This window comes from Carcharodon carcharias, chromosome 12, assembly GCF_017639515.1.
Source record: "Carcharodon carcharias isolate sCarCar2 chromosome 12, sCarCar2.pri, whole genome shotgun sequence".
NCBI classification, from domain to species: Eukaryota; Metazoa; Chordata; class Chondrichthyes; order Lamniformes; family Lamnidae; genus Carcharodon; species Carcharodon carcharias.
The window spans coordinates 148,336,798-148,480,976 of NC_054478.1; positions in this window are offsets into that span (position 1 = coordinate 148,336,798).

Below are 144,179 nucleotides of genomic sequence, written 5' to 3' on the forward strand. Positions count from 1 at the left end.
ACCCTAACCCTAACCCTAACCCTAACCCTAACCCTAACCCTAACCCTAACCCTAACCCTAACCCTAACCCTAACCCTAACCCTAACCCTAACCCTAACCCTAACCCTAACCCTAACCCTAACCCTAACCATAATATTAACCCTAAATCTAACACTAACCCTAACCCTAACGCTAACCCTAAACCTAACCCAAACCCTAAACCTAAACCTCACCCTAACCCTAACCCTAACCCTAACTCTAACTGTAACTCTAACCATAAGTCTAAACCTAAGCCTAACACTAAACCTAAACGTAAACCTAACCCAAACCATACTCCGAAACATAACCCTAACCCGAAATATTACACTAAACCTAACCCACCTTAACCCTAACGTCAAATGAAATCCTAATACAAGTCCTAAACCTAAATCTAACCCAAACCCTAACTCTAACCATAACCCTAACACTAACACTAACCCTAACCCTAACCCTAACCCTAACTCTAACCCTAGCCCTAACTCTAAACCTAAACATAACCCTAACCCTAAACCTAACCCTGACCCTCACCCTAACCCTAAATCTAACCTTAACCCTAACCCAGCACTAAATCTAAAACTCAACCTAACCCTAACGCCAACCCTAACCCTAACCCTAACCCTAAATCTAACCCTAATCCTAATCCTAACCCTAATCCTAACCCTAACCCTAACCCTAACCCTAACCGGAACTCTAACCATAAGACTAACCCTAACCCTAACAGTAAACCTAAACCTAACCTAAACCATAATCGGAAACATAACCCTAACCCTAAAAATTACACTAAAACTAACCGACCCTAAACCTTACCCTAACCCTAACCCTAACACTAACACTAACCCTAACCCTAACGCTAACCCTGCCTAACCCTAACCTGAACCCTAACCGTAACCTTAACCCTAACCCTAAACTTAACCCTAACTATAAGCGTATCGCGAACCTTCACCCTGAACCTAAAGCGAACCCTGCCTAACCGTAACCCTAACGGTAATCCTAAGCCTAACAATAACTCTAACACTAAGACTTACCCTAATACTAACCCCACCTCTAAACATAACACTAACCATTACTCAAACCTTAAGCCTAACCCTAACCCTAAGCCTATCCCTCACCCTAACCCTAACCCTAACCCTAACCCTAACCCTAACCCTAACCCTAACCCTAACCCTAACCCTAACCCTAACCCTAACCCTAACCCTAACCCTAACCCTAACCCTAACCCTAACCCTAACCCTAACCCTAACCCTAACCCTAACCCTAACCCTAACCCTAACCCTAACCCTAACCCTAACCCTAACCCTAACCCTAACCCTAACCCTAACCCTAACCCTAACCCTAACCCTAACCCTAACCCTAACCCTAACCCTAACCCTAACCCTAACCCTAACCCTAACCCTAACCCTAACCCTAACCCTAACCCTAACCCTAACCCTAACCCTAACCCTAACCCTAACCCTAACCCTAACCCTAACCCTAACCCTAACCCTAACCCTAACCCTAACCCTAACCCTAACCCTAACCCTAACCCTAACCCTAACCCTAACCCTAACCCTAACCCTAACCCTAACCCTAACCCTAACCCTAACCCTAACCCTAACCCTAACCCTAAACCTAAACCTAACCCTAACTCTAAACTTAATCCTTAAACTAACACTAACCCTAACCCTAAACATAACTCTAACCATAACTCAATCCCTAAGGCTATCACTAATCCTAACCCTAACCCGAAACCTAAACCTAACAGTGCCAAACACTAACCCTCACCCTAATCATGCCTAAACCTAACCCTAACCATGCCTAACCCTAACCTTGCCTAACCCTAAAAAAAACCCTAGCCCTAACCATAATCCTAACCATAACTCTGACCTTGAATAACCCTAACCCTAACACTATCCCTAATCTTAACCCTAACCCTGACCCTAACCCTAACCATATTCCTAACCCAAACCCCAAACGTAACCCAAATCATAAAACTAATCCTAAAACTAACCCTATCTCTAACACTAAAACTAGACCTGAACCTTAACTTAACCCTTAACCTAAACATAAAAGAAATCTGAAACATAAACCTAACCCTAAATCTAATCCTAACAATAACCCTAACCCTGTAACTAACCCTAACCCTAACCCTAACCCTAGCCCTAACTCTAAACCTAAACCTAACCCTAACCCTAAACCTAACCCTGACCCTCACCCTAACCCTAAATCAAACCTTAACCCTAACCCAGCACTAAATCTAAAACTCAACCTAACCCTAACGCCAACCCTAACCCTAACCCTAACACTAACCCTAACCTTAACTCTAACCCTAACCCTAATCCTAACCCTAACCCTAACCCTAACCCTAACCCTGACCGGAACTCTAACCATAAGACTAACCCTAACCCTAACAGTAAACCTAAACCTAACCTAAACCATAATCGGAAACATAACCCTAACCCGAAAAATTACACTAAACCTAACCGACCCAAAACCTAACCCTAACCCTAACCCTAACACTAACACTAACCCTAAACCTAACGCTAACCCTGCCTAACCCTAACCTGACCCATAACCGTAACCTTAACGCTAACCCTAAACTAAACCCTAACTATAAGCGTATCGCGAACCTTCACCCTGAACCTAAAGCGAACCCTGCCTAACCGTAACCCTAACCCTAATCCTAAGCCTAACAATAACTCTAACCCTAAGACTTACCCTAATACTAACCCCACCTCTAAACCTAACACTAACCATTACTCAAACCCTAAGCCTAACCCTAACCCTAAGCCTAACCCTCACCCTAACCCTAAATCTATCCTTAACCCTTACCCAGCACTAAACCTAAAACTCAACCTAACCCTTACGCCAACCCAAAACCTAACCGTAACCATAACTCCAACCCTAACCCTAACCCTATCCCTAACCCTAACTCTAACCGTAACTCTAACCATAAGCCTAACCCTAAGCCTAACACTAAACCTAAACATAAACCTAACCCAAACCATACTCCGAAAGATAACCCTAACCCGAAATATTACACTAAACCTAACCCACCCTAATCCTAACAACAACTGAAATCCTAATACTAGCCCTAAACCTAAATCTAACCCAAACCCTAAATCTAACCCTAACCCTAACCCTAACCCTAACCCTAACCCTAACCCTAACCCTAACCCTAACCCTAACCCTAACCCTAACCCTAACCCTAACCCTAACCCTAACCCTAACCCTAACCCTAACCTAACCCTAACCCTAACCCTAACCCTAACCCTAACCTAACCTAACCCTAACCCTAACCCTAACCCTAACCCTAACCCTAACCCTAACCCTAACCCTAACCCTAACCCTAACCCTAACCCTAACCCTAACCCTAACCCTAACCCGAACCCTAACCCTAACCCTACCCTAACCCTAACCCTAACCCTAACCCTAACCCTAACCCTAACCCTAACCCTAACCCTACCCTAACCCTAACCTAACCCTAACCCTAACCCTAACCCTAACCCTAACCCTAACCCTAACCCTAACCCTAACCCTAACCCTAACCCTAACCCTAACCCTAACCCTAACCCTAACCCTAACCCTAACCCTAACCCTAACCCTAACCGTAACCGAAATCATAAAACTAATCCTAAAACTAACCCTATCTCTAACACTAAAACTAGTCCTGAACCTATACTTAACCCTTAACCTAAACATAAAAGAAATCTGAAACATAAACCTAACCCTAAATCTAATCCTAACACTAACCCTAACCCTATAACTAACCCTAACCCTAACCCTAACCCTATCCCTAACCCTAAAACAAATCCTGAACCTAAACCTAACCCTAAACCTAAACCTAAAACAAAGCCTATACCTAACCCTAACCCTACATCTAAACCTAACCCTAACCCTAGTCCTAAACATAAAGATAAGCCTAACCCTAAAGTTAACCCTAACCCTAACCCTATCACTAATCCTAACACTAACCCTAACTCTAACCCTAAACCTAACCCTAACCCTAACCCTAACCCTAACCCTAACCCTAACCCTAACTCTAACCCTGACCATAATCCTAACACTAAACCTAACCCTAACACAAACCCTAAACATGACCCTGACTCTAACCCTAACCCTAACCCTAACCCTAACCCTAACCCTAACCCTAACCCTAACCCTAACCCTAACCCTAACCCTAACCCTAACCCTAACCCTAACCCTAACCCTAACCCTAACCCTAACCCTAACCCTAACCCTAACCCTAACCCTAACCCTAACCCTAACCCTAACCCTAACCCTAACCCTAACCCTAACCCTAACCCTAACCCTAACCCTAACCCTAACCCTAACCCTAACCCTAACCCTAACCCTAACCCTAACCCTAACCCTAACCCTAACCCTAACCCTAACCCTAACCCTAACCCTAACCCTAACCCTAACCCTAACCCTAACCCTAACCCTAACCCTAACCCTAACCCTAACCCTAACCCTAACCCTAACCCTAACCCTAACCCTAACCCTAACCCTAACCCTAACCCTAACCCTAACCCTAACCCTAACCCTAAACCTGAACCTGAACCTAACCCTAACCCTAACCCTAACCCTAACCCTAACCCTAACCCTAAAACTCAACCTAACCCTAACGCCAACCCTAACCCTAACCCTAACCCTAACCCTAACCCTAACCCTAACCCTAACCCTAACCCTAACCTATAACTAACCCTAACCCTAACCCTAGCCCTAACTCTAAACCTTAACCTAACCCTAACCCTAAACCTAACCCTGACCCTCACCCTAACCCTAAATCTAACCTTAACCCTAACCCAGCACTAAATCTAAAACTCAACCTAACCCTAACGCCAACCCTAACCCTGACCCTAACCCTAAGCCTAACCCTAACTCTAACCCTAACCCTAATCCTAACCCTAACCCTAACCCTAACCCTAACCCTAACCGGAACTCTGACCATAAGACATACCCTAACCCTAACAGTAAACCTAAACCTAACCTAAACCATAATCGGAAACATAACCCTAACCCGAAAAATTACACTAAACCTAACCGACCCTAAACCTAACCCTAACCCTAAACCTAACACTAACACTAACCCTAACCCTAACGCTAACCCTGCCTAACCCTAACCTGAACCCTAACCGTAACCTTAACCCTAACCCTAAACTTAACCCTAACTATAAGCGTATCGCGAACCTTCACCCTGAACCTAAAGCGAACCCTGCCTAACCGTAACCCTAACCCTAATCCTAAGCCTAACAATAACTCTAACCCTAAGACTTACCCTAATACTAACCCCACCTCTAAACCTAACGCTAACCATTACTCAAACCCTAAGCCTAACCCTAACCCTAACCCTAATCCTTACCCTAACCCTAAATCTATCCTTAACCCTTACCCAGCACTAAACCTAAAACTCAACCTAACCCTAACGCCAACACAAAACCTAACCGTAACCATAACTCTAACCCTAACCCTAACTCTATCCCTAACCCTAACTCTAACCGTAACTCTAACCATAAGCCTAACACTAAACCTAAACCTAAACCTAACCCAAACCATACTCCAAAACATAACCCTAACCCGAAATATTACACAAAACCTAACCCACCCTAACCCTAATACCAACTGAAATCCCAATACTAGCCGTAAACCTAAATCTAACCCAAACCCTAAATCTAACCATAACCCTAACCCTAACCCTAACCCTAACTCTAACCCTAACCCTAAACCTAACCCAAACCATAAAGCGAAAAATAATGCTAACCCTAAAACTAACACTATACCAAAGCCACCCTAAACCTAACCCTAACCCTAACCCTAACCCTAATTCTATGTGTAACCCTAATCCGCACCCTAAACCTAAACCTAACCCTAACTCTAAACTTAATCCTTACACTAACACTAACCCTAACCCTAAACATAACTCTAACCATAACTCAAACCCTAAGGCTATCACTAATCCTAACCCTAACCCTAAACCTAAACCTAACCCTGCCAAACCCTAAGCCTAACCCTAACCATGCCTAACCCTAACCCTAACCATGCCTAACCCTATCCATGCCTAACCCTAAAACAAAGCCTAGCCCTAACCCTAAACCTAACCCTAACTCTGATCTTGAATAACCCTAACCCTAACACTATCCCTAATCTTAACCCTAACCCTGACCCTAACCCTAACCATATTCCTAACCCAAACACTTAACGTAACCCAAACCATAAAACTAATCCTAAAACTAACCGTATCTCTAACACTAAAACTAATCCTGACTCGAAACTTAACCCTTAACCTAAACATAAAAGAAATCTGAAACATAAACTTAACCCTAAATCTAATCCAACACTAACCCTAACCCTATAACTAACCCTAACCCTAACCCTAACCCTAAGCCTATCCCTAACCCTAAAACAAATCCTGAATCTAAACCTAACCCTAAACCTAAACCTAAAACAAAGCCTATACCTAACCCTAACCCTAAATCTAAACCTAACCCTAAACCTAGCCCTAAACATGAACTTAAGACTAACCCTAAAGCTAACCCTAACCCTAACCCTATCACTAATCCTAATACTAACCCTAACTATAACCCTAAACCTAACCCTAACCCTAACCCTAACCCTACCCTAACCCTAACCCTAACACTAACCCTAACCATAATCCTAACACTAAACCTAACCCTAACACAAACCCTAAACCTGACCCTAACACTAACCTTAACCCTAACCCTAACCCTAACCCGAATCCGAACCCTAAACCTAACTCTAACCCTAACCATAATCCTAACACTAAACCTAACCCTAACACAAAACCTAAACCTCACCCTAACATTAACCCTAACCCTAACCCTAACCCTAACCCTAGCCCGAACCCTAAACCTAAACCTAACTCTAACCCTAAACCTAACACTGACCCTCACCCTAACCCTAAATCTAACCTAAACCCTAACCCAGCACTAAATCTAAAACTCAACCTAACCATAACGCCAACCCTAAACCTAAACCTAACCCTAACCCTAACCCTAACTCTAACCCTAATCCTAACCCTAACCCTAACCCCAAGCCTAACCGGAACTCTAACCATAAGACTAACCCTAACCCTAACAGTAAACCTAAACCTAACCTAAACCATAATCGGAAACATAACCCTAACCCGAAAAATTACACTAAACCTAACCGACCCTAAACCTTACCCTAACCCTAACCCTAACACTAACACTAACCCTAACCCTAACGCTAACCCTGCCTAACCCTAACCTGAACCCTAACCGTAACCTTAACCCTGACCCTAAACTTAACCCTAACTATAAGCGTATCGCGAACCTTCACCCTGAACCTAAAGTGAACCATGCCTAACCGTAACCCTAACCGTAATCCTAAGCCTAACAATAACTCTAACCCTAAGACTTACCCTAATACTAACCCCACCTCTAAACCTAACACTAACCATTAGTCAAACCCTAAGCCTAACCCTAACCCTAACGCTAACCCTCACCCTAACCCTAAATCTATCCTTAACCCTTACCCAGAACTAAACCTAAAACTCAACCTAACCCTAACCCCAACCCAAAACCTAACCCTAACCATAACTCTAACCCTAACCCTAACCCTATCCCTAACCCTAACTCTAACCGTAACTCTAACCATAAGCCTAACCCTGAGCCTAACACTAAACCTAAACCTAAACCTAACCCAAACCATACTCCAAAACATAACCCTAACCCGAAATATTACACTAAACCTAACCCACCCTAATCCTAATACCAACTGAAATCTTAATACTAGCCCTAAACCTAAATCTAACCCAAACCCTAAATCTAACCATAACCCTAACCCTAACCCTAACCCTAACCCTAACCCTAACCCTAACCCTAAACCTAACCCAAACCATAAAGTGAAAACTAATCCTAACCCAAAAACTAACACTATACCAAAGCCACCCTAAACCTAACCCTAGCTGTAACCCTAAACCTAACCCTAACTCCATGTGTAACCCTAACCCGCACCCTAAACCTAAACCTAACCCTAACTCTAAACTTAATCCTTAAACTAACACTAACCATAACCCTAAACATAACTCTAACCATAACTCAAACCCTAAGGCTATCACTAATCCTAACCCTAACCCGAAACCTAAACCTAACAGTGCCAAACCCTAAACCTCACCCTAACCATGCCTAAACCAACCCTAACCATGCCTAAACCTAACCATGCCTAACCCTAAAACAAACCCTAGGCCCATCCTTAATCCTTACCATAATTCTGACCTTGAATAACCCTAACCCTAAAACTATCCCTATTCTTAACCCTAACCCTGACCCTAACCCTAACCATATTCCTAACCCAAACCCTAAACGTAACCCAAATCATAAAACTAATCCTAAAACTAATCCTATCTCTAATACTAAAACTAGTCCTGAACCTATACTTAACCCTTAACCTAAACATAAAAGAAATCTGAAACATAAACCTAACCCTAAATCTAATCATAACACTAAACCTAACCCTATAACTAACCCTAACCCTAACCCTAACCCTAGCCCTAACCCTAAACCTAAACCTAACCCTAAACCTAAATCTGACTCTCAACCTAACCCTAAATCTAACCTTAACCCTAACCCAGCACTAAATCTAAAACTCAACCTAACCCTAACGCCAACCCTAACCCTAACCCTAACCCTAACCCTAACCCTAACCCTAACTCTAACCCTAACCCTAATCCTAACCCTAACCCTAACCCTAACCCTAACCCTAACCGGAACTCTAACCATTAGACTAACCCTAAGACTAACAGTAAACCTAAACCTAACCTAAACCATAATCGGAAACATAACCCTAACCCGAAAAATTACACTAAACCTAACCGACCCTAAACCTTACCCTAACCCTAACCCTAACACTAACACTAACCCTAACCCTAACGCTAACCCTGCCTAACCCTAACCTGAACCCTAACCGTAACCTTAACCCTAACCCTAAACTTAACCCTAACTATAAGCGTATCGCGAAACTTCACCCTGAACCTAAAGCGAACCCTGCCTAACCGTAACCCTAACCGTAATCCTAAGCCTAACAATAACTCTAACCCTAAGACTTACCCTAATACTAACCCCACCTCTAAACCTAACACTAACCATTACTCAAACCCTAAGCCTAACCCTAACCATAACCCTAACCCTCACCCTAACCCTAAATCTATCCTTAACCCTTACCCAGCACTAAACCTAAAACTCAACCTAACCCTAACGCCAACCCAAAACCTAACCGTAACCATAACTCTAACCCTAACCCTAACCCTATCCCTAACCCTAACTCTAACCGTAACTCTAACCATAAGCCTAACCCTAAGCCTAACACTAAACCTAAACATAAACCTAACCCAAACCATACTCCGAAACATAACCCTAACCCGAAATATTACACTAAACCAAACCCACCCTAATCCTAATACCAACTGAATTCCTATTAATAGCCCTAAACCTAAATCTAACCCAAACCCTAAATCTAACCATAACCCTAACCCTAACCCTAACCTTAACCCTAACCCTAAACCTAACCCAAACCATAAAGTGAAAACTAATCCTAACCCTAAAACTAACACTATACCAAAGCCACCCTAAACCTAACCCTAGCTGTAACCCTAACCCTAACCCTAATTCCATGTGTAACCCTAACCCGCACCCTAAACCTAAACCTAACCCTAATTCTAAACTTAATCCTTAAACTAACACTAACCCTAACCCTAAACATAACTCTAACCATAACTCAAACCCTAAGGCTATCACTAATCCTAACCCTAACCCGAAACCTAAACCTAACAGTGCCAAACGCTAACCCTCACCCTAACCATGCCTAACCCTAACCCTAACCATGCCTAACCCTAACCATGCCTAACCCTAAAACAAACCCTAGCCCTAACCATAATCCTAACCATAACTCTGAGCTTGAATAACCCTAACCCTAACACTATCCCTAATCTTAACCCTAACCCTGACCCTAACCCTAACCATATTCCTAACCCAAACCCTAAACGTAACCCAAATCATAAAACTAATCCTAAAACTAACCCTATCTCTAACACTAAAACTAGTCCTGAACCTTTACTTAACCCTTAACCTAAACAGAAAAGAAATCTGAAACATAAACCTAACCCTAAATCTAATCCTAAAACTAACCCTAACCCTATAACTAACCCTAACCCTAACCCTAACCCTATCCCTAACCCTAAAACAAATCCTGAACCTAAACCTAACCCTAAACCTAAACCTAAAACAAAGCCTATACCTAACCCTAACCCTACATCTAAACCTAAACCTAACCCTAGTCCTAAACATAAACCTAAGCCTAACCCTAAAGTTAACCCTAACCCTAACCCTATCACTAATCCTAACACTAACCATAACCCTAACCCTAACCCTAACCACAAGTCTAACCCTGACCATAATCCTAACACTAAACCTAACCCTAACACAAATCCTAAACATGACCCTAACCCTGACCCTAACCCTAATCCTAATCCTATCTATAAAACTAACCCTAAACCAAACACTAACCCTAACCCTAACGCTAACCCTAAACCTAACCCAAACCCTAAACCTAAACCTCACCGTATCTCTAACCCTAACCCTAACTCTAACTGTAACTCTAACCATAAGCCTAAACCTAAGCCTAACACTAAACCTAAACCTAAACCTTGCCCAAACCTTACTCCGAAACATTTCCCTAACCCGAAATATTACACTAAACCTAACCCACCTTAACCCTAACGCCAACTGAAATCCTAATACTAGTCCTAAACATAAATCTAACCCAAACCCTAACTCTAACCATAACCCTAACACTAAAACTAACCCTAACCCTAACACTAACCCTAACTCTAACCCTAACCCTAAACCTAACCCTAACCATAACCCTAACCCTAATTCCATGAATAACCCTAATCCGCACCCTAAACCTAAACCTAACTCTAACTCTAAACTTAATCCTTACACTAACACTAACCCTAACCCTAAACATAACTCTAACCATAACTCAAACCCTAAGGCTATCACTAATCCTGACCCTAACCCTAAACCTAAACCTAACCCTGCCAAACCCTAACCCTAACCCTAACCATGCCTAACCCTAACCCTAACCATGCCTAACCCTAACCATGCCTAACCCTAAAACAAACCCTAGCCCTAACACTAATCCTAACCCTAAATCTGACCTTGAATAACCCTAACCCTAACACTATCCCTAATCTTAACCCTAACCCTGACCCTAACCCTAACGATATTCCTAACCCAAACCCTTAAAGTAACCCAAACCTTAAAACTAATCCTAAAACTAAAGGTATCTCTAACACTAAAACTAATCCTGATTCTAAACTTAACCCTTAAACTAAACATAAAAGAAATCTGAAACATAAACTTAACCCTAAATCTAATCCAACACTAACTCTAACACTATAACTAAACCTAAACCTAACCCTAACCCTAACCCTAAGCCTATCAGTAACCCTAAAACAAATCCTGAACCTAAACCTAACCCTAAACCTAAACCTAAAACAAAAACTATACCTAACCCTAAACCTAAATTTAAACCTAACCCTAAACCTAGCCCTAAACATAAACTTAAGGCTAACCCTAAAGCTAACCCTAACCCTAACCCTATCACTAATCCTAACACTAACCATAATTATAACCCTAAAGCTAACCCTAACCCTAACCCTAACCCTAACCCTAACCCTAACCCTAACTCTAACCCTACCCTAACCCTAACTCTAACCCTAACCATAATCCTAACAGTAAACCTAACCCTAACACAAACCCTAAACCTGACCCTAACCCTAACCCTAACCCTAACCCTAACCCGAATCCGAACCCTAACCCTAACTCTAACCTTAACCATAATCCTAACACTAAACCTAACCCTAACACAAACCCTAAACCTGACCCTAACCCTAACACTAAGCCTAACACTAACCCTAGCCCTAACCCTAAACCTAAACCTAAGCCTAACCCTAAACCTAACCCTGACCCTCACCCTAACCCTAAATCTAACCTTAACCCTAACCCAGCACTAAATCTAAAACGCAACCTAACCCTAACGCCAACCCTAACCCTAACCCTAACCCTAACCCTAACCCTTAATCTAACCCTAACCCTAATCCAAACCCTAACCCTAACGCTAAACCTAACCCTAACCGGAACTCTAACCATAAGATTAACCCTAACCCTCACAGTAAACCTAAACCTAAACCTAACCCAAACCATAATCGGAAACATAACCCTAACCCGAAAAATTACACTAAACCTAACCGACCCTAAACCTAACCCTAACCCTAACCCTAACACTAACACTAACCCTAACCCTAACGCTAACCCTGCCTAACCCTAACCTGAACCCTAACCGTAACCCTAACCCTAACCCTAAACTTAACCCTAACTATAAGCGTATCGCGAACCTTCACCCTGAGCTTAAAGCGAACCCTGCCTAACCGTAACCCTAACTGGAATCCTAAGCCTAACAATAACTCTAACCCTAAGAATTAGCCTAACACTAACCCCACGTCTAAACCTAACACTAACCATTACTCAAACCCTAAGCCTAACCCTAACCCTAACCCTGAACCTAAACCTAACCATGCCTAATCCTAACCCTAACCCTAACCTTAAACCTTCCTAACACTAACCCTAAACCTAATCCTAAACCTAAACTAAACCCTAACCCTACCCCTAGCGCTAATGCCTAACCCTAACCCTAACTCTAAAACTAAACCTAAACCTTACCCTGCTTAACCGTAACCATAACCCTAACTCTAAATATAACCTAATCCCTAAACCTAACCCTGGAATTAATGCCTAACCCAAACACTAACACTAAGCCTAACCCTAACCCTAAACCTAACCGTGCCTAACCCTAACACTAACCCAAACCCCAACCCTATCCATAATCTTAACCCTAAACCTAACCCTAACCTTAACACTAACACTTACACTAACCCTAACCCTAACACTAACACTAACAGTAACCCTAAACCTAACCCTAACCCTAACCCTAACCCTAAATATAACCTTAACCCTAACCCAGCAATAACCCACAAACTCACCCTAACCCTAACACCAACCCAAAACCTAACCATAACCCTAATCCTAACCCTAACCGTAACTCTAACCCTAACCCTAAACCTAACCGTAACCATAATCCTAACCCTAACCGTAACTCTAACCATAAGCCTAACCCTAACCCTAACTCTAACATTAAACCTAACCCAAACCATAAACCGAGACATAACACTAACCATAAAAATTACATTAAACCTAACCCACCCTAACCCTAACCCTAACCCTAACCCTAAGCCTAACACTAAAACTAAACATAAACCTAACCCAAACCATACACCGAAACATAACCCTAACCCGAAATATTACACTAAATCTAACCTACCCTAACCATAACGCCAACTGAAATCCTAATACTAGCCCCAAACCTAAATCTAACCCAAACCCTAACTCTAACCATAACCCTAAGACTAACACTAACCCTAACCTAAACTTAACCCTAAGCCTAACCCTAATCCTAAACCTAACCCAAACCATAAACTGAAAAATAATCCTAACACTAAAATTAACACTATACCAAAGCCACCCTAAACCTAACCCTAACCCTAACCCTAACCCTAATTCCATGTGTAAACCTAATCCGCACCCTAAACCTAAACCTAACCCTAACTCTAAACTTAATCCTTACACTAACACTAACCCTAACCCTAAACATAACTCTAACCATAACTCAAACCCTAAGGCTATCACTAATCCTAACCCTAACCCTAAACCTAAACCTAACCCTGCCAAACCCTAACCCTAACCATGCCTAACCCTAACCCTAACCATGCCTAACCCTAACCATGCCTAACCTTAAAACAAACCCTAGACCTAACCCTAATCCTAACCCTAAATCTGACCTTGAATAACCCTAACCCTAACACTATCCCTAATCTTAACCCTAACCCTGACCCTAACCCTAACAATATTCCTAAACCAAAGCCTTAACGTAACCCAAACCATAAATCTAATCCTAAAACTAACCGTATCTCTAACACTAAAACTAATCCTGATTCTAAACTTAACCCTTAACCTAAACATAAAAGAAATCTGAAACATAAACTTAAACCTAAACCTAATCCAACACTAACCCTAACCCTATAGCTAACCCTTACCCGAACCCTAACCCTAACCCTAACCCTAACCCTATCCCTAACCCTAAAACAAATCCTGAACCTAAACCTAACCCTAAACCTAAACCTAAAACAAAGCCTATACCTAACCCTAACCCTAAATGTAAACCTAACCCTAAACCTAGCCCTAAACATAAACTTAAGGCTAACCCTAAAGCTAACCCTAACACTAACCCTATCACTAATCCAAACATTAACCCTAACTACAACCCTAAACCTAACCCTAACCCTAACCCTAACCCTAACCCTACCCTAACCCTAACCCTAACTCTAACCCTAACCATAATCCTAACACTAAACCTAACCCTAACACAAACCCTAAACCTGACCCTAACCCTAACCCTAACCCTAAACCTAACCCTAGCCCTAACCCTAAACCTAAACCTAACCCTAACCCTAAACCTAACCCTGACCCTCACCCTAACCCTAAATATAACCTTAACCCTAACCCAGCACTAAATCTAAAACTCAACCTAACCCTAACGCCAACCCTAACCCTAACCCTAACCCTAACCCTAACCCTAACTCTAACCCTAACCCTAATCCAAAACCTAACCCTAACCCTAAACCTAACCCTAACCGGAACTCTAACCATAAGACTAACCCTAACCCTAACAGTAAACCTAAATCTAAACCTAACCCAAACCATAATCGGAAACATAACCCCAACCCGAAAAATTACACTAAACCTAACCGACCCTAAACCTAACACTAACCCTAACCTTAACGCTAACCCTGCCTAACCCTAACCTGAACCCTAACCGTAACACTAATCCTAACCCTAAACCTAACCCTAACTATAAGCGTATCGCGAACCTTCACCCTGAACTTAAAGCGAACCCTGCCTAACCGTAACCCTAACTGGAATCCTAAGCCTAACAATAACTCTAACCCTAAGACTTACCCTAACACTAACCCCACCTCTAAACCTAACACTAACCATTACTCAAACCCTAAGCCTAACCCTAACCCTAACCCTGAACCTAAACCTAACCATGCCTAATCCTAACCCTAACCCTAACCTTAAACATTCCGAACACTAACCCTAAACCTAATCCTAAACCTAACATAAACCCTAACCCTAACCCCAGCGCTAATGCCTAACCCTAACCCTAACTCTAAAACTAAACCTAAACCTTACCCTGCTTAACCCTAACCATAACCCTAACTCTAACCATAACCTAATCCCTAAACCTAACCCTGGAATTAATGCCTAACCCAAACACAAACACTAAGCCTAACCCTAACCCTAAACCTAAGGCTGCCTAACATTAACCCTAACCATTACCCTAGCCATAAGCCTAAGCCTAAACATAATCATGCCTAACATATCACTAACCCTAACCCCAACACTAAACCTAACCGTGCCTAACCCTAACCCTAACCCAAACCCCAACCCTATCCCTAATCTTAACCCTAAACCTAACCCTAAACTTAACACTAACACTAACACTAACCCTAATCCTAACACTAACACTAACACTAACACTAACCCTAACCCTAACCCTAACCCTAACCCTAAATCTAACCTTAACCCTAACCCAGCAATAACCCACAAACTCACCCTAACCCTAACACCAACCCAAAACCTAGCCCTAACCCTAATCCTAACCCTAACCGTAACTCTAACCCTAACCCTAAACCTAACCCTAACCCTAATCCTAACCCTAACCGTAACTCTAACCATAAGCCTAACCCTAACCCTAACTCTAACACTAAACCTAACCCAAACCATAAACCGATACATAACCCTAACCATAAAAATTACACTAAACCTAACCCACCCTAACCCTAACCCTAACCCTAAACCTAGCCCACCCCAACCCTAACCCTAACCCTAAAACTAGCACACCCCAACCCTAAACCTAATCTTTACCCTAACCTTAACACTTACGTGGTCCCTAAACCTAACACTAAACCTAAACCTAAAAACAACGCTAACACTATCCCTAACCCTTACGCTGCCTAACCCTAACCCTAACCCGAACCCTAACCGTAACCCTAAATCTAACCCTAAAGTTAACCCTAAGTATAAGCGTATCCCTAACCTTCACCCTGAACCTAAACCTAACCCTGCCTAACCCTAACACTAACCATAATCCAAAGCTTAACAATAACTCTAACCCTAAGCCTTACCCTAACACTAACCCTAACCCTAAAACTAACTCTAACCATAACTCAAACTCTAAGCCTAACCCTAACCCTAAACCTAAATTTAGCCCTGCCTAATCCGAAGTCTAAACCTAATCCTAAACCTGCTGAACCCTAAACCTAACCCTAACCCTAAAGCTAACCTAACCCCTAACTCTCACCCTAACCCTAAACCTAACGCCTAACCTTAACCCTAACCCTAACCCTAAACCTAACCCTAACCCTAAACCTAAACATAACCTAACCCCGAACCCTAAACCTGACACTGCCTAACACTAACCCTGCGTAACCCCAACCATAACCCTAATCTTAAGCCTAACCCCTAATCCAAACCATAAACCTAACACTAATATTAACCCTAACCCTAACCCTAATGCCGTATCTCGCTGACACCTGCCTAAACCTAACGCTAACCATAACCCTATTCCTAACCTAACCCTAACCCTCCCAAACCTTAATACTAATCCTAAACCTAAACCTAATCCTAACCCTAACCCTAACCCTAAACATAACCCTATTCCTAACCATAACGCTAACCGTCCCGAACCTTAATACTAATCCTAAACCTAAACCTAACCCTAACCATAACCCTAACCTAAACCTAACACTTAAACTTAACGTTAACCCTAACCCACTACAACCCTAACCCTAACTCTAACCATAACACTAACCATAATCCGAAGCATGAGCCTAACCCTAAAAATTAAACTAAACCTAACCCATCTTAACCCTAACCCTAACCCTAACCCTAAACCTAACCCTAACCCGTACACTAACCCTAACCCTAACCACAACACCAACCCTAACCCTAACCCTAACCCTAACCCTAACCCGAACCCTAACACTAACGCTAAACCTAGCACACCCCAACCCTAAACCTAATCTTAACACTAACCCTAACACTTACGTGGTCACTAAACCTAACACTAAACCTAAACCTAAAAATAACGCTAACACAAACCCTAACCTAATCCTGTCTAACCCTAACCCTAACCCTGCCTAACCCTAACCTGAACCCTAACAGTAACACTAACCCTAACCCTAAACTTAACCGGAAGTATAAGCGTATCGCGAATTTTCACCCTGAACCTAAAGCGAACCCTGCCTAACTGTAACCCTAACCGTAATCCTAAGCCTAACAATAACTCTAACCCTAAGACTTACCCTAACACTAACCCCAACTCTAAACATAACACTAACCATAACTCAAAACCTAAGACTAACCCTAACCCTAACCCTGAACATAAACCTAACCATGCCTAACCTAAACCCTAACCCTAACCCTAGCGCTATTGCCCAACCCTAACCCTAACTCTAAAACTAAACCAAAACCATACCCTGCTTAACCCCAACCATAACCCTAACTCTAAACATAACCTAATCCCTAAACCTAACGCTGAAATTAATGGCTGACCCAAAAAATAACACTAAGCCTAACCCTAACCCTAAACCTAACGTTGCCTAACATTAACCCTAACCATAACCCTAGCCCTAAGCCTAAGCCTAACCCTAATCATGCCTAACATATCACTAACCAAAACCGTAACCCTAAACCTAACCGTGCCTAACCCTAACCCTAACCCTAATCCTAACACTAACTCTAACCCTGCGTAACTCGAAACCTAACCCTAACCCTAATCATAAACCTAACCCAAACCCCAAAACTATCCCTAATCTTAACCCTAACCCTAACCCTAACCCTAATACTAACACTAACACTAACCCTAACCCTAACACTAACTCTAACACTAACCCTAACCCTGACCCTAACCCTAACCATATTCATAAACCAAACCCTTAACGTAACCCAAACCATAAAACTAATCCTAAAACTAACCGTATCTCCAACAGTAAAATTAATCCTGATTCTAAACTTAACCCTTAACCTAAACATAAAAGAAATCTGAAACATTAACTTAACCCTAAATCTAATCCAACACTAACCCTAACCATATAACTAACCCTAACCCTAACCCTAACCCTAACCCTAAACCTAAATCTAAAACAAAGCCTATACCTAACCCTAACCCTAAATCTAAACCTAACCTAAACCTAGCCCAAAACATAAACTTAAGGCTAACCCTAAAGCTAAACCTAACCCTAACCCTATCACTAATCCTAACACTAACCCTAGCTATAACCCTAAACTTAACACTAACCCTAACCCTAACCCTAACCCTAACCCTAACCCTACCCTAACCCTAACCCTAACTCTAACCCTAACCATAATCCTAACACTAAAACAAACCCTAACACAAACCCTAAACCTGACCCTAACCCTAACCCCAATCCTAACCCTAACCCTAACCCTAACCCTAACCCTAACCCGAATCCGAACCCTAACCCTAACTCTAACACTAACCATAATCCTAACACTAAACCTAACCCTAACACAAACCCTAAACCTGACCCTAACCCTAACCCTAACCCGAACCCTAACCCTAGCCCTAACCCTAAACCTAAACCTAACCCTAAGCCTGAACCTAACCCTGACCCTCACCCTAACCCTAAATCTAACCTTAACCCTAACCCAGCACTAAATCTAAAACTCAACCTAACCCTAACGCCAATCCTAACCCTAACACTAACCCTAGCCCTAACCCTAACTCTAACCCCAACCCTAACCCTAACCCTAACCCTAACCCGAATCCGAACCCTAACCCTAACTCTAACCCTAACCATAATCCTAACACTAAACCTAACCCTAACTCAAACCCTAAACCTGACCCTAACCCTAACCCTAACCCTAACCCTAACTCTAACCCTAACCCTAATCCTAACCCTAACCCTAACCCTAACCCTAACCCTAACCGGAACTCTAACCATAAGACTAACCCTAACCCTAACAGTAAACCTAAACCTAAACCTAACCCAAAACATAATCGGAAACATAACCCTAACCCGAAAAATTACACTAAACCTAACCGACCCTAAACCTAACCCTAACCCTAACCCTAACACTAACACTAACACTAACCCTAACGCTAACCCTGCCTAACCCTAACCTGAACCCTAACCATAACCCTAACCCTAACCCAAAACTTAAACCTAACTATAAGCGCATCGCGAACCTTCACCCTGAACTTAAAGCGAACACTGCCTAACCGTAACCCTAACTGGAATCCTAAGCCTAACAATAACTCTAACCCTAAGACTTACCCTAACACTAACCCCACCTCTAAACCTAACACTAACCATTACTCAAACCCTAAGCCTAACCCTAACCCTAACCCTGAACCTAAACCTAACCATGCCTAATCCTAACCCTAAACCTAACCTTAAACCTTCTGAAAACTAACCCTAAACCTAATCCTAAACCTAACCTAAACCGTAACCCTAACCCTAGCGCTAATGCCTAACCCTAACCCTAACTCTAAAACTAAACCTAAACCTTACCCTGCTTAACCCTAACCATAACCCTAACTCTAACCATAACCTAATCCCTAAACCTAACCCTGGAAATAATGCCTAAGCCAAACACTAACACTAAGCCTAACCCTAACCCTAAACCTAAGGCTGCCTAACATTAACCCTAACCATAACCCTAGCCCTAAGCCTAAGCCTAAACCAAATCATGCCTAACATATCACTAACCCTAACCCCAACCCTAAACCTAACCGTGCCTAACCCTAACCCTAACCCAAAACCCAACCCTATCCTTAATCTTAACCCTAACCCTAACTCTAACCTTAACACTAACACTAACACTAACACTAACCCTAACCCTAACACTAACACTAACACTAACCCTAACCCTAACACTAAATCTAACCTTAACCCTGACCCAGCAATAACCCACAAACTCACCCTAACCCTAATACCAACCCAAAACCTAACCCTAACCCTAATCCTAACCCTAACCGTAACTCTAACCCTAACCCTAAACCTAACCCTAACCCTAATCCTAACCCTAACCGTAACTCTAACCATAAGCCTAACCCTAACCCTGACTCTAACACTAAACCTAACCCAAACCATAAACCGAGACATAACCCTAACAATAAAAATTACACTAAACCTAACCCACCCTAACCCTAACCCTAACCCTAAACCTAGCCCACCCCAACCCTAACCCTAACCCTAAAACTAGCACACCCCAACCCTAAACCTAATCTTAATCCTAACCTTAACACTTACGTGGTCCCTAAACCTAACACTAAACCTAAACCTAAAAACAACGCTAACACTAACCCTAACCCTTACCCTGCCTAACCCTAACCCTACCTAACCCTGACCCGAACACTAACCATAACCCTAAACCTAACCCTAAACTTAACCCTAACTATAAGTGTATCCCTAACCTTCACCCTGAACCTAAACCTAACCCTGCCTAACCCTAACCCTAACCATAATCCAAAGCTTAACAATAACTCTAACCCTAAGCCTTACCCTAACACTAACCCTAACCCTAAAACTAACTCTAACCATAACTCAAACTCTAAGCCTAACCCTAACCCTAAACCTAAATTTCGCCCTGCCTAATCCGAAGTCTAAACCTAATCCTAAACCTGCCGAACCCAAACCCTAACCCTAACCCTAAAGCTAACCTAACCCCTAACTGTCACCCTAACCCTAAACCTAATGCCTAACCTTAACCCTAACCCTAACCCTAAACCTACCCCTAACCCTAAACCTAAACATAACCTAACTCAGAACCCTAAACCTGACACTGCCTAACACTAACCCTGCCTAACCCCAACCATAACCCTAATATTAAGACTAACCCCTAATCCAAACCATAAACCTAACACTAACATTAACCCTAACCCTAACCCTAATGCATGATATCTCTGTCACCTGCCTAAACCTAACCCTAACCATTACCCTATTCCTAACCCTAACCCTAACCCTCCCAAACCTTAATACTAATCCTAAACCTAAAGCTAATCCTAACCCTAACCCTAACCCTAAACATAACCCTATTCCTAACCATAACGCTAACCCTCCCTAACCTTAATACTAATCCTAAACCTAAACCTAACCCTAACCCTAACCCTAACCCTAAACCTAACACTTAAACTTAACGCTAACCCTAACCCACTCCAACCCTAACCCTAACTCTAACCATCACACTAACCATAATCCGAAGCATAAGCCTAACCCTAAAAATTAAACTAAACCTAACCCATCTTAACCCTAACCCTAACCCTAACCCTAAACCTAACCGTAACCCGAACACTAACCCTAACCCTAACCACAACACCAACCCTAACCCTAACCCTAACCCGAACCCTAACACTACCGCTAAACCTAGCACACCCCAACCCTAAACCTAATCTTAACACTAACCCTAACACTTATATGGTCCCTAAACCTAACACTAAACCTAAACCTAAAAATATCGCTAACACAAACCATAACCTAATCCTGTCTAACGCTAACCCTAACCCTGCCTAACCCAAACCTGAACCCTAACCGTAACACTAACCCTAACCCTAAACTTAACCCGAAGTATAAGCGTATCGCGAACTTTCACCCTGAACCTAAAGCGAACCCTGCCTAACCGTAACCCTAACCGTAATCCTAAGCCTAACAATAACTCTAACCCCAAGACTTACCGTAACACTAACCCCACCTCTAAACCTAACACTAACCATAACTCAAAACCTAAGCCTAACCCTAACCCTAACACTGAATCTAAACCTAACCATGCCTAATCCAAACCCTAAACCTAACCTTAAAACTTTCGAACACTAACCCTAACCCTAATCCCAAGCCTAACCTAAACCCTAACACTAACCCTAGCGCTATTGCCTAACCCTAAACCTAACTCTAAAACTAAACCAAAACCATACTCTGCTTAACCCTAACCATAACCCTAACTCTAAACATAACCTAATCCCTAAACCTAACCCTGGAATTAATGGCTGACCCAAAAAATAACACTAAGCCTAACCCTAACCCTAAACCTAATGCTGCCTAACATTAACACTAACCATAACCCTAGTCCTAAGCCTAAGCCTAACCCTAATCATGCCTAACATATCACTAACCCTAACCCTAACCCTAAACCTAACCGTGCCTAACCCTAACCCTAACCCTAATCCTAACACTAACTCTAACCCTGCGTAACTCGAAACCTAACCCATCCCTGATCATAAACTTAACCCAAACCCCAAACCTATCCCTAATCTTAACCCTAACCCTAACCCTAACCCTAACACTAACACTAACACTACCACTAACCCTAACACTAACTCTAACACTAAGCCTAACCCAATCCCAAACCCAAACCCTAAATCTAACCTTAACCCTAACCTAGCAAAAACCCACAAACTCACCCTAACCCTAACACCAACCCAAAACCTAACCCTAACCCTAATCCTAACCCTAACTGTGACTCTAACCCTAACCCTAAACCTAACCCTAACCCTAATCCTAACCCTAACCGTAACTCTAACCATAAGCCTAACCCTAACCCTAACTCTAACACTAAACCTAACCCAAACCATAAACCGAGACATAACCCTAACCATAAAAATTACACTAAACCTAACCCACCCTAACCCTAACCCTAACCCTAAACCTAACCCACCCCAACACTAACCCTAACCCTAAAACTAGCACACCCCAACCCTGAAGCTAATCTTAACCCTAACCTTAACACTTACGTGGTCCCTAAACCTAACACTAAACCTAAACCTAAAAACAACGCTAACACTAACCCTAACCCTAACCCTGCCTAACACTAACCCTACCTAACTCTAACCCGAACCCTAACCGTAACCCTAAACCTAACCGTAAAGTTAACCCTAACTATAAGTGTATCCCTAACCTTCACCCTGAACGTAAAACTAACCCTGCCTAACCCTAACCCTAACCATAATCCAAAGCTTAACAATAACTCTAACCCTAAGCCTTACCCTAACACTAACCCTAACCCTAAAACTAACTCTAACCATAACTCAAACCCTAAGCCTAACCCTAACCCTAAACCTAAATTTAGCCCTGCCGAAACCGAAGTCTAAACCTAAAGCTAAACCTGCCGACCCCAAACCCTAACCCTAACCCTAAAGCTAACCAAACCCCTAACTCGCACCCTAACCCTAAACCTAATGCCTAACCCTAACCCTAACCCTAAACCTAAACCTAACCTAACCCCGAAACCTAAACCTGACACTGCCTAACACTAATCCTGCCTAACCCCAACCATAACCCTAATCTTAAGACTAACCCCTAACCCAAATCCTAAACCTAACACTAACATTAACCCTAAACCTAACCCTAATGCCGTATCTCGCTGTCACCTGCCTAAACCTAAGCCTAACCATAACCCTATTCCTAACCCTAACCCTAACCCTCCCTAACCTTAATACTAATCCTAAACCTAAACCTAACCCTAACCCTAACCCTAACACTAACCCTAACCATAACCCTATTCCTAACCCTAACCCTAAACCTTCCTAACCTTAATACTAATCCTAAACCTAAACCTAACCCTAACACTAACCCTAACACTAACACTAACCCTAACCATAACCCTATTCCTAACCCTAACCCTAACCCTCCCTAACCTTAATACTAATCCTAAACCTAAACCTAACCCTAACCCTAACCCTAACCCTAACCATAACCCTATTCCTAACCCTAACCCTAACCCTCCCTAACCTTAATAATAATCCTAAACCTAAACCTAACCCTAACCCTAACCCTAACCCTAACCCTAACACTTAAACTTAACGCTAACCCTAACCCACTTCAACCCTAACCCTAACTCTGACCATCACACTAACCATAAGCCTAACCCTAACACTAAAACTAAACCTAAACCATCCCAAACCATAATCCGAAGCATAACCCGAACCCTAAAAATTACACTAAACCTAAGCCATCTTAACCCTAACCCCAACCCTAACCCTAACCCTAAACCTAACCCTAACCCGAACACTAACCCTAACCCTAACCACAACCCCAACCCTAACCCTAACCCTAAACCTAACCCGAACCCTAACCCTAACCCGAACCCTAACCCTAACGCTAAACCTAGCACACCCCAACCGTAAACCTAATCTTAACAATAACCCTAACACTTATGTGGTCCCTAATCCTAACACTAAACCTAAACCTAAAAATAACGCTAACACAAACACTAACCCTAATCCTGTCTAACACTAACCCTAACCCTGCCTAACCCTAACCTGAACACTTACCGTAACCCTAAACCTAACCCTAAACTTAACCGGAAGTATAAGCGTATCGCGAACTTTCACCCTGAACCTATAGCGAACCCTGCCTAACCGTAACCCTAACCGTAATCCTAAGCCTAACAATAACTCTAACCCTAAGACTTACCCTAACACTAACCCCACCTCTAAACCTAACACTAACCATAACTCAAAACCTAAGTCTAACCCTAACCCTAACCCTGAAACTAAACCTAACCATGACTAATCCAAACCCTAAAACTAACCTTAAACCTTCCGAACACTAACCCTAACCCTAATCCTAAACCTAACCTAAACACTTACCCTAACCCTAGCGCTATTGCCTAACCCTAACCCTAACACTAAAATTAAACCAAAACCATATCCTGCTTAACCCTAACCATAACCCTAACTCTAAACATAACCTAATCCCTAAACCTAACCCTGGAATTAATGGCTGACACAAAAAATAACACTAAGCCTAACCCTAACCCTAAACCTAACGCTGCCTAACATTAACCCTAACTGTAACCCTAGCCCTAAGCCTAAGCCTAACCCTAATCATGCCTAACATATCACTAACCATAACCCTAACCCTAAACCTAACCGAGCCTAACCCTAACCCTAACCCTAATCCTAACACTAACTCTAACCCTGCGTAACTCGAAACCTAACCCTGACCCTAATCATAACCCTAAACCTAACACCAACCCGATCCCTAATCTTAACCCTAACCCTAACCTTAACCCTAACACTAACACTAACACTAACACTAACACTAACACTAACCCTAACCCTAACACTAACACTAAACCTAACCCTAACCCAAACCCAAACCTTAACCCTAACCCTTAATCTAACCTTAACCCTAACCCAGCAATAACCCACAAACTCACCCTAACCCTAACACCAAACCAAAACCTAACCCTAACCCTAATCCTAACCCTAACCTTAACTCTAACGCTAGCCCCAAACCTAACCCTAACCCTAATCCTAACCCTAACCGTAACTCTAACCATAAGCCTAACACTAACCCTAACTCTAACACTAAACCTAACCCAAACCATAAACCGAAACATAACCCTAACCCTAAACATTGCACTAAACCTAACCCACCACAACCCTAACCCTAACCCTAAACCTAGCCCACCCCAACCCTAACCCTAACCCTAAAACTAGCACACCCCAACCCTAAACCTAATCTTAACCCTAACCTTAACACTTACGTGGTCCCTAAACCTAACACTAAACCTAAACCTAAAAACAACGCTAACACTAACCCTAACCCTAACCCTGCCTAACCCTAACCCTACCTAACTCTAACCCGAACCCTATCCATAAACCTAAACCTAACCCTAAAGCTAACCCTAACTATAAGTGTATCCCTAACCTTCACCCTGAACCTAAAACTAACCCTGCCTAACCCTAAACCTAACCATAATCCAAAGCTTAACAATAACTCTAACCCTAAGCCTTAACCTAACACTAACCCTAACCCTAAAACTAACTCTAACCATAACACAAACCCTAAGCCTAACCCTAACCCTAAACCTAAACTTAGCCCTGCCTAATCCGAAGTCTAAACCTAATCCTAAACCTGCCGAACCCTAAACCTAACCCTAACCCTAAACCTAACCTAACCCCTAACTCTCACCCTAAACCTAAACCTAATGCCTAACCCTAACCCTAACCCTAACCCTAAACCTAAACATAACCTAACCCCGAACCCTAAACATGAGCCTGCCTAACACTAACCCTCCCTAACCTTAACCCTAACCCCTAACCCAAACCCTAAACCTAGCACTAACATTAACCCTAACACTAACCCTAATGCCGTATCTCGCTGTCACCTGCCTAAACCTAACCCTAACCATAACCCTATTCCTAACCCTAACCCTAACTCTCCCTAACCTTAATCCTAATCCTAATCCGAAACCTAAACCTAACCCTAACCCTTACCCTAACCCTAACCATAACCCTATTCCTGAGCCTAACCCTAACCCTCCCTAAGCTTAATACTAATCCTAAACATAAACCAAACCCTAACCCTAACCCTAACCCTAACCATAACCCTATTCCTAACCCTAACCCTAACCCTCCCTAACCTTAATACTAATCCTAAACCAAACCTAACCCTAGCACTAACCCTAATCCTAACACTTAAACTTAACGCTAACACTAACCCACTCCAACCCTAACCCAAACTCTAACCATAACTCTAACCATAAGCCTAAACCTAACCCTAACCCTAAACCTAATCTTTAACCAAACCCAAACCATAATCCGAAACATAACCCTAAGCCTAATAATTACACTAAACCTAACCCATCTTAATCCTAACCCTAACCGTAACCCTAAACCTAACCCTAACCATAACCCGAACCTAACCCTAACTCTAACCACAACCCCAACCCTAACCCTAACCCTAACCCTAACCCTAAAACTAACCCTCACCCGAACCCTAACCCTAATGCTAAACCTAGCACAACCCAACCCTAAACCTAATCTTAACCCTAACCCTAACACTCATGTGGTCCCTAAACCTAACACTAAACCTAAAGCTAAAAATAACGCTAACACAAACCCTAACCCTAATCCTGTCTAACCCTAACTCTAACCCTGCCTAACCCTAACCTGAACACTAACCGTAACACTAACCCTAACCCTAAACTTAACCCTAAGTAAAAGCGTATCGCGAACCTTCACCCTGAACCTAAAGTGAACCCTGCCTAACCGTGACCCTAACCGTAATCCTAAACCTAACAATAACTCTAACCCTAAGACTTACCCTAACACTAACCCCACCTCTAAACCTAACACTAACCATAACTCAAAACCTAAGCCTAACCCTAACCCTAACCCTGAACCTAAACCTAACCATGCCTAATCCTAACCCTAAACCTAACCCTAAACCTTCCGAACACTAACCCTAACCCTAATCATAAACCTAACCTAAACCCTAACCCAAACCCTAGGGCAAATGCCTAACCCTAACCCTAACTCTAAAATTAAACCTAAACCTGCTTAACCCAAACCATAACCCTAACTCTAAACATAACCTAATCCCTAAACCTAACCCTGGAATTAATGCCTAACCCAAACACTAACACTAAGCCTAACCCTAACACTAAACCTAACGCTGCCTAACATTAACCCTAACAATAACTCTAGCCCAAAGCCTAAGCCTAACCCTAATCATGCCTAACATATCACTAACCATAACCCGAACCCTAAACCTAACCGTGCCTAACCCTAACCCTAAACCTAATCCTAAAACTAACTCTAACCCTGCGTAACTCGAAACCTAACACTAACCCTAATAATAACCCTAACCCAAACCCCAACCCTATCACTAATCTTAACCCTAACCCTAACCCTAACCCTAACACTAACACTAACACTAACACTAACCCTAACCATAACCCTAACACTAACCCTAACCCTAACCCTAACCCTAAACCTAAATCTAACCTTAACCCTAACCCAGCAATAACCCACAAACTCACCCTAACCATAACACCAAACCAAAACCCAGCCCTAACCCTAATCCTAACCCTAACAATAACTCTAACCCTAACCCTAAACCTAACCCTAACCCTAATCCTAACCCTAACCGTAACTCTAACCATAAGCCTAACCCTAACCCTAACTCTAACACTAAACCTAACACAAACCACAAACCAAAACATAACCCTAACCCTAAAAATTACAATAAACCTAGCCCACCACAACCCTAACCCTAACCCTAAACCTAGCCCACCCCAACCCTAAACCTAACCCTAAAACTAGCACACCCTAACCCTAAATCTAATCTTAACCCTAACCTTAACACTTACGTGGTCCCTAAACCTAACACTAAACCTAAACCTAAAAACAACGCTAACACTAACCCTAACCCTTACCCTGCCTAACCCTAACCCTACCTAACCCTAACCCGAACCCTAACCGTAACCCTAAACCTAACCCTAAACTTAACCCTAACTATAAGCGTATCCCTAACCTTCACCCTGAACCTAAACCTAACCCTGCCTAACCATAACCCAAACCATAATCAAAAACTTAACAATAACTCTAACCCTAAGCCTTACCCTAACACTAACCCTAACCCTAAAACTAAATCTAACCATAACTCAAACCCTAAGCCTAACCCTAACCTTAAACCTAAATTTAGCCCTGCCTAATCCAAAGTCTAAACCTAATCCTAAACCTGCCGACCCCAAACCCTAACCCTAACCCTAAAGCTAACCTAACCCCTAACTGTCACCCTAACCCTAAACCTATTGCCTAACCTTAACCCTAACCCTAACACTAAACCTAACCCTAACCCTAAACCTAAACATAACCTAACCCCGAACCCTAAACCTGACACTGCCTAACACTAACCCTGCGTAACCCCAACCATAACCCTAATCTTAAGCCTAACCCCTAATCCAAACCATAAACCTAACACTAACATTAACCCTAACCCTAACCCTAATGCCGTATCTCGCTGTCACCTGCCTAAACCTTACCCTAACCATAACTCTATTCCTAACCCTAACCCTAACGCTCCAAAACCTTAATACTAATCCTAAACCTAAACCTAATCCTAACCCTAACCCTAACCCTAAACATAACCCTATTCCTAACCATAACGCTAACCCTCCCGAACCTTAATACTAATCCTAAACCTAAACCTAACCCTAACCCTAACCCTAACCCTAACCCTAACCCTAACCCTAACCCTAACCCTAACACTTAAACTTAACGCTAGCCCTAACCCACTCCAACCCTAACCCTAACTCTAACCATCACACTAACCATAATCCGAAGCATAACCCTAACCCTAAAAATTAAACTAAACCTAACACATCTTAACCCTAACCCTAAAAATTAAACTAAACCTAACCCACCTTAACCCTAAACCTAACCCTAACCCTAAACCTAACCCTAACCCGAACACTAACCCTAAACATAACCACAACCCCAACCCTAGACCTAACCCTAACCCTAACCCTAACCCGAAACGTAACACTAACGCTAAACCTAGCACACCCCAACCCTAAAGCTAATGTAACACTAACCCTAACACTTATGTGGTCACTAAACCTAACACAAAACCATACCTAAAAATAACGCTAACACAAACCCTAACCTAATCCTGTCTAACCCTAACCCTAACCCTGCCTAACCCTAACCTGAACCCTAACCGTAACACTAACCCAAACCCTAAACTTAAACCTAAGTATAAGCGTATCGCGAACTTTCTCCCTGAACCTAAAGCGAACCCTGCCTAACCGTAACCCTAACCGTAATCCTAAGCCTAACAATAACTCTAACCCTAAGACTTACCCTAACATTAACCTCACCTCTAAAGCTAACACTAACCATAACTCAAAACCTAAGCCTAACCCTAACCCTAACCCTGAATCTAAACCTAACCATGCCTAATCCAAACCCTAAACCTAACCTTAAACCTTCCGAACACTAACCCTAACCCTAATCCTAAACCTAACCTAAACCCTAACCCTAACCCTAGCGCTATTGCCTAACCCTAACCCTAACTCTAAAACTAAACCAAAACCATACCCTGCTTAACCCTAACCATAACCCTAACTCTAAACATAACCTAATCCCTAAACCTAACCCTGGAATTTAATGGCTGACACAAAAAATAACACTAAGACTAACCCTAACCCTAAACCTAACGTTGCCTAACATTAACCCTAACCATAACCCTAGCCCTAAGCCTAAGCCTAACCCTAATCATGCCTAACATATCACTAACCCTAACCCTAACCCTAAACCTAACCGTGCCTAACACTAACCCTAACCCTAATCCTAACACTAACTCTAACCCTGCGTAACTCGAAACCTAACCCTAACCCTAATCATAAACCCTAACCCAAACCCCAAACCTATCCCTAATCTTAACCCTAACCCTAACCCTAACACTAACACTAACACTAACCCTAACCCTAACACTAACTCTAACACTAACCCTAACCCTAACCCAAACCCTAACCCTAAATCTAACCTTAACCCTAACCCAGCAAAAACCCACAAACTCACCCTAACCCTAACACCAACCCAAAACCTAACCCTAACCCTAATCCTAACCCTAACCGTAACTCTAACCCTAACCCTAAACCTAACCCTAACCCTAATCCTAACCCTAACCGTAACTCTAACCATAAGCCTAACCCTAACCCTAACTCTAACACTAAACCTAACCCAAACCATAAACCGAGACATAACCCTAACCATAAAAATTACACTAAACCTAACCCACCCTAACCCTAACCCTAACCCTAAACCTAGCCCACCCCAACCCTAACCCTAACCCTAAAACTAGCACACCCCAACCCTAAACCTAATCTTAACCCTAACCTTATCACTTACGTGGTCCCTAAACCTAACACTAAACCTAAACCTAAAAACAACGCTAACACTAACCCTAACCCTAACCCTGCCTAACCCTAACCCTAACCATAATCCAAAGCTTAACAATAACTCTAACCCTAAGCCTTACCCTAACACTAACCCTAACCCTAAAACAAACTCTAACCATAACTCAAACCCTAAGCCTAACCCTAACCCTAAACCCAAATTTAGCCCTGCCTAATCCGAAGTCTAAACCTAATCCTAAACCTGCCGACACCAAACCCTATCCCTAACCCTAAAGCTAACCTAACCCATAACTCTCACCCTAACCCTAAACCTAATGCCTAACCCTAACCCTAACCCTAAACCTAACCCTAACACTAAACCTAAACATAACCTAACCCCGAACCCTAAACCTGACACTGCCTAACACTAACCCTACCTAACCCCAACCATAACCCTAATCTTAAGCCTAAACCCAAACCCAAACCCTAAACCTAACACTAACATTAACCCTAAACCTAACCCTAATGCCTTATCTCGCTGTCACCTGCCTAAACCTAACCCTAACCATAACCCTATTCCTAACCCTAACCCTAACCCTCCCTAACCTTAATACTAATCCTAAACCTAAACCTAACCCTAAACCTAACCCTAACACTAACCCTAACCATAACCCTATTCCTAACACTAACCCAAACCCTCCCTAACCTTAATACTAATCCTAAACCTAAACCTAACCCTAACCCTAACCCTAACCATAACCCTATTCCTAACCCTAACCCTAACCCTCCCTAACCTTAATACTAATCCTAAACCTAAACCTAACCCTAACCCTAACCCTAACCCTAACCCTAAACCTAACACTTAAACTTAACGCTAACCCTAACCCACTTCAACCCTAACCCTAACTCTAACCATCACACTAACCATAAGCCTAACCCTAACTCTAAAACTAAACCTAAACCTAACCCAAACCATAATCCGAAGCATAACCCTAACCCTAACAATTACACTAAAATTAAGCCATCTTAACCCTAACCCTAACCACAACCCCAACCCTAACGCTAACCCTAACCCTAACGCGAACCCTAACCCTAACCCGAACCCTAACCCTAACACTAAACCTAGCACACCCCAACCCTAAACCTAATCTTAACACTAACCCTAACACTTATGTGGTCCCTAATTCTAACACTAAACCTAAACCTAAAAATAACGCTAACACAAACCCTAACCCTAATCCTGTCTAACCCTAACCCTAACCCTAACCTGAACCCTAACCGTAACCTTAACCCTAATCCTAAACTTAACCCTAAGTATAAGCGTATCGCGAACTTTCACCCTGAACCTAAAGCGAACCCTGCCTAACCGTAACCCTAACCGTAATCCTAAACCTAACAATAACTCTAACCCTAAGACTTACCCTAACACTAACCCCACCTCTAAACCTAACACTAACCATAACTCAAAAGCTAAGTCTAACCCTAACCCTAACCCTGAAACTAAACCTAACCATGCCTAATCCAAACCCTAAACCTAACCTTAAACCTTCCGAACACTAACCCTACCCCTAAACCTTAAGCTGCCTAACATTAACCCTAACCAAAACCCTAGCCCTAAGCCTAAGCCTAACCCTAATCATGCCTAACATATCACTAACCATAACCCTAACCCTAAACCTAACCGTGCCTAACCCTAACCCTAAAACTTATCCTAACACTAACTCTAACCCTGCGTAACTCGAAACCTAAACCTGAACCTAATAATAACCCTAACCCAAACCCCAAACCTATCCCTAAACTTAACCCTAACACTAACCCTAACACTAACACTAACACTAACACTAACCCTAATCCTAACACTAACACTAAACCTAACCCTAACCCAAACCCGAACCCTAACCCTAAACCTAAATCTAACCTTAACCCTAACCCAGCAATAACCCACAAACTCGCCCTAACCCTAACGCCAACCCAAAACCTAACCCTAACCCTAATCCTAACCCTAACCTTAACTCTAACCCTAACCCTAAACCTAACCCTAACCCTAATCCTAACCCTAACCGTAACTCTAACCATAAGCCTAAGCCTAACCCTAACTCTAACACTAAACCTAACCCAAACCATAAACCGAAACATAACCCTAACCCTAAACATTACACTAAACCTAACCCACGACAACCCTAACCCTAACCCTAAACCTAGCCCACCCCAACCCTAACCCTAACCCTAAAACTAGCACACCCCAACCCTAAACCTAATCTTAACCCTAACCTTAACACTTATGTGGTCCCTAAACCTAACACTAAACCTAAACCTAAAAACAACGCTAACACTAACCCTAACCCTAACCCTGCCTAACCCTAACCCTAACTAACCCTAACCCGAACCCTAACCGTAACCCTAAACCTAACCCTAAACTTAACCCTAACTATAAGCGTATCCCTAACCTTCACCCTGAACCTAAAACTAACCCTGCCTAACCCTAAACCTAACCATAATCCAAAGCTTAACAATAACTCTAACCCTAAGCCTTACCCTAACACTAACCCTAACCCTAAAACTAACTCTAACCATAACACAAACCCTAAGCCTAACCCTAACCCTAAACCTAAACTTAGCCCTGCCTAATCCGAAGTCTAAACCTAATCCTAAACCTGCCGAACCCTAAACCTAACCCTAACCCTAAACCTAACCTAACCCCTAACTCTCACCCTAAACCTAAACCTAATGCCTAACCCTAACCCTAACCCTAAACCTAAACATAACCTAACCCCGAACCCTAAACATGAGCCTGCCTAACACTAACCCTCTCTAACCCTAACCCTAACCCTGACCTTAACCCTAACCCCTAACCCAAACCCTAAAACTAACACTAACATTAACCCTAACACTAACCCTAATCCCGTATCTCGCTGTCACCTGCCTAACCTAACCCTAACCATAACCCTATTCCTAACCTTAACCCTAACTCTCCCTAACCTTAATACTAATCCTAATCCTAAACCTAAACCTAACCCTAACCCTAACCCTACCCTAACCATAACCCTATTCATAACCCTAACCCTAACCCTCCCTAAGCTTAATACTAATCCTAATCCTAAACCTAAACCTAACCATAACCCTAACCCTAACCCTAAACCTAACCATAACCCTATTCCTAACCCTAACCCTAAACCTCCCTAACCTTAATACTAATCCTAAACCTAAACCTAACCCTAGCACTAAACCTGAACCTAACACTTAAACTTAACGCTAACACTAACCCACTCCAACCCTAACCCAAACTCTAACCATAACTCTAACCATAAGCCTAAACCTAACCCTAACCCTAAACCTAAACTTTAACCAAACCCAAACCATAATCCGAAATATAACCCTAACCCTAATAATTACACTTAACCTAACCATTCTTAACCCTAACCCTAACCCTAACCCTAACCCTAACCATAACCCGAACCTAACCCTAACCCTAACCACAACCCCAACCCTAACCCTAACCCTAAAACTAACCCTCACCCGAACCCTAACCCTAATGCTAAACCTAGCACAACCCAACCCTAAACCTAATCTTAACCCTAACCCTAACACTCATGTGGTCCCTAAACCTAACACTAAACCTAAAGCTAAAAATAACGCTAACACAAACCCTAACCCTAATCCTGTCTAACCCTAACTCTAACCCTGCCTAACCCTAACCTGAACACTAACCGTAACCCTAACCCTAACCCTAAACTTAACCCTAAGTATAAGCGTATCGCGAACCTTCACCCTGAAACTAAAGCGAACCCTGCCTAACCGTAATCCTAAACCTAACAATAACTCTAACCCTAAGACTTACCCTAACACTAACCCCACCTCTAAACCTAACACTAACCATAACTCAAAACCTAAGCCTAACCCTAACCCTAACCCTGAACCTAAACCTAACCATGCCTAATCCTAACCCTAAACCAAACCATAAACCTTCCGAACACTAACCCTAACCCTAATCCTAAACCTAACCTAAACCCTAACCCTAACACTAGGGCTAATGCCTAACCCTAATCCTAACTCTAAAACTAAACCTAAACCTTACCCTGAATAACCCTAACCATAACCCTAACTCTAAACATAACCTAATCCCTAAACCTAAACCTGGAATTAATGCCTTACCCAAACACTAACACTAAGCCTAACGCTGCCTAACATTAACCCTAACCATAACCCTAGCCCTAAGCCTAAGCCTAACCCTAATCATGCCTAACATATCACTAACCCTAACCCGAACGCTAAACCTAACCGTGCCTAACCCTAAGCCTAACCCTAATCCTAAAACTAACTCTCACCCTGCGTAACTCGAAACCTGACCCTAAAAACTATTGATAACCCTAACCCAAACCCCAACCCTATCACTAATCTTAACCCTAACGCTAACCCTAACACTAACACTAACACTAACCCTAACCATAACCCTAACACGAACCCTAACCCTAACCCTAACCCAAACCCTAAATCTAACCTTACCCCTAACCCAGCAATAACCCACAAACTCACCCTAACCCTAACACCAACCCAAAACCTAACCCTAACCCTAATCCTAACCCTAACCGTAACTCTAACCCTAACCCTTAACGTAACCCTAACCCTAATCCTAACCCTAACCGTAACTCTAACCATAAGCCTAACCCTAACCCTAACTCTAACACTAAACCTAACCCAAACCATAAACCGAAACATAACCCAAAGCCTAAAAATTACAATAAACCTAGCCCACCACAACCCTAACCCTAACCCTAAACCTAGCCCACCACAACCCTAACCCTAACCCTAAAACTAGCACACCCCAACCCTAAACCTAATCTTAACCCTAACCTTAACACTTTTGTGGTCCCTAAACCTAACACTAAACCTAAACCTAAAAACAACGCTAACACTAACCCTAACCCTAACCCTGCCTAACCCTAACCCTACCTAACCCTAACCCGAACCCTAACCGTAACCTTAAACCTAACCCTAAACTTAACCCTAACTATAAGCGTATCCCTAACCTTCACCCTGAACCTAAAACTAACCCTGCCTAACCCTAAACCTAACCATAATCCAAAGCTTAACAATAACTCTAACCCTAAGCCTTACCCTAACACTAACCCTAACCCTAAAACTAACTCTAAACATAACACAAACCCTAAGCCTAACCCTAACCCTAAACCTAAACTTAGCCCTGCCTAATCCGAAGTCTAAACCTAATCCTAAACCTGCCGAACCCTAAACCTAACCCTAACCCTAAACCTAACCTAACCCCTAACTCTCACCCTAAACCTAAACCTAATGCCTAACCCTAACCCTAACCGTAAACCTAAACCTAAACATAACCTAACCCCGAACCCTAAACAAGAGCCTGCCTAACACTAACCCTCTCTAACCCTAACCCTAACCCTTACCTTAACCCTAACCCCTAACCCAAACCCTAAACCTAACACTAACATTAACCCTAACACTAACCCTAATGCCGTATCTCGCTGTCACCTGCCTAAACCTAACCCTAACCATAACCCTATTCCTAACCCTAACCCTAACTCTCCCTAACCTTAATACTAATCCTAATCCTAAACCTAAACCTAACCCTAACCCTAACCATAACCCTATTCCTAACCCTAACCCTAACCCTCCCTAAGCTTAATACTAATCCTAAACCTAAACCTAACGCTAACCCTAACCCTAACCCTAACCCTCCCTAACCTTAATACTAATCCTAAACCTAAACCTAACCCTAGCACTAACCCTAATCCTAACACTTAAACTTAACGCTAACACTGACCCACTCCAACCCTAACCCAAACTCTAACCATAACTCTAACCATAAGCCTAAACCTAACCCTAACCCTAAACCTAAACGTTAACCAAACCCAAACCATAATCCGAAACATAACCCTAACCCTAATAATTACAATAAACCTAACCCATCTTAACCCTAACCCTAATCCTAACCCTAACCCTAACCCTAACCATAACCCGAACCTAACCCTAACCCTAACCACAACCCGAACCCTAACCCTAACACTAACCCTAAAACTAACCCTCACCCGAACCCTAACCCTAATGCTAAACCTAGCACAACCCAACCCTAAACCTAATCTTAACCCTAACCCTAACACTCATGTGGTCCCTAAACCTAACACTAAACCTAAAGCTAAAAATAACGCTAACACAAACCCTAACCCTAATCCTGTCTAACCCTAACTCTAACCCTGCCTAACCCTAACCTGAACACTAACCGTAACCCTAATCCTAACCCTAAACTTAACCCTAAGTAAAAGCGTATCGCGAACCTTCACCCTGAACCTAAAGCGAACCCTGCCTAATCCTAACCCTAACCCTAATCCTAAACCTAACAATAACTCTAACACTAAGACTTACCCTAACACTAACCCCACCTCTAAACCTAACACTAACCATAACTCAAAACCTAAGCCTAACCCTAACCCTAACCCTGAACCTAAACCTAACCATGCCTAATCCTAACCCTAAACCTAACCCTAAACCTTCCGAACACTAACCCTAACCCTAATCCTAAACTAACCTAAACCCTAACCCTAACGCTAGGGCTAATGCCTAACCCTAACCCTAATCCTAAACCTAAACCTTACCCTGCTTAACCCTAACCATAACCCATACTCTAAACATAACCTAATCCCTAAACCTAACCCTGGAACTAATGCCTTACCCAAACACTAACACTAAGCCTAACCCTAACCCTAAACCTAACGCTGCCTAACATTAACCCTAACCATAACCCTAGCCCTAAGCCTAAGCCTAACCCTAATCATGCCTAACATATCACTAACCCTAACCCGAACGCTAAACGTAACCGTGCCTAACCCAAACCCTAACCCTAATCCTAAAACTAACTCTAACCCTGGGTAACTCAAAACCTAACCCTAACCCTATTGATAACCCTAACCCAAACCCCAACCCTATCACGAATCTTAACCCTAACCCTAACCCTAACACTAACACTAACACTAACCCTAACCATAACCCTAACACTAACCCTAACCCTAAACCTAACCCTAACCCAAACCCTAAATCTAACCTTAACCCTAACCCAGCAATAACCCACAAACTCAACCTAACGCTAACACCAACCCAAAACCTAACCCTAACCCGAATCCTAACCCTAACCGTAACTCTAACCCTAACCCTAAACCTAACCCTAACCCTAATCCTAACCCTAACCGTAACTCTAACAATAAGCCTAACCCTAACCCTAACTCTAACACTAAACCTAACACAAACCATAAACCGAAACATAACCCTAACCCTAAAAATTACACTAAACCTAGCCCACCACTACCCTAACCGTAACCCTAACCCTAACCCTAACCCTAACCCTAACCCTAACCCTAACCCTAACCCTAACCCTAGCCCACCCCAACCCTAACCCTAACCCTAAAACTAGCACACCCCAACCCTAAACCTAATCTTAACCCTAACCTTAACACTTTTGTGGTCCCTAAACCTAACACTAAACCTAAACCTAAAAACAACGCTAACACTAACCCTAACCCTAACCCTGCCTAACCCTAACCCTACCTAACCCTAACCCGAACCCTAACCGTAACCCTAAACCTAACCCTAAACTTAACCCTAACTATAAGCGTATCCCTAGCCTTCACCCTGAACCTAAAACTAACCCTGCCTAACCCTAAACCTAACCATAATCCAAAGCTTAACAATAACTCTAACCCTAAGCCTTACCCTAACACTAACCCTAACCATAAAACTAACTCTAAACATAACACAAACCCTAAGCCTAACCCTAACCCTAAACCTAAACTTAGCCCTGCCTAATCCGAAGTCTAAACCTAATCCTAAACCTGCCGAACCCTAAACCTAACCCTAACCCTAAACCTAACCTAACCCCTAACTCTCACCCTAAACCTAAACCTAATGCCTAACCCTAACCCTAACCCTAACCCTAAACCTAAACATAACCTAACCCCGAACCCTAAACAAGAGCCTGCCTAACACTAACCCTCTCTAACCCTAACCCTAACCCTTACCTTAACCCTAACCCCTAACCCAAACCCTAAACCTAACACTAACATTAACCCTAACACTAACCCTAATGCCGTATCTCGCTGTCACCTGCCTAAACCTAACCGTAACCATAACCCTATTCCTAACCCTAACCCTAACTCTCCCTAACCTTAATACTAATCCTAATCCTAAACCTAAACCTAACCCTAACCCTAACCCTAACCCTAACCATAACGCTATTCCTAACCCTAACCCTAACCCTCCCTAAGCTTAATACTAATCCTAAATCTAAACCTAACCCTAACCCTAACCCTAACCCTAACCCTAACCATAACCCTATTCCTAACCATAGCCCTAACCCTAAACCTAAACTTTAACCAAACCCAAACCATAATCTGAAACATAACCCTAACCCTAATAATTACACTAAACCTAACCCATCCTAACCCTAACCCTAATCCTAACCCTAACCCTAACCCTAACCATAGCCCGAACCTAACCCTAACCCTAACAACAACCCCAACCCTAACACTAACCCTAACCCTAAAACTAACCCTAACCCGAACCCTAACCCTAACACTCATGTGGTCCCTAAACCTAAAGCTAAAAATAACGCTAACACAAACCCTAACCCTAATCCTGTCTAACCCTAACTCTAACCCTGCCTAACCCTAACCTGAACACTAACCGTAACCCTAACCCTAACCCTAAACTTAACCCTAAGTATAAGCGTATCGCGAACCTTCACCCTGAACCTAGAGCGAACCCTGCCTAACCGTAACCCTAACCATAATCCTAAACCTAACAATAACTCTAACCCTAAGACTTACCCTAACACTAACCCCACCTCTAAACCTAACACTAACCATAACTCAAAACCTAAGCCTAACCCTAAGCCTAACCCTGAACCTAAACCTAACCATGCCTAATCCTAACCCTAAAACTAACCCTAAACCTTCCGAACACTAACCCTAACCCTAATCCTAAACCTAACCTAAACCCTAACCCTAACCCTAGGGCTAATGTCTAACCCTAACCCTAACTCTAAAACTAAACCTAAACCTTACCCTGCTTAACCCTAACCATAACCCTAACTCTAAACATAACCTAATCCCTAAACCTAACCCTGGAATTAATGCCTAACCCAACACTAACACTAAGCCTAACCCTAACCCTAAACCTAACGCTGCCTAACATTAAACCTAACAATAACCCTAGCCTTAAGCCTAAGCCTAACCCTAATCATGCCTAACATATCACTAACCCTAACCCGAACGCTAAACCTAACCGTGCCTAACGCTAACCCTAACCCTAATCCTAAAACTAACTCTAACCCTCGGTAACTCGAAACCTAACCCTAACCCTATTGATAACCCTAACCCAAACCCCAACCCTATCACTAATCTTAACCCTAACCCTAACCCTAAACCTAACACTAACACTAACACTAACCCTAACCCTAACCCTAACCGTAACCCTAACCCTAAATCTAACATTAACCCTAACCCAGCAATAACCCACAAACTCACCCTAAAACTAACACCAAACCAAAACCTAACCCTAACCCTAATCCTAACCCTAACCGTAACTCTAACCCTAACCCTAAACCTAACCGTAACACTAATCCTAACCCTAACCGTAACTCTAACCATAAGCCTAACCCTAACCCTAACTCTAACACTAAACCTAACACAAATCATAAACCGAAACATAACCCTAACACTAAAAATTACACTAAACCTAGCCCACCACAACCCTAACCCTAACCCTAAACCTAGCCCACCCCAACCCTAACACTAACCCTAAAACTAGCACACCCCAACCCTAAACCTAATTTAACCCTAACCTTAACACTTTTGTGGTCCCTAAACCTAACACTAAACCTAAACCTAAAAACAACGCTAACACTAACCCTAACCCTAACCCTGCCTAACCCTAACCCTAACTAACCCTAACCCGAACCCTAACCGTAACCCTAAACCTAACCCTAAACTTAACCCTAACTATAAGCGTATCCCTAACCTTCACCCTGAACCTAAAACTAACCCTGCCTAACCCTAAACCTAACCATAATCCAAAGCTTAACAATAAATCTAACCCTAAGCCTTACCCTAACACTAACCCTAACCCTAAAACTAACTCTAACCATAACACAAACCCTAAGCCTAACCCTAACCCTAAACCTAAACTTAGCCCTGCCTAATCCGAAGTCTAAACCTAATCCTAAACCTGCCGAACCCTAAACCTAACCCTAACCCTAAACCTAACCTAACCCCTAACTCTCACCCTAAACCTAAACCTAATGCCTAACCCTAACCCTAACCCTAACCCTAAACCTAAACATAACCTAACCCCGAACCCTAAACATGAGCCTGCCTAACACTAACCCTGTCTAACCCTAACCCTAACCCTTACCTTAACCCTAACCCCTAACCCAAACCCTAAACCTAACAATAACATTAACCCTAACACTAACCCTAATGCCGTATCTCGCTGTCAACTGCCTAAACCTAACACTAACCATAACCCTATTCCTAACCGTAACCCTCACTCTCCCTAACCTTAATACTAATCCTAATCCTAAACCTAAACCTAACCCTAACCCTAACCCTAACCCTAACCCTAACCCTATTCCTAACCCTAACCCTAAACCTCCCTAAGCTTAATACTAATCCTAAAACGAATCCTAACCCGAACCCTAACCCTAACCCTAACCATAACTCTATTCCTAACCCTAACCCTAACCCTCCCTAACCTTATTACTAATCCTAAACCTAAACCTAACCCTAGCACTAACCCTAATCCTAACACTTAAACTTAACGCTAACACTAACCCACTCCAACCCTAACCCAAACTCTAACCATAACTCTAACCATAAGCCTAAAACAAACCCTAACCCTAAACCTAAACTTTAACCAAAGCCAAACCATAATCCAAAACATAACCCTAACCCTAATAATTACACTAAACCTAACCCATCTTAACCCTAACCCTAACCCTAACCCTAACCCTAACCCTAACCATAACCCGAACCTAACCCTAACCCTAACCACAACCCCAACCCTAACCCTAACCCTAACCCTAAAACTAACCCTAACCCGAACCCTAACCCTAATGCTAAACCTAGCACAACCCAACCCTAAACCTAATCTTAACCCTGACCCTAACACTCATGCGGTCCCTAAACCTAACACTAAACCTAAAGCTAAAAATAACGCTAACACAAACCCTAACCCTAATCCTGTCTAACCTAAACTCTAACCATGCCTAACCCTAACCTGAACACTAACCGTAACCCTAACCCTAACCCTAAACTTAACCCTAAGTATAAGCGTATCGCGAACCTTCACCCTGAACCTAAAGCGAACCCTGCCTAATCCTAACCCTAACCCTAATCCTAAACCTAACAATAACTCTAACCCTAAGACTTACCCTAACACTAACCCCACCTCTAAACCTAACACTAACCATAACTCAAAACCTAAGCCTAACCCTAACCCTAACCCTGAGCCTAAACCTAAACATGCCTAATCCTAACCCTAAACCTAACCCTAAACCTAACCCTAAAACTTCCGAACACTAACCCTAACCCTAATCCTAAACCTAACCTAAACCCTAACCCTAAACCGAAGGGCTAATGCCTAACCCTAACCCTAACTCTAAAACTAAACCTTAACCTTACCCTGCTTAACCCTAACCATAACCCTAACTCTAAACATAACCTAATCCCTAAACCTAACCCTGGAATTAATGCCTAACCCAAACACTAAAACTAAGCCTAACCCTAACCCTAAACCTAACGCTGAAAACATTAACCCTAACCATAAACCTAGCCCTAAGCCTAAGCCTAACCCTAATCATGCCTAACATATCACTAACCCTAACCCGAACCCTAAACCTAACCGTGCCTAACCCTAACCCTAACCCTAATCCTAAAACTGACTCTAACCCTGCGTAACTCGAAACGTAACCCTAACCCTAATGATAACCCTAACCCAAACCCCAACCCTATCACTAATCTTAACCCTAACCCTAACCCTAACACTAACACTAACACTAACCCTAACCATAACCCTAACACTAACCCTAACCCTAACCCTAACCCTAACCCTAACCCTAAATCTAACCTTAACCCTAACCCAGCAATAACCCACAAACTCACCCTAACCCTAACACCAACCCAAAACCTAACCCTAACCCTAATCCTAACCCTAACCGTAACTCTAAACCTAACCCTAAACCTAACCCTAACCCTAATCCTAACCCTAACCGTAACTCTAACCATAAGCCTAACCCTAACCCTAACTCTAACGCTAAACCTAACCCAAACCATAAACCGAAACATAACCCTAACCCTAAAAATTACACTAAACCTAGCCCACCACAACCCTAACCCTAATCCTAAACCTAGCCCACCCCAACCCTAACCCTAACCCTAAAACTAGCACACCCTAACCCTAAATCTAATCTTAACCCTAACCTTAACACTTACGTGGTCCCTAAACCTAACACTAAACCTAAACCTAAAAACAACGCTAACACTAACCCTAACCCAAACCCTGCCTAACCCTAACCCTAAAACTAAACTTAACCCTGCCTAATCCTATATCGAAACCTAATCCTAAACCTGCCGAACCCTAACCCTAACCCTAATCCTAAACCTAACCTAACCCCTAACTCTCACCCTAACCCTAAACCTAATGCGTAACCCTAACCCTAACCCTAACCCTAACCCTAACCCTAAACCTAAACATAACCTAACCCTGAACCCTAAACCTGACCCTGCCGAACACTAACCCTGTCTAACCCTAACCCTAACCCTCACCTTAACCATAACCCCTAACCCAAACCCTTAACCTAACTCTAACATTAACCCTAATCCTAACCCTAATGCCGTATCTCACTGTCACCTGCCTAAACCTTACCCTAACCATACCCCTATTCCTAACCCTAACCCTAACCCTCCCTAACCTTAATATTAATCCTAAACCTAAACCTAACCCTAACCCTAACAGTTAAACTTAATGCTAACCCTAACCCACTCCAACCCTAACCCTAACTCTAACCCAAACCATAAAACTAACCCTAAAACTAACCCTAAAACTTACCCTAATCGTAACCCTAAAGCTAGCCCTAACATTAACCATAACAGTAACCCTAACTATAACCCTAAACCTAACCCTAACCCTAACTCTAAAGCTAAGCCTAACTCTAACCCTATGCCTAAACGTAACCATAACTCTAACACTTACCCTAATCCTAACCCTAACCCTGCCGAACGCTAACACTAATTCTAATCCTAAACTTAAACCTAACCCTGCCTGAAGCTAACCATAACCCTAACCCTAAACCTAAACTAAACGCTAAACCTAACCCTGGACCTGATGCCTAACCCTAAGCCTAGCCCTAATCCAAAACCTAATGCTTCCTAACCCTAACCCTAACCCTAACCCTAAACCAAACCCTAACCCTACCTAACTCTAACCCTAACCCTAACCCTAAACCCATCCTAAACCTAACCCTAACCATGCCTAACACTATCCCTAACCCTAACCCTAACCCTAACCCTAACCGTGCCTAACCCGATCCCTAACCCAAACCCTGTCCCTAACCGTGCCTAACCTGATCCTTAACCCTAACCCTAACCCTAACCATGCCTAAACGGAACCCTAACCCTAACCATAACCCTAATCCGAACACTAACTCTAACCCTGCCTAACCCTAACCCTGCCTAACCCTAACCCGAACCCTAACCGTAACCCTAAACCTAACCCTAAACTTAACCCTGACTATAAGCGAATCCCTAAGCTTCACCCTGAACCTAAACCTAACCCTGCCTAACCCTAACCCTAACCATAATCCTAAGCCTAACAATAAATCAAACCCTAAGCCTAACCCTAATCCTAAACCTAAACCTAACCCTGCCTAATCCTAAATCTAAACCTAACCCTAAACCTGCCGAACCCTAACCCTAACCCTAACCCTAACCCTAACACTATCCCTAAGCCTAACAATAACTCAAACCCTAAGCCTAACCCTAATCCTAAACCTAACCCTAACCCTGCCTAATCCTAAGTCTAAACCTAACCGTAAACCTGCCAAACCCTAACCCTAACCCTAAACCTAACCTAACCCCTAACTCTCACACTAACCCTAAACCTAATGCCTAACACTAACTATAACCCTAGACCTAAGCCTAACCATGCCTAATACTAACCATAACCCTAAACCTAAACATAACCTAACTCCGAACCCTAACCCTGATCCTGCCTAACACTAACCCTGTCTAACCATAACCCTAACCCTAACCTTAACCCTAACCCCTAACCCAAACCCTAAATCTAACACTAATATTAACCCTAACCCTAACCCTAATGACGTATCTCGGTGCCACCTGCCTAAACCTAACCCTAACCCTATTCCTAATCCTAACCCTAACCCTAACCCTCACCCTAAACCTAACCTTAATACTAATCCTAAACCTGAACCTAACCCTAATACTAACCCTAACCCTAACCCTAACTCTAACCTTATTACTAATCCTAAACCTAAACCTAAGCCTGACTCTAACCCTAACCCTAACCCTAAACCTATTCCTAATCCTAAACCTAACCCTCCCTAATCTTAATACTAATCCTAACCCTAACCCTAACCCTAAACCTAACCCTAACACTTAAACTTAACGCTAACCCTAACCCACTCCAACCCTAACCATAACTCTAACCCAAAACATAAAACTAACCCTAAAACTAACCCTAACACTAACCCTAAGCGTAACACTAACTCTAGCCCTAACTTCAACGATAACCGTAACGCTAACTATAACCCTAAACCTAACCCTAACTCTAAACCTAAAACTAACCCTGGACCTAATGCCTAACTCCAACACTAACCCTAAGCCTAGCACTAACCCAAAACCTAATGCTGCCTAACCCTAACCCTAACCCTAACCATGCCTAACACTATCGCTAAAGCTAACCCTAACCCTAAGCCTTTACGTGCATAAACCTATCCCTAACCCTTACCCTAACGGTGCCTAACCGGAACCCTAACCCTAACCCTAACCATAACCCTAATCCGAACACTAACCCTAACCCTGCCTAACCCAAACCCTAACCCTAACCATAACCCTAAGCCAAACCCCAACCCTATCCTTAATCTTAAACCTAACCCTAAACCTAACCCTGAAACTAACCCTAACCCTAACCCTAACCTAACCCTAACCTTAACCCAAACCCTAAACCTAACCATAAACCTAACCCTAACTCTAACCCAAACCATTACCCTAACCCCACCACTAACCTAAACCTAAACATATCCCAAACCCTAACACAAACCTAAACCTAACCCAAACCCTAAAGCTAATCTTAACCCTAACACTAACCTTAACCCTAACCCTAACTCTAACTCTAACACTAACCCTAACCTTAAACTAAAATAAATTCTAAACCTTACCCAAATATAACCCAAACTCTAAACCTAACCCAAACACTAAAACTAATTCTAAACCTAATCCTAACCCAAACCCTAAATGTAACCCAAACCCTAAAACTAATCCTAAACCTAACCCTAAACTTAAATCTAACCATAACCCTAAAACTAACCCTAAACCTAAACTAAACCCTAACACTAACCCTAACCCTAGTGCTAAAGCTAAACTCTAACCCTAACTCTAAACCTAAACCTAAACCTAACGCTGCCTAACCCTAACACTAACCCTAAACCTAAGCCTAACCCTAAAGCTAACCAGGCCTAACCCTATCCCTCACCCGAACCCTAACTCTAATCCTAACCATGCTTAACCCGAACCATAACCCTAACGCTAACCATAACCCTAACCTGAACACTAACTCCAACCCTGCCTAACCCAAACCCTAACCCTAATCATAACCCTAACATAAACCCCAGCCCTATCCCTAACCCTAACCCGAACACTAACCCAAACTCTAACCCTAACCCTAACCCTAAATCTAACCTTAAGCCTAACCATAGCCCTAACCGTAAACCTAAACCTAAAACTAAACCTAACCCTAACCCTAAACATCACACTAATCCTAACCCTAACCCTAACCCTAACCCTAGCCATAACCCTAACTCTAACACTAACCCTAACCCTAACTCTAACCCTAACCCTAACCATAACTCTAAACCTTACCATAACCCTAACCCTAACCCTAAACATAACCCTAAAACTAACACTAACCCTAACCCGAACCCTAACTCTAACCCTAACCCAAACCCTAACCCTAACCCTAACTGTAACCCTAACCCTAACCCTAACCCAAACGTTCACCATAAACCTTCCACTAACCTAAACCTAACCATATCTCAAACCCTAACACAAACCTAAACCTAACCCAAACAATAAAACTAATCCTAAAGCTAACGCTAACCTTAACCCTAACCCTAACCCTGGCCCTAACCCTAACCCTAAACCCAAACCAAAAACAAATCCTAAACCTTACCCGAAAATAACCCAAACTCTAAGCCTAACCCAAACCCTAAAACTAATTCTAAACCTAATCCTAACCCAAACCCTAAACGTATCCCAAACTCTAAAACTAATCCTAAACCTAACCCTAACATTAAATCTAATCCTAACCCTATCCCTATCCCTAACAATAAACCTAAGCCTAACCCTAAAACTAACCCTAACACAACCCTAACACTAATCCTAACACTAACCCTAACAATAACCCTAAACCTAACCCTAACCCTAAACCTAAACCTAACACTCACCCTAACCCTAACCCTAACCTTTACCCTAACCCTCACCCAGCACTAAAACTAAAACTCAACCTAAACCTAATTCTAACCCTAAACCTAACACTAACTCTAACCGTAACTCTAACCATAAGCCTAACCCTAACCCTAACACTAAACCTAAACCTAAACCTAACCGAAACCATAATCCGAAACATAACCCTAACCCTAAAAATTACACTAAACCTCACCTACCCTAACCCTAACATGAACCCTAACCCTAACCCTAACCCTAAACCTAGCACACCCCAGCCCTAAACCTAATCTTAACCCTAACCCTAACAATTATGCGGCCCCTAAACTTACCCGAAAATAACCCAAACTCTAAACCTAACCCAAACCCTAAAACTAATTCTAAACCTAATCCTAACCCAAACCCTAAACGCATCCCAAACCCTAAAACAAATTTTAAACCTAACCCTAACACTAAATCTAATCCTAAGTCTACCCCTATCCCTAACCATAAACCTAAGCCTAACCCTAAACCTAACCCAAACCCAACCCTAACACTAATCCTAACCCTAACCCTAACACTAGCCCTAACAATAACCCTAAACCTAACCCAAACCCTAAACCTAAACCTAATCTTAACCCTAACCCTAACACTTATGTGGTCCCTAAACCTAACACTAAACCTAAACCTAATCCTGTCTAACCCTAACCCGAACCCTAACCGTAACCCTAACCCGAACCCCAAATTTAACCCTAACTATAAGCGTATCGCTAACCTTCACCCTGAACCTAAAGCTAACCCTGCCTAACCGTAACCCTAACCATAATCCTAAGCCTAACAATAACTCTAAGCCTAAGACTTACCCTAACACTAACCCCAACCCTAAACCTAACACTAACCATAACTTAAACCCGAAACCTAACCCTAACCCTAACCCTGAACCTAAACCTAACCATGCCTAATCCTAACCCTAAACCTAACCTTAAACCTGCCGAACACTAACCCTAACCCTAACCCTAGCGCTAATGCCTAAACCTAACCCTAACTCTAACCCTAAAGCTAAACCTTACCCTGCTTAACCCTAACCATAACCCTAACTCTAAACATAACCTAATCCCTAAACCTAACCCTGGAATTAATGCCTAACCCAACCACTAAAGCTAAGTCTAACCCTAACCCTAAACCTAAAGCTGCCTAACCCTAACCATAAGCCTAACCCTAAACTTAACCTAACCGCTAAACCTAACCGTGGACCTAATGCCCAACCCCAACACTAACCCTAAGCCTAGCCCTAACCCAAAACCTAATGCTGCCTAACCCCAACCCTAACCCTAACCCTAAACCTAAGCCTAACCCTAACCCTAACCATGCCTAACACTATCGCTAACCCTAACCCTAACCTTAACCCTAACCGTGCCTAATCCGATCCCTAACCCTAAACCAAACACTAACCCTAACTCTAACCCGAACCCTAACCCTAACCATAACCCTAACCCAAACTCCAACACTATCCCTAATCTTAACCCAAAGCTTAACACTAACCCTGAAACTAACACTAACCATAACCCTAAGCCTAACCCTAACCTTAATCCAAACCCTAACCCTAACCCTAACCCCACCACTAACCTAAACCTAACCATATCCCAAACCCTAACACAAACCTAAACCTAACCCAAACCCTAAAACTAATCCTAAAACTAACACTAACATTAACCCTAACCCCTAACCCTAACCCTAACCCTAACCCTAACCCTAACCCTAATCCTAAACCTAACCCTAACCTTAAATCTAACCCTAACCCTAACCCTAACCCTAAACCTAACCCTAACCCTAGCGCTAATGCCTAACTCTAACCCTAAACCTAAACATAACCATGCCTAACCCTAACCATAACCCTAAACCTAACATTACCGCTAAACCTAACCCTGGAACAAATGCCGAACCACAACATTAACACTAAGCCTAACCCTAACCCTAACCACACTTAAAACTATCCCTCACCCTAACACTAACTCTAACCCTAACCATGCCTATCCCCAACCCAAACCCTAACCCTAAACATAACCCTAATCCGAACACTAACTCCAACCCTGCCTAACCCTAACCCTAACCCTAACCATAACCCTAACCCAAACCCCAACCCAACCCTAATCTTAACCCTAACCCTAACCCTAAAACTAACACTCACCCTAACCCGAACCCTAACCCTAACCCTAACCCTAACCCAAAGGTTCACCCTAACCCTACCACTAACCTAAACCTAACCATATCCCAAACCCTAACACAAACCTAAACCTAACCCAAACAGTAAAACTAAACCTAAACCTAACACTAACCTTAACCCTACCCCTAGCACTAACACTAACCCTAACCCTAACCCTAAACAAAAACCTAAAACAAATCCTGAACCTTACCCAAGAATAACCCAAACTCTAAACCTAACCCAATCCCTAAAACTAATTCTAAACATAATCCTAACCTAAACCCTAAACGTATCCCAAACCCTAAAACTAATCCTAAACCTAACCCTAACACTAAATCTAACCCTAAACCTAACCACAGCCCTAACCATAAACCTAAACGTAACCCTAAACCTAATACTAATCCTAACCCTAACATTAATCTTAACCCTAACCCTAAACCTAACACTAGCCATAACCCTAACCCTAACCCTAACCCTAACCCTAACCATAACCATAACCATAACCCTAACGCTAACCCTAACCCTAACCCTAACCCTAACCCTAACCATAACCATAACCATAACCCTAATGCTAAACCCTAACCCTAACCCTAACCCTAAAACTAACACTAACCCTAAACTGAACCCTAACCCTAAACCTAACCCAAACCATAACTCTAACCCTAACCATAACTCAACCCTAACCCTAACCCAAACGTTCACCGTAACCCTACCACTAACCTACACCTAACCATATCCCAAACCCTAACACAAACCTAAACCTAACACAAACACTAAAACTAACCCTAAACCTAACACTAATCTTAACCCTAACCCTAATCCTAACCCTACTCCTAAACCCAAATCTAAAACAAATCCTAAACCTTACCCGAAAGTAACCCAAACTCTAAACCTAACCCAAACCCTACAACTAATTCTAAACATAATCCGAAAACAAATCCTAAACGTATCCCAAACCCTAAAACTAATCCTAAACCTAACCCTAACACTAAATCTAATCCTCAACCTAACCCTAGCCCTAACCATAAACCTAAGCCTAACCCTAAACCTAACCCTAACCCTAACACTAATCCTAACCCTAACCCTAACCCTAACCCTAACCCTAACCCTAACACTAATCCTAACCCTAACCCTAACCCTAACCCTAGCCCTAACCATAAGCCTAACCCTAACACTAACCCTAACTCTAACCCTAACCCTAAACCTAACACTAATCCTAACCCTAATCCTAACCGTAACCCTAACAACAACTGTAACCCTAAAAACTAACCTTAAACATAACCCTAACTCTAACCCTAAACTTAAACCTAACCCTTTCCCGAATGATAACTCTAACACTAACCCTCACCCTAACCCTAAACCTCACCCTAAGCCTAATCCTAAACCTAAACCTAAACCAAATCCTAACCATAACCCTAAACTTAATCCTTATCCTAGCCCTAGACCTAACCCTCCACTACCGACCTCCCTCTGTCACATCTCCCCCTGTCGCACTCAACCTGGTCACACACCCTTTCTAACATGCACCTCCCTTTGTCTCAGTCTCCCCATCACAAATTCCCTGTCACACTCTCCCCTGTCCTACTTCTCCCCTCGTCACAATGTCCCTCTGTTACACACTCAACACCATCACACTCCTCCCTCTGTCACACTCCTCCCTCTGTCACATTCTCCCCATCACACTCCTCCCTCTGTCACACTCCTCCCTCTGTGACATTCTCCCCATCACACTCCTCCCTCTGTCATACTCCTCCCTCTGTCACGTTCTCCCCATCACACTCCTCCCTCTGTCACACTCTCCCTCTGTCACACTCCTCCCTCTGTCACAATCTCCCTCTGTCACACTCCTACCTCTGTCACACTCCTCCCTCTGTCACAATCTCCCTCTGTCACACTCTCCCTATCACACTTCTCCCTCTGTCACACTCCTCCCTCTGTCACATTCTCCCCATCACACTCCTCCCTCTGTCACACTCTTCCTCTGTCACACTCCTCCCTCTGTCACACTCCTCCCTCTGTCAGACTCCACCCTCTGTCACACTCTCCCTCTGTCACACTGCTCCCGCTGTCACACTCCTCCCTCTGTCAGACTCCACCCTCTGTCACACTCTCCCTGTCACATTCTCCCTCTATCACACTCTCCCTCTGTCACACTCTCCCCACCACACTCTCCCTGTCACATTCTCCCTCAGTCACACTCTCTCTCTGTCACACTCTCCCCATCACACTCTCCCTGTCGCACTCGCCCCATCACACACTCCCTGTCACACTCGCCCCATCACACACTCCCTGTCACACTTGCCCCATTACACACTCCCTGTCACACCCTCCCTCTGTCACAGTCCCTCCATCACACTCTCCCCATCACACTCTCACCATCACACTCTCCCTCTGACACACTCTCCCTCTGTCACACTCTACCCATCACACTCTCCCTCTGTCACATTCTCGATCAGTCACACTCTCTCTCTGTCACACTCTCCCCATCACAATCCTCACTCTCTCAGACTCATCCCTCTGTCACACTCTCCCCATCACACGCTCACCATCAGACGCTCCCCATTACACTCTCCCCATCACAAACCTCCCTCTGTCACACTCTCCCTCTGTCACAATCTCCCCATCACACTCTCATCATCACACTCTCCCTCTGTCACACTCTCCCTCTGTCACACTCTCCCTCTGTCACACTCTCCACATCACAATCTCCCCATCACTCTCTCCCTCTGTCACACTCTCCCTCTGTCACACTCTCCCTCTGTCACACTCTCCCACTGTCACAATCTCCACATCACAATCTCCCCATCACACTCTCCCTCTGTCACACTCTCCCTCTGTCACACTCCTCCCTCTGTCACACTCTCCCTCTGTCACACTCCTCTCTCTGTCACACTCCTCCCTCTGTCACACTCTCCCTCTGTCACACTCTCCCTCTGTCACACTCTCCACATCACACTCTCCCTCTGTCACACTCCTCCCTCTGTCACACTCTCTCCATCACAATCTCCCTGTCACACTATCCCTCTGTCACACTCACCCTCAGTCACACTAACCCTTTTTAACACTCTCCCTCTGTCACACTCTTCCTCTGTCACACTCTCCCCAAAAAACTATCGACGTCAGAGTGTACACGTCACACTCTCCCTCTGTCACACTCTCCCTCTGTGACACTCTCCATCTGTCACACTCTCCCTCTGTCACACACTCCCTCTGTCACACTCTCCCATTGTCACACTCTCCCTCTGTCACACTCTCCCACTGTCACACACTCCCGCTGTCACACTCTCCCTCTGTCACACTCTCCCTCTGTCACACTCTCCCCATCACTCTCTCCCTCTGTCACACTCTCCCTCTGTCACACTCTTCCCTCTGTCACACTCCTCTCTCTGTCACACTCTCCCCATCACAATCCTCCCTCTGTCACACTCTCCCCAAAAAATTATCGACGTCAGAGTGTAGACGTCACACTCTCCCTCTGTCACACTCTCCCTCTGTGAAACTCTCCATCTGTCACACTCTCCCTCTGTCACACACTCCCTCTGTCACACTCTCCCTCTGTCACACTCTCCCTCTGTCACAATCTCCCTCTGTCACACACTCCCAATCACACTCTCCCCATTACACTCTCCCTGAAACAATCCTCCCTCTGTCACACTCCTCCCTCAGTCACATTCTTGCCATAACACTCCTCCCTCTGTCACACTATCCCTTTTTCACACTCTCCCTCTGTCACACTCCTCCCTCTGTCACACTCCTCCCTCTGTCTCATTCCTCCCTCTGTCACATTGTCCCTCTGTCACACTCTCCCTCTGTCACACTCCTCCCTCTGTCACACTCTCCTTCTGTCAATTTCTCCCTCTGTCACACTCTCCCCATCACACTCTACCTCTGTTACACTCTCCCTCTGTCACACTCTCCCTCTGTCACACTCCTCCTTCTGTCACACTCCTCCCTCTGTCACTCTCTCCCCGTCACAACCTCCCTCTGTCACAATCTCCCTCTGACACACACTCACCGTCAAACTCCATCTGTCACACTCTCCCTCTCTCACACTCTCCCTCCGTCACACTCTAGCCATCACAATCCTCCTCTGTCACAACATTCCTCCTTCTGTCACACTATTCACTCTGTCACACACCTACCTCTGTCACACTCTCCCCATCACACTCTCCCTCTGTCACACTCCTCCCTCTGTCACATTCCTCCTTCTGTCACACTCCTCCCTCTGGCACACTCTCCCCATCACACTCTCCCTCTGTCACACTCTCCCTCTGTCACACTCTCCCCATCACACTCTCCCTCTGACACACTCCTCCCTCTGTCACACTTTCCCCATCACACTCTCCCTCTGTCACACTCCTCCCTCTGTCACACTCTCCCCATCACACTCTCCCTCTGTCACACTCTCCCTCTGTCACACTCCTCCCTCTGTCACACTCTACCCATCACACTCTCCCTCTGACACACTCCTCCCTCTGTCACACTCTCCCCATCACTTTCTCCCTCTGTCACACTCCTCCCTCTGTCACACTCTCCCTCTGTCACACACTCCCCATCATTCTCTCAGTCTGTCAAACTCCTACCTCTGTCACTCTCTCCCTCTGTCACACTCATCCCTCTGTCACACTCTACCCATCACACTCTCCCCATCACACTCTCCCCATCACACTCTCCCTCTGTCACACTCTCCCTCTTTCACACTCTCCCTTTGTCACAATCTCCCTCTGTCACACTCTCCCTCTAACAGCCATTCACCAACAAACTCCCTCTGTCACACTCCATCTGTCACACTCTCCCCATCACACTCTCCCTGACACATTCTCCCTCTGTCACACTCCTCCCTCTGTCACACTCTCCCTCTGTCACACTCTCCCCATCATTCTCTCAGTCTGTCAAACTCCTACCTCTGTCACTCTCTCCCTCTGTCACACTCATCCCTCTGTCACACTCTCCCCATCACACTCTCCCCATCACACTCTCCCCATCACACTCTCCCTCTGTCACACTCTCCCTCTTTCACACTCTCCCTTTGTCACAATCTCCCTCTGTCACACTCTCCCTCTAACAGCCATTCACCAACAAACTCCCTCTGTCACACTCCATCTGTCACACTCTCCCCATCACACTCTCCCTGACACATTCTCCCTCTGTCACACTCCTCCCTCTGTCACGCTCTCCCCATCACTTTCTCCCTCTGTCACACTCCTCCCTCTGTCACACTCTCCCTCTGTCACACTCTCCCCATCATTCAGTCTGTAAAACGCCTCCATCTGTCATACTCTCCCTCTGTCACACTCTCCCTCTGTCACAATCTCCCTCTGTCACACTCTCCCCATCACACTCTCACCATCACACTCTCCCTCTGTCACACTCTCCCTCTGTCACACCCTCCCTCTGTCACACTCTCCCTCTGTCACACACATCCCTCTGTCACATTCTCCCTCTGTGAAACTCTCCCCATCACACTCTCCCAATCACAGACTCCACATTAAACACTCCCCGTCACAATCCTCCCTCAGTCACACTCCTCCCTCTGTCACACTCCTCTCTCTGTCACACTCTCCCCATCACAATCCTCCCTCTGTCACACTCTCCCTCTGTCACACTCCACCCTCTGTCACACTTATCTCTCTGTCAAACTCTCCCCATCACACGCAACCATCATACTCTCCCTGTCACACTCTCCCCATCACAATCCTCACTCTGTCACACTCTCCCTCTGTCACACTCTCCCAATCACACTCTCCCCATTACACTCTCCCTGAAACAATCCTCCCTCTGTCACACTCCTCCGTCAGTCACATTCTTGCCATAACACTCCTCCCTCTGTCACACTATCCCTCTGTCACACTCTCCCTCTGTCACACTCCTCCCTCTGTCACACTCTCTCCATCACAATCTCCCTGTCACACTATCCCTCTGTCACGCTCACCCTCAGTCACACTAACCCTTTTTCACACTCTCCCTCTGTCACACTCTTCCTCTGTCACACTCTCCCCAAAAAAACTATCGACGTCAGAGTGTACACGTCACACTCTCCCTCTGTCACACTCGCCCTCTGTGACACTCTCCATCTGTCACACTCTCCCTCTGTCACTCACTCACTCTGTCACACTCTCCCTCTGTCACACTCTCCCTCTGTCACACTCTCCCACTGTCACACACTCCCGCTGTCACACTCTCCCTCTGTCACACTCTCCCTCTGTCACACTCTCCCCATCACTCTCTCCCTCTGTCACACTCTCCCTCTGTCACACTCTTCCCTCTGTCACACTCCTCTCTCTGTCACACTCTCCCCATCACAATCCTCACTCTGTCACGCTCATCCCTCTGTCACATTCTCCCTCTGTGAAACTCTCCCCATCACACTCTCCCAATCACAGACTCCATATTAAACACTCCCCGTCACAATCCTCCCTCAGTCACACTCCTCCCTCTGTCACACTCCTCTCTCTGTCACACTCTCCCCATCACAATCCTCCCTCTGTCACACTCTCCCTCCGTCACACTCCACCCTCTGTCACACTTATCTCTCTGTCACACTCTCCCCATCACAAGCAACCATCATACTCTCCCTGTCACACTTTCCCCATCACAATCCTCACTCTGTCACACTCTCCCTCTGTCACACTCTCCCAATCACACTCTCCCCATTATACTCTCCCTGAAACAATCCTCCCTCTGTCACACTCCTCCCTCAGTCACATTCTTGCCATAACACTCCTCCCTCTGTCACACTATCCCTTTTTCACACTCTCCCTCTGTCACAATCTCCCTCTGTCACACTCTCCCTCTGTCACACTCCTCCCTCTGTCACACTCCTCCCTCTGTCTCATTCCTCCCTCTGTCACATTGTCCCTCTGTCACACTCTCCCTCTGTCATGCTCCTCCCTCTGTCACACTCTCCCTGTGTCACACTGTCCCTCTGTCACACTCTCCCACTGTCACACACTCCCGCTGTCACACTCTCCCTCTGTCACACTCTCCCTCTGTCACACTCTCCCCATCACTCTCTCCCTCTGTCACACTCTCCCTCTGTCACACTCTTCCCTCTGTCACACTCCTCTCTCTGTCACACTCTCCCCATCACAATCCTCACTCTGTCACACTCATCCCTCTGTCACATTCTACCTCTGTGAAACTCTCCCCATCACACTCTCCCAATCACAGGCTCCACATTAAACACTCCCCGTCACAATCCTCCCTCAGTCACACTCCTCCCTCTGTCACACTCCTCTCTCTGCCACACTCTCCCCATCACAATCCTCCCTCTGTCACACTCTCCCTCCGTCACACTCCACCCTCTGTCACACTTATCTCTCTGTCACACTCTCCCCATCACACGCAACCATCATACTCTCCCTGTCACACTCTCCCCATCACAATCCTCACTCTGTCACACTCTCCCTCTGTCACACTCTCCCAATCACACTCTCCCCATTACACTCTCCCTGAAACAATCCTCCCTCTGTCACACTCCTCCCTCAGTCACATTCTTGCCATAACACTACTCCCTCTGTCACACTATCCCTTTTTCACACTCTCCCTCTGTCACAATCTCCCTCTGTCACACTCTCCCTCTGTCACACTCCTCCCTCTGTCACACTCCTCCCTCTGTCTCATTCCTCCCTCTGTCACATTGTCCCTCTGTCACACTCTCCCTCTGTCACACTCATCCCTCTGTCAAACTCTCCCTCTGTGAAACTCTCCCCATCACACTCTCCCAATCACAGACTCCACATTAAACACTCCCCGTCACAATCCTCCCTCAGTCACACTCCTCCCTCTGTCACACTCCTCTCTCTGTCACACTCTCCCCATCACAATCCTCCCTCTGTCACACTCTCCCTCCGTCACACTCCACCCTCTGTCACACTTATCTCTCTGTCACACTCTCCCCATCACACGCAACCATCATACTCTCCCTGTCACACTCTCCCCATCACAATCCTCACTCTGTCACACTCTCCCTCTGTCACATTCTCCCAATCACACTCTCCCCATTACACTCTCCCTGAAACAATCCTCCCTCTGTCACACTCCTCCCTCAGTCACATTCTTGCCATAACACTCCTCCCTCTGTCACACTATCCCTTTTTCACACTCTCCCTCTGTCACAATCTCCCTCTGTCACACTCTCCCTCTGTCACACTCCTCCCTCTGTCACACTCCTCCCTCTGTCTCATTCCTCCCTCTGTCACATTGTCCCTCTGTCACACTCTCCCTCTGTCACACTCCTCCCTCTGTCACACTCTCCTTCTGTCAATTTCTCCCTCTGTCACTCTCTCCCCGTCACAATCTCCCTCTGTCACAATCTCCCTCTGACACACACTCACCGTCAAACTCCATCTGTCACACTCTCCCTCTCTCACACTCTCCCTCCGTCACACTCTAGCCATCACAATCCTCCCTCTGTCACAACATTCCTCCTTCTGTCACACTATTCACTCTGTCACACACCTCCCTCTGTCACACTCTTCCCATCACACTCTCCCTCTGTCACACTCTCCCTCTGTCACACTCTCCCCATCACACTCTCCCTCTGACACACTCCTCCCTCTGTCACACTCTCCCCATCACACTCTCCCTCTGTCACACTCCTCCCTCTGTCACACTCTCCCCATCACAAACTCCCTCTGTCACACTCTCCCTCTGTCACACTCCTCCCTCTGTCACACTCTACCCATCACACTCTCCCTCTGACACACTCCTCCCTCTGTCACACTCTCCCCATCACTTTCTCCCTCTGTCACACTCCTCCCTCTGTCACACTCTCCCTCTGTCACACTCTCCCCATCACACTCTCCCTCTGACACACTCCTCCCTCTGTCACACTCTCCCCATCACACTCTCCCTCTGTCACACTCCTCCCTCTGTCACACTCTCCCCATCACACTCTCCCTCTGTCACACTCACCCTCTGTCACACTCTACTCATCACACTCTCCCTCTGACACACTCCTCCTTCTGTCACAATCTCCCCATCACTTTCTCCCTCTGTCACACTCCTCCCTCTGTCACACTCTCCCTCTGTCAAACTCTCCCCATCATTCTCTCAGTCTGTCAAACTCCTACCTCTGTCACTCTCTCCCTCTGTCACACTCATCCCGCTGTCACACTCTCCCCATCACACTCTCCCCATCACACTCTCCCCATCACACTCTCCCTCTGTCACACTCTCCCTCTTTCACACTCTCCCTTTGTCACAATCTCCCTCTGTCACACTCACCCTCTAACAGCCATTCACCATCAAACTCCCTCTGTCACACTCCATCTGTCACACTCTCCCCATCACACTCTCCCTGACACATTCTCCCTCTGTCACACTCCTCCCTCTGTCAAGCTCTCCCCATCACTTTCTCCCTGTGTCACACTCCTCCCTCTGTCACACTCTCCCTCTGTCACACTCTCCCCATCATTCTCTCAGTCTGTCAAACTCCTCCCTCTGTCACTCTCTCCCTCTGTCACACTCTCCCCATCATTCAGTCTGTAAAACTCCTCCATCTGTCATACTCTCCCTCTGTCACACTCTCCCTCTGTCACAATCTCCCTCTGTCACACTCTCCCCATCACACTCTCACCATCACACTCTCCCTCTGTCACACTCTCCCTCTGTCACACCTTCCCTCTGTCACACTCTCCCTCTGTCACACTCATCCCTCTGTCACATTCTCCCTCTGTGAAACTCTCCCCATCACACTCTCCCAATCACAGACTCCACATTAAACACTCCCCGTCACAATCCTCCCTCAGTCACACTCCTCCCTCTGTCACACTCCTCTCTCTGTCACACTCTCCCCATCACAATCCTCCCTCTGTCACACTCTCCCTCCGTCACACTCCACCCTCTGTCACACTTATCTCTCTGTCACACTCTCCCCATCACACGCAACCATCATACTCTCCCTGTCACACTCTCCCCATCACAATCCTCACTCTGTCACACTCTCCCTCTGTCGCATTCTCCCAATCACACTCTCCCCATTACACTCTCCCTGAAACAATCCTCCCTCTGTCACACTCCTCCCTCAGTCACATTCTTGCCAAGACACTCCTCCCTCTTTCACACTATCCCTTTTTCACACTCTCCCTCTGTCACAATCTCCCTCTGTCACACTCTCCCTCTGTCACACTCCTCCCTCTGCCACACTCCTCTCTCTGTCACAATTTCCCTCTGTCACATTCTCCCTCTGTCACACTCTTCCCTCTGTCACACTCTCCCCATCACACTCTGCCTCTGTCACACTCTCCACATCACACTCCTCCATCTGTCAAACTCCTCCCTGTGTCACACTCTCCACATCACACTCTCCATCTGTCACACTCATCCCTCTGTCACACTCTCCCCATCACACTCTCCCTCTGTCACACTCTCCCTCTGTCACACTCCTCCCTCTGTCACACTATCCCTCTGTCACACTCTCCCTCTGTCACACTCACCCTCAGTCACACTATCCCTCTGTCACACTCTCCCTCTGTCACACTCCTCCCTCTGTCACCATCTCTCCATCACAATCTCCCTGTCACACTATCCCTCTGTCACACTCTCCCTCTGTCACAATCACCCTCAGTCACACTAACCCTTTTTCACACTCTCCCTCTGTCACACTCTCCCCAAAAAACTATCGACGTCAGAGTGTACACGTCACACTCTCCCTCTGTCACACTCTCCCTCTGTGACACTCTCCATCTGTCACACTCTCCCTCTGTCACACACTCCCTCTGTCACACTCTCCCTCTGTCACACTCTCCCTCTGTCACACTCTCCCTCTGTCACACTCTCCCCATCATTCTCTCCCTCTGTCACACTCTCCCTCTGTCACACTCCTCCCTCTGTCACACTCCTCTCTCTGTCACACTCTCCCCATCACAATCCTCACTCTGTCACACTCATCCCTCTGTCACATTCTCCCTCTGTGAAACTCTCTCCATCACACTCTCCCAATCACAGACTCCACATTAAACACTCCCCGTCACAATCCTCCCTCAGACACACTCCTCACTCTGTCACACTCCTCTCTCTGTCACACTCTCCCCATCACAATCCTCTCTCTCTCACACTCTCCCTCCGTCACACTCCACCCTCTGTCACACTTATCTCTCTGTCACACTCTCCCCATCACACGCAACCATCATACTCTCCCTGTCACACTCTCCCCATCACAATCCTCACTCTGTCACACTCTCCCTCTGTCACACTCTCCCAATCACACTCTCCCCATTACACTCTCCCTGAAACAATCCTCCCTCTGTCACACTCCTCCCTCAGTCACATTCTTGCCATAACACTCCTCCCTCTGTCACACTATCCCTTTTTCACACTCTCCCTCTGTCACAATCTCCCTCTGTCACACTCTCCCTCTGTCACACTCCTCCCTCTGTCACACTCCTCTCTCTGTCTCATTCCTCCCTCTGTCACATTCTCCCTCTGTCACACTCTCCCTCTGTCACACTCCTCCCTCTGTCACACTCTCCTTCTGTCACACTCTCCCTCTGTCACACTCTCCCCATCACACTCTACCTCTGTCACACTCTCCCTCTGTCACACTCTCCCTCTGTCACACTCCTCCTTCTGTCACACTCCTCCCTCTGTCACTCTCTCCCGGTCACAATCTCCCTCTGTCACAATCTCCCTCTGACACACACTCACCGTCAAACTCCATCTGTCACACTCTCCCTCTCTCACACACTCCCTCCGTCACACTCTAGCCATCACAATCCTCCCTCTGTCACAACATTCCTCCTTCTGTCACACTATTCACTCTGTCACACACCTCCCTCTGTCACACTCTCCCCATCACACTCTCCCTCTGTCACACTCCTCCCTCTGTCACATTCCTCCTTCTGTCACACTCCTCCCTCTGTCACACTCTCCCCATCATACTCTCCCTCTGTCACACTCTCCCTCTGTCACACTCTCCCCATCACACTCTCCCTCTGTCACACTCCTCCCTCTGTCACACTCTCCCCATCACACTCTCCCTCTGTCACAATCTCCCTCTGTCACACTCCTCCCTCTGTCACACTCTACCCATCACACTCTCCCTCTGACACACTCCTCCCTCTGTCACACTCTCCCCATCACTTTCTCCCTCTGTCACACTCCTCCCTCTGTCAAACTCTCCCTCTGTCACACTCTCTCCATCATTCTCTCAGTCTGTCAAACTCCTACCTCTGTCACTCTCTCCCTCTGTCACACTCATCCCTCTGTCACACTCTCCCCATCACACTCTCCCCATCACACTCTCCCTCTGTCACACTCTCCCTCTTTCACACTCTCCCTTTGTCACCATCTCCCTCTGTCACACTCTCCCTCTAACAGCCATTCACCATCAAACTCCCTCTGTCACACTCCATCTGTCACACTCTCCCCATCACACTCTCCCTGACACATTCTCCCTCTGTCACACTCCTCCCTCTGTCACGCTCTCCCCATCACTTTCTCCCTCTGTCACACTCCTCCCTCTGTCACACTCTCTATCTGCCACACTCTCCCCATCATTCTCTCAGTCTGTCAAACTCCTCCCTCTGTCACTCTCTCCCTCTGTCACACTCTCCCCATCATTCAGTCTGTAAAACCCCTCCATTTGTCATACTCTCCCTCTGTCACACTCTCCCTCTGTCACAATCTCCCTCTGTCACACTCTCCCCATCACACTCTCACCATCACACTCTCCCTCTGTCACACTCTCCCTCTGTCACACCCTCCCTCTGTCACACTCTCCCTCTGTCACACTCATCCCTCTGTCACATTCTCCCTCTGTGAAACTCTCCCCATCACACTCTCCCAATCACAGACTCCACATTAAACACTCCCCGTCACAATCCTCCCTCAGTCACACTCCTCCCTCTGTCACACTCCTCTCTCTGTCACACTCTCCCCATCACAATCCTCCCTCTGTCACACTCTCCCTCCCTCACACTCCACCCTCTGTCACACTTATCTCTCTGTCACACTCTCCCCATCACACGCAACCATCATACTCTCCCTGTCACACTCTCCCCATCACAATCCTCACTCTGTCACACTCTCCCTCTGTCACACTCTCCCAATCACACTCTCCCCATTACACTCTCCCTGAAACAATCCTCCCTCTGTCACACTCCTCCCTCAGTCACATTCTTGCCATAACACTCCTCCCTCTGTCACACTATCCCTTTTTCACACTCTCCCTCTGTCACAATCTCCCTCTGTCACACTCTCCCTCTGTCACACTCCTCCCTCTGTCACACTCCTCCCTCTGTCTCATTCCTCCCTCTATCAGTTTGTCCCTCTGTCACACTCTCCCTCTGTCACACTCCTCCCTCTGTCACACTCTCCTTCTGTCACACTCTCCCTCTGTCACACTCTCCCCATCACACTCTCCCTCTGTCACACTCTCCCTCTGTCACACTCTCCCTCTGTCACTCTCTCCCGGTCACAATCTCCCTCTGTCACAATCTCCCTCTGACACACACTCACCGTCAAACTCCATCTGTCACACTCTCCCTCTGTCACACTCTCCCTCCGTCACACTCTAGCCATCATAATCCTCCCTCTGTCACAACATTCCTCCTTCTGTCACACTATTCACTCTGTCACACACCTCCCTCTGTCACATTCTCCCCATCACACTCTCCCTCTGTCACACTCCTCCCTCTGTCACATTCCTCCTTCTGTCACACTCCTCCCTCTGTCACACTCTCCCCATCACACTCTCCCTCTGTCACACTCCTCCCTCTGTCACACTCTCCCCATCACACTCTCCCTGTGTCACACTCTCCCTCTGTCACACTCCTCCCTCTGTCACAATCTACCCATCACACTCTCCCTCTGACACACTCCTCCCTCTGTCACACTCTCCCCATCACTTTCTCCCTCTGTCACACTCCTCCCTCTGTCACACTCTCCCTCTGTCACACTCTCCCCATCACACTCTCCCTCTGTCACACTCCTCCCTCTGTCACACTCTCCCCATCACACTCTCCCTCTGTCACACTCTCCCTCTGTCACACGCCTCCCTCTGTCACACTCTACCCATCACACTCTCCCTCTGACACACTCCTCCCTCTGTCACACTCTCCCCATCACTTTCTCCCTCTGTCACACTCCTCCCTCTGTCACACTCTCCCTCTGTCACACTCTCCCCATCATTCTCTCAGTTTGTCAAACTCCTACCTCTGTCACTCTCTCCCTCTGTCACACTCATCCCTCTTTCACACTCTCCCCATCACACTCTCCCCATCACACTCTCCCTCTGTCACACTCTCCTTCTAACAGCCATTCACCATCAAACTCCCTCTGTCACACTCCATCTGTCACACTCTCCCCATCACACTCTCCCTGACACATTCTCCCTCTGTCACACTCCTCCCTCTGTCACGCTCTCCCCATCACTTTCTCCCTGTGTCACACTCCTCCCTCTGTCACACTCTCCCTCTGTCACACTCTCCCCATCATTCTCTCAGGCTGTCAAACTCCTCCCTCTGTCACTCTCTCCCTCTGTCACACTCTCCCCATCATTCAGTCTGTAAAACTCCTCCATCTGTCATACTCTCCCTCTGTCACACTCTCCCTCTGTCACAATTTCCCTCTGTCACACTCTCCCCATCACACTCTCACCATCACACTCTCCCTCTGTCACAATCTCCCTCTGTCACACTCTCCCTCTGTCACACTCCTCCCTCTGTCACACTCCTCCCTCTGTCTCATTCCTCCCTCTGTCAGTTTGTCCCTCTGTCACACTCTCCCTCTGTCACACTCCTCCCTCTGTCACACTCTCCTTCTGTCACACTCTCCCTCTGTCACACTCTCCCCATCACACTCTACCTCTGTCACACTCTCCCTCTGTCACACTCTCCCTCTGTCACACTCCTCCTTCTGTCACACTCCTCCCTCTGTCACTCTCTCCCGGTCACAATCTCCCTCTGTCACAATCTCCCAATGACACACACTCACCGTCAAACTCCATCTGTCACACTCTCCCTCTGTCACACTCTCCCTCCGTCACACTCTAGCCATCACAATCCTCCCTCTGTCACAACATTCCTCCTTCTGTCACACTATTCACTCTGTCACACACCTCCCTCTGTCACATTCTCCCCATCACACTCTCCCTCTGTCACACTCCTCCCTCTGTCACATTCCTCCTTCTGTCACACTCCTCCCTCTGTCACACTCTCCCCATCACACTCTCCCTCTGTCACACTCTCCCTCTGTCACACTCTCCCCATCACACTCTCCCTCTGTCACACTCTCCCTCTGTCACACTCTCCCCATCACACTCTCCCTCTGTCACACTCTCCCTCTGTCACACTCTCCCCATCACACTCTCCCTCTGACACACTCCTCCCTCTGTCACACTCTCCCCATCACACTCTCCCTCTGTCACACTCCTCCCTCTGTCACACTCTCCCCACCACACTCTCCCTGTGTCACACTCTCCCTCTGTCACACTCCTCCCTCTGTCACACTCTACCCATCACACTCTCCCTCTGACACACTCCTCCCTCTGTCACACTCTCCCCATCACTTTCTCCCTCTGTCACACTCCTCCCTCTGTCACACTCTCCCTCTGTCACACTCTCCCCATCACACTCTCCCTCTGTCACACTCCTCCCTCTGTCACACTCTCCCCATCACACTCTCCCTCTGTCACACTCTCCCTCTGTCACACTCCTCCCTCTGTCACACTCTACCCATCACACTCTCCCTCTGACACACTCCTCCCTCTGTCACACTCTCCCCATCACTTTCTCCCTCTGTCACACTCCTCCCTCTGTCACACTCTCCCTCTGTCACACTCTCCCCATCATTCTCTCAGTTTGTCAAACACCTACCTCTGTCACTCTCTCCCTCTGTCACACTCATCCCTCTTTCACACTCTCCCCATCACACTCTCCCCATCACACTCTCCCTCTGTCACACTCTCCCTCTTTCACACTCTCCCTTTTTCACAATCTCCCTCTGTCACACTCTCCTTCTAACAGCCATTCACCATCAAACTCCCTCTGTCACACTCCATCTGTCACACTCTCCCCATCACACTCTCCCTGACACATTCTCCCTCTGTCACACTCCTCCCTCTGTAACGCTCTCCCCATCACTTTCTCCCTGTGTCACACTCCTCCCTCTGTCACACTCTCCCTCTGTCACACTCTCCCCATCATTCTCTCAGTCTGTCAAACTCCTCCCTCTGTCACTCTCTCCCTCTGTCACACTCTCCCCATCATTCTCTCAGTCTGTCAAACTCCTCCCTCTGTCACTCTCTCCCTCTGTCACACTCTCCCCATCATTCAGTCTGTAAAACTCCTCCATCTGTCATACTCTCCCTCTGTCACACTCTCCCTCTGTCACAATCTCCCTCTGTCACACTCTCCCCATCACACTCTCACCATCACAATCTCCCTCTGTCACACTCTCCCTCTGTCACACTCCTCCCTCTGTCACACTCCTCCCTCTGTCTCATTCCTCCCTCTGTCAGTTTGTCCCTCTGTCACACTCTCCCTCTGTCACACTCCTCCCTCTTTCACACTCTCCTTCTGTCACACTCTCCCTCTGTCACACTCTCCCTCTGTCACACTCTACCTCTGTCAGACTCTCCCTCTGTCACACTCTCCCTCTGTCACACTCCTCCTTCTGTCACACTCCTCCCTCTGTCACTCTCTCCCGGTCACAATCTCCCTCTGTCACAATCTCCCAATGACACACACTCACCGTCAAACTCCATCTGTCACACTCTCCCTCTGTCACACTCTCCCTCCGTCACACTCTAGCCATCACAATCCTCCCTCTGTCACAACATTCCTCCTTCTGTCACACTATTCACTCTGTCACACACCTCCCTCTGTCACATTCTCCCCATCACACTCTCCCTCTGTCACACTCCTCCCTCTGTCACATTCCTCCTTCTGTCACACTCCTCCCTCTGTCACACTCTCCCCATCACACTCTCCCTCTGTCACACTCTCCCTCTGTCACACTCTCCCCATCACACTCTCCCTCTGACACACTCCTCCCTCTGTCACACTCTCCCCATCACACTCTCCCTCTGTCACACTCCTCCCTCTGTCACACTCTCCCTCTGTCACACTCTCCCCATCACACTCTCCCTCTGTCACACTCCTCCCTCTGTCACACTCTCCCTCTGTCACACTCCTCCCTCTGTCACACTCTCCCCATCACACTCTCCCTGTGTCACACTCTCCCTTGTCACACTCCTCCCTCTGTCACACTCTACCCATCACACTCTCCCTCTGACACACTCCTCCCTCTGTCACACTCTCCCCATCACTTTCTCCCTCTGTCACACTCCTCCCTCTGTCACACTCTCCCTCTGTCACACTCTCCCCATCATTCTCTCAGTTTGTCAAACTCCTACCTCTGTCACTCTCTCCCTCTGTCACACTCATCCCTCTTTCACACTCTCCCCATCACACTCTCCCCATCACACTCTCCCTCTGTCACACTCTCCCTCTTTCACACTCTCCCTTTGTCACAATCTCCCTCTGTCACACTCTCCTTCTAACAGCCATTCACCATCAAACTCCCTCTGTCACAATCCATCTGTCACACTCTCCCCATCACACTCTCCCTGACACATTCTCCGTCTGTCACACTCCTCCCTCTGTCACGCTCTCCCCATCACTTTCTCCCTGTGTCACACTCCTCCCTCTGTCACACTCTCCCTCGGTCACACTCTCCCCATCATTCTCTCAGTCTGTCAAACTCCTCCCTCTGTCACTCTCTCCCTCTGTCACACTCTCCCCATCATTCAGTCTGTAAAACTCCTCCATCTGTCATACTCTCCCTCTGTCACACTCTCCCTCTGTCACAATCTCCCTCTGTCACACTCTCCCCATCACAATCTCACCATCACACTCTGGCTCTGTCACAATCTCCCACTGTCACACTCTCCCTCTGTCACACTCCTCCCTCTCTCACACTCCTCCCTCTGTCTCATTCCTCCCTCTGTCAGTTTGTCCCTCTGTCACACTCTCCCTCTGTCACACTCCTCCCTCTGTCACACTCTCCTTCTGTCACACTCTCCATCTGTCACACTCTCCCCATCACACTCTACCTCTGTCACACTCTCCCTCTGTCACACTCTCCCTCTGTCACACTCCTCCTTCTGTCACACTCCTCCCTCTGTCACTCTCTCCCCGTCACAATCTCCCTCTGTCACAATCTCCCTCTGACACACACTCACCGTCAAACTCCATCTGTCACACTCTCCCTCTCTCACACTCTCCCTCCGTCACACTCTAGCCATCACAATCCTCCCTCTGTCACAACATTCCTCCTTCTGTCACACTATTCACTCTGTCACACACCTACCTCTGTCACACTCTCCCCATCACACTCTCCCTCTGTCACACTCCTCCCTCTGTCACATTCTCCCCATCACACTCTCCCTCTGTCACACTCCTCCCTCTGTCACATTCCTCCTTCTGTCACACTCCTCCCTCTGTCACACTCTCCCCATCACACTCTCCCTCTGTCACACTCTCCCTCTGTCACACTCTCCCCATCACACTCTCCCTCTGACACACTCCTCCCTCTGTCACACTCTCCCCATCACACTCTCCCTCTGTCACACTCCTCCCTCTGTCACACTCTCCCCATCACACTCTCCCTCTGTCACACTCTCCCTCTGTCACACTCCTCCCTCTGTCACACTCTACCCATCACACTCTCCCTCTGACACACTCCTCCCTCTGTCACACTCTCCCCATCACTTTCTCCTTCTGTCACACTCCTCCCTCTGTCACACTCTCCCTCTGTCACACTCTCCCCATCATTCTCTCAGTTTGTCAAACTCCTACCTCTGTCACTCTCTCCCTCTGTCACACTCATCCCTCTTTCACACTCTCCCCATCACACTCTCCCCATCACACTCTCCCTCTGTCACACTCTCCCTCTTTCACACTCTCCTTTTGTCACAATCTCCCTCTGTCACACTCTCCTTCTAACAGCCATTCACCATCAAACTCCCTCTGTCACACTCCATCTGTCACACTCTCCCCATCACACTCTCCCTGACACATTCTCCCTCTGTCACACTCCTCCCTCTGTCACGCTCTCCCCATCACTTTCTCCCTGTGTCACACTCCTCCCTCTGTCACACTCTCCCTCGGTCACACTCTCCCCATCATTCTCTCAGTCTGTCAAACTCCTCCCTCTGTCACTCTCTCCCTCTGTCACACTCTCCCCATCATTCAGTCTGTCAAACTCCTCCATCTGTCATACTCTCCCTCTGTCACACTCTCCCTCTGTCACAATCTCCCTCTGTCACACTCTCCCCATCACACTCTCACCATCACACTCTCCCTCTGTCACACTCTCCCTCTGTCACACCCTCCCTCTGTCACACTCTCCCTCTGTCACACTCATCCCTCTGTCACATTCTCCCTCTGTGAAACTCTCCCCATCACACTCTCCCAATCACAGACTCCACATTAAACACTCCCCGTCACAATCCTCCCTCAGTCACACTCCTCCCTCTGTCACACTCCTCTCTCTGTCACACTCTCCCCATCACAATCCTCCCTCTGTCACACTCTCCCTCTGTCACACTCCACCCTCTGTCACACTTATCTCTCTGTCACACTCTCCCCATCACACGCAACCATCATACTCTCCCTGTCACACTCTCCCCATCACAATCCTCACTCTGTCACACTCTCCCTCTGTCACACTCTCCCAATCACACTCTCCCCATTACACTCTCCCTGAAACAATCCTCCTTCTGTCACACTCCTCCGTCAGTCACATTCTTGCCATAACACTCCTCCCTCTGCCACACTCTCCCTCTGTCACACTCCTCACTCTGTCACAATTTCCCTCTGTCACATTCTCCCTCTGTCACACTCTTCCCTCTGTCACACTCACCCCATCACACTCTGCCTCTGTCACACTCTCCACATCACACTCCACCATCTGTCAAACTCCTCCCTGTGTCACACTCTCCACATCACACTCTCCCTCTGTCACACTCATCCCTCTGTCACACTCTCCCCATCACACTCTCCCTCTGTCACACTCTCCCTCTGTCACACTCATCCCTCTGTCACACTATCCCTCTGTCACACTCTCCCTCTGTCACACTCACCCTCAGTCACACTATCCCTCTGTCACACTCCCCCTCTGTCACACTCCTCCCTCTGTCACACTCTCTCCATCACAATCTCCCTGTCACACTATCCCTCTGTCACACTCTCCCTCTGTTACACTCACCCTCAGTCACACTAACCCTTTTTCACACTCTCCCTCTGTCACACTCTCCCCAAAAAACTATCGACGTCAGAGTGTACACGTCACACTCTCCCTCTGTCACACTCTCCCTCTGTGACACTCTCCATCTGTCACACTCTCCCTCTGTCACACACTCCCTCTGTCACACTCTCCCTCTGTCACACTCCTCCCTCAGTCACATTCTTGCCATAACACTCCTCCCTCTGTCACACTATCCCTTTTTCACACTCTCCCTCTGTCACAATCTCCCTCTGTCACACTCTCCCTCTGTCACACTCCTCCCTCTGTCACACTCCTCCCTCTGTCTCATTCCTCCCTCTGTCACATTGTCCCTCTGTCACACTCTCCCTCTGTCACACTCCTCCCTCTGTCACACTCTCCCTCTGTCACACTCTCCCTCTGTCACACTCTCCCACTGTCACACACTCCCGCTGTCACACTCTCCCTCTGTCACACTCTCCCTCTGTCACACTCTCCCCATCACTCTCTCCCTCTGTCACACTCTCCCTCTGTCACACTCTTCCCTCTGTCACACTCCTCTCTCTGTCACACTCTCCCCATCACAATCCTCACTCTGTCACACTCATCCCTCTGTCACATTCTCCCTCTGTTAAACTCTCCCCATCACACTCTCCCAATCACAGACTCCACATTAAACACTCCCCGTCACAATCCTCCCTCAGTCACACTCCTCCCTCTGTCACACTCCTCTCTGTCACACTCCTCTCTCTGTCACACTCTCCCCATCACAATCCTCCCTCTGTCACACTCTCCCTCCGTCACACTCCAAACTCTGTCACACTTATCTCTCTGCCACACTCTCCCCATCACACGCAACCATCATACTCTCCCTGTCACACTCTCCCCATCACAATCCTCACTCTGTCACACTCTCCCTCTGTCACACTCTCCCCATCACAATCCTCACTCTGTCACACTCTCCCTCTGTCACACCCTCCCAATCACTCTCTCCCCATTACACTCTCCCTGAAACAATCCTCCCTCTGTCACACTCCTCCCTCAGTCACATTCTTGCCATAACACTCCTCCCTCTGTCACACTATCCCTTTTTCACACTCTCCCTCTGTCACAATCTCCCTCTGTCACACTCTCCCTCTGTCACACTCCTCCCTCTGTCACACTCCTCCCTCTGTCTCATTCCTCCCTCTGTCACATTGTCCCTCTGTCACACTCTCCCTCTGTCACACTCCTCCCTCTGTCACACTCTCCTTCTGTCAATTTCTCCCTCTGTCACACTCTCCCCATCACACTCTACCTCTGTCACACTCTCCCTCTGTCACACTCTCCCTCTGTCACACTCCTCCTTCTGTCACACTCCTCCCTCTGTCACTCTCTCCCCGTCACAATCTCCCTCTGTCACAATCTCCCTCTGACACACACTCACCGTCAAACTCCATCTGTCACACTCTCCCTCTCTCACACTCTCCCTCCGTCACACTCTAGCCATCACAATCCTCACTCTGTCACAACATTCCTCATTCTGTCACACTATTCACTCTGTCACACACCTACCTCTGTCACAGTCTCCCCATCACACTTTCCCTCTGTCACACTCCTCCCTCTGTCACATTCCTCCTTCTGTCACACTCCTCTCTCTGTCACACTCTCCCCATCACAATCCTCCCTCTGTCACACTCTCTCTCCGTCACACTCCACCCTCTGTCACACTTATCTCTCTGTCACACTCTCCCCATCACACGCAACCATCATACTCTCCCTGTCACACTCTCCCCATCACAATCCTCACTCTGTCACAATCTCCCTCTGTCACACTCTCCCAATCACACTCTCCCCATTACACTCTCCCTGAAACAATCCTCCCTCTGTCACACTCCTCCGTCAGTCACATTCTTGCCATAACACTCCTCCCTCTGTCACACTATCCCTCTGTCACACTCTCCCTCTGTCACACTCACCCTCAGTCACACTATCCCTCTGTCACACTATCCCTCTGTCACACTCCTCCCTCTGTCACACTCTCTCCATCACAATCTCCCTGTCACACTATCCCTCTGTCACACTCACCCTCAGTCACACTAACCCTTTTTCACACTCTCCCTCTGTCACACTCTTCCTCTGTCACACTCTCCCCAAAAAACTATCGACGTCAGAGTGTACACTTCACACTTTCCCTCTGTCACACTCGCCCTCTGTGACACTCTCCATCTGTCACACTCTCCCTCTGTAACACACTCCCTCTGTCACACTCTCCCTCTGTCACACTCTCCCTCTGTCACACACTCCCACTGTCACACACTCCCGCTGTCACACTCTCCCTCTGTCACACTCTCCCTCGGTCATACTCTCCCCATCACTCTCTCCCTCTGTCACACTCTCCCTCTGTCACACTCTTCCCTCTGTCACACTCCTCTCTCTGTCACACTCTCCCCATCACAATCCTCACTCTGTCACACTCATCCCTCTGTCACATTCTCCCTCTGTGAAACTCTCCCCATCACACTCTCCCAATCACAGACTCCACATTAAACACTCCCCGTCACAATCCTCCCTCAGTCACACTCCTCCCTCTGTCACACTCCTCTCTCTGTCACACTCTCCCCATCACAATCCTCCCTCTGTCACACTCTCCCTCCGTCACACTCCACCCTCTGTCACACTTATCTCTCTGTCACACTCTCCCCATCACACGCAACCATCATACTCTCCCTGTCACACTCTCCCCATCACAATCCTCACTCTGTCACACTCTCCCTCTGTCACACTCTCCCAATCACACTCTCCCCATTACACTCTCCCTGAAACAATCCTCCCTCTGTCACACTCCTCCGTCAGTCACATTCTTGCCATAACACTCCTCCCTCTGTCACACTATCCCTTTTTCACACTCTCCCTCTGTCACAATCTCCCTCTGTCACACTCTCCCTCTGTCACACTCCTCCCTCTGTCACACTCCTCCCTCTGTCTCATTCCTCCCTCTGTCACATTGTCCCTCTGTCACACTCTCCCTCTGTCACACTCCTCCCTCTGTCACACTCTCCTTCTGTCAATTTCTCCCTCTGTCACACTCTCCCCATCACACTCTACCTCTGTCACACTCTCCCTCTGTCACACTCTCCCTCTGTCACACTCCTCCTTCTGTCACACTCCTCCCTCTGTCACTCTCTCCCCGTCACAATCTCCCTCTGTCACAATCTCCCTCTGACACACACTCACCGTCAAACTCCATCTGTCACACTCTCCCTCTCTCACACACTCCCTCCGTCACACTCTAGCCATCACAATCCTCCCTCTGTCACAACATTCCTCCTTCTGTCACACTATTCACTCTGTCACACACCTCCCTCTGTCACACTCTCCCCATCACACTCTCCCTCTGTCACACTCCTCCCTCTGTCACATTCCTCCTTCTGTCACACTCCTCCCTCTGTCACACTCTCCCCATCACACTCTCCCTCTGTCACACTCATCCCTCTGTCACATTCTCCCTCTGTGAAACTCTCCCCATCACACTCTCCCAATCACAGACTCCACATTAAACACTCCCCGTCACAATCCTCCCTCAGTCACACTCCTCCCTCTGTCACACTCCTCTCTCTGTCACACTCTCCCCATCACAATCCTCCCTCTGTCACACTCTCCCTCTGTCACACTCCACCCTCTGTCACACTTATCTCTCTGTCACACTCTCCCCATCACACGCAACCATCATACTCTCCCTGTCACACTCTCCCCATCACAATCCTCACTCTGTCACACTCTCCCTCTGTCACACTCTCCCAATCACACTCTCCCCATTACACTCTCCCTGAAACAATCCTCCCTCTGTCACACTCTCCCTCTGTCACACTCTCCCTCTGTCACACTCTCCCAATCACACTCTCCCCATTACACTCTCCCTGAAACAATCCTCCCTCTGTCACACTCCTCCGTCAGTCACATTCTTGCCATAACACTCCTCCCTCTGTCACACTATCCCTCTGTCACACTCTCCCTCTGTCACACTCACCCTCAGTCACTCTATCCCTCTGTCACACTATCCCTCTGTCACACTCCTCCCTCTGTCACACTCTCTCCATCACAATCTCCCTGTCACACTATCCCTCTGTCACACTCACCCTCAGTCACACTAACCCTTTTTCACACTCTCCCTCTGTCACACTCTTCCTCTGTCACACTCTCCCCAAAAAACTATCGACGTCAGAGTGTACACGTCACACTCCCCCTCTTTCACACTCGCCCTCTGTGACACTCTCCATCTGTCACACTCTCCCTCTGTCACACACTCCCTCTGTCACACTCTCCCTCTGTCACACTCTCCCTCTGTCACACTCTCCCACTGTCACACACTCCCGCTGTCACACTCTCCCTCTGTCACACTCTCCCTCTGTCACACTCTCCCCATCACTCTCTCCCTCTGTCACACTCTCCCTCTGTCACACTCTTCCCTCTGTCACACTCCTCTCTCTGTCACACTCTCCCCATCACAATCCTCACTCTGTCACACTCATCCCTCTGTCACATTCTCCCTCTGTGAAACTCTCCCCATCACACTCTCCCAATCACAGACTCCACATTAAACACTCCCCGTCACAATCCTCCCTCAGTCACACTCCTCCCTCTGTCACACTCCTCCCTCTGTCACACTCTCCCTCCGTCACACTCCACCCTCTGTCACACTTATCTCTCTGTCACTCTCTCCCCATCACACGCAACCATCATACTCTCCCTGTCACACTCTCCCCATCACAATCCTCACTCTGTCACACTCTCCCTCTGTCACACTCTCCCAATCACACTCTCCCCATTACACTCTCCCTGAAACAATTCTCCCTATGTCACACTCCTCCGTCAGTCACATTCTTGCCATAACACTCCTCCCTCTGTCACACTATCCCTTTTTCAAACTCTCCCTCTGTCACAATCTCCCTCTGTCACACTCTCCCTCTGTCACACTCCTCCCTCTGTCACACTCCTCCCTCTGTCTCATTCCTCCCTCTGTCACATTGTCCCTCTGTCACACTCTCCCTCTGTCATGCTCCTCCCTCTGTCACACTCTCCCTCTGTCACACTCTCCCTCTGTCACACTCTCCCACTGTCACACACTCCCGCTGTCACACTCTCCCTCTGGCACACTCTCCCTCTGTCACACTCTCCCCATCACTCTCTCCCTCTGTCACACTCACCCTCTGTCACACTCTTCCCTCTGTCACACTCCTCTCTCTGTCACACTCTCCCCATCACAATCCTTACTCTGTCACACTCATCCCTCTGTCACATTCTCCCTCTGTGAAACTCTCCCCATCACACTCTCCAAATCACAGACTCCACATTAAACACTCCCCGTCACAATCCTCCCTCAGTCACACTCCTCCCTCTGTCACACTCCTCTCTCTGTCACACTCTCCCCATCACAATCCTCCCTCTGTCACACTCTCCCTCCGTCACACTCCACCCTCTGTCACACTTATCTCTCTGTCACACTCTCCCCATCACACGCAACCATCATACACTCCCTGTCACACTCTCCCCATCACAATCCTCACTCTGTCACACTCTCCCTCTGTCACACTCTCCCAATCACACTCTCCCCATTACACTCTCCCTGAAACAATCCTCCCTCTGTCACACTCCTCCCTCAGTCACATTCTTGCCATAACACTACTCCCTCTGTCACACTCTCCCTCTGTCACACTCTCCCTCTGTCACACTCCTCCCTCTGTCACACTCTCCCTCTGTCACACTCCTCCCTCTGTCACACTCCTCCCTCTGTCTCATTCCTCCCTCTGTCACATTGTCCCTCTGTCACACTCTCCCTCTGTCACACTCCTCCCTCTGTCTCATTCCTCCCTCTGTCACATTGTCCCTCTGTCACACTCTCCCTCTGTCACACTCCTCCCTCTGTCACACTCCTCCCTCTGTCTCATTCCTCCCTCTGTCACATTGTCCCTCTGTCACACTCTCCCTCTGTCACATTCTCCCTCTGTCACACTCTCCCTCTGTGAAACTCTCCCCATCACACTCTCCCAATCACAGACTCCACATTAAACACTCCCCGTCACAATCCTCCCTCAGTCACACTCCTCTCTCTGTCACACTCCTCTCTCTGTCACACTCTCCCCATCACAATCCTCCCTCTGTCACACTCTCCCTCCGTCACACTCCACCCTCTGTCACACTTATCTCTCTGTCACACTCTCCCCATCACACGCAACCATCATACTCTCCCTGTCACACTCTCCCCATCACAATCCTCACTCTGTCACACTCTCCCTCTGTCACACTCTCCCAATCACACTCTCCCCATTACACTCTCCCTGAAACAATCCTCCCTCTGTCACACTCTCCCTCTGTCACAATCTCCCTCTGTCACACTCTCCCTCTGTCACACTCCTCCCTCTGTCACACTCCTCCCTCTGTCTCATTCCTCCCTCTGTCACATTGTCCCTCTGTCACCCTCTCCCTCTGTCACACTCCTCCCTCTGTCACACTCTCCTTCTGTCAATTTCTCCCTCTCTCACACTCTCCCCATCACACTCTACCTCTGTCACACTCTCCCTCTGTCACACTCTCCCTCCGTCACACTCTAGCCATCACAATCCTCCCTCTGTCACAACATTCCTCCTTCTGTCACACTATTCACTCTGTCACACACCTCCCTCTGTCACACTCTCCCCATCACACTCTCCCTCTGTCACACTCCTCCCTCTGTCACATTCCTCCTTCTGTCACACTCCTCCCTCTGTCACACTCTCCCCATCACACTCTCCCTCTGTCACACTCTCCCTCTGTCACACTCTCCCCATCACACTCTCCCTCTGACACACTCCTCCCTCTGTCACACTCTCCCCATCACACTCTCCCTCTGTCACACTCCTCCCTCTGACACACTCCTCCCTCTGTCACACTCTCCCCATCACACTCTCCCTCTGTCACACTCCTCCCTCTGTCACACTCTCCCCATCACACTCTCCCTCTGTCACACTCTCCCTCTGTCACACTCCTCCCTCTGTCACACTCTACCCATCACTCTCTCCCTCTGACACACTCCTCCCTCTGTCACACTCTCCCCATCACTTTCTCCCTCTGTCACACTCCTCCCTCTGTCACACTCTCCCTCTGTCACACTCTCCCCATCACACTCTCCCTCTGACACACTCCTCCCTCTGTCACACTCTCCCCATCACATTCTCCCTCTGTCACACTCCTCCCTCTGTCACACTCTCCCCATCACACTCTCCCTCTGTCACACTCTCCCTCTGTCACACTCCTCCCTCTGTCACACTCTCCCTCTGTCACACTCTCCCCATCATTCTCTCAGTCTGTCAAACTCCTAGCTCTGTCACTCTCTCCCTCTGTCACACTCATCCCTCTGTCACACTCTCCCCATCACACTATCCCCATCACACTCTCCCCATCACACTCTCCCTCTGTCACACTCTCCCTCTTTCACACTCTCCCTTTGTCACAATCTCCCTCTGTCACACTCTCCCTCTAACAGCCATTCACCATCAAACTCCCTCTGTCACACTCCATCTGTCACACTCTCCCCATCACACTCTCCCTGACACATTCTCCCTCTGTCACACTCCTCCCTCTGTCAAGCTCTCCCCATCACTTTCTCCCTGTGTCACACTCCTCCCTCTGTCACACTCTCCCTCTGTCACACTCTCCCCATCATTCAGTCTGTAAAACTCCTCCATCTGTCATACTCTCCCTCTGTCACACTCTCCCTCTGTCACAATCTCCCTCTGTCACACTCTCCCCATCACACTCTCACCATCACACTCTCCCTCTGTCACACTCTCCCTCTGTCACACCCTCCCTCTGTCACACTCTCCCTCTGTCACACTCATCCCTCTGTCACATTCTCCCTCTGTGAAACTCTCCCCATCACACTCTCCCAATCACAGACTCCACATTAAACACTCCCCGTCACAATCCTCCCTCAGTCACACTCCTCCCTCCGTCACACTCCACCCTCTGTCACACTTATCTCTCTGTCACACTCTCCCCATCACACGCAACCATCATACTCTCCCTGTCACACTCTCCCCATCACAATCCTCACTCTGTCACACTCTCCCTCCGTCACACTCCACCCTCTGTCACACTTATCTCTCTGTCACACTCTCCCCATCACACGCAACCATCATACTCTCCCTGTCACACTCTCCCCATCACAATCCTCACTCTGTCACACTCTCCCTCCGTCACACTCCACCCTCTGTCACACTTATCTCTCTGTCACACTCTCCCCATCACAAGCAACCATCATACTCTCCCTGTCACACTCTCCCCATCACAATCCTCACTCTGTCACACTCTCCCAATCACACTCTCCCCATTACACACTCCCTGAAACAATCCTCCCTCTGTCACACTCCTCCCTCAGTCACATTCTTGCCACAACACTCCTCCCTCTGTCACACTATCCCTCTGTCACACTCTCCCTCTGTCACACTTCACCCTCAGTCACACTATCCCTCTGTCACACTATCCCTCTGTCACACTCCTCCCTCTGTCACACTCTCTCCATCACAATCTCCCTGTCACACTATCCCTCTGTCACACTCACCCTCAGTCACACTAACCCTTTTTCACACTCTCCCTCTGTCACACTCTTCCTCTGTCACACTCTCCCCAAAAAACTATCGACGTCAGAGTGTACACGTCACACTCTCCCTCTGTCACACTCTCCCTCTGTGACACTCTCCATCTGTCACACTCTCCCTCTGTCACACACTCCCTCTGTCACACTCTCCCTCTGTCACACTCTCCCTCTGTCACACTCTCCCACTGTCACACACTCCCGCTGTCACACTCTCCCTCTGTCACACTCTCCCTCTGTCACACTCTCCCCATCACTCTCTCCCTCTGTCACACTCCTCTCTCTGTCACACTCTCCCCATCATAATCCTCACTCTGTCACACTCATCCCTCTGTCACATTCTCCCTCTGTGAAACTCTCCCCATCACACTCTCCCAATCACAGACTCCACATTAAACACTCCCCGTCACAATCCTCCCTCAGTCACACTCCTCCCTCTGTCACACTCCTCTCTCTGTCACACTTTCCCCATCACAATCCTCCCTCTGTAACACTCTCCCAATCACACTCTCCCCATTACACTCTCCCTGACACATTCTCCCTCTGTCACACTCCTCCCTCAGTCACATTCTTGCCATAACACTCCTCCCTCTGTCACACTATCCCTTTTTCACACTCTCCCTCTGTCACAATCTCCCTCTGTCACACTCTCCCTCTGTCACACTCCTCCCTCTGTCACACTCCTCCCTCTGTCTCATTCCTCCCTCTGTCACATTGTCCCTCTGTCACACTCTCCCTCTGTCACACTCCTCCCTCTGTCACACTCTCCCTCTGTCACACTCTCCCTCTGTCACACTCTCCCACTGTCACACACTCCTGCTGTCACACTCTCCCTCTGTCACAATCTCCCTCTGTAACACTCTCCCCATCACTCTCTCCCTCTGTCACACTCTCCTTCTGTCACACTCCTCCCTCTGTCACTCTCTCCCTCTGTCACACTCCTCCCTCTGTCACACTCTCCCTCTGTCACACTCTCCCTCTGTCACACTCTCCCACTGTCACACACTCCCGCTGTCACACTCTCCCTCTGTCACTCTCTCCCTCTGTCACACTCTCCTTCTGTCACACTCCTCCCTCTGTCACTCTCTCCCCGTCACAATCTCCCTCTGTCACAATCTCCCTCTGACACACACTCACCGTCAAACTCCATCTGTCACACTCTCCCTCTCTCACACTCTCCCTCCGTCACACTTTAGCCATCACAATCCTCCCTCTGTCACAACATTGCTCCTTCTGTCACACTATTCACTCTGTCACACACCTCCCTCTGTCACATTCTCCCCATCACACTCTCCCTCTGTCACACTCCTCCCTCTGTCACATTCCTCCTTCTGTCACACTCCTCCCTCTGTCACACTCTCCCCATCACACTCTCCCTCTGTCACACTCTCCCTCTGTCACACTCTCCCCATCACACTCTCCCTCTGACACACTCCTCCCTCTGTCACACTCTCCCCATCACACTCTCCCTCTGTCACACTCCTCCCTCTGTCACACTCTCCCCATCACACTCTCCCTCTGTCACACTCTCCCTCTGTCACACTCCTCCCTCTGTCACACTCTACCCATCACACTCGCCCTCTGACACACTCCTCCCTCTGTCACACTCTCCCCATCACTTTCTCCCTCTGTCACACTCCTCCCTCTGTCACACTCTCCCTCTGTCACACTCTCCCCATCACACTCTCCCTCTGACACACTCCTCCCTCTGTCACACTCTCCCCATCACACTCTCCCTCTGTCACACTCCTCCCTCTGTCACACTATCCCTCTGTCACACTCTCCCCATCATTCTCTCAGTCTGTCAAACTCCTCCCTCTGTCACTCTCTCCCTCTGTCACACTCATCCCTCTGTCACACTCTCCCCATCACACTCTCCCCATCACACTCTCCCTCTGTCACACTCTCCCTCTTTCACACTTATCTTTTGTCACAATCTCCCTCTGTCACACTCTCCTTCTAACAGCCATTCACCATCAAACTCCCTCTGTCACACTCCATTTGTCACACTCTCCCCATCACACTCTCCCTGACACATTCTCCCTCTGTCACACTCCTCCCTCTGTCACGCTCTCCCCATCACTTTCTCCCTGTGTCACACTCCTCCCTCTGTCACACTCTCCCTCGGTCACACTCTCCCCATCATTCTCTCAGTCTGTCAAACTCCTCCCTCTGTCACTCTCTCCCTCTGTCACACTCTCCCCATCATTCAGTCTGTAAAACCCCTCCATCTGTCATACTCTCCCTCTGTCACACTCTCCCTCTTTCAAAATCTCCCTCTGTCACACTCTCCCCATCACACTCTCACCATCACACTCTCCCTTTGGCACACTCTCCCTCTGTCACTCCCTCCCTCTGTCACACTCTCCCTCTGTCACACTCATCCCTCTGTCACATTCTCCGTCTGTGAAACTCTCCCCATCACACTCTCCCAATCACAGACTCCACATTAAACACTCCCCGTCACAATCCTCCCTCAGTCACACTCCTCCCTCTGTCACACTCCTCTCTCTGTCGCACTCTCCCCATCACAATCCTCCCTCTGTCACACTCTCCCTCCGTCACACTCCACCCTCTGTCACTCTTATCTCTCTGTCACACTCTCCCCATCACACGCAACCATCATACTCTCCCTGTCACACTCTCCCCATCACAATCCTCACTCTGTCACACTCTCCCTCTGTCACACTCTCCCAATCACACTCTCCCCATTACACTCTCCCTGAAACAATCCTCCCTCTGTCACACTCCTCCGTCAGTCACATTCTTGCCATGACACTCCTCCCTCTGCCACACTCTCCCTCTGTCACACTCCTCTCTCTGTCACAATTTCCCTCTGTCACATTCTCTCTCTGTCACACTCTTCCCTCTGTCACACTCTCCCCATCACACTCTGCCTCTGTCACACTCTCCACATCACACTCCTCCATCTGTCAAACTCCTCCCTGTGTCACACTCTCCACATCACACTCTCCATCTGTCACACTCATCCTTCTGTCACACTCTCCCCATCACACTCTCCCTCTGTCACACTCTCCCTCTGTCACACTCATCCCTCTGTCACACTATCCCTCTGTCACACTCTCCCTCTGTCACACTCACCCTCAGTCACACTATCCCTCTGTCACACTCTCCCTCTGTCACACTCCTCCCTCTGTCACACTCTCTCCATCACAATCTCCCTGTCACACTATCCCTCTGTCACACTCTCCCTCTGTCACAATCACCCTCAGTCACTCTAACCCTTTTTCACACTCTCCCTCTGTCACACTCTCCCTCTGTGACACTCTAAATCTGTCACACTCTCCCTCTGTCACACACTCCCGCTGTCACACTCTCCCTCTGTCACACTCTCCCTCTGTGACACTCTCCATCTGTCACACTCTCCATCTGTCACACTCTCCCTCTGTGACACTCTCCATCTGTCACACTCTCCCTCTGTCACACACTCCCTCTGTCACAATCTCCCTCTGTCACACTCTCCCAATCACACTCTCCCCATTACACTCTCCCTGAAACAATCCTCCCTCTGTCACACTCCTCCCTCAGTCACATTCTTGCCATAACACTACTCCCTCTGTCACACTATCCCTTTTTCACACTCTCCCTCTGTCACAATCTCCCTCTGTCACACTCTCCCTCTGTCACACTCCTCCCTCTGTCACACTCCTCCCTCTGTCTCATTCCTCCCTCTGTCACATTGTCCCTCTGTCACACTCGCCCTCTGTCACACTCCTCCCTCTGTCACACTCTCCCTCTGTCACACTCTCCCTCTGTCACACTCTCCCCATCACTCTCTCCCTCTGTCACACTCTCCCTCTGTCACACTCTTCCCTCTGTCACACTCCTCTCTCTGTCACTCTCTCCCCATCACAATCCTCACTCTGTCACACTCATCCCTCTTCACATTCTCCCTCTGTGAAACTCTCCTCATCACACTCTCCCAATCACAGACTCCACATTAAACACTCCCTGTCACAATCCTCCCTCAGTCACACTCCTCCCTCTGTCACACTCCTCTCTCTGTCACACTCTCCCCATCACAATCCTCCCTCTGTCACACTCTCCCTCCGTCACACTCCACCCTCTGTCACACTTATCTCTCTGTCACACTCTCCCCATCACACGCAACCATCATACTCTCCCTGTCACACTCTCCCCATCACAATCCTCACTCTGTCACACTCTCCCTCTGTCACACTCTCCCAATCACACTCTCCCCATTACACTCTCCCTGAAACAATCCTCCCTCTGTCACACTCCTCCGTCAGTCACATTCTTGCCATGACACTCCATCCTCTGCCACACTCTCCCTCTGTCACACTCCTCTCTCTGTCACAATTTCCCTCTGTCACATTCTCCCTCTGTCACACTCTTCCCTCTGTCACACTCTCCCCATCACACTCTGCCTCTGTCACACTCTCCACATCACATTCCTCCATCTGTCAAACTCCTCCCTGTGTCACACTCTCCACATCACACTCTCCCTCTGTCACACTCATCCCTCTGTCACACTCTCCCCATCACACTCTCCCTCTGTCACACTCTCCCTCTGTCACACTCATCCCTCTGTCACACTATCCCTCTGTCACACTCTCCCTCTGTCACACTCACCCTCAGTCACACTATCCCTCTGTCACACTCTCCCTCTGTCACACTCCTCCCTCTGTCACACTCTCTCCATCACAATCTCCCTGTCACACTATCCCTCTGTCACACTCTCCCTCTGTCACAATCACCCTCAGTCACACTAACCCTTTTTCACACTCTCCCTCTGTCACACTCTCCCCAAAAAACTATCGACGTCAGAGTGTACACGTCACACTCTCCCTCTGTCACACTCTCCCTCTGTGACACTCTCCATCTGTCACACTCTCCCTCTGTCACACACTCCCTCTGTCACACTCTCCCTCTGTCACACTCTCCCTCTGTCACAATCTCCATCTGTCACACTCTCCCTCTGTCACACTCTCCCTCTGTCACAATCTCCCTCTGTCACACTCTCCCAATCACACTCTCCCCATTACACTCTCCCTGAAACAATCCTCCCTCTGTCACACTCCTCCCTCAGTCACATTCTTGCCATAACACTCCTCCCTCTGTCACACTATCCCTTTTTCACACTCTCCCTCTGACACAATCTCCCTCTGTCACACTCTCCCTCTGTCACACTCCTCCCTCTGTCATACTCCTCCCTCTGTCTCATTCCTCCCTCTGTCACATTGTCCCTCTGTCACACTCTCCCTCTGTCACACTCCTCCCTCTGTCACACTCTCCCTCTGTCACACTCTCCCTCTGTCACACTCTCCCCATCACTCTCTCCCTCTGTCACACTCTCCCTCTGTCACACTCTTCCCTCTGACACACTCCTCTCTCTGTCACACTCTCCCCATCACAATCCTCACTCTGTCACACTCATCCCTCTTCACATTCTCCCTCTGTGAAACTCTCCCCATCACACTCTCCCAATCACAGACTCCACATTAAACACTCCCCGTCACAATCCTCCCTCAGTCACACTCCTCCCTCTGTCACACTCCTCTCTCTGTCACACTCTCCCCATCACAATCCTCCCTCTGTCACACTCTCCCTCCGTCACACTCCACCCTCTGTCACACTTATCTCTCTGTCACACTCTCCCCATCACACGCAACCATCATACTCTCCCTGTCACACTCTCCCCATCACAATCCTCACTCTGTCACACTCTCCCTCTGTCACACTCTCCCAATCACACTCTCCCCATTACACTCTCCCTGAAACAATCCTCCCTCTGTCACACTCCTCCCTCAGTCACATTCTTGCCATAACACTCCTCCCTCTGTCACACTATCCCTTTTTCACACTCTCCCTCTGTCACAATCTCCCTCTGTCACACTCTCCCTCTGTCACACTCCTCCCTCTGTCACACTCCTCCCTCTGTCTCATTCCTCCCTCTGTCACATTGTCCCTCTGTCACACTCTCCCTCTGTCACACTCCTCCCTCTGTCACACTCTCCTTCTGTCAATTTCTCCCTCTGTCACACTCTCCCCATCACACTCTACCTCTGTCACACTCTCCCTCTGTCACACTCTCCCTCTGTCACACTCCTCCTTCTGTCACACTCCTCCCTCTGTCACTCTCTCCCCGTCACAATCTCCCTCTGTCACAATCTCCCTCTGACACACACTCACCGTCAAACTCCATCTGTCACACTCTCCCTCTGTCACACTCTCCCTCCGTCACACTCTAGCCATCACAATCCTCCCTCTGTCACAACATTCCTCCTTCTGTCACACTATTCACTCTGTCACACACCTCCCTCTGTCACATTCTCCCCATCACACTCTCCCTCTGTCACACTCCTCCCTCTGTCACATTCCTCCTTCTGTCACACTCCTCCCTCTGTCACACTCTCCCCATCACACTCTCCCTCTGTCACACTCTCCCTCTGTCACACTCCTCCCTCTGTCACACTCTCTCCATCACAATCTCCCTGTCACACTATCCCTCTGTCACACTCTCCCTCTGTCACACTCACCCTCAGTCACACTAACCCTTTTTCACACTCTCCCTCTGTCACACTCTCCCCAAAAAACTATCGACGTCAGAGTGTACACGTCACACTCTCCCTCTGTCACACTCTCCCTCTGTGACACTCTCCATCTGTCACACTCTACCTCTGTCACACACTCCCTCTGTCACACTCTCCCTCTGTCACACTCTCCCTCTGTCACAATCTCCCTCTGTCACACTCTCCCAATCACACTCTCCCCATTACACTCTCCCTGAAACAATCCTCCCTCTGTCACACTCCTCCCTCAGTCACATTCTTGCCATAACACTCCTCCCTCTGTCACACTATCCCTTTTTCACACTCTCCCTCTGTCACAATCTCCCTCTGTCACACTCTCCCCCATCACACTCTACCTCTGTCACACTCTCCCTCTGTCACACTCTCCCTCTGTCACACTCCTCCTTCTGTCACACTCCTCCCTCTGTCACTCTCTCCCCGTCACAATCTCCCTCTGTCACAATCTCCCTCTGACACACACTCACCGTCAAACTCCATCTGTCACACTCTCCCTCTGTCACACTCTCCCTCCGTCACACTCTAGCCATCACAATCCTCCCTCTGTCACAACATTCCTCCTTCTGTCACACTATTCACTCTGTCACACACCTCCCTCTGTCACATTCTCCCCATCACACTCTCCCTCTGTCACACTCCTCCCTCTGTCACATTCCTCCTTCTGTCACACTCCTCCCTCTGTCACACTCTCCCCATCACACTCTCCCTCTGTCACACTCTCCCTCTGTCACACTCCTCCCTCTGTCACACTCTCTCCATCACAATCTCCCTGTCACACTATCCCTCTGTCACACTCTCCCTCTGTCACACTCACCCTCAGTCACACTAACCCTTTTTCACACTCTCCCTCTGTCACACTCTCCCCAAAAAACTATCGACGTCAGAGTGTACACGTCACACTCTCCCTCTGTCACACTCTCCCTCTGTGACACTCTCCATCTGTCACACTCTACCTCTGTCACACACTCCCTCTGTCACACTCTCCCTCTGTCACACTCTCCCTCTGTCACAATCTCCCTCTGTCACACTCTCCCAATCACACTCTCCCCATTACACTCTCCCTGAAACAATCCTCCCTCTGTCACACTCCTCCCTCAGTCACATTCTTGCCATAACACTCCTCCCTCTGTCACACTATCCCTTTTTCACACTCTCCCTCTGACACAATCTCCCTCTGTCACACTCTCCCTCTGTCACACTCCTCCCTCTGTCATACTCCTCCCTCTGTCTCATTCCTCCCTCTGTCACACTGTCCCTCTGTCACACTCTCCCTCTGTCACACTCCTCCCTCTGTCACACTCTCCCTCTGTCACACTCTCCCTCTGTCACACTCTTCCCTCTGACACACTCCTCTCTCTGTCACACTCTCCCCATCACAATCCTCACTCTGTCACACTCATCCCTCTTCACATTCTCCCTCTGTGAAACTCTCCCCATCACACTCTCCCAATCACAGACTCCACATTAAACACTCCCCGTCACAATCCTCCCTCAGTCACACTCCTCCCTCTGTCACACTCCTCTCTCTGTCACACTCTCCCCATCACAATCCTCCCTCTGTCACACTCTCCCTCCGTCACACTCCACCCTCTGTCACACTTATCTCTCTGTCACACTCTCCCCATCACACGCAACCATCATACTCTCCCTGTCACACTCTCCCCATCACAATCCTCACTCTGTCACACTCTCCCTCTGTCACACTCTCCCAATCACACTCTCCCCATTACACTCTCCCTGAAACAATCCTCCCTCTGTCACACTCCTCCCTCAGTCACATTCTTGCCATAACACTCCTCCCTCTGTCACACTATCCCTTTTTCACACTCTCCCTCTGTCACAATCTCCCTCTGTCACACTCTCCCTCTGTCACGCTCCTCCCTCTGTCACACTCCTCCCTCTGTCTCATTCCTCCCTCTGTCACATTGTCCCTCTGTCACACTCTCCCTCTGTCACACTCCTCCCTCTGTCACACTCTCCTTCTGTCAATTTCTCCCTCTGTCACACTCTCCCCATCACACTCTACCTCTGTCACACTCTCCCTCTGTCACACTCTCCCTCTGTCACACTCCTCCTTCTGTCACACTCCTCCCTCTGTCACTCTCTCCCCGTCACAATCTCCCTCTGTCACAATCTCCCTCTGACACACACTCACCGACAAACTCCATCTGTCACACTCTCCCTCTGTCACACTCTCCCTCCGTCACACTCTAGCCATCACAATCCTCCCTCTGTCACAACATTCCTCCTTCTGTCACACTATTCACTCTGTCACACACCTCCCTCTGTCACATTCTCCCCATCACACTCTCCCTCTGTCACACTCCTCCCTCTGTCACATTCCTCCTTCTGTCACACTCCTCCCTCTGTCACACTCTCCCCATCACACTCTCCCTCTGTCACACTCTCCCTCTGTCACACTCACCCTCAGTCACACTATCCCTCTGTCACACTCTCTCTCTGTCACACTCCTCCCTCTGTCACACTCTCTCCATCACAATCTCCCTGTCACACTATTCCTCTGTCACACTCTCCCTCTGTCACACTCACCCTCAGTCACACTAACCCTGTTTCACACTCTCCCTCTGTCACACTCTCCCCAAAAAACTATCGACGTCAGAGTGTACACGTCACACTCTCCCTCTGTCACACTCTCCCTCTGTGACACTCTCCATCTGTCACACTCTCCCTCTGTCACACACTCCCTCTGTCACACTCTCCCTCTGTCACACTCTCCCTCTGTCACAATCTCCCTCTGTCACAATCTCCCAATCACACTCTCCCCATTACACTCTCCCTGAAACAATCCTCCCTCTGTCACACTCCTCCCTCAGTCACATTCTTGCCATAACACTCCTCCCTCTGTCACACTATCCCTTTTTCACACTCTCCCTCTGTCACAATCTCCCTCTGTCACACTCTCCCTCTGTCACACTCCTCCCTCTGTCACACTCTCCCTCTGTCACACTCTCCCTCTGTCACACTCCTCCTTCTGTCACACTCCTCCCTCTGTCACTCTCTCCCCGTCACAATCTCCCTCTATCACAATCTCCCTCTGACACACACTCACCGTCAAACTCCATCTGTCACACTCTCCCTCTGTCACACTCTCCCTCCGTCACACTCTAGCCATCACAATCCTCCCTCTGTCACAACATTCCTCCTTCTGTCACACTATTCACTCTGTCACACACCTCCCTCAGTCACACTCTCCCCATCACACTCTCCCTCTGTCACACTCATCCCTCTGTCACATTCCTCCTTCTGTCACACTCCTCCCTCTGTCACACTCTCCCCATCACACTCTCCCTCTGTCACAATCTCCCTCTGTCACACTCTCCCCATCACACTCTCCCTCTGACACACTCCTCCCTCTGTCACACTCTCCCCATCACACTCTCCCTCTGTCACACTCCTCCCTCTGTCACACTCTCCCCATCACACTCTCCCTCTGTCACACTCTCCCTCTGTCACACTCCTCCCTCTGTCACACTCTACCCATCACACTCTCCCTCTGACACACTCCTCCCTCTGTCACACTCTCCCCATCACTTTCTCCCTCTGTCACACTCCTCCCTCTGTCACACTCTCCCTCTGTCACACTCTCCCCATCACACTCTCCCTCTGACACACTCCTCCCTCTGTCACACTCTCCCCATCACACTCTCCCTCTGTCACACTCCTCCCTCTGTCACACTCTCCCCATCACACTCTCCCTCTGTCACACTCTCCCTCTGTCACACTCCTCCCTCTGTCACACTCTACCCATCACACTCTCCCTCTGACACACTCCTCCCTCTGTCACACTCTCCCCATCACTTTCTCCCTCTGTCACACTCCTCCCTCTGTCACACTCTCCCTCTGTCACACTCTCCCCATCATTCTCTCAGTCTGTCAAACCCCTACCTCTGTCACTCTCTCCCTCTGTCACACTCATCCCTCTGTCACACTCTCCCCATCACACTCTCCCCATCACACTCTCCCTCTGTCACACTCTCCCTCTTTCACACTCTCCCTTTGTCACAATCTCCCTCTGTCACACTCTCCTTCTAACAGCCATTCACCATCAAACTCCCTCTGTCACACTCCATCTGTCACACTCTCCCCATCACACTCTCCCTGACACATTCTCCCTCTGTCACACTCCTCCCTCTGTCACGCTCTCCCCATCACTTTCTCCCTGTGTCACACTCCTCCCTCTGTCACACTCTCCCTCTGTCACACTCTCCCCATCATTCTCTCAGTCTGTCAAACTCCTCCCTCTGTCACTCTCTCCCTCTGTCACACTCTCCCCATCATTCAGTCTGTCAAACTCCTCCATCTGTCATACTCTCCCTCTGTGACACTCTCCCTCTGTCACAATCTCCCTCTGTCACACTCTCCCCATCACACTCTCACCATCACACTCTCCCTCTGTCACACTCTCCCTCTGTCACACCCTCCCTCTGTCACACTCTCCCGCTGTCACACTCATCCCTCTGTCACATTCTCCCTCTGTGAAACTCTCCCCATCACACTCTCCCAATCACAGACTCCACATTAAACATTCCCCGTCACAATCCTCCCTCAGTCACACTCCTCCCTCTGTCACACTCCTCTCTCTGTCACACTCTCCCCATCACAATCCTCCCTCTGTCACACTCTCCCTCCGTCACACTCCACCCTCTGTCACACTTATCTCTCTGTCACACTCTCCCCATCACACGCAACCATCATACTCTCCCTGTCACACTCTCCCATCACAATCCTCACTCTGTCACACTCTCCCTCTGTCACACTCTCCCAATCACACTCTCCCTATTACACTCTCCCTGAAACATTCCTCCCTCTGTCACACTCCTCCGTCAGTCACATTCTTGCCATAACACTCCTCCCTCTGCCACACTCTCCCTCTGTCACACTCCTCTCTCTGTCACAATTTCCCTCTGTCACATTCTCCCTCTGTCACACTCTTCCCTCTGTCACACTCTCCCCATCACACTCTGCCTCTGTCACACTCTCCACATCACACTCCTCCATCTGTCAAACTCCTCCCTGTGTCACACTCTCCACATCACACTCTCCCTCTGTCACACTCATCCCTCTGTCACACTCTCCCCATCACACTCTCCCTCTGTCACACTCTCCCTCTGTCACACTCATCCCTCTGTCACACTATCCCTCTGTCACACTCTCCCTCTTTCACACTCACCCTCAGTCACACTATCCCTCTGTCACACTCTCCCTCTGTCACACTCCTCCCTCTGTCACACTCTCTCCATCACAATCTCCCTGTCACACTATCCCTCTGTCACACTCTCCCTCTGTCACACTCACCCTCAGTCACACTAACCCTTTTTCACACTCTCCCTCTGTCACACTCTCCCCAAAAAACTATCGACGTCAGAGTGTACACGTCGCACTCTCCCTCTGTCACACTCTCCCTCTGTGACACTCTCCATCTGTCACACTCTCCCTCTGTCACACACTCCCTCTGTCACACTCTCCCTCTGTCACACTCTCCCTCTGTCACACTCCTCCCTCTGTCACACTCCTCTCTCTGTCACACTCTCCCCATCACAATCCTCACTCTGTCACACTCATCCCTCTGTCACATTCTCCCTCTGTGAAACTCTCCCCATCACACTCTCCCAATCACAGACTCCACATTAAACACTCCCCGTCACAATCCTCCCTCAGACACACCCCTCCCTCTGTCACACTCCTCTCTCTGTCACACTCTCCCCATCACAATCCTCACTCTGTCACACTCTCCCTCTGTCACACTCTCCCAATCACACTCTCCCCATTACACTCTCCCTGAAACAATCCTCCCTCTGTCACACTCCTCCCTCAGTCACATTCTTGCCTTAACACTCCTCCCTCTGTCACACTATCCCTTTTTCACACTCTCCCTCTGTCACAATCTCCCTCTGTCAAACTCTCCCTCTGTCACACTCCTCGCTCTGTCACACTCCTCTCTCTGTCTCATTCCTCCCTCTGTCACAGTGTCCCTCTGTCACACTCCTCCCTCTGTCACACTCTCATTCTGTCACACTCTCCCTCTGTCACACTCTCCCCATCACACTCTACCTCTGTCACACTCTCCCTCTGTCACACTCCTCCCTCTGTCACACTCTCCCTCTGTCACACTCTCCCTCTGTCACACTCTCCCCATCACACTCTACCTCTGTCACACTCTCCCTCTGTCACACTCTCCCTCTGTCACACTCCTCCTTCTGTCACACTCCTCCCTCTGTCACTCTCTCCCCGTCACAATCTCCCTCTGTCACAATCTCCCTCTGACACACACTCACCGTCAAACTCCATCTGTCACACTCTCCCTCTGTCACACTCTCCCTCCGTCACACTCTAGCCATCATAATCCTCCCTCTGTCACAACATTCCTCCTTCTGTCACACTATTCACTCTGTCACACACCTCCCTCTGTCACACTCTCCCCATCACACTCTCGCTCTGTCACACTCCTCCCTCTGTCACATTCCTCCTTCTGTCACACTCCTCCCTCTGTCACACTCTCCCCATCACACTCTCCCTCTGTCACACTCTCCCTCTGTCACACTCTCCCCATCACACTCTCCCTCTGACACACTCCTCCCTCTGTCACACTCCTCCCTCTGTCACACTCCTCCCTCTGTCACACTCTCCCCATCACACTCTCCCTCTGACACACTCTTCCCTCTATCACATTCCTCCTTCTGTCACACTCCTCCCTCTGTCACAATCTCCCCATCACACTCTCCCTCTGTCACACTCTCCCTCTGTCACACTCTCCCCATCACACTCTCCCTCTGTCACACTCCTCCCTCTGTCACACTCTCCCCATCACACTCTCCCTCTGACACACTCCTCCCTCTGTCACACTCCTCCCTCTGTCACACTCCTCCCTCTGTCACACTCTCCCCATCACACTCTCCCTCTGTCACACTCCTCCCTCTGTCACACTCTCCCTCTGTCACACTCTCCCCATCATTCTCTCAGTCTGTCAATCTCCTACCTCTGTCACTCTCTCCCTCTGTCACACTCATCCCTCTGTCACACTCTCCCCATCATTCTCTCAGTCTGTCAAACTCCTCCCTCTGTCACTCTCTCCCTCTGTCACATTCTCCCCATTATTCAGTCTGTCAAACTCCTCCCTCTGTCACACTGTCCCTCTGTCACGCTCTCCCTCTGTTACAATCTCCCTCTGTCACACTCTCCCCATCACACTCTCACCATCACACTCTCCCTCTGTCACACTCTCCCTCTGTCACACCCTCCCTCTTTCACACTCTCCCTCTGTCACACTCTCCCCATCACATTCTCCCCATCACACTCTCTCTCTGTCACACTCCTCCCTCTGTCACACTCTCCCTCTGTCACACTCTAACCATCACACTCTCCCCATCACACTCTCCCTCTGTCACAATCTCCCTCTTTCACACTCTCCCTTTGTCACAATCTCCCTCTGTCACACTCTCCCTCTAACACCCATTCACCATCAAACTCCCTCTGTCACACTCCATCTGTCACACTCTCCCCATCACACTCTCCCTGACACATTCTCCCTCTGTCACACTCCTCCCTCTGTCACAGACACCCCATCACAATCTCCCTGTCACACTCGCCCCATCACACACTCCCTGTCACACTCGCCGCATCACACACTCCCTGTCACACTCTCCTCTGTCACACTCTCCCTCTGTCACACCCTACCTCTGTAACACTCTCCCTCTGTCACACTCTCCCTCTGTCACACTCTCCCCACCAAACTCTCACCATCACACTCTCCCTCTGTCACACTCTCCCTCTGTCACACCCTCCCTCTGTCACACTCTCCCCATCACACTCTCCCCGTCACAATCTCCCTCTGTCACAATCTCCCTCTGACACACACTCACCGTCAAAATCCCTCTGTCACACCCCCTCTGTCACAATCTCCCTCTGTCACACTCTCCCTCTGTCACACTCTCCCTCTGTCACACTCTCCCCATCACACTCTCCCTGTCACATTCTCCCTCAGTCACACTCTCTCTGTCAAACTCTCCCCATCACACTCTCCCTGTCACACTCTCCCCATCACACACTCCCTGTCACACTTTCCGTCTGTCACAATCTTCCCATCACACTCTCACCATCACACTCTCCCCATTACACACTCCCCGTCACAATCCTCCCTCTGTCACACTCCTTCCTCTGTCACACCCTCCCTCTGTCACACTCTCCCCATCACACACCTTCCGTCAAAATCTCCCCATCACACTCTCCCCACCACAATCTCCCCATTACACACTCCACGTCACAATCCTGTCTCTGTCACACTCCTCCCTCTGTTACACTCTCCCTCTGTCACACTCTCCCCATCACATTCTCCCCAAAAATCTATCCCCGTCAGACTGTACACAACAGACTGTCCCTCTGTCACATTCTCCCTCTGTCACACTCTCCCTCTGTCACACTCCTCCCTCTGTCACACTCCTCCCTCTGTCACACTCCTCTCTCTGTCACACTTTCCCCATCACACTTTCCCTCTGAAACACTCCTCGCTCTGTCACACTCTCCCCATCACACTCTACCTCTGTCACACTCTCCCTCTGTCACACTCCTCCCTCTGTCACACTCTACCCATCACACTCTCCCTCTGACACACTCCTCCCTCTGTCACACTCTCCCCATCACTTTCTCCCTCTGACACACTCCTCCCTCTGTCACACTCTCCCTCTGTCACTCACTCCCCATCATTCTCTCAGTCTGTCAAACTCCTACCTCTGTCACTCTCTCCCTCTGTCACACACATCCCTTTGTCACACTCTCCCCATCACACTCTCCCCATCACACTCTCCCTCTGTCACACTCTCCCTCTTTCACACTCTCCCTTTGTCACAATCTCCCTCTGTCACACTCTCCCTCTAACACCCATTCACCATCAAACTCCCTCTGTCATACTCCATCTGTCACACTCTCCCCATCACAATCTCCCTGACACATTCTCCCTCTGTCACACTCCTCCCTCTGTCACACTCTCCCCATCACACTCTACCTCTGTCACACTCTCCCTCTGTCACACTCCTCACTCTGTCACACTCTCCCCATCACACTCTCCCTCTGACACACTCCTCCCTCTGTCACGCTCTCCCCATCACTTTCTCCCTCTGTCACACTCTCCCTCTGTCACACTCTCCCCATCATTCTCTAAGTCTGTCAAACTCCTCCCTCTGTCACTCTCTCCCTCTGTCACACTCTCCCCATCATTCAGTCTGTCAAACTCCTCCATCTGTCACACTCTCCCTCAGTCACATTCTCCCTCTGTCACAATCTCCGTCTGTCACACTCTCCCCATCACACTCTCACCATCACACTCTCCCTCTGTCACACTCTCCCTCTGTCACACCCTACCTCTGTCACACTCTCCCTCTGTCACACTCTCCCCATCACACTCTCCCCATCACACTCTCCCTCTGGCACACTCCTCCCTCTGTCACACTCTCCCCATCACACTCTCCCTCTGTCACACTCCTCCCTCTGTCACACTCTCCCCATCACTTTCTCCCTCTGACACACTCCTCCCTCTGTCACACTCTCCCTCTGTCACTCACTCCCCATCATTCTCTCAGTCTGTCAAACTCATACCTCTGTCACTCTCTCCCTCTGTCACACACATCCCTTGGTCACACTCTCCCCATCACACTCTCCCCATCACACTCTCCCTCTGTCACACTCTCCCTCTTTCACACTCTCCCTTTGTCACAATCTCCCTCTGTCACACTCTCCCTCTAACACCCATTCACCATCAAACTCCCTCTGTCATACTCCATCTGTCACACTCTCCCCATCACAATCTCCCTGACACATTCTCCCTCTGTCACACTCCTCCCTCTGTCACACTCTCCCCATCACACTCTCCCTCTGTCACACTCTCCCTCTGTCACACTCCTCACTCTGTCACACTCTCCCCATCACACTCTCCCTCTGACACACTCCTCCCTCTGTCACGCTCTCCCCATCACTTTCTCCCTCTGTCACACTCCTCCCTCTGTCACACTCTCCCTCTGTCACACTCTCCCCATCATTCTCTAAGTCTGTCAAACTCCTCCCTCTGTCACTCTCTCCCTCTGTCACACTCTCCCCATCATTCAGTCTGTCAAACTCCTCCCTCTGTCACACTCTCCCTCAGTCACATTCTCCCTCTGTCACAATCTCCGTCTGTCACACTCTCCCCATCACACTCTCACCATCACACTCTCCCTCTGTCACACTCTCCCTCTGTCACACCCTCCCTCTGTCACACTCTCCCTCTGTCACACTCTCCCCATCACACTCTCCCCATCACACTCTCCCTCTGGCACACTCCTCCCTCTGTCACACTCTCCCCATCACACTCTCCCTCTGTCACACTCTCCCCATCACACTCTCCCTCTGTCACACTCCTCCCTCTGTCACACTCTACCCATCACACTCTCCCCATCACACTTTCCCTCTGTCACACTCTCCCTCTTTCACACTCTCCCTTTGTCACAATCTCCCTCTGTCACACTCTCTCTCTAACACCCATTCACTATCAAACTCCCTCTGTCACACTCCATCTGTCACACTCTCCCCATCACACTCTCCCTGACACATTCTCCCTCTGTCACACTCCTCCCTCTGTCACAGACTCCCCATCACAATTTCCCTGTCACACTCGCCCCATCACACACTCCCTGTCACACTCGCCGCATCACACACTCCCTGTCACACTCTCCTCTGTCACACTCTCCCTCTGTCACACCCTCCCTCTGTCACATTCTCCCTCTGTCACACTCTCCCCACCACACTCTCACCATCACACTCTCCTTCTGTCACACTCTCCCTCTGTCACGCCCTCCCTCTGTCACACTCTCCCCATCACACTCTCCCCGTCACAATCTCCCTCTGTCACAATCTCCCTCTGACACACACTCACCGTCAAAATCCCTCTGTCACACTCCCTCTGTCACACTCTCCCTCTGTCACACTCTCCCTCTGTCACACTCTCCCTCTGTCACACTCTCCCCATCACACTCTCCCTGTCACATTCTCCCTCAGTCACACTCTCTCTGTCAAACTCTCCCCATCACACTCTCCCTGTCACACTCGCCCCATCACACACTCCCTGTCACACTATCCCTCTGTCACAATCTCCCCATGACACTCCCTCTGTCACACTCTCCCCATCACACTCTCCCTGTCACACTCTCCCCATCACACACTCCCTGTCACACTTTCCGTCTGTCACAATCTCCCCATCACACTCTCACCATCACACTCTCCCCATTACACACTCCCCGTCACAATCCTCCCTCTGTCACACTCCTTCCTCTGTCACACCCTCCCTCTGTCACACTCTCCCCATCACACACCTTCCGTCAAACTCTCCCCATCACACTCTCCCCACCACAATCTCCCCATTACACACTCCACGTCACAATCCTGTCTCTGTCACACTCCTCCCTCTGTCACACTCTCCCTCTGTCACACTCTCCCCATCACATTCTCCCCAAAAAACTATCCCCGTCAGACTGTACACAACACACTGTCCCTCTGTCACACTCTCCCTCTGTCACACTCTCCCTCTGTCACACTCCTCCCTCTGTCACACTCCTCCCTCTGTCACATTCTTGCCATAACACTCCTCCCTCTGTCACACTATCCCTTTTTCACACTCTCCCTCTGTCACAATCTCCCTCTGTCACACTCTCCCTCTGTCACACTCGTCCCTCTGTCACACTCTCCCCATCACACTCTCCCTCTGTCACACTCTCCCAATCACACCCTCCCCAATACACTCTCCCTGACACAATCCTCCCTCTGTCACACTCCTCCCTCTGTCACATTCTTGCCATAACACTCCTCCCTCTGTCACACTATCCCTTTTTCACAAACTCCCTCTGTCACTCATCTCCCACTGTCACACTCTCCCCATCACACTCTCCCACTGTCACATTCCTCCTTCTGTCACACTCCTCCCTCTGTCACACTCTCCCCATCACACTCTCCCTCTGTCACAATCTCCCTCTGTCACACTCCACCGTCTGTCACACTCTCCCCATCACACTCTCACTCTGACACACTCCTCCCTCTGTCACACTCTCCCCATCACACTCTTGCTCTGTCACACTCCTCCCTCTGTCACACTCTCCCCATCACACTCTCCCTCTGTCACACTCTCCCTCTGTCACACTCCTCACTCTGTCACACTCTCCCCATCACACTCTCCCTCTGACACACTCCTCCCTCTCTCACACTCTCCACATCACAGTCTCCCTCTGTCACATTCCTCCCTCTGTCACACTCTCCCTCTGTCACAAACTCCCTCTGTCACACTCTCCCCATCACACTCTCCCTCTGTCACACTCTCCTCATCATTCTCTCAGTCTGTCAAACTCCTCCCTCTGTCACACTCATCCCTCTGTCACACTCTCCCCATCACACTCTCAACATCACACTCTCCCTCTTTCACACTCTCCCTCTGTCATACTCTCCCTCTCTCACACTCTCCCTCTGTCACACTCTCCCTCTGTCACACTCTCCCCATCACACTCTCCCTGTCACATTCTCCCTCAGTCACACTCTCTCTGTCAAACTCTCCCCATCACACTCTCCCTGTCACACTCGCCCCTTCACACAATCCCTGTCACACTTTCCCTCTGTCACATCTCCCCATCACACCCCCTCTGTCACACTCTCCCTCTGTCACAATCTCCCCATCACACTCTCCCCATCACACTCTCCCTGTCACACTCTCCCCATTAGAATCCTCACTCTGTCACACCCTCCCTCTGTCACACTCTCCCTCTGTCACACTCTCCCCATCACACTCTCCCCATCACACTCTCCATCTGTTACACTCTCCCTCTTTCACACTCTCCCTTTGTCACAATCTCCCTCTGTCACACTCTCCCTCTAACACCCATTCACCATCAAACTCCCTCTGTCATACTCCATCTGTCACACTCTCCCCATCACACTCTCCCTGACACATTCTCCCTCTGTCACACTCCTCCCTCTGTCACAGACTCCCCATCACAATCTCCCTGTCACACTCGCCCCATCACACGCTCCCTGTCACACTCTCCTCTGTCACACTCTCCCTCTGTCACACCCTCCCTCTGTCACACTCTCCCTCTCTCACACTCTCCCTCTGTCACACTCTCCCCATCACACTCTCACCATCACACTCTCCCTCTGTCAAACTCTCCCTCTGTCACACCCTCCCTCTGTCACACTCTCCCCATCACACTCTCCCCGTCACAATCTCCCTCTGTCACAATCTCCCTCTGACACACACTCACCGTCAAAATCCCTCTGTCACACTCTCCCTCTGTCACACTCTCCCCATCACACTCTCCCAGTCACATTCTCCCTCAGTCACACTCTCTCTGTCAAACTCTCCCCATCACACTCTCCCTGTCACACTCGCCCCATCACACTCCCTCTGTCACAATCTCCCCATCACACTCTCCCTGTCACACTCTCCCCATCACAATCCTCACTTTGTCACACTCATTCCTCTGTCACTCCCTCGCTCTGTCACACTCTCCCCATCACACTCTCACCATCACACTCTCCCCATTACACACTCCCCGTCACACTCTCCCTCTGTCACACTCTCCCTCTGTCACACTCTCCCCCTCACACTCTACACGTCACACTCCTCCCTCTGTCACACTCTCCCTCAGTCACACTCTCCCTCTGTTACACTCTCCCTCTGTCACACTCCTCCCTCTGTCACACTCCTCCCTCTGTCACACTCCTCTCTCTGTCACACTCTCCCCATCACAAACCTTACTCTGTCACACTCATCCCTCTGTCACACTCTCCCTCTGTCACACTCTCCCAATCACACTCTCCCCATTACACTCTCCCTGACACAATCCTCCCTCTGTCACACTCCTCCCTCTGTGACATTCTTGCCATAACACTCCTCCCTCTGTCACACTCTCCCAATCACACTCTCCCCATTACACTCTCCCTGACACAATCCTCCCTCTGTCACACTCCTCCCTCTGTGACATTCTTGCCATAACACTCCTCCCTCTGTCACACTCTCCATTTTTCACACTGCTCCCTCTGTCACACTCTCCCTCGCTCACACTCTCCCCATCACACTCTCCCTCTCTCGCATTCACCCCATCACAATCCTCCCTCTCTCACATTGATCCTTCTGTCACACTCCTCCCTCTGTCACACTCTCCCCATCGCACTCTCCCTCTGACACACTCCTCCCTCTTTCACACTCTCCCCATCACACACTCCCTCTGTCACTCTCCTCCCACTGTCACACTCAGCCCCGTCACACACTCCCCGTCACACTCCTCCCTCTGTCACAATTTCCCCATAACTCTATCCCTCTGTCACACTCCTCCCTCTGTCACACTCTCCATCTGTCACACTCCTCCCTCTGTCACACTCTCTCTCTGTCACACTCTCCCTCTGTCACACTCTCCCCATCACACTCTCCCTGTGACACTATCCCCATCACAATCCTAACTCTGTCACACTCATCCCTCTGTCACAATTTCCCCATCACTCTCTCCCTCTGTCACACTCCTCCCTCTGTCACACTCTCCCTCTGTCACACTCTCCCCATCACTCTCTCCCTCTGTCACACTGCTCCCTCTGTCACACTCTCTCTCTGTCACACTCTCCCTCTGTCACACTCTCCCCATCACACTCTTCCTCAGTCACACTCTCCCTCTGTCACATTCCTCCCTCTGTCACACTATCCCTCTGTCACACTCTCCCTCTGTCACACTCTCCACATCACACTCTCCCTCTGTCACACTCTCCCCATCACACTCTCCCTGCGACACTCTCCCCATCACAATCCTAACTCTGTCACACTCATCCCTCTGTCACTCCATCGCTCTGTCACACTCTCCCCATCACACTCTCACCAACACACTCTCCCCATCACACATTCCCTTTCACACTCGCCCTATCACACACTCACTGTCATACCCTCCCTCTGTCACACTCTCCCCATCACACTCTCACCATCACACTCTCCCCATTACACACTCCCCATCACAATCCTCCCTCTGTCACACTCCTTCCTCTGTCACATTCTCACTCTGTCACACTCCTCTCTCTGTCACACTCTCCCTCTGTCACACTCCTCCCTCTGTCACACTCTCCCTCTGTCACACTCCTCCCTCTGTCACACTCCTCTCTCTGTCACACTCTCCCCATCACACGCACCCACCATACTCTCCCTGTCACACTCTCCCCATCACGAACCTCATTCTGTCACACTCATCCCTCTGTCACATTCTCCCTCTGTCACACTCTCCCCATCACACTATCCCAATCACACTCTCCCCATTACACTCTCCCTGAAACAATCCTCCCTCTGTCACACTCCTCCCTCTGTCACATTTTTGCCATAACACTCCTCCCTCTGTCACACTCTCCCTATTTCACACTCTCCCTCTGTCACAATCTCCCTCTATCACACTCCTCCCTCTGTCACATTCCTCCCTCTGTCACACACTCCCTCTGTCACACTCTCCCTCTGTCACACTCTCCCCATCACACTCTCCCTCTGTCACACTCTTCCTCTGTCACACTCTCCCTCTGTCACACCCCTCTCTCTGTCACACTCTCCCCATCACAATCCTCACTCTGTCACACTCATCCCTCTGTCACATTCTCCCTCTGTGAAACTCTCCCCATCACACTCTCCCAATCACAGACTCCACATTAAACACTCCCCGTCACAATCCTCCCTCAGTCACACTCCTCCCTCTGTCACACTCCTCTCTCTGTCACACTCTCCCCATCACACTCCTCCCTCTGTCACACTCTCCCTCCGTCACACTCCACCCTCTGTCACACTTATCTCTCTGTCACACTCTCCCCATCACACGCAACCATCATACTCTCCCTGTCACACTCTCCCCATCACAATCCTCACTCTGCCACACTCTCCCTCTGTCACACTCTCCCAATCACACTCTCCCCATTACACTCTCCCTGAAACAATCCTCCCTCTGTCACACTCCTCCCTCAGTCACATTCATGCCATAACACTCCTCCCTCTGTCACACTATCCCTTTTTCACACTCTCCCTCTGTCACAATCTCCCTCTGTCACACTCTCCCTCTGTCACACTCCTCCCTCTGTCACATTCTCCCTCTGTCACACTCTCCCTCTGTCACACTCTCCTTCTGTCACACTCTCCCTCTGTCACACACTCCCCATCACACTCTACCTCTGTCACACTCTCCCTCTGTCACACTCTCCCTCTGTCACTCTCTCCCCGTCACAATCTCCCTAAGTCACAATCTCCCTCTGACACACACTCACCGTCAAACTCCATCTGTCACACTCTCCCTCTCTCACACTCTCCCTCCGTCACACTCTAGCCATCACAATCCTCCCTCTGTCACAACATTCCTCCTTCTGTCACACTCTTCACTCTGTCACACACCTCCCTCTGTCACATTCTCCCCATCACACTCTCCCTCTGTCACACTCTCCCTCTGTCACACTCTCCCCATCACACTCTCCCTCTGACACACTCCTCCCTCTGTCACACTCTCCCCATCACACTCACCCTCTGTCACACTCTCCTCATCAGACTCTCCCTGTGTCACACTCTCCCTCTGTCACACTCCTCCCTCTGTCACACTCATCCCCATCACACTCTCCCTCTGACACACTCCTCCCTCTGTCACACTCCTCCCTCTGTCACACTCCTCCCTCTGTCACACTCTCCCCATCACACTCTCCCTCTGACACACTCCTCCATCTGCCACACTCTCCCCATCACACTCTCCCTCTGTCACACTCCTCCCTCTGTCACACTCTCCCTCTGTCACACTCTCCCTCTGTCACACACCTCCCTCTGTCACACTCTACCCATCACACTTTCCCTCTGACACACTCCTCCCTCTGTCACACTCTCCCCATCACACTCTCCCTCTGTCACACTCTCCCTCTGTCACACTGCTCCCTCTGTCAAACTCTCCCCATCACACTCTCCCTCTGACACACTCCTCCCTCTGTCACACTCCTCCCTCTGTCACACTCCTCCCTCTGTCACACTCTCCCGATCTCACTCTCCCTCTGACACAATCCTCCCTCTGTCAGACACACCCCATCACACTCTCCCTCTGTCACACTCCTCCCTCTGTCACACTCTCCCCATCACACTCTCCCTCTGTCACACTCTCCCTCTGTCACACTCCTCCCTCTGTCACACTCTACCCATCACACTTTCCCTCTGACACACTCATCCCTCTGTCACACTCTCCCCATCACTTTCTCCCTCTGTCACACTCCTCCCTCTGTCACTCTCTCCCTCTATCACACTCTCCCCATCATTCTCTCAGCCTGTCAATCTCCTACCTCTGTCACTCTGTCCCTCTGTCACGCTCATCCCTCTGTCGCACTCTCCCCATCACACTCTCCCCATCACACTCTCCCTCTGTCACACTCTCCCTCTTTCACACTCTCCCTTTGTCACAATCTCCCTCTGTCACACTCTCCCTCTAACACCCATTCACCATCAAACTCCCTCTGTCACACTCCATCTGTCACACTCTCCCCATCACACTCTCCCTCAGTCACAGTCTCCCTCTGTTACACTCTCCCTCTGTCACACTCCTCCCTCTGTCACACTCCTCCCTCTGTCACACTCATCCCTCTGTCACACTCTCCCTCTGTCACACTCTCCCAATCACACTCTCCCCATTACACTCTCCCTGACACAATCCTCCCTCTGTCACACTCCTCCCTCTGACACATTCTTGCCATAACACTCCTCCCTCTGTCACACTCTCCATTTTTCACACTGCTCCCTCTGTGACACTCTCCCTCTGTCACACTCCACCCACTGTCACACTCCTCCCTCTGTCTCATTCCTCCCTCTGTCACACTCTCCCTCTCTCACACTCTCCCCATCACACTCTCCCTCTCTCACATTCACCCCATCACAATCCTCCCTCTCTCACATTGATCCTTCTGTCACACTCCTCCCTCTGTCACACTCTCCCCATCACACTCTCCCTCTGACACAATCCTCCCTCTGTCAGACTCTCCCCATCACACACTCCCTCTGTCACGCTCCTCCCACTGTCACACTCAACCCCATCACACACTCCCCGTCACACTCCTCCCTCTGTCACAATTTCCCCATCACTCTATCCCTCTGTCACACTCCTCCCTCTGTCACACTCTCCATCTGTCACACTCCTCCCTCTGTCACACTCTCTCTCTGTCACACTCTCCCTCTGTCACACTCTCACCATCACACTCTCCCTGTGACACTCTCCCCATCACAATCCTAACTCTGTCACACTCATCCCTCTGTCACAATTTCCCCATCACTCTCTCCCTCTGTCACACTCCTCCCTCTGTCACACTCCTCCCTCTGTCACACTCTCCCTCTGTCACACTCTCCCCATCACTCTCTCCCTCTGTCACACTCCTCCCTCTGTCACACTCTCTCTCTGTCACACTCTCCCTCTGTCACACTCTCTCTCTGTCACACTCTCCCTCTGTCACACTCTCTCTCTGTCACACTCTCCCTCTGTCACACTCTCCCTCTGTCACACTCCTCCCTCTGTCACACTCATCCCCATCACACTCTCCCTCTGACACACTCCTCCCTCTGTCACACTCCTCCCTCTGTCACACTCCTCCCTCTGTCACACTCTCCCCATCACACTCTCCCTCTGACACACTCCTCCATCTGCCACACTCTCCCCATCACACTCTCCCTCTGTCACACTCCTCCCTCTGTCACACTCTCCCCATCACACTCTCCCTCTGTCACACTCTCCCTCTGTCACACACCTCCCTCTGTCACACTCTACCCATCACACTTTCCCTCTGACACACTCCTCCCTCTGTCACACTCTCCCCATCACACTCTCCCTCTGTCACACTCTCCCTCTATCACACTGCTCCCTCTGTCAAACTCTCCCCATCACACTCTCCCTCTGACACACTCCTCCCTCTGTCACACTCCTCCCTCTGTCACACTCCTCCCTCTGTCACACTCTCCCGATCTCACTCTCCCTCTGACACAATCCTCCCTCTGTCAGACACACCCCATCACACTCTCCCTCTGTCACACTCCTCCCTCTGTCACACTCTCCCCATCACACTCTCCCTCTGTCACACTCTCCCTCTGTCACACTCCTCCCTCTGTCACACTCTACCCATCACACTTTCCCTCTGACACACTCATCCCTCTGTCACACTCTCCCCATCACTTTCTCCCTCTGTCACACTCCTCCCTCTGTCACTCTCTCCCTCTATCACACTCTCCCCATCATTCTCTCAGCCTGTCAATCTCCTACCTCTGTCACTCTCTCCCTCTGTCACGCTCATCCCTCTGTCGCACTCTCCCCATCACACTCTCCCCATCACACTCTCCCTCTGTCACACTCTCCCTCTTTCACACTCTCCCTTTGTCACAATCTCCCTCTGTCACACTCTCCCTCTAACACCCATTCACCATCAAACTCCCTCTGTCACACTCCATCTGTCACACTCTCCCCATCACACTCTCCCTCAGTCACAGTCTCCCTCTGTTACACTCTCCCTCTGTCACACTCCTCCCTCTGTCACACTCCTCCCTCTGTCACACTCATCCCTCTGTCACACTCTCCCTCTGTCACACTCTCCCAATCACACTCTCCCCATTACACTCTCCCTGACACAATCCTCCCTCTGTCACACTCCTCCCTCTGACACATTCTTGCCATAACACTCCTCACTCTGTCACACTCTCCATTTTTCACACTGCTCCCTCTGTGACACTCTCCCTCTGTCACACTCCACCCACTGTCACACTCCTCCCTCTGTCTCATTCCTCCCTCTGTCACACTCTCCCTCTCTCACACTCTCCCCATCACACTCTCCCTCTCTCACATTCACCCCATCACAATCCTCCCTCTCTCACATTGATCCTTCTGTCACACTCCTCCCTCTGTCACACTCTCCCCATCACACTCTCCCTCTGACACAATCCTCCCTCTGTCAGACTCTCCCCATCACACACTCCCTCTGTCACGCTCCTCCCACTGTCACACTCAACCCCATCACACACTCCCCGTCACACTCCTCCCTCTGTCACAATTTCCCCATCACTCTATCCCTCTGTCACACTCCTCCCTCTGTCACACTCTCCATCTGTCACACTCCTCCCTCTGTCACACTCTCTCTCTGTCACACTCTCCCTCTGTCACACTCTCACCATCACACTCTCCCTGTGACACTCTCCCCATCACAATCCTAACTCTGTCACACTCATCCCTCTGTCACAATTTCCCCATCACTCTCTCCCTCTGTCACACTCCTCCCTCTGTCACACTCTCCCTCTGTCACACTCTCCCCATCACTCTCTCCCTCTGTCACACTCCTCCCTCTGTCACACTCTCTCTCTGTCACACTCTCCCTCTGTCACACTCTCTCTCTGTCACACTCTCCCTCTGTCACACTCTCTCTCTGTCACACTCTCCCTCTGTCACACTCTCCCCATCACACTCTTCCTCTGTCACACTCTTCCTCTGTCACATTCCTCCCTCTGTCACACTCTCCCTCTGTCACACTCTCCCTCTGTCACACTCTCCCTCTGTCACACTCTCCCCATCACACTCTCCCTCTTTCACACTCTCCCCATCACACTCTCCCTGTGACACTCTCCCCATCACAATCCTAACTCTGTCACACTCATCCCTCTGTCACTCCCTCACTCTGTCACACTCTCCCCATCACACTCTCACCAACACACTCTCCCCATCACACATTCCCTTTCACACTCGCCCTATCACACACTCACTGTCATACCCTCCCTTTGTCAGACTCTCCCCATCACACTCTCACCATCACACTCTCCCCATTACACACGCCCCATCACAATCCTCCCTCTGTCACACTCCTTCCTCTGTCACACTCTCACTCTGTCACACTCTACACGTCAAAATCCTCCCTCTGTCACACTCTCCCTCTGTCACACTCCTCCCTCTGTCACACTCCTCTCTCTGTCACACTCTCCCCATCACACACACCCACCATACTCTCCCTGTCACACTCTCCCCATCACGAACCTCATTCTGTCACACTCATCCCTCTGTCACATTCTCCCTCTGTCACACTCTCCCCATCACACTATCCCAATCACACTCTCCCCATTACACTCTCCCTGACTCTATCCTCCCTCTGTCACACTCCTCCCTCTGTCACATTCTTGCCATAACACTCCTCCCTCTGTCACACTCTCCCTTTTTCACACTCTCCCTCTGTCACAATCTCCCTCTGTCACACTCCTCCCTCTGTCACATTTCTCCCTCTGTCACACTCTCCCTCTGTCACACTTTCCCTCTGTCACACTCTCCCCATCACACTCTTCCTCTGTCACACTCTCCCTCTGTCACATTCCTCCCTCTGTCACACACTCCCTCTCTCACACTCTACTTCTGTCACACTCTTCCCTCTGTCACACTCCTCTCTCTGTCACACTCTCCCATCACCATCCTCACGCTGTCACACTCATCCCTCTGTCACATTCTCCCTCTGTGAAACTCTCCCCATCACACTCTCCCAATCACAGACTCCACATTAAACACTCCCCGTCACAATCCTACCTCAGTCACACTCCTCCCTCTGTCACACTCCTCTCTCTGTCACACTCTCCCCATCACAATCCTCCCTCTGTCACACTCTCCCTCCGTCACACTCAACCCTCTGTCACACTTATCTCTCTGTCACACTCTCCCCATCACACGCAACCAACATACTCTCCCTGTCACACTCTCCCCAACACAATCCTCTCTCTGTCACACTCTCCCCATCACACGCACCCACCATACTCTCCCTGTCACACTCTCCCCATCACGAACCTCATTCTGTCACACTCATCCCTCTGTCACATTCTCCCTCTGTCACACTCTCCCCATCACACTATCCCAATCACACACTCCCCATTACACTCTCCCTGACACTATCCTCCCTCTGTCACACTCCTCCCTCTGTCACATTCTTGCCATAACACTCCTCCCTCTGTCACACTCTCCCTTTTTCACACTCTCCCTCTGTCACAATCTCCCTCTGTCACACTCCACCCTCTGTCACATTCCTCCCTCTGTCACACTCTCCCTCTGTCACACTCTCCCTCTGTCACACTCTCTCCATCACACTCTCCCTCTGTCACACTCTCCCTCTGTCACATTCCTCCCTCTGTCACACACTCCCTCTATCACACTCTCCCCATCACCATCCTCACTCTGTCACACTCATCATTCTGTCACATTCTCCCTCTGTGAAACTCTCCCCATCACACTCTCCCAATCACAGACTCCACATTAAACACTCCCCGTCACAATTCTCCCTCAGTCACACTCCTCCCTCTGTCACACTCCTCTCTCTGTCACACTCTCCCCATCACAATCCTCTCTCTCTCACACTCTCCCTCCGTCACACTCAACCCTCTGTCACACTTATCTCTCTGTCACACTCTCCCCATCACACGCAACCATCATACTCTCCCTGTCACACTCTCCCCATCACAATCCTCACTCTGTCACACTCTCCCTCTGTCGCACTCTCCCAATCACACTCTCCCCATTACATTCTCCCTGAAACAATCCTCCCTCTGTCACACTCCTCCCTCAGTCACATTCTTGCCATAACACTCCTCCCTCTGTCACACTATCCATTTTTCACACTCTCCCTCTGTCACAATCTCCCTCTGTCACACTCTCCCTCTGTCACACTCCTCCCTCTGTCACACTCCTCCCACTGCCTCATTCCTCCCTCTGTCACATTCTCCCTCTGTCACACTCTCCCTCTGTCACACTCTCCCTCTGTCACACTCTCCCTCTTTCACACTCTCCCCATCACACTCTCCCTCTTTCACACTCTCCCCATCACACTCTCCCTGTGACACTCTCCCCATCACAATCCTAACGCTGTCACACTCATCCCTCTGTCACTCCCTCGCTCTGTCACACTCTCCCCATCACACTCTCACCAACACACTCTCCCCATCACACATTCCCTTTCACACTCGCCCTATCACACACTCACTGTCATACCCTCCCTTTGTCAGACTCTCACCATCACACTCTCACCATCACACTCTCCCCATTACACACTCCCCATCACAATCCTCCATCTGTCACACTCCTTCCTCTGTCACACTCTCACTCTGTCACACTCCTCTCTCTGTCACACTCTCCCTCTGTCACACTCCTCCCTCTGTCACACTCCTTCCTCTGTCACACTCTCACTCTGTCACACTCTACACGTCAAAATCCTCCCTCTGTCACACTCTCCCTCTGTCACACTCCTCCCTCTGTCACACTCCTCTCTCTGTCACACTCTCCCCATCACACACACCCACCATACTCTCCCTGTCACACTCTCCCCATCACGAACCTCATTCTGTCACACTCATCCCTCTGTCACATTCTCCCTCTGTCACACTCTCCCCATCACACTATCCCCATTACACTCTCCCTGACACTATCCTCCCTCTATCACACTCCTCCCTCTGTCACATTCTTGCCATAACACTCCTCCCTCTGTCACACTCTCCCTTTTTCACACTCTCCCTCTGTCACAATCTCCCTCTGTCACACTCCACCCTCTGTCCCATTCCTCCCTCTGTCACACTCTCCCTCTGTCACACTCTCCCTCTGTCACACTCTCCCCATCACACTCTCCCTCTGTCACGCTCTCCCTCTGTCACATTCCTCCCTCTGTCACACACTCCCTCTATCACAATCTCCCCATCACCATCCTCACTCTGTCACACTCATCCTTCTGTCACATTCTCCCTCTGTGAAACTCTCCCCATCACACTCTCCCAATCACAGACTCCACATTAAACACTCCCCGTCACAATCCTCCCTCAGTCACACTCCTCCCTCTGTCACACTCCTCTCTCTGTCACACTCTCCCCATCACAATCCTCCCTCTCCCACACTCTCCCTCCGTCACACTCAACCCTCTGTCACACTTATCTCTCTGTCACACTCTCCCCATCACACGCAACCATCATACTCTCCCTGTCACAATCTCCCCATCACAATCCTCACTCTGTCACACTCTCCCTCTGTCGCACTCTCCCAATCACACTCTCCCCATTACACTCTCCCTGAAACAATCCTCCCTCTGTCACACTCTCCCTCTGTCACACTCCTCCCTCTGTCACACTCCTCCCACTGCCTCATTCCTCCCTCTGTCACATTGTCCCTCTGTCACACTCTCCCTCTGTCACACTCCTCCCTCTGTCAAACTCTCCTTCTGTCGCACTCTCCCTCTGTCACACTCTCCCCATCACACTCTACCTCTGTCACACTCTCCCTCTGTCACACTCTCCCTCGGTCACACTCCTCCTTCTGTCACACTCCTCCCTCTGTCACTCTCTCCCCGTCACAATCTCCCTATGTCACAATCTCCCTCTGACACACACTCACCGTCAAACTCCATCTGTCACACTCTCCCTCTGTCACACTCTCCCTCCGTCACACTCTAGCCATCACAATCCTCCCTCTGTCACAACATTCCTCCTTCTGTCACACTATTCACTCTGTCACACACCTCCCTCTGTCACACTCTCCCCCTCACACTCTCCCTCTGTCACACTCTCCCTCTGTCACACTCCTCCCTCTGTCAAACTCTCCCCATCACACTCTCCATCTGACACACTCCTCCCTCTGTCACACTCCTCCCTCTGTCACACTCCTCCCTCTATCACACTCTCCCCATCACACTCTCCCTCTGTCACACTCCTCCCTCTGTCACAATGTCCCCATCACACTCTCCCTCTGTCACACTCCTCCCTCTGTCACACTCTCCCCATCACACTCTCCCTCTGTCACACTCTCCCTCTGTCACACTCCTCCTTCTGTCACACTCTACCCATCACACTTTCCCTCTGACACACTCCTCCCTCTGTCGCACTCTCCCCATCACACTCTCCCTCTGTCACACTCTCCCTCTGTCACACTCCTCCCTCTGTCACACTCTCCCGATCACACTCTCCCTCTGACACACTCCTCCCTCTGTCACACTCACCCCATCACACTCTCCCTCTGTCACACTCCTCCATCTGTCACACTCTCTCTCTGTCACACTCTCCCTCTGTCACACTCTCCCCATCACTCTCTCCCTCTGTCACACTCTCCCTCTGTTACACTCCTCCCTCTGTCACACTCTCTCTCTGTCACACTCTCCCTCTGTCACACTCTCCCCATCACACTCTTCCTCTGTCACACTCTCCCTCTGTCACATTCCTCCCTCTGTCACACTCTTCCTGTGTCACACTCTCCCTCTGTCACACTCTCCCCATCACACTCTCCCTCTGTCACACTCTCCCCATCACACTCTCCCTGTGACACTCTCCCCATCACAATCCTAACTCTGTCACACTCATCCCTCTGTCACTCCCTCGCTCTGTCACACTCTCCCCATCACACTCTCACTAACACACTCTCCCCATCACACATTCCCTTTCACACTCGCCCCATCACACACTCCCTGTCACACCCGCCCTCTGTCACACTCTCCCCATCACACTCTCACCATCACACTCTCCCCATTACACACTCCCCATCACAATCCTCCTTCTGTCACACTCCTTCCTCTGTCACACTCCTCTCTCTGTCACACTCTCCCCATCACACGCACCCATCATACTCTCCCTGTCACACTCTCCCAATCACGAACCTCATTCTGTCACACTCATCCCTCTGTCACATTCTCCCTCTGTCACACTCTCCCCAACACACTATCCCAATCACACTCTCCCCATTACACTCTCCCTGACATTATCCTCCCTCTGTCACACTCCTCCCTCTGTCACATTCTTGCCATAACACTCCTCCCTCTGTCACACTCTCCCTTTTTCACACTCTCCCTCTGTCACAATCTCCCTCTGTCACATTCCTCCTTCTGTCACACTCCTCCCTCTGTCACTCTCTCCCCGTCACAATCTCCCTCTGTCACAATCTCCCTCTGACACACACTCACCGTCAAACTCCATCTGTCACACTCTCCCTCTGTCACACTCTCCCTCCGTCACACTCTAGCCATCACAATCCTCCCTCTGTCACAACATTCCTCCTTCTGTCACACTATACACTCTGTCACACACCTCCCTCTGTCACAATCTCCCCATCACTCTCTCCCTCTTTCAAACTCCTCCCTCTGTCACACACTCCCTCTGTCACACTCTCCCCATCACTCTCTCACTCTCTCACACTCCTCCCTTGTCACACTCTCCCTCTGTCACACTCAACCCTCTGTCACACTCTCCCCATCACACTCTCCCTCTTTCACACTCTCCCCATCACAGTCTCCCTCTGTCACAGTCCTCCGTCTGTCACACTCTCCTCATCACAATCTCCCTCTGTCACACTCCTCCCTCTGTCACATTCCTCCTTCTGTCACACTCCTCCCTCTGTCACACTCTGCCCATCACACGCTCCCTCTGACACACTCCTCCCTCTGTCACACTCCTCCTTCTGTCACACTCCTCCCTCTGTCACACTCTGCCCATCACACGCTCCCTCTGACACACTCCTCCCTCTGTCACACTCTCCCCATCACAGTCTACATGTCACAATCCTCCCTCTGTCACACTCTCCCTCTGAAACACTCCTCCCGCTGTCACACTCTCCCTCTGTCACACTCTCCCTCTGTCACAATCTCCGTCTGTCACACTCTCCCTCTGACACACTCCTCCCTCTGTTACACTCTCCCTCTGTCACATTCCTCCCTCTGTCACACTCTCCCTCTGTCACACTCCTCCCTCTGTCACACTCTCCCTCTGTCACACTCTCCCTCTGTCACACTCTCCCTCTGTCACACTCCTCCTTCTGTCACACTCTCCCTCTGTCACACTCCTCCTCTGACACACTCCTCCCTCTGTCACACTCTCCCTCTGTCACACTCTCACTCTGTCACACTCTCCTTCTGTCACACTCCTCACTCTGTCACACTCCTCCCTCTGTCACACTCTCCCTCTGTCACACTCTCCCTCTGTCACACTCTCCCAATCACACTCTCCCCATTACACTCTCCCTGACACAATCCTCCCTCTGTCACACTCCTCCCTCTGTCACATTCTTGCCATAACACTCCTCCCTCTGTCACACTCTCCCTCTGTCACACTCTCCATTTTTCACACTGCTCCCTCTGTCACACTCTCCCTCTGTCACACTCCACCCACAGTCACACTCCTCCCACTGTCACACTGCTCCCTCTGTCACACTCTCCCTCTGTCACACTCCACCCACTGTCACACTCCTCCCTCTGTCTCATTCCTCCCTCTGTCACACTTTCCCTCGCTCACACTCTCCCCATCACACTCTCCCTCTCTCACATTCACCACACCACAATCCTCCCTCTCTCACATTGATCCTTCTGTCACACTCCTCCCTCTGTCACACTCTCCCCATCACAATCTCCCTCTCTCACATTCACCCCATCACAATCCTCCCTCTCTCACATTGATCCTTCTGTCACACTCCTCCCTCTGTCACAGTCTCCCCATCACACTCTCCCTCTGACATACTCCTCCCTCTGTCACACTCTCCCCATCACACACTCCCTCTGTCACGCTCCTCCCACTGTCACACTCAATCCCGTCACACACTGCCCGTCACACTCCTCCCTCTGTCACAATTTCCCCATCACTCTATCCCTCTGTCACACTCCTCCCTCTGTCACACTCTCTCTCTGTCACACTCTCCCTCTGTCACACTCTCCCCATCACACTCTTCCTCTGTCACACTCTCCCTCTGTCACATTCCTCCCTCTGTCACACTCTCCCTCTGTCACACTCTCCCTCTGTCACACTCTCCCCATCACACTCTCCCTCTGTCACACTCTCCCCATCACACTCTCCCTGTGACAATCTCCCCATCACACTCCTCCCTCTGTCACACTCTCTCTCTGTCACACTCTCCCCATCACACTCTCCCTCTGACACACTCCTCCGTCTGTCACACTCTCCCCATCACTTTCTCCCTCTGTCACACTCCTCCCTCTGTCACACTCTCCCTCTGTCACACTCTCCCTCTGTCACACTCTCCCCATCACACTCTCCCTCTGTCACACTCTCCCCATCATTCTCTGTCTGTCAAACTCCTCCCTCTGTCACTCTCTCCCTCTGTCACACTCATCCCTCTGTCACACTCTCCCCATCACATTCTCCCCATCACACTCTCCCTCTGTCACACTCTCCCTCTTTCACACTCTCCATTTGTCACAATCTCCCTCTGTCACAATCGCCCACTAACACCCGTTCACCACCAATCTCCCTCTGTCACACTCCATCTGTCACACTCTCCCCATCACACTCTCCCTGACACATTCTCCCTCTGTCACACTCGTCCCTCTGTCACAGACTCCCCATCACAATCTCCCTGTCACACTCGCCCCATCACACACTCCCTGTCACACTCGCCCCATCACACACTCCCTGTCACACTCTCCTCTGTCACACTCTCCCTCTGTCACACTCTCCCTCTCTCACACTCTCCCTCTGTCACACTCTCCCCATCACACTCTCACCATCACACTCTCCCTCTGTCACAATCTCCCTCTGACACACACTCACCGTCAACATCCCTCTGTCACACTCCCTCTGTCACACTCTCCCTCTGTCACATTCTCCCCATCACACTCTCCCCGTCACAATCTCCCTCTGTCACAATCTCCCTCTGACACACACTCACCGTCAAAATCCCTCTGTCACACTCCCTCTGTCACACTCTCCCTCTGTCACATTCTCCCTCTGTCACACTCCTCCCTCTGTCACACTCTCCCTCTGTCACACTCTCCCTCTGTCATGCTCTTCCTCAGTCACACTCTCCCTCTGTCACACTCTCCCCATCACACTCTCCCTGTCACATTCTCCCTCAGTCACACTCTCTCTGTCAAACTCTCCCCATCACACTCTCCCTGTCACACTCGCCCCATCACACACTCCCTGTCACACTTTCCCTCTGTCACAATCTCCCCATCACACTCCCTCTGTCACAATCTCCCTCTGTCACAATCTCCCCATCACACTCTCCCCATCACACTCTCCATCTGTCACACTCTCCCCATCACACTCTCCCTCTGTCACACTCTCCCCATCACAATCCTAACTCTGTCACACTCATCCCTCTGTCACAATTTCCCCATCACTCTCTCCCTCTGTCACACTCCTCCCTCTGTCACACTCTCTATCTGTCACACTCTCCCTCTGTCACACTCTCCCCATCACACTTTTCCTCTGTCACACTCTCCCTCTGTCACATTCCTCCCTCTGTCACACTCTCCCTCTGTCACAAACTCCCTCTGTCACACTCTCCCCATCACACTCTCCCTCTGTCACACTCTCCCCATCACACTCTCCCTGTGACACTCTCCCCATCACAATCCTAACTCTGTCACACTCATCCCTCTGTCACTCCCTCGCGCTGTCACACTCTCCCCATCACACTCTCACCAACACACTCTCCCCATCACACATTCCCTTTCACACTCGCCCCATCACACACTCCCTGTCACACCCGCCCTCTGTCACACTCTCCCCATCACACTCTCACCATCACACTCTCCCCATTACACACTCCCCATCACAATCCTCCCTCTGTCACACTCCTTCCTCTGTCACACTCTCACTCTGTCACACTCTCCCTCTGACACACTCCTACCTCTGTCACACTCTCCCTCTGTAACACTCTCCATCTGTCACACTCTCCCTCTGTCACACTCTCCCTCTGACACACTCCTCCCTCTGTCACACTCTCCCTCTGTCACACTCTCCCTCTGTCACACTCCTCCCTCTGTCACACTCTCCCTCTGTCACACTCTCCCTCCTTCACACTCTCCCTCTTTCACACTCCTTCCTCTGTCACACTCTCCCTCTGTCACACTCTCCCTCTGAAACACTCCTCCCTCTGTCACACTCTCCCTCTGTCACACTCTCCCTCTGTCACACTCTCCTTCTGTCACACTCCTCCCTCTGTCACACTCCTCCCTCTGTCACACTCTCCTTCTGTCACACTCGCGCTCTGTCACACTCTCCCAATCACACTCTCCCCATTACACTCTCCCTGACACAATCCTCCCTCTGTCACACTCCTCCCTCAGTCACATTCTTGCCATAACACTCCTCCCTCTGTCACACTCTCCATTTTTCACACTGCTCCCTCTGTCACACTCTCCCTCTGTCACACTCTCCCTCTGTCACACTCTCCCTCTGTCACACTCCTCCCTCTGTCTCATTGCTCCCTCTGTCACACTCTCCCTCTGTCACACTCCACCCACTGTCACACTCCTCCCTCTGTATCATTCCTCCCACTGTCACACTGCTCCCTCGCTCACACTCTCCCCATCACACTCTCCCTCTCTCACATTCACCCCATCACAATCCTCCCTCTCTCACATTGATCCTTCTGTCACACTCCTCCCTCTGTCACACTCTCCCCATCACACTCTCCCTCTCTCACATTCACCCCATCACAATCCTCCCTCTCTCACATTGATCCTTCTGTCACACTCTCCCCATCACACTCTCCCTCTGACATACTCCTCCCTCTGTCACACTCTCCCCATCACACACTCCCTCTGTCACGCTCCTCCCACTGTCACATTCAACCCAGTCCCACTCCTCCCTCTGTCACAATTTCCCCATCACTCTCTCCCTCTGTCACACTCTCCCCATCACACGCGCCCATCATACTCTCCCTGTCACACTCTCCCCATCACGAACCTCATTCTGAAACACTCATCCCTCTGTCACATTCTCCCTCTGTTACACTCTCCCCATCACACTATCCCAATCACACTCTCCCCATTACACACTCACTGACACTATCCTCCCTCTGTCACACTCCTCCGTCTGTCACATTTGTGCCATAACACTCCTCCCTCTGTCACACTCTCCCTTTTTCACACTCTCCCTCTTTCACAATCTCCCTCTGTCACACTCCTCCCTCTGTCACATTCCTCCTTCTGTCACACTCCTCCCTCTGTCACACTCTCCCGCTGTCACACTCCTCCCACTGTCACAGTCAACCCCGTCACAAACTCCTCGTCACACTCCTCCCTCTGTCACACTCTCCCCATCACTCTCTCCCTCTTTCAAACGCCTCCCTCTGTCACACACTCCCTCTGTCACACTCTCCCCATCACTCTCTCACTCTGTCACACTCCTCCCTCTGTCACACTCTCCCTCTGTCACACTCAACCCTCTGTCACACTCTCCCCATCACACTCTCCCTCTTTCACACTCTCCCCATCACAGTCTCCCTCTGTCACATTCCTCCATCTGTCACACTCTCCTCATCACAATCTCCCTCTGTCACACTCCTCCCTCTGTCACATTCCTCCTTCTGTCACACTCCTCCCTCTGTCACACTCTCCCCATCACACTCTCCCTCTGACACACTCCTCCCTCTGTCACACTCTCCCCATCACACTCTACACGTCACAATCCTCCCTCTGTCACACTCTCCCTCTGTCACACTCTCCCTCTGACACACTCCTACCTCTGTCACACTCTCCCTCTGTAACACTCTCCATCTGTCACACTCTCCCTCTGTCACACTCTCCCTCTGACACACTCCTCCCTCTGTCACACTCTCCCTCTGTCACACTCTCCCTCTGTCACACTCCTCCCTCTGTCACACTCTCCCTCTGTCACACTCTCCCTCCTTCACACTCTCCCTCTTTCACACTCCTTCCTCTGTCACACTCTCCCTCTGTCACACTCTCCCTCTGAAACACTCCTCCCTCTGTCACACTCTCCCTCTGTCACACTCTCCCTCTGTCACACTCTCCTTCTGTCACACTCCTCCCTCTGTCACACTCCTCCCTCTGTCACACTCTCCCTCTGTCACACTCGTGCTCTGTCACACTCTCCCAATCACACTCTCCCCATTACACTCTCCCTGACACAATCCTCCCTCTGTCACACTCCTCCCTCTGTCACATTCTTGCCATAACACTCCTCCCTCTGTCACACTCTCCATTTTTCACACTGCTCCCTCTGTCACACTCTCCCTCTGTCACACTCTCCCTCTGTCACACTCCTCCCTCTGTCTCATTCCTCCCTCTGTCACACTCTCCCTCTGTCACACTCCACCCACTGTCACACTCCTCCCTCTGTCTCATTCCTCCCACTGTCACACTGCTCCCTCGCTCACACTCTCCCCATCACACTCTCCCTCTCTCACATTCACCCCATCACAATCCTCCCTCTCTCACATTGATCCTTCTGTCACACTCTCCCCATCACACTCTCCCTCTGACATACTCCACCCTCTGTCACACTCTCCCCATCACACACTCCCTCTGTCACGCTCCTCCCACTGTCACATTCAACCCAGTCCCACTCCTCCCTCTGTCACAATTTCCCCATCACTCTCTCCCTCTGTCACACTCTCCCCATCACACGCGCCCATCATACTCTCCCTGTCACACTCTCCCCATCACGAACCTCATTCTGTCACACTCATCCCTCTGTCACATTCTCCCTCTGTCACACTCTCCCCATCACACTTTTCCTCTGTCACACTCTCCCTCTGTCACATTCCTCCCTCTGTCACACTCTCCCTCTGTCACAAACTCCCTCTGTCACACTCTCCCCATCACACTCTCCCTCTGTCACACTCTCCCCATCACACTCTCCCTGTGACACTCTCCCCATCACAATCCTAACTCTGTCACACTCATCCCTCTGTCACTCCCTCGCGCTGTCACACTCTCCCCATCACACTCTCACCAACACACTCTCCCCATCACACATTCCCTTTCACACTCGCCCCATCACACACTCCCTGTCACACCCGCCCTCTGTCACACTCTCCCCATCACACTCTCACCATCACACTCTCCCCATTACACACTCCCCATCACAATCCTCCCTCTGTCACACTCCTTCCTCTGTCACACTCTCACTCTGTCACACTCTCCCTCTGACACACTCCTACCTCTGTCACACTCTCCCTCTGTAACACTCTCCATCTGTCACACTCTCCCTCTGTCACACTCTCCCTCTGACACACTCCTCCCTCTGTCACACTCTCCCTCTGTCACACTCTCCCTCTGTCACACTCCTCCCTCTGTCACACTCTCCCTCTGTCACACTCTCCCTCCTTCACACTCTCCCTCTTTCACACTCCTTCCTCTGTCACACTCTCCCTCTGTCACACTCTCCCTCTGAAACACTCCTCCCTCTGTCACACTCTCCCTCTGTCACACTCTCCCTCTGTCACACTCTCCTTCTGTCACACTCCTCCCTCTGTCACACTCCTCCCTCTGTCACACTCTCCCTCTGTCACACTCGCGCTCTGTCACACTCTCCCAATCACACTCTCCCCATTACACTCTCCCTGACACAATCCTCCCTCTGTCACACTCCTTCCTCTGTCACATTCTTGCCATAACACTCCTCCCTCTGTCACACTCTCCATTTTTCACACTGCTCCCTCTGTCACACTCTCCCTCTGTCACACTCTCCCTCTGTCACACTCCTCCCTCTGTCTCATTCCTCCCTCTGTCACACTCTCCCTCTGTCACACTCCACCCACTGTCACACTCCTCCCTCTGTATCATTCCTCCCACTGTCACACTGCTCCCTCGCTCACACTCTCCCCATCACACTCTCCCTCTCTCACATTCACCCCATCACAATCCTCCCTCTCTCACATTGATCCTTCTGTCACACTCCTCCCTCTGTCACACTCTCCCCATCACACTCTCCCTCTCTCACATTCACCCCATCACAATCCTCCCTCTCTCACATTGATCCTTCTGTCACACTCTCCCATCTCACTCTCCCTCTGACATACTCCTCCCTCTGTCACACTCTCCCCATCACACACTCCCTCTGTCACGCTCCTCCCACTGTCACATTCAACCCAGTCCCACTCCTCCCTCTGTCACAATTTCCCCATCACTCTCTCCCTCTGTCACACTCTCCCCATCACACGCGCCCATCATACTCTCCCTGTCACACTCTCCCCATCACGAACCTCATTCTGTCACACTCATCCCTCTGTCACATTCTCCCTCTGTCACACTCTCCCCATCACACTATCCCAATCACACTCTCCCCATTACACACTCACTGACACTATCCTCCCTCTGTCACACTCCTCCGTCTGTCACATTTGTGCCATAACACTCCTCCCTCTGTCACACTCTCCCTTTTTCACACTCTCCCTCTTTCACAATCTCCCTCTGTCACACTCCTCCCTCTGTCACATTCCTCCTTCTGTCACACTCCTCCCTCTGTCACACTCTCCCGCTGTCACACTCCTCCCACTGTCACAGTCAACCCCGTCACAAACTCCTCGTCACACTCCTCCCTCTGTCACACTCTCCCCATCACTCTCTCCCTCTTTCAAACGCCTCCCTCTGTCACACACTCCCTCTCTCACACTCTCCCCATCACTCTCTCACTCTGTCACACTCCTCCCTCTGTCACACTCTCCCTCTGTCACACTCAACCCTCTGTCACACTCTCCCCATCACACTCTCCCTCTTTCACACTCTCCCCATCACAGTCTCCCTCTGTCACATTCCTCCATCTGTCACACTCTCCTCATCACAATCTCCCTCTGTCACACTCCTCCCTCTGTCACATTCCTCCTTCTGTCACACTCCTCCCTCTGTCACACTCTCCCCATCACACTCTCCCTCTGACACACTCCTCCCTCTGTCACACTCTCCCCATCACACTCTACACGTCACAATCCTCCCTCTGTCACACTCTCCCTCTGTCACACTCTCCCTCTGACACACTCCTACCTCTGTCACACTCTCCCTCTGTAACACTCTCCATCTGTCACACTCTCCCTCTGTCACACTCTCCCTCTGACACACTCCTCCCTCTGTCACACTCTCCCTCTGTCACACTCTCCCTCTGTCACACTCCTCCCTCTGTCACACTCTCCCTCTGTCACACTCTCCCTCCTTCACACTCTCCCTCTTTCACACGCCTTCCTCTGTCACACTCTCCCTCTGTCACACTCTCCCTCTGAAACACTCCTCCCTCTGTCACACTCTCCCTCTGTCACACTCTCCCTCTGTCACACTCTCCTTCTGTCACACTCCTCCCTCTGTCACACTCCTCCCTCTGTCTCATTCCTCCCACTGTCACACTCGCGCTCTGTCACACTCTCCCAATCACACTCTCCCCATTACACTCTCCCTGACACAATCCTTCCTCTGTCACACTCCTCCCTCTGTCACACTCTCCATTTTTCACACTGCTCCCTCTGTCACACTCTCCCTCTGTCACACTCTCCCTCTGTCACACTCCTCCCTCTGTCTCATTCCTCCCTCTGTCACACTCTCCCTCTGTCACACTCCACCCACTGTCACACTCCTCCCTCTGTCTCATTCCTCCCACTGTCACACTGCTCCCTCGCTCACACTCTCCCCATCACACTCTCCCTCTCTCACATTCACCCCATCACAATCCTCCCTCTCTCACATTGATCCTTCTGTCACACTCTCCCCATCACACTCTCCCTCTGACATACTCCACCCTCTGTCACACTCTCCCCATCACACACTCCCTCTGTCACGCTCCTCCCACTGTCGCATTCAACCCAGTCCCACTCCTCCCTCTGTCACAATTTCCCCATCACTCTCTCCCTCTGTCACACTCTCCCCATCACACGCGCCCATCATACACTCCCTGTCACACTCTCCCCATCACGAACCTCATTCTGTCACACTCATCCCTCTGTCACATTCTCCCTCTGTCACACTCTCCCCATCACACTATCCCAATCACACTCTCCCCTTTACACTCTCACTGACACTATCCTCCCTCTGTCACACTCCTCCGTCTGTCACATTTTTGCCATAACACTCCTCCCTCTGTCACACTCTCCCTTTTTCACACTCTCCCTCTTTCACAATCTCCCTCTGTCACACTCCTCCCTCTGTCACATTCCTCCTTCTGTCACACTCCTCCCTCTGTCACACTCTCCCGCTGTCACACTCCTCCCACTGTCACAGTCAACCCCGTCACAAACTCCTCGTCACATTCCTCCCTCTGTCACACTCTCCCCATCACTCTCTCCCTCTTTCAAACGCCTCCCTCTGTCACACACTACCTCTGTCACACTCTCCCCATCACTCTCTCACTCTGTCACACTCCTCCCTCTGTCACACTCTCCCTCTGTCACACTCAACCCTCTGTCACACTCTCCCCATCACACTCTCCCTCTTTCACACTCTCCCCATCACAGTCTCCCTCTGTCACATTCCTCCATCTGTCACACTCTCCTCATCACAATCTCCCTCTGTCACACTCCTCCCTCTGTCACATTCCTCCTTCTGTCACACTCCTCCCTCTGTCACACTCTCCCCATCACACTCTCCCTCTGACACACTCCTCCCTCTGTCATACTCTCCCCATCACACTCTACACGTCACAATCCTCCCTCTGTCACACTCTCCCTCTGTCACACTCTCCATCTGACACACTCCTTCCTCTGTCACACTCTCCCTCTGTCACACTCTCCCTCTGAAACACTCCTCCCTCTGTCACACTCTCCCTCTGTCACACTCTCCCTCTGTCACACTCTCCTTCTGTCACACTCCTCCCTCTGTCACACTCCTCCCTCTGTCACACTCTCCCTCTGTCACACTCGCGCTCTGTCACACTCTCCCAATCACACTCTCCCCATTACACTCTCCCTGACACAATCCTCCCTCTGTCACACTCCTCCCTCTGTCACACTCTCCATTTTTCACACTGCTCCCTCTGTCACACTCTCCCTCTGTCACACTCTCCCTCTGTCACACTCCTCCCTCTGTCTCATTCCTCCCTCTGTCACACTCTCCCTCTGTCACACTCCACCCACTGTCACACTCCTCCCTCTGTATCATTCCTCCCACTGTCACACTGCTCCCTCGCTCACACTCTCCCCATCACACTCTCCCTCTCTCACATTCACCCCATCACAATCCTCCCTCTCTCACATTGATCCTTCTGTCACACTCCTCCCTCTGTCAAACTCTCCCCATCACACTCTCCCTCTCTCACATTCACCCCATCGCAATCCTCCCTCTCTCACATTGATCCTTCTGTCACACTCCTCCCTCTGTCACAATTTCCCCATCACTCTCTCCCTCTGTCACACTCTCCCCATCACACGCGCCCATCATACTCTCCCTGTCACACTCTCCCCATCACGAACCTCATTCTGTCACACTCATCCCTCTGTCACATTCTCCCTCTGTCACACTCTCCCCATCACACTATCCCAATCACACTCTCCCCATTACACTCTCACTGACACTATCCTCCCTCTGTCACACTCCTCCGTCTGTCACATTTTTGCCATAACACTCCTCCCTCTGTCACACTCTCCCTTTTTCACACTCTCCCTCTTTCACAATCTCCCTCTGTCACACTCCTCCCTCTGTCACATTCCTCCTTCTGTCACACTCCTCCCTCTGTCACACTCTCCCGCTGTCACACTCCTCCCACTGTCACAGTCAACCCCGTCACAAACTCCTCGTCAAACTCCTCCCTCTGTCACACTCTCCCCATCACTCTCTCCCTCTTTCAAACGCCTCCCTCTGTCACACACTCCCTCTGTCACACTCTCCCCATCACTCTCTCACTCTGTCACACTCCTCCCTCTGTCACACTCTCCCTCTGTCACACTCAACCCTCTGTCACACTCTCCCCATCACACTCTCCCTCTTTCACACTCTCCCCATCACAGTCTCCCTCTGTCACATTCCTCCATCTGTCACACTCTCCTCATCACAATCTCCCTCTGTCACACTCCTCCCTCTGTCACATTCCTCCTTCTGTCACACTCCTCCCTCTGTCACACTCTCCCCATCACACTCTCCCTCTGACACACTCCTCCCTCTGTCACACTCTCCCCATCACACTCTACACGTCACAATCCTCCCTCTGTCACACTCTCCCTCTGTCACACTCTCCCTCTGACACACTCCTACCTCTGTCACACTCTCCCTCTGTAACACTCTCCATCTGTCACACTCTCCCTCTGTCACACTCTCCCTCTGACACACTCCTCCCTCTGTCACACTCTCCCTCTGTCACACTCTCCCTCTGTCACACTCCTCCCTCTGTCACACTCTCCCTCTGTCACACTCCTTCCTCTGTCACACTCTCCCTCTGTCACACTCTCCCTCTGAAACACTCCTCCCTCTGTCACACTCTCCCTCTGTCACACTCTCCCTCTGTCACACTCTCCTTCTGTCACACTCCTCCCTCTGTCACACTCCTCCCTCTGTCACACTCTCCCTCTGTCACACTCGCGCTCTGTCACACTCTCCCAATCACACTCTCCCCATTACACTCTCCCTGACACAATCCTCCCTCTGTCACACTCCTCCCTCTGTCACATTCTTGCCATAACACTCCTCCCTCTGTCACACTCTCCATTTTTCACACTGCTCCCTCTGTCACACTCTCCCTCTGTCACACTCTCCCTCTGTCACACTCCTCCCTCTGTCTCATTCCTCCCTCTGTCACACTCTCCCTCTGTCACACTCCACCCACTGTCACACTCCTCCCTCTGTCTCATTCCTCCCACTGTCACACTGCTCCCTCGCTCACACTCTCCCCATCACACTCTCCCTCTCTCACATTCACCCCATCACAATCCTCCCTCTCTCACATTGATCCTTCTGTCACAATCCTCCCTCTGTCACACTCTCCCCATCACACTCTCCCTCTCTCACATTCACCCCATCACAATCCTCCCTCTCTCACATTGATCCTTCTGTCACACTCTCCCCATCACACTCTCCCTCTGACATACTCCACCCTCTGTCACACTCTCCCCATCACACACTCCCTCTGTCACGCTCCTCCCACTGTCACATACAACCCAGTCCCACTCCTCCCTCTGTCACAATTTCCCCATCACTCTCTCCCTCTGTCACACTCTCCCCATCACATGCGCCCATCATACTCTCCCTGTCACACTCTCCCCATCACGAACCTCATTCTGTCACACTCATCCCTCTGTCACATTCTCCCTCTGTCACACTCTCCCCATCACACTATCCCAATCACACTCTCCCCTTTACACTCTCACTGACACTATCCTCCCTCTGTCACACTCCTCCGTCTGTCACATTTTTGCCATAACACTCCTCCCTCTGTCACACTTTCCCTTTTTCACACTCTCCCTCTTTCACAATCTCCCTCTGTCACACTCCTCCCTCTGTCACATTCCTCCTTCTGTCACACTCCTCCCTCTGTCACACTCTCCCGCTGTCACACTCCTCCCACTGTCACAGTCAACCCCGTCACAAACTCCTCGTCACACTCCTCCCTCTGTCACACTCTCCCCATCACTCTCTCCCTCTTTCAAACGCCTCCCTCTGTCACACACTCCCTCTGTCACACTCTCCCCATCTCTCTCTCACTCTGTCACACTCCTCCCTCTGTCACACTCCTCCATCTGTCACACTCTCCTCATCACAATCTCCCTCTGTCACACTCCTCCCTCTGTCACATTCCTCCTTCTGTCACACTCCTCCCTCTGTCACACTCTCCCCATCACACTCTCCCACTGACACACTCCTCCCTCTGTCACACTCTCCCCATCACACTCTACACGTCACAATCCTCCCTCTGTCACACTCTCCCTCTGTCACACTCTCCCTCTGACACACTCCTACCTCTGTCACACTCTCCCTCTGTAACACTCTCCATCTGTCACACTCTCCCTCTGTCACACTCTCCCTCTGACACACTCCTCCCTCTGTCACACTCTCCCTCTGTCACACTCTCCCTCTGTCACACTCCTCCCTCTGTCACACTCTCCCTCTGTCACACTCTCCCTCCTTCACACTCTCCCTCTTTCACACTCCTTCCTCTGTCACACTCTCCCTCTGTCACACTCTCCCTCTGAAACACTCCTCCCTCTGTCACACTCTCCCTCTGTCACACTCTCCCTCTGTCACACTCTCCTTCTGTCACACTCCTCCCTCTGTCACACTCCTCCCTCTGTCACACTCCTCCCTCTGTCACACTCTCCCTCTGTCACACTCTCCCAATCACACTCTCCCCATTACACTCTCCCTGACACAAGCCTCCCTCTGTCACACTCCTCCCTCTGTCACATTCTTGCCATAACACTCCTCCCTCTGTCACACTCTCCATTTTTCACACTGCTCCCTCTGTCACACTCTCCCTCTGTCACACTCTCCCTCTGTCACACTCCTCCCTCTGTCTCATTCCTCCCTCTGTCACACTCTCCCTCTGTCACACTCCACCCACTGTCACACTCCTCCCTCTGTCTCATTCCTCCCACTGTCACACTGCTCCCTCGCTCACACTCTCCCCATCACACTCTCCCTCTCTCACATTCACCCCATCACAATCCTCCCTCTCTCACATTGATCCTTCTGTCACACTCCTCCCTCTGTCACACTCTCCCCATCACACTCTCCCTCTGACATACTCCTCCCTCTGTCACACTCTCCCCATCACACACTCCCTCTGTCACGCTCCTCCCACTGTCACATTCAACCCAGTCCCACTCCTCCCTCTGTCACAATTTCCCCATCACTCTCTCCCTCTGTCACACTCTCCCCATCACACGCGCCCATCATACTCTCCCTGTCACACTCTCCCCATCACGAACCTCATTCTGTCACACTCATCCCTCTGTCACATTCTCCCTCTGTCACACTCTCCCCATCACACTATCCCAATCACACTCTCCCCATTACACTCTCACTGACACTATCCTCCCTCTGTCACACTCCTCCGTCTGTCACATTTTTGCCATAACACTCCTCCCTCTGTCACACTCTCCCTTTTTCACACTCTGCCTCTTTCACAATCTCCCTCTGTCACACTCCTCCCTCTGTCACATTCCTCCTTCTGTCACACTCCTCCCTCTGTCACACTCTCCCGCTGTCACACTCCTCCCACTGTCACAGTCAACCCCGTCACAAACTCCTCGTCACACTCCTCCCTCTGTCACACTCTCCCCATCACTCTCTCCCTCTTTCAAACGCCTCACTCTGTCACACACTCCCTCTGTCACACTCTCCCCATCACTCTCTCACTCTGTCACACTCCTCCCACTGTCACACTCTCCCTCTGTCACACTCAACCCTCTGTCACAATCTCCCCATCACACTCTCCCTCTTTCACACTCTCCCCATCACAGTCTCCCTCTGTCACATTCCTCCATCTGTCACACGCTCCTCATCACAATCTCCCTCTGTCACACTCCTCCCTCTGTCACATTCCTCCTTCTGTCACACTCCTCCCTCTGTCACACTCTCCCCATCACACTCTCCCTCTGACACACTCCCCCCTCTGTCACACTCTGCCCATCACACTCTACACGTCACAATCCTCCCTCTGTCACACTCTCCCTCTGTCACACTCTCCCTCTGTCACACTCCTCCCTCTGTCACACTCTCCCTCTGTCACACTCTCCCTCTGTCACACTCTCCCTCTGTCACACTCCTCCTTCTGTCACACTCTCCCTCTGTCACACTCTCCCTTTGTCACACTCCTCCCTCTGTCACACTCCTCCCTCTGTCACACTCCCCCCTCTGTCCCACTCTCCCTCTGTCACACTCCTCCCTCTGTCACACTCCCCTCTCTGTCACACTCTCCCCATCACAATCCTCACTCTGTCACACTCATCTCTCTCTCACAATCTCCCTCTGTCACACTCCTCCCTCTGTCACACTCTCCCTTTTTCATACTCTCCCTCTGTCACAATCTCCCTCTGTCACACTCTCCCTCTGTCACACTCCTCCCTCTGTCACACTCCTCCCTCTGTAACATTCCTCCCTCTGTCACACTCTCCCGCTGTCACACTCCTCCCACTGTCACAGTCAACCCCGTCACAAACTCCTCGTCACACTCCTCCCTCTGTCACACTCTCCCCATCACTCTCTCCCTCTTTCAAACGCCTCCCTCTGTCACACACTCCCTCTCTCACACTCTCCCCATCACTCTCTCACTCTGTCACACTCCTCCCTCTGTCACACTCTCCCTCTGTCACACTCAACCCTCTGTCACACTCTCCCCATCACACTCTCCCTCTTTCACACTCTCCCCATCACAGTCTCCCTCTGTCACATTCCTCCATCTGTCACACTCTCCTCATCACAATCTCCCTCTGTCACACTCCTCCCTCTGTCACATTCCTCCTTCTGTCACACTCCTCCCTCTGTCACACTCTCCCTCTGTCACACTCCACCCACTGTCACACTCCTCCCTCTGTATCATTCCTCCCACTGTCACACTGCTCCCTCGCTCACACTCTCCCCATCACACTCTCCCTCTCTCACATTCACCCCATCACAATCCTCCCTCTGTCACATTGATCCTTCTGTCACACTCCTCCCTCTGTCACACTCTCCCCGTCACACTCTCCCTCTCTCACATTCACCCCATCACAATCCTCCCTCTCTCACATTGATCCTTCTGTCACACTCTCCCCATCTCACTCTCCCTCTGACATACTCCTCCCTCTGTCACACTCTCCCCATCACACACTCCCTCTGTCACGCTCCTCCCACTGTCACATTCAACCCAGTCCCACTCCTCCCTCTGTCACAATTTCCCCATCACTCTCTCCCTCTGTCACACTCTCCCCATCACACGCGCCCATCATACTCTCCCTGTCACACTCACCCCATCACGAACCTCATTCTGTCACACTCATCCCTCTGTCACATTCTCCCTCTGTCACACTCTCCCCATCACACTATCCCAATCACACTCTCCCCATTACACACTCACTGACACTATCCTCCCTCTGTCACACTCCTCCGTCTGTCACATTTGTGCCATAACACTCCTCCCTCTGTCACACTCTCCCTTTTTCACACTCTCCCTCTTTCACAATCTCCCTCTGTCACACTCCTCCCTCTGTCACATTCCTCCTTCTGTCACACTCCTCCCTCTGTCACACTCTCCCGCTGTCACACTCCTCCCACTGTCACAGTCAACCCCGTCACAAACTCCTCGTCACACTCCTCCCTCTGTCACACTCTCCCCATCACTCTCTCCCTCTTTCAAACGCCTCCCTCTGTCACACACTCCCTCTCTCACACTCTCCCCATCACTCTCTCACTCTGTCACACTCCTCCCTCTGTCACACTCTCCCTCTGTCACACTCAACCCTCTGTCACACTCTCCCCATCACACTCTCCCTCTTTCACACTCTCCCCATCACAGTCTCCCTCTGTCACATTCCTCCATCTGTCACACTCTCCTCATCACAATCTCCCTCTGTCACACTCCTCCCTCTGTCACATTCCTCCTTCTGTCACACTCCTCCCTCTGTCACACTCTCCCCATCACACTCTCCCTCTGACACACTCCTCCCTCGGTCACACTCTCCCCATCACACTCTACACGTCACAATCCTCCCTCTGTCACACTCTCCCTCTGTCACACTCTCCCTCTGACACACTCCTACCTCTGTCACACTCTCCCTCTGTAACACTCTCCATCTGTCACACTCTCCCTCTGTCACACTCTCCCTCTGACACACTCCTCCCTCTGTCACACTCTCCCTCTGTCACACTCTCCCTCTGTCACACTCCTCCCTCTGTCACACTCTCCCTCTGTCACACTCTCCCTCCTTCACACTCTCCCTCTTTCACACGCCTTCCTCTGTCACACTCTCCCTCTGTCACACTCTCCCTCTGAAACACTCCTCCCTCTGTCACACTCTCCCTCTGTCACACTCTCCCTCTGTCACACTCTCCTTCTGTCACACTCCTCCCTCTGTCACACTCCTCCCTCTGTCACACTCTCCCTCTGTCACACTCGCGCTCTGTCACACTCTCCCAATCACACTCTCCCCATTACACTCTCCCTGACACAATCCTCCCTCTGTCACACTCCTCCCTCTGTCACACTCCTCCCTCTGTCACACTCCTCCCTCTGTCACACTCTCCCTCTGTCACACTCGCGCTCTGTCACACTCTCCCAATCACACTCTCCCCATTACACTCTCCCTGACACAATCCTCCCTCTGTCACACTCCTCCCTCTGTCACATTCTTGCCATAACACTCCTCCCTCTGTCACACTCTCCATTTTTCACACTGCTCCCTCTGTCACACTCTCCCTCTGTCACACTCTCCCTCTGTCACACTCCTCCCTCTGTCTCATTCCTCCCTCTGTCACACTCTCCCTCTGTCACACTCCACCCACTGTCACACTCCTCCCTCTGTCTCATTCCTCCCACTGTCACACTGCTCCCTCGCTCACACTCTCCCCATCACACTCTCCCTCTCTCACATTCACCCCATCACAATCCTCCCTCTCTCACATTGATCCTTCTGTCACACTCTCCCCATCACACTCTCCCTCTGACATACTCCACCCTCTGTCACACTCTCCCCATCACACACTCCCTCTGTCACGCTCCTCCCACTGTCACATTCAACCCAGTCCCACTCCTCCCTCTGTCACAATTTCCCCATCACTCTCTCCCTCTGTCACACTCTCCCCATCACACGCGCCCATCATACTCTCCCTGTCACACTCTCCCCATCACGAACCTCATTCTGTCACACTCATCCCTCTGTCACATTCTCCCTCTGTCACACTCTCCCCATCACACTATCCCAATCACACTCTCCCCTTTACACTCTCACTGACACTATCCTCCCTCTGTCACACTCCTCCGTCTGTCACATTTTTGCCATAACACTCCTCCCTCTGTCACACTCTCCCTTTTTCACACTCTGCCTCTTTCACAATCTCCCTCTGTCACACTCCTCCCTCTGTCACATTCCTCCTTCTGTCACACTCCTCCCTCTGTCACACTCTCCCGCTGTCACACTCCTCCCACTGTCACAGTCAACCCCGTCACAAACTCCTCGTCACACTCCTCCCTCTGTCACACTCTCCCCATCACTCTCTCCCTCTTTCAAACGCCTCCCTCTGTCACACACTACCTCTGTCACACTCTCCCCATCACTCTCTCACTCTGTCACACTCCTCCCTCTGTCACACTCTCCCTCTGTCACACTCAACCCTCTGTCACACTCTCCCCATCACACTCTCCCTCTTTCACACTCTCCCCATCACAGTCTCCCTCTGTCACATTCCTCCATCTGTCACACTCTCCTCATCACAATCTCCCTCTGTCACACTCCTCCCTCTGTCACATTCCTCCTTCTGTCACACTCCTCCCTCTGTCACACTCTCCCCATCACACTCTCCCTCTGACACACTCCTCCCTCTGTCATACTCTCCCCATCACACTCTACACGTCACAATCCTCCCTCTGTCACACTCTCCCTCTGTCACACTCTCCATCTGACACACTCCTTCCTCTGTCACACTCTCCCTCTGTCACACTCTCCCTCTGAAACACTCCTCCCTCTGTCACACTGTCCCTCTGTCACACTCTCCCTCTGTCACACTCTCCTTCTGTCACACTCCTCCCTCTGTCACACTCCTCCCTCTGTCACACTCTCCCTCTGTCACACTCGCGCTCTGTCACACTCTCCCAATCACACTCTCCCCATTACACTCTCCCTGACACAATCCTCCCTCTGTCACACTCCTCCCTCTGTCACACTCTCCATTTTTCACACTGCTCCCTCTGTCACACTCTCCCTCTGTCACACTCTCCCTCTGTCACACTCCTCCCTCTGTCTCATTCCTCCCTCTGTCACACTCTCCCTCTGTCACACTCCACCCACTGTCACACTCCTCCCTCTGTATCATTCCTCCCACTGTCACACTGCTCCCTCGCTCACACTCTCCCCATCACACTCTCCCTCTCTCACATTCACCCCATCACAATCCTCCCTCTCTCACATTGATCCTTCTGTCACACTCCTCCCTCTGTCACACTCTCCCCATCACACTCTCCCTCTCTCACATTCACCCCATCACAATCCTCCCTCTCTCACATTGATCCTTCTGTCACACTCCTCCCTCTGTCACAATTTCCCCATCACTCTCTCCCTCTGTCACACTCTCCCCATCACACGCGCCCATCATACTCTCCCTGTCACACTCTCCCCATCACGAACCTCATTCTGTCACACTCATCCCTCTGTCACATTCTCCCTCTGTCACACTCTCCCCATCACACTATCCCAATCACACTCTCCCCATTACACTCTCACTGACACTATCCTCCCTCTGTCACACTCCTCCGTCTGTCACATTTTTGCCATAACACTCCTCCCTCTGTCACACTCTCCCTTTTTCACACTCTCCCTCTTTCACAATCTCCCTCTGTCACACTCCTCCCTCTGTCACATTCCTCCTTCTGTCACACTCCTCCCTCTGTCACACTCTCCCGCTGTCACACTCCTCCCACTGTCACAGTCAACCCCGTCACAAACTCCTCGTCAAACTCCTCCCTCTGTCACACTCTCCCCATCACTCTCTCCCTCTTTCAAACGCCTCCCTCTGTCACACACTCCCTCTGTCACACTCTCCCCATCACTCTCTCACTCTGTCACACTCCTCCCTCTGTCACACTCTCCCTCTGTCACACTCAACCCTCTGTCACACTCTCCCCATCACACTCTCCCTCTTTCACACTCTCCCCATCACAGTCTCCCTCTGTCACATTCCTCCATCTGTCACACTCTCCTCATCACAATCTCCCTCTGTCACACTCCTCCCTCTGTCACATTCCTCCTTCTGTCACACTCCTCCCTCTGTCACACTCTCCCCATCACACTCTCCCTCTGACACACTCCTCCCTCTGTCACACTCTCCCCATCACACTCTACACGTCACAATCCTCCCTCTGTCACACTCTCCCTCTGTCACACTCTCCCTCTGACACACTCCTACCTCTGTCACACTCTCCCTCTGTAACACTCTCCATCTGTCACACTCTCCCTCTGTCACACTCTCCCTCTGACACACTCCTCCCTCTGTCACACTCTCCCTCTGAAACACTCCTCCCTCTGTCACACTCTCCCTCTGTCACACTCTCCCTCTGTCACACTCTCCTTCTGTCACACTCCTCCCTCTGTCACACTCCTCCCTCTGTCACACTCTCCCTCTGTCACACTCGCGCTCTGTCACACTCTCCCAATCACACTCTCCCCATTACACTCTCCCTGACACAATCCTCCCTCTGTCACACTCCTCCCTCTGTCACATTCTTGCCATAACACTCCTCCCTCTGTCACACTCTCCATTTTTCACACTGCTCCCTCTGTCACACTCTCCCTCTGTCACACTCTCCCTCTGTCACACTCCTCCCTCTGTCTCATTCCTCCCTCTGTCACACTCTCCCTCTGTCACACTCCACCCACTGTCACACTCCTCCCTCTGTCTCATTCCTCCCACTGTCACACTGCTCCCTCGCTCACACTCTCCCCATCACACTCTCCCTCTCTCACATTCACCCCATCACAATCCTCCCTCTCTCACATTGATCCTTCTGTCACAATCCTCCCTCTGTCACACTCTCCCCATCACACTCTCCCTCTCTCACATTCACCCCATCACAATCCTCCCTCTCTCACATTGATCCTTCTGTCACACTCTCCCCATCACACTCTCCCTCTGACATACTCCACCCTCTGTCACACTCTCCCCATCACACACTCCCTCTGTCACGCTCCTCCCACTGTCACATACAACCCAGTCCCACTCCTCCCTCTGTCACAATTTCCCCATCACTCTCTCCCTCTGTCACACTCTCCCCATCACATGCGCCCATCATACTCTCCCTGTCACACTCTCCCCATCACGAACCTCATTCTGTCACACTCATCCCTCTGTCACATTCTCCCTCTGTCACACTCTCCCCATCACACTATCCCAATCACACTCTCCCCTTTACACTCTCACTGACACTATCCTCCCTCTGTCACACTCCTCCGTCTGTCACATTTTTGCCATAACACTCCTCCCTCTGTCACACTCTCCCTTTTTCACACTCTCCCTCTTTCACAATCTCCCTCTGTCACACTCCTCCCTCTGTCACATTCCTCCTTCTGTCACACTCCTCCCTCTGTCACACTCTCCCGCTGTCACACTCCTCCCACTGTCACAGTCAACCCCGTCACAAACTCCTCGTCACACTCCTCCCTCTGTCACACTCTCCCCATCACTCTCTCCCTCTTTCAAACGCCTCCCTCTGTCACACACTCCCTCTGTCACACTCTCCCCATCACTCTCTCACTCTGTCACACTCCTCCCTCTGTCACACTCTCCCTCTGTCACACTCTCCCCATCACAGTCTCCCTCTTTCACACTCTCCCCATCACAGTCTCCCTCTGTCACATTCCTCCATCTGTCACACTCTCCTCATCACAATCTCCCTCTGTCACACTCCTCCCTCTGTCACATTCCTCCTTCTGTCACACTCCTCCCTCTGTCACACTCTCCCCATCACACTCTCCCTCTGACACACTCCTCCCTCTGTCACACTCTCCCCATCACACTCTACACGTCACAATCCTCCCTCTGTCACACTCTCCCTCTGTCACACTCTCCCTCTGACACACTCCTACCTCTGTCACACTCTCCCTCTGTAACACTCTCCATCTGTCACACTCTCCCTCTGTCACACTCTCCCTCTGACACACTCCTCCCTCTGTCACACTCTCCCTCTGTCACACTCTCCCTCTGTCACACTCCTCCCTCTGTCACACTCTCCCTCTGTCACACTCTCCCTCCTTCACACTCTCCCTCTTTCACACTCCTTCCTCTGTCACACTCTCCCTCTGTCACACTCTCCCTCTGAAACACTCCTCCCTCTGTCACACTCTCCCTCTGTCACACTCTCCCTCTGTCACACTCTCCTTCTGTCACACTCCTCCCTCTGTCACACTCCTCCCTCTGTCACACTCTCCCTCTGTCACACTCGCGCTCTGTCACACTCTCCCAATCACACTCTCCCCATTACACTCTCCCTGACACAATCCTCCCTCTGTCACACTCCTCCCTCTGTCACATTCTTGCCATAACACTCCTCCCTCTGTCACACTCTCCATTTTTCACACTGCTCCCTCTGTCACACTCTCCCTCTGTCACACTCCTCCCTCTGTCTCATTCCTCCCTCTGTCACACTCTCCCTCTGTCACACTCCACCCACTGTCACACTCCTCCCTCTGTCTCATTCCTCCCACTGTCACACTGCTCCCTCGCTCACACTCTCCCCATCACACTCTCCCTCTCTCACATTCACCCCATCACAATCCTCCCTCTCTCACATAGATCCTTCTGTCACACTCCTCCCTCTGTCACACTCTCCCCATCACACTCTCCCTCTGACATACTCCTCCCTCTGTCACACTCTCCCCATCACACACTCCCTCTGTCACGCTCCTCCCACTGTCACATTCAACCCAGTCCCACTCCTCCCCCTGTCACAATTTCCCCATCACTCTCTCCCTCTGTCACACTCTCCCCATCACACGCGCCCATCATACTCTCCCTGTCACACTCTCCCCATCACGAACCTCATTCTGTCACACTCATCCCTCTGTCACATTCTCCCTCTGTCACACTCTCCCCATCACACTATCCCAATCACACTCTCCCCATTACATCCTCCTCACTCACACTATCCTCCCTCTGTCACACTCCTCCCTCTGTCACATTTTTGCCATCACTCTCTCCCTCTGTCACACTCTCCCTTTTTCACACCTCCCTTTCACAATCTCCTCTGTCACACTCCTCCCCTGTCACACCTCCTTCTGTCACACTCCTCCCTCTGTCACACTCCTCCCTCTGTCACACTCTCCCCACTGTCACACTCAACCCCGTCACACTCTCCTCCCCATCACACTCTCCCTCACTCTCCTCCCTCTGTCACACTCCTCCCTCTGTCACACTCTTCCCCATCACAACTCCTCCCTCTGTCACACTCTCTCTCTGTCACACTCCTCCCTCTGTCACACTCTCCCTCTGTCACACTCCTCCCTCTGTCACATTCCTCCTTCTGTCACACTCCTCCCTCTGTCACACTCTCCCGCTGTCACACTCCTCCCACTGTCACAGTCAACCCCGTCACAAACTCCTCGTCAAACTCCTCCCTCTGTCACACTCTCCCCATCACTCTCTCCCTCTTTCAAACGCCTCCCTCTGTCACACACTCCCTCTGTCACACTCTCCCCATCACTCTCTCACTCTGTCACACTCCTCCCTCTGTCACACACTCCCTCTGTCACACTCAACCCTCTGTCACACTCTCCCCATCACACTCTCCCTCTTTCACACTCTCCCCATCACAGTCTCCCTCTGTCACATTCCTCCATCTGTCACACTCTCCTCATCACAATCTCCCTCTGTCACACTCCTCCCTCTGTCACATTCCTCCTTCTGTCACACTCCTCCCTCTGTCACACTCTCCCCATCACACTCTCCCTCTGACACACTCCTCCCTCTGTCACACTCTCCCCATCACACTCTACACGTCACAATCCTCCCTCTGTCACACTCTCCCTCTGTCACACTCTCCCTCTGACACACTCCTACCTCTGTCACACTCTCCCTCTGTAACACTCTCCATCTGTCACACTCTCCCTCTGTCACACTCTCCCTCTGACACACTCCTCCCTCTGTCTCATTCCTCCCTCTGTCACACTCTCCCTCGCTCACACTCACCCCCTCACAATCCTCCCTGTCTCACATTGATCCTTCTGTCACACTCCTCTCTCTGTCACACTCTCCCCATCACACTCTCCCTCTGTCACACTTCTCCCTCTGTCACACTCTCCCCATCACAATCTCCCTCTGTCACACTCCTCCCACTGTCACACTCAACCCCATCACACACTCCCCGTCACACTCCTCCCTCTGTCACAATTTCCCCATCACTCTCTCCCGCTGTCACACACCTCCCTCTGTCACACTCCTCCCTCTGTCACATTCCTCCTTCTGTCACACTCCTCCCTCTGTCACACTCTCCCCATCACACTCTCCCTCTGACACACTCCTCCCTCTGTCATACTCTCCCCATCACACTCTACACGTCACAATCCTCCCTCTGTCACACTCTCCCTCTGTCACACTCTCCATCTGACACACTCCTTCCTCTGTCACACTCTCCCTCTGTCACACTCTCCCTCTGAAACACTCCTCCCTCTGTCACACTCGCCCTCTGTCACACTCTCCCTCTGTCACACTCTCCTTCTGTCACACTCCTCCCTCTGTCACACTCCTCCCTCTGTCACACTCTCCCTCTGTCACACTCGCGCTCTGTCACACTCTCCCAATCACACTCTCCCCATTACACTCTCCCTGACACAATCCTCCCTCTGTCACACTCCTCCCTCTGTCACACTCTCCATTTTTCACACTGCTCCCTCTGTCACACTCTCCCTCTGTCACACTCTCCCTCTGTCACACTCCTCCCTCTGTCTCATTCCTCCCTCTGTCACACTCTCCCTCTGTCACACTCCACCCACTGTCACACTCCTCCCTCTGTATCATTCCTCCCACTGTCACACTGCTCCCTCGCTCACACTCTCCCCATCACACTCTCCCTCTCTCACATTCACCCCATCACAATCCTCCCTCTCTCACATTGATCCTTCTGTCACACTCCTCCCTCTGTCACAATTTCCCCATCACTCTCTCCCTCTGTCACACTCTCCCCATCACACGCGCCCATCATACTCTCCCTGTCACACTCTCCCCATCACGAACCTCATTCTGTCACACTCATCCCTCTGTCAAATTCTCCCTCTGTCACACTCTCCCCATCACACTATCCCAATCACACTCTCCCCATTACACTCTCACTGACACTATCCTCCCTCTGTCACACTCCTCCGTCTGTCACATTTTTGCCATAACACTCCTCCCTCTGTCACACTCTCCCTTTTTCACACTCTCCCTCTTACACAATCTCCCTCTGTCACACTCCTCCCTCTGTCACATTCCTCCTTCTGTCACACTCCTCCCTCTGTCACACTCTCCCGCTGTCACACTCCTCCCACTGTCACAGTCAACCCCGTCACAAACTCCTCGTCAAACTCCTCCCTCTGTCACACTCTCCCCATCACTCTCTCCCTCTTTCAAACGCCTCCCTCTGTCACACACTCCCTCTGTCACACTCTCCCCATCACTCTCTCACTCTGTCACACTCCTCCCTCTGTCACACTCTCCCTCTGTCACACTCAACCCTCTGTCACACTCTCCCCATCACACTCTCCCTCTTTCACACTCTCCCCATCACAGTCTCCCTCTTTCACATTCCTCCATCTGTCACACTCTCCTCATCACAATCTCCCTCTGTCACACTCCTCCCTCTGTCACATTCCTCCTTCTGTCACACTCCTCCCTCTGTCACACTCTCCCCATCACACTCTCCCTCTGTCACACTCTCCCCATTACTCTCTCCCTCTTTCAAACGCCACCCTCTGTCACACTCCTCCCTCTGTCACACTCTCCATCTGTCACACTCAACCCTCTGTCACACTCTCCCCATCACACTCTCCCTCTTTCACACTCTCCCCATCACAGTCTCCCTCTGTCACATTCCTCCATCTGTCACACTGTCCTCATCACAATCTCCCTCTGTCACACTCCTCCCTCTGTCACATTCCTCCTTCTGTCACACTCCTCCCTCTGTCACACTCTCCCCATCACACTCTCCCTCTGACACACTCCTCCCTCTGTCACACTCTGCCCATCACACTCTACATGTCACAATCCTCCCTCTGTCACACTCTCCCTCTGTCACACTCTCCCTCTGTCACACTCCTCCCTCTGTCACACTCTCCCTCTGTCACACTCTCCCTCTGTCACACTCTCCCTCTGTCACACTCCTCCTTCTGTCACACTCTTCCTCTGTCACACTCTCCCTCTGTCACACTCTCCCTCTGTCACACTCCTCCCTCTGTCACACTCCTCCCTCTGTCACACTCCTCCCTCTGTCCCACTCTCCCTCTGTCACACTCCTCCCTCTGTCACACTCCCCTCTCTGTCACACTCTCCCCATCACAATCCTCACTCTGTCACACTCATCTCTCTCTCACAATCTCCCTCTGTCACACTCCTCCCTCTGTCACACTCTCCCTTTTTCACACTCTCACTCTGTCACAATCTCCCTCTGTCACACTCTCCCTCTGTCACACTCCTCCCTCTGTCTCATTCCTCCCTCTGTCACACTCTCCCTCGCTCACACTCACCCCATCACAATCCTCCCTGTCTCACATTGATCCTTCTGTCACACTCCTCTCTCTGTCACACTCTCCCTCGCTCACACTCACCCTATCACAATCCTCCCTGTCTCACATTGATCCTTCTGTCACACTCCTCCCTCTGTCACATTCCTCCTTCTGTCACACTCCACCCTCTGTCACACTCTCCCCATCACACTCTCCCTCTGACACACTCCTCCCTCTGTCACACTCTCCCCATCACAATCTCCCTCTGTCACACACTCCCTCTGTCACACTCAACCCTCTGTCACACTCTCCCCATCACACTCTCCCTCTTTCACACTCTCCCCATCACAGTCTCCCTCTGTCACATTCCTCCATCTGTCACACTCTCCTCATCACAATCTCCCTCTGTCACACTCCTCCCTCTGTCACATTCCTCCTTCTGTCACACTCCTCCCTCTGTCACACTCTCCCCATCACACTCTCCCTCTGTCACACTCTCCCCATCACTCTCTCCCTCTTTCAAACGCCTCCCTCTGTCACACTCCTCCCTCTGTCACACTCTCCCTCTGTCACACTCAACCCTCTGTCACACTCTCCCCATCACACTCTCCCTCTTTCACACTCTCCCCATCACTGTCTCCCTCTGTCACATTCCTCCATCTGTCACACTCTCCTCATCACAATCTCCCTCTGTCACACTCCTCCCTCTGTCACATTCCTCCTTCTGTCACACTCCTCCCTCTGTCACACTCTCCCCATCACACTCTCCCTCTGACACACTCCTCCCTCTGTCACACTCTGCCCATCACACTCTACATGTCACAATCCTCCCTCTGTCACACTCTCCCTCTGTCACACTCTCCCTCTGTCACACTCCTCCCTCTGTCACACTCTCCCTCTGTCACACTCTCCCTCTGTCACACTCTCCCTCTGTCACACTCCTCCTTCTGTCACACTCTTCCTCTGTCACACTCTCCCTCTGTCACACTCTCCCTCTGTCACACTCCTCCCTCTGTCACACTCCTCCCTCTGTCACACTCCTCCCTCTGTCCCACTCTCCCTCTGTCACACTCCTCCCTCTGTCACACTCCCCTCTCTGTCACACTCTCCCCATCACAATCTCCCTCTGTCACACTCCTCCCTCTGTCACACTCTCCCTTTTTCACACTCTCACTCTGTCACAATCTCCCTCTGTCACACTCTCCCTCTGTCACACTCCTCCCTCTGTCTCATTCCTCCCTCTGTCACACTCTCCCTCGCTCACACTCACCCCATCACAATCCTCCTTGTCTCACATTGATCCTTCTGTCACACTCCTCTCTCTGTCACACTCTCCCTCGCTCACACTCACCCTATCACAATCCTCCCTGTCTCACATTGATCCTTCTGTCACACTCCTCCCTCTGTCACATTCCTCCTTCTGTCACACTCCACCCTCTGTCACACTCTCCCCATCACACTCTCCCTCTGACACACTCCTCCCTCTGTCACACTCTCCCCATCACAATCTCCCTCTGTCACGCTCCTCCCACTGTCACACTCAACCCCGTCACACACTCCCCATCACACTCCTCCCTCTGTCACAATTTCCCCATCACTCTCTCCCTCTGTCACACTCCTCCCTCTGTCACACTCTCTCTCTGTCACACTCCTCCCTCTGTCACACTCTCTCTCTGTCACACTCATTCCTCTGTCACACTCTCCACATCACAGTCTCCCTCTGTCACACTCCTCCCTCTGTCACACTTTCCCTCTGTCACACTCCTCCCACTGTCACACTCTCCCTCTGTCACACTCTCCCTCTGTCACACTCTCCCGCTGAAACACTCCTCCCTCTGTCACACTCTCCCTCTGTCACACTCCTCCCTCTGTCACACTCCTCCCTCTGTCCCACTCTCCCTCTGTCACACTCCTCCCTCTGTCACACTCCCCTCTCTGTCACACTCTCCCCATCACAATCCTCACTCTGTCACACTCATCTCTCTCTCACAATCTCCCTCTGTCACACTCCTCCCTCTGTCACACTCTCCCTTTTTCACACTCTCACTCTGTCACAATCTCCCTCTGTCACACTCTCCCTCTGTCACACTCCTCCCTCTGTCTCATTCCTCCCTCTGTCACACTCTCCCGCGCTCACACTCACCCCATCACAATCCTCCCTGTCTCACATTGATCCTTCTGTCACACTCCTCTCTCTGTCACACTCTCCCTCGCTCACACTCACCCTATCACAATCCTCCCTGTCTCACATTGATCCTTCTGTCACACTCCTCCCTCTGTCACATTCCTCCTTCTGTCACACTCCACCCTCTGTCACACTCTCCCCATCACACTCTCCCTCTGACACACTCCTCCCTCTGTCACACTCTCCCCATCACTCTCTCCCTCTTTCAAACGCCTCCCTCTGTCACACACTCCCTCTCTCACACTCTCCCCATCACTCTCTCACTCTGTCACACTCCTCCCTCTGTCACACTCTCCCTCTGTCACACTCAACCCTCTGTCACACTCTCCCCATCACACTCTCCCTCTTTCACACTCTCCCTATCACAGTCTCCCTCTGTCACATTCCTCCATCTGTCACACTCTCCTCATCACAATCTCCCTCTGTCACACTCCTCCCTCTGTCACATTCCTCCTTCTGTCACACTCCTCCCTCTGTCACACTCTCCCCATCACACTCTCCCTCTGACACACTCCTCCCTCTGTCACACTCTCCCCATCACACTCTACACGTCACAATCCTCCCTCTGTCACACTCTCCCTCTGTCACACTCTCCCTCTGACACACTCCTACCTCTGTCACACTCTCCCTCTGTAACACTCTCCATCTGTCACACTCTCCCTCTGTCACACTCTCCCTCTGACACACTCCTCCCTCTGTCTCATTCCTCCCTCTGTCACACTCTCCCTCGCTCACACTCACCCCCTCACAATCCTCCCTGTCTCACATTGATCCTTCTGTCACACTCCTCTCTCTGTCACACTCTCCCCATCACACTCTCCCTCTGTCACACTTCTCCCTCTGTCACACTCTCCCCATCACAATCTCCCTCTGTCACACTCCTCCCACTGTCACACTCAACCCCATCACACACTCCCCGTCACACTCCTCCCTCTGTCACAATTTCCCCATCACTCTCTCCCGCTGTCACACACCTCCCTCTGTCACACTCCTCCCTCTGTCACATTCCTCCTTCTGTCACACTCCTCCCTCTGTCACACTCTCCCCATCACACTCTCCCTCTGACACACTCCTCCCTCTGTCATACTCTCCCCATCACACTCTACACGTCACAATCCTCCCTCTGTCACACTCTCCCTCTGTCACACTCTCCATCTGACACACTCCTTCCTCTGTCACACTCTCCCTCTGTCACACTCTCCCTCTGAAACACTCCTCCCTCTGTCACACTCGCCCTCTGTCACACTCTCCCTCTGTCACACTCTCCTTCTGTCACACTCCTCCCTCTGTCACACTCCTCCCTCTGTCACACTCTCCCTCTGTCACACTCGCGCTCTGTCACACTCTCCCAATCACACTCTCCCCATTACACTCTCCCTGACACAATCCTCCCTCTGTCACACTCCTCCCTCTGTCACACTCTCCATTTTTCACACTGCTCCCTCTGTCACACTCCTCCCTCTGTCTCATTCCTCCCTCTGTCACACTCTCCCTCTGTCACACTCCACCCACTGTCACACTCCTCCCTCTGTATCATTCCTCCCACTGTCACACTGCTCCCTCGCTCACACTCTCCCCATCACACTCTCCCTCTCTCACATTCACCCCATCACAATCCTCCCTCTCTCACATTGATCCTTCTGTCACACTCCTCCCTCTGTCACAATTTCCCCATCACTCTCTCCCTCTGTCACACTCTCCCCATCACACGCGCCCATCATACTCTCCCTGTCACACTCTCCCCATCACGAACCTCATTCTGTCACACTCATCCCTCTGTCAAATTCTCCCTCTGTCACACTCTCCCCATCACACTATCCCAATCACACTCTCCCCATTACACTCTCACTGACACTATCCTCCCTCAGTCACACTCCTCCGTCTGTCACATTTTTGCCATAACACTCCTCCCTCTGTCACACTCTCCCTTTTTCACACTCTCCCTCTTTCACAATCTCCCTCTGTCACACTCCTCCCTCTGTCACATTCCTCCTTCTGTCACACTCCTCCCTCTGTCACACTCTCCCGCTGTCACACTCCTCCCACTGTCACAGTCAACCCCGTCACAAACTCCTCGTCAAACTCCTCCCTCTGTCACACTCTCCCCATCACTCTCTCCCTCTTTCAAACGCCTCCCTCTGTCACACACTCCCTCTGTCACACTCTCCCCATCACTCTCTCACTCTGTCACACTCCTCCCTCTGTCACACTCTCCCTCTGTCACACTCAACCCTCTGTCACACTCTCCCCATCACACTCTCCCTCTTTCACACTCTCCCCATCACAGTCTCCCTCTGTCACATTCCTCCATCTGTCACACTCTCCTCATCACAATCTCCCTCTGTCACACTCCTCCCTCTGTCACATTCCTCCTTCTGTCACACTCCTCCCTCTGTCACACTCTCCCCATCACACTCTCCCTCTGTCACACTCTCCCCATCACTCTCTCCCTCTTTCAAACGCCTCCCTCTGTCACACTCCTCCCTCTGTCACACTCTCCCTCTGTCACACTCAACCCTCTGTCACACTCTCCCCATCACACTCTCCCTCTTTCACACTCTCCCCATCACTGTCTCCCTCTGTCACATTCCTCCATCTGTCACACTCTCCTCATCACAATCTCCCTCTGTCACACTCCTCCCTCTGTCACATTCCTCCTTCTGTCACACTCCTCCCTCTGTCACACTCTCCCCATCACACTCTCCCTCTGACACACTCCTCCCTCTGTCACACTCTGCCCATCACACTCTACATGTCACAATCCTCCCTCTGTCACACTCTCCCTCTGTCACACTCTCCCTCTGTCACACTCCTCCCTCTGTCACACTCTCCCTCTGTCACACTCTCCCTCTGTCACACTCTCCCTCTGTCACACTCCTCCTTCTGTCACACTCTTCCTCTGTCACACTCTCCCTCTGTCACACTCTCCCTCTGTCACACTCCTCCCTCTGTCACACTCCTCCCTCTGTCACACTCCTCCCTCTGTCCCACTCTCCCTCTGTCACACTCCTCCCTCTGTCACACTCCCCTCTCTGTCACACTCTCCCCATCACAATCCTCACTCTGTCACACTCATCTCTCTCTCACAATCTCCCTCTGTCACACTCCTCCCTCTGTCACACTCTCCCTTTTTCACACTCTCACTCTGTCACAATCTCCCTCTGTCACACTCTCCCTCTGTCACACTCCTCCCTCTGTCTCATTCCTCCCTCTGTCACACTCTCCCTCGCTCACACTCACCCCATCACAATCCTCCCTGTCTCACATTGATCCTTCTGTCACACTCCTCTCTCTGTCACACTCTCCCTCGCTCACACTCACCCTATCACAATCCTCCCTGTCTCACATTGATCCTTCTGTCACACTCCTCCCTCTGTCACATTCCTCCTTCTGTCACACTCCACCCTCTGTCACACTCTCCCCATCACACTCTCCCTCTGACACACTCCTCCCTCTGTCACACTCTCCCCATCACAATCTCCCTCTGTCACGCTCCTCCCACTGTCACACTCAACCCCGTCACACACTCCCCATCACACTCCTCCCTCTGTCACAATTTCCCCATCACTCTCTCCCTCTGTCACACTCCTCCCTCTGTCACATTCCTCCTTCTGTCACACTCCTCCCTCTGTCACACTCTCCCGCTGTCACACTCCTCCCACTGTCACAGTCAACCCCGTCACAAACTCCTCGTCAAACTCCTCCCTCTGTCAC